We start from the raw sequence: 111,274 nt of genomic DNA, 5'->3' as shown, positions 1-111,274 counted from the left end.
ATAAACACTATAGTTCAAACAAATTGGCATATTGAACTATGATGACAAAGGATGGCTATAGATAACATCAATACACTGACTTATGGTCATTACAATACACCGATAGAATGAGGCGTTTATAAGAAAACTAGTTCGGAGGTAGGAAAGACCCTGTCTAAAGGTTGTCCACAGGGCAGTGTTCTAGGTCCACTCGTTTGAATCGTTTAGTTCGATCCTCTCATGTGGTTGCGGATGCCTAGTGGCTGTTGCATCGTGGCTTATGCCGATGATGGGCGAGTTGCCATCGACCACCAGCAGGTGGTCGATGGCAACTCGCGTGCCGAGATTGAGCTCAGAGCGACACAGGCATGTAAGATATTAAGGTTGTGGAGTCATCAGCATAAGATAGTTTTCAGTGTGGAGAAAACCAGTATGATGTTCTTGAAGGTCGTCTAGCCGCAACCCGTCATCCGCGGGTTGTAATGGACGGTCTTCCGATTAGGTATTTTACCGTTCAGAAGTATCTCGGTGTTATCCTTGATGAGAAACTTCAATTCAAGAAGCACCTCCAGTTTGTAGTGAAGAAGGCCATCGATACCTTCTTCGGGGTCCGTAGAGTCATTCATCCCGATTGGGGATTGAATTATCGTACCATGCGTATTCTTTACAAAGGTGTCTGTGAGGCCATAATATTGTACGCTGCGCCCGTCTGGGCTCATCGTTTACAATCCAGTACTATAGGGATATTCTTTTGCGAGCCAAGCGTCTTCTATTGTTAGCTGTGGTCGGTGGCTACAGAACTGTCTCGCGAGAGGCAGTCACTGTGATCGCCGACACAAAACCCATTGTCATTTTAACTACGGAACGTAGCAAGCCGTATCTTTCCAAGAAGTTAGGCCTTCTAACGTCAGGGCGTATGCGGGAGATTGAAGACCAAGGTTTTTACTCTTGGCAAGCTAGGTGGAACGATTCTTCTACTGGTCGATACACATATGGTACTTTTCCAAATGTTAGGGAGTTGCGAGCGATTAGTTGGGTTTTCCCCAATCAGCATATAACTCAATCTCTTTCGGGACATGGTGCTTTTAGAGATAGTTTGGCTAGGGTTAGGTTGGTTGAATCCGGCTTGTGTCCGGACTGTAGGGTCGATGATAATGTGTACCATGTCCTGTATGTCTGTCCCCGGTACGAAGCTGAGCATACCAGAGTTGTTAGGGAACTTGAGATAGTAAACTCCTTCTTTGATCTGCGAGTCAACTGGAGGACTCACAGAGATTGGACAATTGCGGCTGGCTTTCTTCGATTCCTCGCCCAGCGTAGGACGACCTAATTTCGTTGTTGCGATCAACATCTTTGGTGGTATGTTGTGTTTAAATTTGCCTCGAATTACGAGACATTCACGAAATTGGCTCAATATAAGTAGAATTAGGCGCGGGGTTCGTGCTTCCGCGAATTCGGTTAGCTAATTCAGAGGGATACGATGTAGGACATTTAAGATGTCCGGACGAGGTCTACAGAGAAGGCATAAGCTGAGTTAATAAATCACCGATGCAAATGACTACAGAGGAATTTACATCGGTGGCATCCCAACGAGGCCAGGCTTATTAATATGATATGTAAAAAGTCAGCGATAGCCATCCGACGTTCTTAATCCCTCCCATAGATGTTCCGACAACATTTTTTAGGTTTAATTTTCTTTAACCTACCGGGTTAGTCCAGTGGTGAACGCGTCTTCCCAAATCAGGTGATTTGGAAGTCGAGAGTTCCAGCGTTCAAGTGCTAGTAAAGGTAGGTTACTTTTATACGGATTTTAATACTAGATCGTGGATACCAGTGTTGGGTTTCAATTAACCACACATCTCAGGAACGGTCGAACAGATACTATACAAGACTACACTTCATTTACAAACATACATATTATATTCATTCATCCTCTGAAGTAATACCTGAACGGTAATTCCCGGAGGCTAAATAGGAAAAACAGGAAGTTTAATTTTCTTAATGTTTGGCACCGATGGTATTATACAATTGTGGATACAATAGAGGTGATACTCTATTTTAAAATATAATCTTTTTTTTTTTTATTTTAGTTTTGCTGAAAATTTCAATACATAAAATACAGTTTGCATTTTATTAAACGAAATATACTGATTGAAAAAAAAATTGGAAAAGTAAAACAAATAATCGACACAATATATTATTAATTGTTATATGAAAATTAAATAGTTAAAATATTCGTGTTATTAAAATTAAAATTTTTAAATATATAATTTTTTTAATTGTAACAGTTCAATTTTTTATGAGAGAACGGGCATCAACATCTAGGGTCATTAGGTGGATATTTTGGAGACTATGAAAAAATGCCATGCCTGGCGGAGATTCCATTCCCCAAAAAAATTATTTTATTAATATTAATTAATTTAAATATTTAAAAATTAAGTATGTAAATATTAGTTAGTTTATTTAACTTTGACATTAAGTTTTGAGTATTCAAATGGTAGCAAACAATTGTTACTTGTCAATAGTAGTTTACTGTAATATTTTCCTACCTCAAATTTAATAAACACATCTATTTTTAATTTAAACATCATCAATTTGAGAAAAAAATTAATATTTATCAAGATTTAATTAATGATCAGATATTAAAACTATCAGTGTATTGTAATTTCTTCAGAGCAATAGGATCTGAAACTTAGAGTGATCTGAAGAATGCGGTTTCAGAATAGTCAGCCACCATCTTGAAAATAATCGTTAACGATTGTTTCTTCTTACAGATAAAAACGTATTTTGACAAGTTCTTAGCATTACCTGAAAGAAAAATCTAAAAAATTATAAATACGGATTCTGTTATTTATTATGAAAAAATGTTATACATTTAACAGAAAATACATTTTTTTTTAATAATAATATATTATCTTCTGGCAGCGATTTTCATTTCATAAAATTTCTTTTGGCGAAGATTTTATTCTCAATCAGGGCCATTGAAGACGATTGCCTCCACGTGCTGCTTCTGGATAGCCCAAAGCTCGGAACTTTCCGTGAATTTAACAAGAGAATTCTACAGCTTGCAACTATAGTCTTATTTTGGAAATCAGAAGATTTTCATGCATCTGCTAACAATCACAGCGAAAATGGAAAGCTCTTTTCTAAAATATCAGTCCACAGACGGTAAAAATCCGTTACATCAAAAGAGCGTGCAACTTGCCATCTCAGATTCTGCGGGACCAGATTAAGAAAAGACGAGTCGATCGGAGGATTCTGGATACTTAGAACAAAAACTAAATTTAAAAATTAAACTGAAAATTAAAAATAAATATTTTATGGGATTTTTAAACGTAAATTCACTATTAAAAATCGGAAAATTAATGGAACTCCCCAAACTGTTAAATTCCAAATAAAAATCTGCGCGATTTAAGAAACAAGATTTAAATATGAAAATAATTTTAATTATGAAAATTTTAAAAGGAAATCCAGCTGAAATAGATAAAAATACAAATAGTTTGAAATGTTTGGGAACAGCCTTTTTAATTGATAAAGAGTATGAAGATAATATTATAAATTTTCAGTTCCCAAATAAGACTTTCTATTTCAACTTTAAAATGCAAAAATAAGTATTATGATGAAATCAACTATCGTGCTCCAATAACCAAAGACAACTTTAGAAATAAAGAAAGGAAAAGTTGAACAGTAATATATATAATCTTATTAGGTGACTTTAATGCGCAGACTGGAAAAGAAAAAGATTTAGAGATTAAAGGAAAATACTCAGCCCGTAAGAAATCAAATCCAAATGGAAAAAGATTAACAGCAATCTGTAAAACGATTGGCTTAAAATTAACGTGAACAAGACTAAAGAAAATCCCCCAAAAATGTAAAATATGGAAATGTCCAGACCAAATGCTTGGGGAGTTTGGGTAGATCATGTTGTATTCTATAAAGATAACTTAACAGAAATTTTAAACATAAAAGTAGGAAAATCTGAATTTGATTCAGATCATTATTTGTTCCAAATTAAATTAAAATTTCTCCCCAAAATCGAGATTAAAAGAAAACCAAACAATATTAATACATTTAACGTCTAAAAGCTAAACTTAAAAGAAGAAACAATTGAAAACTTTAAGAACAAAATCGCAGGGATTACAGATAAAGATTAGAATAAACTTAAAAAGCAAAATTATAGTCGGCAGAAGAGACTTTCTCCAAAGTTAAAAAAAAAAAACAAGTTTAGTGGAATAATGTCGGTGAATATGCTCTTCGAAATAGAGAAAACATGTAGAAAAATTATAATTCTAACCATACAAAACAAAACACAAATCTGGATAAAATCAAAGATTATTGGTCATTATGTAGGGATATTATTTTCTGTGTATTTAGTTATTTCGACTTTTTTTGTTTGCATAGTCTTAAGTCTATCTGGGCTATAAGAAAGTTGGGTGTTTTAATTTATTTACTGTAAGTCATCCTTCTTGGTGGCTTTTCTTTTTGTTTTGGTGTTTTTTTTTTTAATAAAATACAGATGTTTAAGCTGTTAAATATAATTCAAAGATATTTGTTACTTAATCAGTTGTGACTTTGTTTACATTGGCAACGGCCATACGGGCTCTTTGTGATTGGTCGTGTTTGACAGCGGCGATCTTGCATTGATCTGATTGGGTTTCCTTTGTTTTCATTTCGACCTGATTTATTAGCCTCTTATTTATTAAAAAACTGTACAAATTAAAAATAGATAGATTTATTAAAAATAGATGAAAACAATCTATGATGCGAGTTATATATCGTGCTAAAATCTTTTTTTATCGTGTTTTTTTTTTATAATAAAATACAGATGATTTAGCTGTTAAATATAATTCAACGAAATTTGGTCGTTGTGTTTGACAGCGGCCATCTTGCATTGATCTGATTGGTTTTCCGTTGTTTACATTTCTAAATTAAATATGTACAAATTAAAAATGGATAGATAGATTTATTAAAAATAGATGAAAACAATCTTTGATGCGGGTTATATATCGTGCTAAAATTTGAGCTCAATCGGTGCAGAACATTTTCAGTTTTTGAAGCGTACACAAACGAACTTAACATTTTTATATATATATAGATTTTATTGTAATCATTATTAATAATATATTTAATTAATTTATAATCTGTAGTATATGCAGGTGTTACGTTAATTATTTTATACATTTTTTTCAATGTTGATTAAAGGGAGTATATTCATTTTTATGTACATTTTTCTTCCTTTTTTCTGTAATAATTTTATATTTTTAGTCATATTAATTTTATTATATACATTATTTATAGTATTAATTATAACCATTAGTAACAGCAATGTTTTTAATTATTTCTATTCTTTGTTAAATGAAAATTTATCATGTTTGAGGTAATGTATGGCTCAATATAAAAGCGCGTTAAAAACAGCCATCTTTTGAGACCAAGAATGAAATGAATTGTAATTAATTATTGTATCGTTTGAAGAAGGTTTTCGATATATTTCTGATTTTTTATTATTATTATTTTATTTTTATATTTAAAAAATTTAAACAAACAGATAGAATATTAAATAAATTTAATAAGATTAATAAACACAAAATTTACATGCAAATAGAACGTGACAATCGTTTAAATTTGGATATTTTTTTTTTTGTCTTCAGTCATTTGACTGGTTTGATGCAGCTCTCCAAGATTCACTATCTAGTGCTAGTCGTTTCAATTCAGTATACCCTCTACATCCTACATCCCTAACAATTTGTTTTACATATTCCAAACGTGGCCTGCCTACACAATTTTTTCCTTCTACCTGACCCTCTAATATTAAAGCGACTATTCCAGGATACCTTAATATGTGGCCTATAAGTCTGTCTCTTCTTTTAACTATATTTTTCCAAATGCTTCTTTCTTCATCAATTTGCCGGAACACCTCTTCATTTGTCACTTTATCCACTCATCTGATTTTTAACATTCTCCTATAGCACCGCATTTCAAAAGCTTCTAATCTTTTCTTCTCAGGTACTCCGATCGTCCAAGTTTCACTTCCATATAAAGCGACGCTCCAAACATATATTTTCAAAAATCCTTTCCTGACATTTAATTAATTTTTGATGTAAACAAAGTATATTTCTGACTGAAAGCTTGTTTTGCCAGTGCTATTCAGCATTTTATATCGATCCTGCTTTGTCCATCTTTAGTAATTCTACTTCCCAAATAACAAAATTCTTCTACCTCCATAATCTTTTCTCTTCCTATTTTCACATTCAGTGGTATTATTTCTACTACATTTCATTACATTTGTTTTCTTCTTGTTTATTTTCATGGAGTAGTTCATGCATAGGACTTCATCCATGCCGTTCATTGTTTCTTCTAAATCCTTTTTACTCTCGGCTAGAATTACTATATCATCAGCAAATCGTAGCATCTTTATCTTTTCACCTTGTACTGTTACTCCGAATCTAAATTGTTCTTTAACATCATTAACTGCTAGTTCCATGTAAAGATTAAAAAGTAACGGAGATAGGGAACATCCTTGTTGGACTCCCTTTCTTATTACGGCTTCTTTCTTATGTTCTTCAATTATTACTGTTGCTGTTTGGTTCCTGTATATGTTAGCAATTGTTCTTCTATCTCTGTATTTGAACCCTAATTTTTTTCAAATGCTGAACATTTTATTCCAGTCTACGTTATCGAATGCCTTTTCTAGGTCTATAAACGCCAAGTATGTTGGTTTGTTTTTCTTTAATCTTCCTTCTGCTATTAATCTGAGGCCTAAAATTGCTTCCCTTGTCCCTATACGTTTCCTGAAACCAAATTGGTCTTCTTCTAACACTTCTTCCACTCTCCTCTCATAAATTTAGATACAATTACAAAAACGGTTGAATAGAAGCAGAGCCGCGTGCAAACAACACGACATCGCGTATTTTACATACAAAGACTCTGAGAATAGGGCTGAAGCGGACAGATTATTAGCAGAAAGAGCTTGAGAAAAGGTAAAAGCCTCCGACGCTAGTGTTGCTTAAAAGGCCGCGGCTTGGGCGGTTACAAATATCATGAAAACAAATAGTAAATTAGGTTTAAGAATTTGTAAACGTGGAAATGGTCTTCTGCTCCTGAAGACCATTATTAACAGCCTCCTCTACGGCCCCATATACTACTCCACCAATAAATGAATCCATCCTGTAACAAAATTAAAAACTTTCATTAAGCATTTTCCAAATTTTTCTAAAACAAGATCTTATTTCATCACCATTTAAAATATTCTTCAACAAGACTTCTTCATGACTTCTTCAACAAGAATTGCATTTTTTTTCAATTCTTTTCTTTCTAAAAAAAGTCCCTTAATATTGTTGCAATGGATGCACTTCACAAGATGCTTTTTTTTAAAAATAAAACATCGGTTTTTATTCTAATAAACGAAATCAAACGACCTACTTTTTTAGCAGAAATCTCAATGTTCAATCAGATTTTTTTATATGTAAGAAATCGTTTTCCTTCCTTTTTCTGTCTTCATTAATAAGTGAAACTAATTTATTTTGCAGCATCTTTCGAATAAGTAATATGATTTATTTAACTTTTTTCGAAATGAATTTAAAGACAAAATTGTAATATACTTTTAGAAAAATATCTAAATGATAAAAATAATATTTTAAAAGAAAAAAATCTTTATGAATACTATAATCTACGTATTTGCTTTTCGCTGAACACGCGATGTTTAAATTTTAAGAATTTTGGTTAGTCGATATAATGATTTTAAGTGAAATCATTAGAAATTAACCTTTTTAAATATATTTAAAATCAAAATTACAAACATAATTTTTTTAATGGAAAAATTTTAAAATAAGATTTTTAAAATAAACAATCGTATAACTGATATTTAAAATAATAATTCAAAAGAACACTGTAATTTGTATAATTAATTTTTACATCTAACAAATGAGGAAAACAATAACTGGATTCACTTCAGGTATGATTAACTTCTTTGATTTAAAAAAAATATGAATACTAAATTTATATATATATATATATATATATATATATAAACAATATAAAGTTAAAAAATATACTCACCAAATAATATAAGTAGAATAATTGAAGTAAAATAATAGAAGCACAACGTAAAAAATATTTTTCACACGATATAATGGACAGCAAACTTATTCAGTACGCAAAAAAAGGGACGTTTGTGACGCGAAATTATATTTATCAGACAAACAAAAACATTTAATATTTTTTTTAAGTAATCACAACCGTTGATAATAAAATGCATTGACATAAATGCAGAAATAAGTCATAAATAATAAATTATTCATCACTTCACTAAATATTTTATATTCTTTAATAAAATAATTTTTTCCACTTTCTTTAAAAAATTGTTTTCTGTTGGTTTTTAACACACCATCACATTCTCATCATTCATCTGATGACTTACCACTTCGATTTTCACTTGCACTCCCACTCCGTCGAATACTTTATTTTACGCCGTATCCAGCGGGGGCGCGTACCAAAACGCAAAAAACCGATCCCCGCCACCACCCTTATCATTTACGTGTTTAAGTTATTTAAATCACCACATCCGTTCCCGAGTTCTCTAACTTTTTTCAAATGGCCCCCTTCGGGGCGCCTCATCCAACAAAAACCCTCCCTCTACGTCCACCTTGTGCTCCTTAACAAAATGTCGTTCGAATTGTAAAAATCCCCTCACCCATTTCCGAGTTATTCTTTTTCCCCCGTATGGTTTTTTCAATTTAAAGCACCGCAGAGCAACCCACCGGGTTGGTCTAGTGGTTAACGCGTCTTCCCAAATCAGCAATTGGAAGTCGAGAGTTACAGCCTTCAAGTCCTAGTAAAGCCAGTTATTTTAAACGGATTTGAATACTAGATCGTGGATACCGGTGTTCTTTGGTGGTTGGATTTCAATTAACCACACATCTCAGGAACGGTCGAACTGAGAATGTACAAGACTATACTTCATTTACACTCATACATATCATCCTCATTCATCCTCTGAAGAATTATCTAAACCATAGTTACCGGAGGCTAAACAGGAAAAAGAAAAAAAAACGCACCGCAGGGCGGGTATTAATTACTCTTTCCAAACACATACGATCAGGGCTGCCCCTGATGACGTACGATTTTAAATTTTTAATTTCCCCCATCCGTTCCCGAGTTATTCATGTTTTTTGGAATTACCTCCTCCGTGGCGCCCTACCACAACCAAAACCTCTCCTCTGCATCCACTTCGCGCTCCTGAGAAAAACGCCATTATAATTTTGAAACGCTGTTTCAAAGAGAATAAGAAATATATTAAGGTTTCGCACAAGCAATAAACAGAAATGAATAATTAGGTTAAAAGACCGGTAAACGGGTAATATTGATTAATTTATAATAAGAAAGAAAGTAATAATCATATATAAGTTTATTTGTAATACTTAAAGTTTTTAAAGGTAGGCTAGTAACTGCTTCTGGTTATATTATAGTGAGTAAAAGTGATAAAACAAGAGTTTAAATGCCTAATGTGTGACTCCATAGCAACTGAAAACAATTTTTTAATAACATACATCAGATGCTACACTAGAAATAATAACAAAGAGAAACAATTTACTGTAATATAAAATTAGTAACAGATTAAATTGTAAAACAAAACATACCGCGGTTAATCGCTGAAAAAAGTCCGATTCATAAAAAAATTATCAAATTCGCCTACTAAATACGTTTCAAGTTGTTTCATTGAGAAATTTTCATTGAAAAAAGTCAAATTGTAAAATTTGAATATTAAAGCATAACGTATCCCAGTTACAAAAAAATATATATATATTTATTTATTTTTTTAAATTTATGTTACGTACCGAGAAAATGAATTCATGATAAACGAAAGAAATATATATATATAATATTTATTAACATCTCTTGTTTAATTTAAATTTTTTTTCCTGTATATGTCAGTCCTTTTTTCTTTTTTTTTACACATTTTTGTTAATTTGACGGTCTTAATTTATTATTAAGATTCTTTGCAGAACATGCGGGAAAGATTCGTTGATTCTTTTGAACAGCTGTTCTTGCTGAAATATTGGCACTTCCTGACGACAAAAATCATTCCCAAAATTAAAATGATATTGCCGAAGTCAAAAATGTATTAGAGTATCAACAAATGCGTTTTCATTTAACTTTTATGTAACGCCATTAGTTTCTTTGATTCATCTTCAAGTATAACTACGTAAGCGTTCTGATTTTTCCCTTTAGACATCTTCCTAATAGCTTCCCATCTCCTAAGAGAAAGTAAATGAGTTCATTGAATTTCCTTAACCTAACAAGAAGTGTCAAAAAAATAATCTTTGTCAATATCTAAATGAATTGAATTGAAAATACAAAAAGAAAGTCTTATGAAATAAATTAACAGATATTACGTATTTTTAAAATTTATTATTTACATTAACTACATTTTATAATACCGATGACATATTTTACATAGTATTGAAATATTTGTTTTATTAGCTGTTAAAAAAAAATCCCATATTTTTTAATTGTTTATTGTTAAATAATATTTATAATTTGTGTTTTAAAATAGCATTAAGCAGATTTTTCTTTAAGGTAATTTAAAAACTAAATTGCTAGAAATAAAATTATAAAACTACATTTTCCCCATTTACCATTATATTATGTTTCCCACTGAACATTACTTTTTCGGAATTTCACAATCAAAAAAAAAAAAAATAAAAATTTAGTATAAAATCACTTTTTTAACTAATAAGTTTTATTTAAATTTAACGTTAATTAAACAAGGAGAGCAAGCGTAGGTTATTTGGCTAGGTTATGTCTCAGGAATGGTCGACCTGAAACTGTACAAGACAACAATTTATTTTTTCATTCATTCATATAATCCACTTTCAACCTCTGAAGTAATACTACTTTACGGTGGTTCCAGAGGCTAAACAGAAAAAGAAGCAGTTATGTTGATGTACGTACGTCTCTTTTTCTGTTTAGCCTCCAGAACCACCGTAAGGTATTACTTCAGAGGATATGTATGAATGTAAATGAAGTGTAGTCTTGTACAGTTACAGATCGACCATTTCTGACATGTATGGTTAATTGAAATTCAACCACCAAAGAACACTGGTATCCACGATCTAGTAAAAGTAACTGCCTTTACTAGGATTTACTGCCTATTTAATTAAACGTAACCTACGTGTACTGATCTCGTCTAATTAATATTATCCTTTAGTTTTTTTATTCTACCGTCATTTCTCCAACTCAATCTTAATTAATTATTCAAGGACATGTTATTTTATAATGAGAAAATTGTTTTTTTTTTAACTTTTTTTATTTGTGAAACTTCAAAAAAGTACTTTAATTTTTAACAAAATAATCCTTCAAATAAAAATAACTTTTAAAACTATTTTAAAAGTTTTGAATAAAACTTTTAAAAATATTTCTTATTGTTGAATAGACTCATTTTTGTTAATAAATTGTAAACTTACAATTTAAAATTTTTTTTTCTCTTTCTCTAACCTTTTTATTCAATCAATGATGATAAATGAGAAAATGCATTTTTTAACTGTATATAAATTTAATATGTTTTATTTAGAAAATTTTTTTTTAACTTAACGATATCTTCAGAAAAACTGATATCTGCAAAGACATCACAAAACAGGTAAAATTAACAATAAAAAGTACAAAAAAATGTACTATAGAAATACATACTTAAGTAATAATCATAACAGCGAAATACAAAAAATTTATTTGTTAAAAAAGATATCAGTAGTTTACTCCAATAGCAGAAGACTTTTTACTTTAACTGATGGTGACCATTTTGACCTTGTTATGCTTTATAGTCATAATTAACAGAAAGTTTTACCACTTATCTACAGCTACAGTAAGAAAGTGTGAATGGATTCTTAGTATTACATTTTAGAAGAATATCTTTATAAAATAATCCCTTAATTTTTTTATTTATTTTTAGATGCTTTGTTTATCTTATATGCTTAAAACTTCTGCATATGATTATAGTGTAGAATTTTTTTAGTAACTGATAAAAGCTGATCTAACAAACCATATAAAAGACACATGCCATTATGAACATATGTCATCTGTCTTTTATATGACAGATGCCATATAAAAGAGAGAATGGCCATTTCTTCGACCATTCTGTCGAAGAAATCATTGATAAAGCAAATGCAAAATGATAAAATATTTCCAACAATGTGTATTACAACTTTTTTTAACACAAAGTTTTATTGGGGTGGGACAATTCCTGTAGCTGTGATTTTTTATATTTATATTGAAACTGAATATCATTTTAAAAACTAATAAACACATTATTCGATGGAAAAAAAATTATTATTTATACAGCTTGAGTTGTTACTATAGCGTAAATTTCAAACTTAATGTACTAATGCAAAATTAAATATTTCTGCTATAGGTTATTTCAAAAAAAAAAAAAAAACTTGATTCATTTTTTTAATAATTTAATTATTGCACTGTAAATTCATTACTTTTGTTATTAAAAGTTAGTTTCTAACACTTAATCATTTTAATAAATAAAGTTATGAAATAAATAATGAAGCTAATTTTTAATAATAAATTAATAAATATTAAGCGATATTGTTTGATATAATATTTTTAATTATACATTATATACATATATAAGGCTATTATTTTGATACATATATTGTGAATTAAATATTGAAGTATATATACATGTACACTGAATGATGTTATATGTAATTAGCCTTCTGTAATTATTTTTCACACAGAAATAAATAATATTACTTCCAGAATTTACAACCACCTAACTAAATAAATAATCATAAATTATTTATTTTTTTATGATAAATTGTCATAAATAAATAATTATTAAACAGCATTTGTAGCTACATTTTACCAGATGTTAAAGTATTCAATTACTTAAAACTGTTCAGAGTGTAAAATAAATAAAAATTAGGAAAATTACTTCAGAATTCTGAGAAATAGGTGTTAACTTTGTTAACAAACAGTGAAATCAAAATATTCGTGAATATTCATTAAACATCATTTAATTCTACCATGAATCTGTTTAAAATAGTTGAGCTTAAAACCTAATTATTAGTTATTGTACTCTTTATTTATCGTTCACCTGATATTAAATTGGCATTATACAATAAAATATGAAGTAAATGATAAATTATGTAACTTAAAATAACCTATAAGATATAAATAATCAGAGATTTTTTTATTTGCTCACTTTAAGATCTTCACATTTTGATACTCACTACTTTACATTTATTGCTCTCATATTTAAATGATTTCAATAACATAAGATGAGGAAGGTGCATCGTGTTGCATAAAAACTAATTTCATTCTGGTAATTATATTTTTAATGTACTGAAAGGAATTAACAAAGTATAATTTTTAATAGAGTGCTGATATAAAGATTAAGTAATATTTGTCCATAGAGATTATAGCTGAAGGTACATGACCAAGGTTTTCTGTTCCAGTTGACAAACTACTATTGTTAGACACAATAAATACCTTAATATTTATATAAAATTGTTATTTCTAGCACTCAAAGAGTTTGTAGTTGTCAAATAATTTATAAGTTGAAAATTGAAAGTTTCAGTAGTAATTTTTATTGTTTTATCATAATTATATGAAAACCTTTTTGTGAAAATTTAACAAAAAAAATTTAATTAGGCAAAGTGAATGGATGGATATTCATTCACTTTGGTCATGTTCTAGTGAAAGTAAAGTGCTCTATCTGAATCATTTGAATTAAAATTAAAGGAAAACTGCACTCTGCATGTACCATCCTACTTAATACTTGAATTTATAATGTTTTATCAGTAAAAATAAACAACTATTTTTTTTTAATAGCATTACTTAAAAACAACAAACAATTTACATTTTTCAGAAAATGAATAATCAATATAACTTCAATTTTCCCTTTAAACTGATAATTTCTACATAATTAGTTTTCCTTTTTGAAACTGGTTGCAGTGAATATCCAAAATGTGTGAGAGTTTACTACTGTATTTTTGTTTTATTTGTAAGTGGTTATATTTATTTTGCAATACAAAAATCACTTTATTCTGATAAATATGTAAAAAAATGGTGTTTTATTTAAGAAATTAATTATTTCACTAAATATTTAAATAATATTCAGAACTTAATATTTAATCTTCTTTTTTATTAATGATTTCTACCATTGCCTGTTCTTCTGGTTTCATATCTTTATCACCCCAGCCCCAAACTTCATCATTATGATGATGAAATTTAGGATGACTTCCATCTCCTGTACGTAAAACTCGTCTTTTTATCATGTCTGGAGTTGCAGTTTTCATGTCATATGCCCAACCAATTTTAGCAAAAAAATCAATGAAAGCAGTTGTAAAATTTTTTGAGTAGCTTCCAAGTTCTGCCGCTTTATAATCCCAAGGAAATGCATGGTGATAATTATGCCATCCTTCACCGAACGTCAATATTGCAACTGACATATTTTCTGTGGGATTAATGTTTCTGAAAAAAAGAAGCAATAAGAATTTTATGTCATTTTATTTGTTATCTTGATTTCAAATAACATAATTATATTGAATTTATTCTATTATTCTTCATTACATTAGTTGAATTTGTAACTGTACAAATAACTGTTCTTGAGTAATACATTTGTTTTTTTTTTGTGTAGTCAAAGAATGAGTGCACTATGAAATTGAGTCAGTCTCAGCCCACTGACAATAATTCATTTATACCTGAATATTAAAATTTTTACCCAGTATTATCACATCTTATCTCAATCAATACAATATGTAGTATAGCCAGATTTGTTCAAAATTGTGAATGTAGTGAAAATCAAACTGTTAGACACATTACAGAAGTTTGCCCTAGGACAGCTTATGAAGGGAATCCTGAAGATTTCCTGATGGCAACTCCAGAATCAGTAGAATATATTAACTTGTTAAATCTTTGTTTGTAATTTTGACTGTAATTGGTGTTATGTTTTGGTGCCAAACGCTAAATAAAATGTTCAAAATTTAATGCTGTCCTCATCAAAAGAATATTTACTTAGTACTCAGCAAATTTTAATTTTTTTTTTTTTTTTAGCATAATTAATTTTATATTTTTTTCTCTTTGAAAATTGTACACTATATTGTTGCTTTATACTATCAGACCCACTCAAAAAAATTGTTCAGAATAATCAATAGAAGATGACAGACAAAACAAATGTCATTGAACTCTGTCAATGGGGCCAGTTTATTAATGAATTGAATCGTTACATCTTATTTAAAGTACCAACCATTTCAAAAAATTTTCAAGATACTATACATACCATGAGAGGCTCATCTTATTAGGAGTGTAAGTTTTCATTCCATTATTAGAAAGTGAAACATACAATAACAATTATTCTATCTACTTGTACTCTGTTTAATAACGACCTTTAAAAGAAATATCTTGCTTAAATCTAATAAAAAAGCTAACTTAACTACACCACAAAAGGACATGATTTTTTTTTTGCTCTAGGAAGATATCCTACCTCTATTCATATTTACTGATATGATATTCTACAATTTCAATTTATGACATAACACTTCAATAAAACACTTTTAGTTTTAGAAGTAACAGCTCATACAAATATTTAATGTTTAAGTCAACAAAGATTTAAATGACAGAAAGGTTCCTGGAATAGACGGAATACCTGTAGAATTACTGTGCAGTGCAGGTGAGGAAGCGACTGATAGATTATACAAACTGGTGTGTAATATTTATGAAAAAGGGGAATTTCCGTCAGACTTCAAAAAAAGTGCTATAGTAATGATACCAAATAAAGCAGGGGCAGATAAATGTTAAGAATACAGAACAATTAGTTTAACTAGTCATGCATCAAAAATCTTAACTAGAATTCTATACAGAAGAATTGAGAGGAGAGTGGAGGAAGTGTTAGGAGAAGACCAATTTGGTTTCAGGAAAAGTATAGGGACAAGGGAAGCAATTTTAGGCCTCAGATTAATAGTAGAAGGAAGATTAAAGAAAAACAAACCAACATACTTGGCGTTTATAGACCTAGAAAAGGCATTCGATAACGTACTGGAATAAAATGTTCGTAATTTTAAAAAATATAGGGTTCAAATACAGAGATAGAAGAACAATTGCTAACATGTACAGGAACCAAACAGCAACAGTAGCAATTGAAGAACATAAGAAAGAAGCCGTAATAAGAAAGGGAGTCCGACAAGAGTGTTCCCTGTCTCCGTTACTTTTTAATCTTTACATGGAACTAGCAGTTAATGATGTTAAAGAACAATTTAGATTCGGAGTAACAGTACAAGGTGAAAAGATAAAGATGCTACGATTTGCTGATGATATAGTAATTCTAGCCGAGAGTAAAAAGGATTTAGAAGAAACAATGAACGGCATAGACGAAGTCCTACGCAAGAACTATCGGGTGAAAATAAACAAGAAGAAAACAAAAGTAATGAAATGTAGTAGAAATAACAAAGATGGACCACTGAATGTGAAAATAGGAGGAGAAAAGATTATGGAGTTAGAAGAATTTTGTTATTTGGGAAGTAGAATTACTGAAGATGGACGAAGCAGGAGCGATATAAAATGCCGAATAGCACAAGCTAAACGAGCCTTCAGTAAGAAATATAATTTGTTTACATCAAAAATTAATTTAAATGTCAGGAAAAGATTTTTGAAAGTGTATGTTTGGAGCGTCGCTTTATATGGAAGTGAAACTTGGACGATCGGAGTATCTGAGAAGAAAAGATTAGATATAAATTTATAATACATAACTAAAGTACCTCAGCAGTAATGTTTTTTAAACAGCTCCCTTCTAATGTGATTATAAAAGACATTTTCTAAAATTTATTAAAATTGAGTACAACTTAAGATATTCAAAAGGTTTGTCTATTTTAGCCACATCTTCACCTTGGACACTGCCAGTTTTTATGCTAGTTTAAATTGTTACTGCAATGACACATGCAACACTGAAGATTGTGATGAATTATCTAGGTGGCACATCAGTTGGAACTTACCAAACATATAATGAGAGAAATCCACGCATCAATCTCATTCTCCTGAGCATACACCTTACAAGTGAAAAATCGTATTTTTTCCATCATCTAAAGCAGTTTTACACATAGTAATGCTACATAGTAAAATGATTTTTTTTTTTTGAAAAACTTCTTAAAAAATGTATAAAAACTAAGGCTTTGTGTTTTAAATATTTTGTAATCTATACCTTTTCTTATTATTTACTGTTAATGTAAAAATGATCCAAAACTAAACGTAGATGGAAGATTTGTTACTTAAAAAACAGGTTTATAGTTAATTCATAAAAAGAAGAAAATATCAAAATAACTTACTTGTCGTATGGTTTTGTTCCCCAAATATGAGCGGCACTGTTTACTAACCAGGTGAAATTAAGTGAAAGAGTGTATCGAGTGATGCCAGCCACATACCATGCTATCCAAGGATTTTCATTCCAAAAGTAAATCGGTATATAAGTTGGAATGGCAAAACAAAATAGTGGCATAATAACCATGTACAACCTGTTAACAAATAAAAAAATTAAAATATTTGTGTTTCTTTTTACAATATTTATTTATGAATTCTAGCTGATTTCAATGCTTTTTTTTTGTCTTCAGTCATTTGACAGGTTTGATGCAGCTCTCCAAGATTCCCTATCTAGTGCTAGTCGTTTCATTTCAGTATACCCTCTACATCCAACATCCCTAACAATTTGTTTTACATATTCCAAACGTGGCCTGTCTACACAATTTTTTCCTTCTACCTGTCCTTCCAATATTAAAGCGACTATTCCAGGATGCCTTAGTATGTGGCCTATAAGTCTGTCTCTTCTTTTAACTATATTTTTCCAAATGCTTCTTTCTTCATCAATTTGCCGGAACACCTCTTCATTTCTCACTTTATCCACCCATCTGATTTTTAACATTCTCCTACAGCACCGCATTTCAAAAGCTTCTAATCTTTTCTTCTCATATACTCCAATCGTCAAAGTTTCACTTCCATATAAAGCGACACTCCAAAACATATACTTTCAAAAATCTTTTCCTGACATTTAAATTAATTTTTGATGTAAACAAATTATATTTCTTACTGAAGGCTCATCTCGCTTGTGCTATTCGACATTTTATATCGCTCCTGCTTCGTTCATCTTTAGTAATTCTACTTCCCAAATAACAAAATTCTTCTACCTCCATAATCTTTTCTCTTCCTATTTTCACATTCAGTGGTATTATTTCTACTACATTTCATTACCTTTGTTTTCTTCTTGTTTATTTTCATGGAGTAGTTCATGCATAGGACTTCATCTATGCCATTCATTGTTTCTTCTAAATCCTTTTTACTCTCGGCTAGAATTATTATATCATCAGCAAATCGTAGCATCTTTATCTTTTCACCTTGTACTGTTACTCCGAATCTAAATTGTTCTTTAACATCATTAACTGCTAGTTCCATGTAAAGATTAAAAAGTAACGGAGACAGGGAACACTCTTGTCGGACTCCCTTTCTTATTATGGCTTCTTTCTTATGTTCTTCAATTGCTAGTGTTGCTGTTTGGTTGATTTCAATTAATTATTTTTTGGTTGATTTTCAGTTAATCCACATACATTGATTTCAATGCATGTGGATTAATTTAAACCATAGTAATTTTTTTTTACCAAAAAGCTCACACTAGTATGCAAACATAATTCTTTTTTTTTTTTTTTTTTTTAATAGTTTGCTTGAATTTGAATTCTATTCATAATGATTTTTTTAACTGCATTATCAAAAAAGATTTTCTGTAAATCATTGCTTTGGAAAACTGTAAAAATTAAAAGTACTCAGCAACAAAAAGGTCATAATATATATAAAATAGTTACAAATATGTGAAACAATACTCTTTCTCCTTTCAAACGAACGCGCTACAAAATTCAAACCAAGTACACACACTTTGCTCTCATACATATGTAAGAGGGCACTTATTAAAAAGAAACAATTGGCGGGTATTAGGTACAGAAACATTTTCATTCAACTTTCACTTTCTCCAACAAATTATTAGAGATTTTATAATACGAAGTTCCATTAGAGAATTATCAGTTATTTTTAGATAAGTTTAAATGCAATATAATAATTATTATATTATTATTATTGTTTTTTTTTTAATATAGTTATTAAATTTTAATCAGATAAGAGTTGTAATATAGTAAACCCACTTATAATGCCTCTTTATGGCACGGATTCGGATATAACGAAATATTTAACCTGAAAAAAGGCACGTAAAACAGCAGCCAATCTTTAACGCCGCAGCAAAATCATCTATCACAAAATAAGAATATCCCTTTTTTTCAGGGGTCAATCACTTTCGAAAACAAAAAGCAAGTGAAAATGAAAGGTAATCGGATAGGAAAACACAACATTTATAATGCTTTATGATAATATTTATTCCGATAGCAACATCATTCAACTGAGGGAAGTTTAAGGAGGGCCAAACTAAAAAAACAGGTTATAGAAAAATGGAACCGGTTTATCAGAATCTGATGGCCAAGAAGCGGTCCCGGATGATAACAAGGAGGAAACTGATAAAAATATAAGAAAGAAATGAAGGGATTTCGACAGTGAGGAAGCTCTCGAAGTTTTGGAAGTGACATTGACCTGGTCGGAAGATCAAGATAATGCACAGCGAGAGAGAAAACCTTCAGCTATTAGCTTCCATTAAGGTATAGTTTTATAATAACATGTCAAGTCTTAAACAACCAGTAATATGATTATTTCTAAAAGTAAAAGTGGCATTTTTATTCAAATTATTTTTTATTCTTAAAGCATATTTAAGTTTTTGTGTATCATTCCCTATTAATTCAGTTTGGTTTTAATGAAATCATTTAAAATAAATTTCTTATTTTCGTATATGAAAGACCGTTTATCTATTTATTTTTAAAAGATAAATCTTTATCAATAAAAATATAAAATAGTCTATTCTAAGTCTGCTTACAACATGTTTTTAAGTTAACAAAACCCCAAATCGTTCGTTTACCGTTCGAAAAGATGAGTTATCTTTTTATACTCGTATTTATTGCTTTTTACAATTTTTACTAACTTTTCGAAGAAAAGTTACTTTTAAAGTTACCTATTACTTTCGGTCACATGATGGGATTGGGGGATGAAAATGAACTTTCGTTACGTTTTAAGGTATGAAGATTACGAAAATATCATTCGTGTAAAACATTTTGTGGTTCGAAAATTTCCAAAACTAATACATCAATTTCATTGAAAATTAGATGCATGTGAAAATTTGATGAAGATTGTTTGAGTCGTTCTTGATTTACGCTTGATTAAAGATAAATTTACTTAGTTAACCTCAATTTCATTTTGAGGTTATGTTGAATACAGTGGTATATTTTTCATATGCGCGTATACAGTGAGTAAGTGAAAAGGGAAGCTTGTGCGTAGGTTAACTCTTATAACAAATACGTTCAAAGATACGTTGCAACTGTAGGAGACACAACAAAGAAAAGTTTTGTAGAATTGAAATTTCTATAATAATACGCTCAACATAATTCCAATAAATTATATTAATCGTTGACAAGGGATTCTCTGCTGTACGTAGTTTGAAGTATGAATCACATCTTTCAGTTTCTAAACATATATCGCAAATCATAAATTTATTTGCTAAATATTAATTTAAATTTTCATAAACACAGACTCAAACCGTTTTATAGAAAACAAATTTAGCAAAGAAAAATAATCTGGAGAAGGAAATTTCAATGAAAATAAGCCTGAAAAAAATATTTTATTCTTTAACTTCCTCTTGTAGATTGTTAACATCGAAAATGTACTGCCCTTTCCGTGATATAAATATAAATATTGAAAGAAGTTATAAGACGAGAAATACATGTGTTTAAAGACTATCTATATTAATTATTTAAATAAAACCACAAGAAATAATGTTAAATATGAAAAACAAGTACAGAATAATTTACAATTCAGTACCTGCTACTGAAAATTATTTCGAACGTACATTTATGAATCCTTTTGTATTTTTGGTGGTTATCGTGCGTTTTATTTTCAAATCTGCTTTCACTTTTGGTAACTACCCGTATTTTTTTTATTTATTTTTTAATTGATAAATTGCACATCATCATTTACGTGAATTTATATTTATCGTTTGAATTAGATATTATCAAGAAATAATATTTCAACAGTACAGATAACTTTAGCAAAAATTCGTGAAATTATCGTCAAACTATAATTAGATATTTCACAAAATAATCAATGTTTTGATTAGTTCTTGTAAGAGACCAGTGACCATACAATTACATGTAAAACCGATTGTATAAATTTATTGCTAGTAAAGAAGTTTCCTTTAAATGTATAAATGTTATTACAGATACAGAGGTTCCCAAACTTATTTTTCTCATAGACCACTTTCAAAATTTTGCTGGTTCCGGTGGATTCCCTGCAGCTACATTTCTACCATATTTCCTCCAATTTCGCTTACGAATTCTGAACCCCCACTTTTTTTTGTCACACCAACGTAGACACCCGTCGAGTCCCCCATGGGTCCACCTGGACCACTTTGAGAATCAATGTATAGAATGTAAAGTAACGTGTCAACTATTTGTAAAGCGATATAAAAAGAAATTCTATTCGATAAAAAAACTAATTAATTTAACTTACTCAGAATGATTGCTCATTTTTATGGGATAGAATTTTTTTGGGGATTCAGTACAGCATTAAAATTCTCACAACAGTTACATAGAACTAACGGATGATTTATCACAAGTATAATAGTAAGTTAAACATTTTACAGCAATACTGGCTCAAAAACAAGCATCGTAAAATAATATAACTTGTGTGTTAATGTTGTTATCATAACATACTTATTATACGTTGCTAGCATACCTACATTTACGGTAGGTTATAACGGGTAAATTGCTATTTTGAACAGAATTTTTTAATTTGGAATATTTATTATAAGCTTCTTTAAACTTATTTAAATGTATTTTAATTCAATGTGAAAGTACGGATGACTGGTTATGGACTGGATGAAGATAGGGATGAGTTCATAAAACTACCTCACAGCTAGGTTTATTTTCTCTTCTAAATGTGCTAATGAGCATCTTGATGGTATGTATAAATTCATTTTATAAAAACTATATATTTGATTCAATAGCGCAAACGTTTGAACAATTAATTTTATATATAGTTAATTAATTTAGTCAATTAATTTTAGATATAGTTGGTATGTATAAATTCATTTTATAAAAAACTATATATTTGATTCAATAGCGCAAACGTTTGAACAATTAATTTTATATATAGTTTCCTCGGTGAAATAAGGTCATACTGGAATTTTTAAGATATTATATAAGAAGTAAATTTGATGATTTATTATGCCTCTTTGGTTTGAAAACCCGAATAAAACGGGTTTTCAGAACCGTATCTTCCGTAGTTTCATGATATACGTAAAACAGAAAAATTCGGTGACCAAAAACACGTTTTTTTTCCTTTGAAGTACAACAACTTTGTTAAATGACTATTAAATGCGTAAATTTTATCATCAAAATTTGTAGAGAATTTAATTCTAAGAAAATTAATCTAATAAACTCTGTGTAAAACGAAGAAAAATCACTTCATAATTTAAAAAAAAGTAACAAAACTTAAAAATGTTATGAATTTGTAAAAATTAAAAGTATTTGTTTTTTAGTATAAGTTTAGACTTTTGGAAAATTAATATACTTCAAATTAATATACTTATTAATATTAATATACTTTAATTTACTTTTAAAAAAATACTCACTATGGTTTACACTGTATTAATTTAAAATAAATGTTCAAAAAATCCACCATTGACATCGATGCACTTTTCAACTCGTTTCCGTTCATTTTCTATCGCTAACCTTAAGATATCTTTGCGTTCCTTGATGATAGCAGCAACATTGAGAGTGCGCGTGATCAGTTCATTACGTGTGACTACTTTTTGCCTGTATACTTTGCATTTAATTCATCCCTATGAACAGTAATCTAAGGGAATAAGCTCCGGTGTTCTACGTCCAGCCCATTTAACAATAAATCTTTCATCTAAGAATTGTTTTACTTTGTTCATGAAATGTGTTGGTGCTCCATCACGTTCATAGTGCATTTCAATTTGTTTCGTCACTAAGAAATTTTAAAGCGCTGCAAGAAATTCATTGTTTAAAAATTCCAAATAATCTCTCCCCGTGACACGTTGTTCTAGTATGGAACCAATTAATTAATTGGTTGTCGATCATGCCACGCCAAACCTTTACCGAAAATTGTTGCTGGAAATTTGATTCGACTACAGTATTTGAGTTTTCCTCAGACCACCGATGTGAATTCCATATTTGTTTATGTCATTACGGATAAAGGTAGCTACATCCAAAAATATTATGAACGAAATTAAGTGGTAATTATTGTAAACCCACTGAGAAAACCGTAATCGTCTGGCATGGTCAACAAGCTGGCGATGTTGAACTTTCTGAACATGATAACGACGCAGTCCGTAGCATATAATGTCTCCCGTTCTGTACTTTGTGGAATGAGTCGTGTGGAAATTCTTCGCATGCTCGTTGTAGTGCCTTGCTGTACCACCTAAAGAATGTTTTCCCTTTCATTACCATGTACAAGTTGACGTTCAGATGACAAATGAGCGCTGGGAAGTGTACCATTCTCACGAAGATTATTAAAAATTGAACAAAATACTTTACGGTTTGGAACAACGATGAATAGAATTCAAATTAATTTCGAAGCATTCGAGGTGCGACAATAAAGTAATGAGACTGATTTTTCTTCGCAACATGTGGCAACCCTGCAGCTTGCGTAGGCACACCATCTTTGATCTTGGTCTATAAGCTACTTCTAGTCCAAGCGGTACATTGATGCAACTGCTCAGTCGTGAGTTGTGCTGTAATAAGTGAAAACCTGTTTGTGTCTCTCGTCACAGAATTGAAACCGTAAATTATTGCGCAACGGTATGCCATTTCCTTTTGCGTTAAATCGGGTGAAAACGCGACGACAACTTACGGTAAGCTTCTGAAGGCTTTTGGAGAGGAGGTTATGTCAAGAGCTCAAGTTTTTCGGTGGCATAAAATTTTTAGTGAAGGCAGAACGAATGTTGAAGATGACGACCGCAGTGGACGACCGTCAACCTCACGGACAGATGTTAACTTGACCAGGGTGCGTGAAATCGTACGATCTGATCGAAGATTATCCGTTAAAATGATTGCAGAAGAACTCAACATCGATCGAGAAACGGTTCGTCTAATATTAACTGAAGATCTTGGTACGAGAAAGATTTGTGCAAAAATGGTCCCCAAAAATCTCACACAACAGCGAGAAACTCGGAAAAATGTGGCAGCCGATCTGTTAGAGCAAACGGAAATCGATCCAGATTTGTTGAGCCGTGTTATCACTGGTGATGAAGGTTGGTTTTTTCAATACGATCCAGAGACAAAACGCCAAAGTTCGCAATGGTGCTCAAAGGGATCACCCAGACCAAAAAAAGCTCGCATGTCAAAGTCAAAAGTGAAATGCATCTTGTGTGCTTGTTCGATTCCAAGGGAATTGTTCATAAAGAGTGGGTGCCTCCTGGACAAACAGTTAACCAATATTTCTACAAAGAAATTTTAGAAAGACTTCGTAAACGATATCTTCGTGTCCGTGCCAACATTGCTGATAATTGGATTCTGCATCACGATAATGCGCCATACTGCTCTGTCAGTACAGCAATTTTTAACCTCAAAACAAATTTCAGTACTACCACAGCCACCTTATTCTCCAGATATCGCTCCGAGCGACTTTTTTCTTTCTCCAAGAGTCAAAATGGCGGTAAAGGGACACCATTTTCAAATAGCACAAGATGTCCAAAGAGCTGTGACGAGGGACACAAACACGTGTTCACTTATTACAGCACAACTCACGACTGAGCAATTGCATCAATGTGCCGCTTGGATTAGAAGTAGCTTATAAACCAAGGTCAAACATGGTGTGCCTACGCAAGCTGCAGGGTTGCCACATGTTGCAAAGAAAGATCAGTCTCATTACTTTTTTGTCGCACCTCGTAGAGGTTGTTGTTGCCATCCTAATTTTTTAAACTTCTAAATTAGTTGTACCTTTTTTACTTTTTCTTCCGAGATCACCGTTAGGTATTGCTTCAAAAGTTGAGATGAAATGACAATTTTGTAGCGCATGAAAATGCCATACGTGACCGGAATTCGAACCTGTGACCTTCGGATGAAAGGCCAAAACCCTACCAGTTGCGCCATCAAACTTGTTATACTAAAAACAATTGTTTTTAAATATTTCAAATTCATAATATTTTTCTGTTAAGTTTTGTTCTTTTTTATTTTTAATAATAAATTTTTCAGGTCATAAAAATAAGATAAAACTTAAGTGAGATTGAGATTTGAGACCACTTTTATTCAATTTCTTAAATTAAAAACCATAAGAAAGCACCAAATTTACCCCTTCGATTTGTGCCCCAAAAATTTTAGAACGGTTTAATTTCACAGAGGGAGCAGACAGCAGGGCTAAATGTTTAGCGAGCCGAAACACGCTAACCAGTGTTTACGAAGCTGTTTCTTATTTTCGGCGTAGAATCATCTTCCGAGAAATTGCAATTTGGAATCACTCTGTATAATATTTAACAAATACAAAATAAAAACTAGAAAATTATTTCTAAATGACTGATATAGTACAAATAAATAAAGTAACATATTAAAACGGTTAAAAAAATATTATATTTACAAACATAAAGTTATAAATCATCATTAATAACATTTAATTAAAAATTATTCATATTTTGTTACTGATGATCCAGAAATAGGATATTGATAAATATTCACTTGAAATACTACCAATTTCCCTCAATAATAGTGCTTACAAGAGCCTTGATCCCAGAAAACTGAAATTTCACCAAGAATACCATGTAGGTTCTAAGTACTCACACAAAAAAGGTTTGTAAAAAGTGATATCCTAATAAAGGTAAGTATCCAGATAGTATAAATGTCTGCAGACAGGAAGACTTATAGTCAACTAACATTGTTGTATGTTAAAGAAATGAATTATTATTTCTATGCTTGATATTACTTTCCCGTCAAGATAGCGCTAGAGTAGAGTTATAGCTAGAAGGGTAAGTATTCTAATCGGTCCAATTTGGGCATATGCGGTTTTCACCGGATCTTGACGTTTTGACATCTAAGGAACCCAAAAAACCGCATGGAAATTTTCCGGATGTTAATGTTAGTATGTACATATGTGTGTGTGTTAGGTGTCGGCCTCTAAATTACCTTATACATTTAGAACTACTGGATCGATTTTGACCAAACTTGGTAAGATGTATATGTGGCATTGGTGCCATTAAACTTTCAACTTAAAAGATCAAGGAGTGAGGTTGTAGACCAAGGTCACCCTCAGTATCTCGAGATTTCGCCTGAGTTTCTCAAGCGCATTTGTTAATAATTAAAAAAATAAAAATATTTACAAAAAAATTTGCAAATTCGCACCCCTACTCCAAAAATGCTACTGTAGTGGTCTGCTACGTTGTGACGTCACAGGTGAGCGGTAGAATTAAGTAAATGAATAATATTTAAAGGGAAAAAAAGTAACTCGGTCTGGCTGGGTCTCGAACTCGATCGCCCAGTTAACTCGGTACTTGGCACGTTAAGCCTCGCGGCTACACAAGTCTGCCGACCGTACAAGTGAAATCTCTTCTATGCAAGTTGTGAAATTATATTAGTTTAGTTAGTTTAGTCAGGTAGTACCCCGCTACTCGTGCGAATTAAATATGGTATGCCCGCGCGCTTTAGTTAGAATCATTGAATTAAACAAACGGAAAAGTATTACGTTTAAATAAAATTATAAATATTTTAAATTAAATTGAGTCAAAGCTAAGTTGTGTAACAGAAGCAATCAGTCATCAGTTTTTTTTTTTTTTTTTTAATAACTCATTGCTTGAAGTGTAAATGTATTATGTACTTAACACATAGAAGAATACAGGTAATAAGTTAAGTATTACAGGTAACATGTTACAAGTAATGCAGATGTGTGTATTATGTAAAATAATAGCATGAAAAAAGGATATACATATATTTATATGGATCAACAAAGAACAAGAACAAAAACAAAGAAATGTAATTTCTTTGTATGTATATATGCTTACTAGGTATCGCAAGTATACATGTTTATGTATATGTGCATTACGTGTAGTATATAAGGGTAAATGCTCCTAAAAGTTTGCTAAGAACACATACTGAAGAATACTGCCTTAAATAAGTAGTTCAAGCTACAGTTTAGTATTTAAGGTAAATATTAGTAATTATTACACGTATAAAGAATTATTCAGTATATAAAAGATTTTACAAGATAATAATGGAAATATGAAACATTTACTCACTGTTTTTGCAGCATTACAACCCAGTCTTTCTCAAGATCAGACATATCAACTGTTTTTCCTTTTATTAAAACATCTTTATGTTTTCTAATCATAAGCCAACCGATATGTGAAAAGAAGAAACCGCGATTTGAATTATGAGGATCAGCATCGGTATCTGTAAATTTATGGTGCACTCTGTGATCTCTTACCCATTCATAGATATGGTTTTGAAAAGCTAACGTTTGAAAGATTGCAAGTATTACTCTTAGTGGCCAATGTGCTCTGTATGCTTTATGTGCCCAAAGCCTGTGTGATCCAGCAGTCACTCCTATCGCACCAGCACTGGCAACCAAGATAGCTGAAACAAAGTTTAATAATAAAAGTAAGTGCATCATAAATAAATTACAAACACGCACACGCACGCATATATATATATATATATATGTATGATTGTGTGTGTGTGTGTGTATCGGTATATTTCCTATAGTGTCTGATTTAGGTGCGATTGGATGGGTTTTCCAAATTGGTATATCACACAGTTTCTCTCCGGGCATGGTGCCTTTCGGGTGAGTTAGGCTAAGTTTGGTTTGGTAGATTCGAGTTAATGCCCGGATTGTGGGACTGATGATACAGTGAACCACGTCCTCTACGTCTGTCCCCGATATGAGGTCGAACGTTCTCGATCTGTTAGGGAACTTGAAAGAATACATTCCTTTCTGGATCTCCGTATTAACTGGATGACTCACGAGGAGTGGTTTATAATGGCTGGTTTTCTTCGTGCCCTTACGGAGTGTAGGTCTACAGAGGGAGTTTAATCGAGGTATTTGATCGTGGCAGGATCCTGGGTTGCTAAGGTTCCGGCCTAGGCATTGGATTGGTTGGAGGTAGACGTATTGGCATCGTGCCACGGTTATATTGGTACTGTTTGTAATTCGATTTGGAGCTCCCATTGGTGGGAGTGGCCGCTCTTTTTTTCATATTTTAAAGTAAACACGTATTATCACAACAATTTTGTTTACTTAATTTACAGCATGTAATTCCTTCTTTTTTTTACTTTTTTAATATTTTTAAATGATTTAATTAAAAAAATTTATTCAAATTTATTTTAATTTGCGAATTATTTCTCATTATTTCGTTTAAATGGTCGTTTTATAATCTTATAACAATTACGCATGCATAATTTTTTTCGGAAGATTACCATACATATAATTTTATTGATGGCTTTACTTAATAGCTTTCAAAGAATTTTGATTTTTCAGTTAAAAAAAGAAATTCCTTTCGTCTGTCACTATGATTTTTTTTTTGTTCAATTCGTCCCAAAATCTGTTGTCAGTTGGAGATCAAGAAAAATAATTTGATGCTTATTTCATAAATATCAACGCAACTAATGAGTAGAGTTATAGGGACATTAACGTACTACCTAAACACATTACGCTTTTCCAGTACAGTTGGCTAATAAAATACAATTATTATTATTATTATTGTTATTATTATTTCACGGACTTGTGAAGCTACTAAGTCTAGTAAGGGGCGATCACTCTCCTGCCTACAACGAGTGAGCTTAGGGGAATGACGACAAATATCTGTTCCCTGAGGGGTTAAATCGCACCTCACACACCCGTACATCATCACCACACAAGCGCAATAAAACCCACGGAAACAGAAAGGAAAGATGACGTTTTCAATCCAACGTTCTCCTCAGGACGTAGGCTGTACCATTAAGCGCTACGTCTTGAATGTCCTTTAATCTTAAGTTCCCTGGCAGTTTCTTCAAATCTTGTTCCTGGTCCTTAGGGATCATTCCAAGGAGCCCCGACAACTATCTTCATGTCCCATGTTCCATATCTGTTGACCTCAGTCTTGAGATCTTGATATTTTAATTTTTTTTTTAGAAATTTGCAACTTTCGGCACAGAGACGTCTATCAACATTGCATTTCGCTATTCATTATTATTCAGATCGGGTCTATTATCATTCACCTGTCGATCTGTGTGTACTGGCATATCATACTTGATCTTATACCTGTTGTTCGCTACTGAGACATGTGCTTGTACCATTTATCCGCATTCAACTGTATACGAGAGTTCCTTACATATGGCCCAGTGAACAAAATCACACATTCTATTATGCTTTTGCAGATATTCGAATTTCGCCAGCTGCGGGCACCCCGATTTGAGATGATCTCTTGCTTTCGATTAGGCCCTGCACAGTCTACTTTGTTTTCGTAATCACTACTCACTTGTTTTCGTAATGCACTAGTCGTAATTTCTTGTATTCGGTGCCAGATCCTGCGCCGCTACAATCAGGGCTTCGGTTATCCACTACGAAACCATGATACTGTGCGAACCTTGTCAACGCCTGTTACCCCCATTTTGATAGCATACTGACCATAAAGATTTTTCACAAGCCGTTCTTTTTCAACGCTTCCTGGGAAATTTTCTTCATATTTGTGTTCATCAAGGGGTCTTTTGGTGGCCTTTCATCTTCATCTTCCGGCGGTCCTACACATTTTTGTACAATTCTGAGGGCTTTCGATAGGACTCCCGCATACCCTGGCTATCGTTCCACTCTAAAATCTTGTCTCATGAGCCTGTCGTTCTGAGTTTTCAATAGGAATTGCGCAAGATTCCTATTGAAAATAGAGATTGCATTTCTATATGCTGCGGTGATTTGCCGTAATCCTCCGCCCTCTTCTTTCCGTGAAACGTAAAATCTATCCACGTCTTCTCGTGAATGCATCATTCCATACAACGTGAGTAATCTCCTCGTCTTACGATCTAATTTGGCTACTTCCGCTTCTTTCCAACCCTCGATGCCGAAGCTGTACTCTAGCACGGGTACGCCCAAGTTTCCGATCACCAAGATTCTGTTCTTCGAGGTCAACCTGCTTTCTAGGATGAACTTTACTCTTCTAACGTACCTTTAGTCAGCTTACCCTTGACCTCTGCATCCATGATTTAAGAATACGCTTCCATACCCAAATATTTGTATACCTCTCCGTGCTCTATATGTTTTATGACAATATTGTTATTTTTTTTGTTTTTTTTTTGAGGTTTTAGGGGCATCGACTATTTTGGTCATTAGCCCCTTCCACTTCAAAAACAAAAAAAAAAGATAAAATAACATTTATGTTATTTCACACTTCCAATGAAATTGAAGACTACTAATTCATTCTTGATTTTAAACTCAAAAACTGAAACATAATCTCTAATAATCTTGATTCTTAAAACATATCAAATTTTTTTTACCTCCAGGCTTTCTTTTCGACCATCCTTTCTTGCATCTTTTTTCCATTCTCGTTACGGCCCCTACTTCTGATGATAATGTGTCTGAGGTTTCGGACATGGTATCTTCCTCCCTTTCGGTTGCCATTTCTGTGGCTGACATCAGATGATGAAAACTTTGACGGAGCGGTTAGCATGGTTGTTATTGAATCTGAACTTGATGCGATCTCCAGTAATATACTTTCGGCGGCTGAAGTACTTGACTCAATCTCCAAAGGCATACTTGAGACAGCTGAAGTACTCGCCCTCTCCTTATGTATTCTCTGGGCTTTTGGAGGTCCCATAGGTGCCCTCTCTGCTATAGGCCTCCGAGGTTTTGGAGACTCCATTTTGATTTTTCCTAAGCCTTCTTTTTCTAGGATTTTCACCTTTGCCCGATCTATCACTGTCACTATCTTGTCGCTTCCCTGCACGAGGATTTTGGTGATTTAAACTTTTGGTTCAGGCTTCTTCTCTTGCATGCATTCACTGTCCTTCATTTTCAAAGGTTCCTCAAAGAAGACGAACTCTTTTGCTTAACAGCTGGTGTTTTCTTCTCTCATTTTAAGCTATCCTCTGGTTAGACGATTCCCAAATTTGTTATCAACGGTACGTTCAACCATACTTGATAACGCTGGCACCAATTTCGTAATGACATCCTTTACAATGAAAGAAGTTGCAGGAGATGATACAGCTTGTGTATATGAAATTTTCTTCGGCGATCAATTTTTAACAATTTTCTTCGCTTCGACGTAGCTTACCCTTCGAGTAGTCTTAAACTCTTGGATTGCTACCTCTTCTTTATATATTTGACAATTTCTAGATCTCGCTGAACGATTCCCCTGAAAATTGATGCACACATTTTGATCCTGCATGGGTCATCAGGGTGGATGACCTTGCATGTGGTTTATCACAAATACAAATCTGTTTCAGTGACACGTTGTACTAGGGTACAACGTGCTGCTGTGTGTTCAAACCGCTGACATCTAAAGGATCGCAATGGTGTCAGGACGAACGGACGAACGTCTAATCTGTGAAAGCTAGCCCTTATCATTTCTAGGCATTTTGGGTTGTTGAATGTCAATACGTGCAACGCGGAGAGATGTACTTCTCCACCGCGTCGGGTGTTCAATCGACGATAGGCTATAATTTCTTGTGTCCTGAGTTCCTCGATGATCTCCTCTCGGTGCATTTCAGCAAGTCCCTGCATACAGCTACATCCTTCGACGTATTTAGGGTTTCGTGTGGTGATACTTCAACGTCTAATAGTCCAATCTTCTTCGCCTTTAACAACCGTGAGGATTGTAAATCGTTGACCGTTTCAACGAACAGTCCTACTGCAGTCTTCCTTACATCCTTTACCGGTCCGCCAGCAGCTGTCGTGATGTCTCGGGCTCCTTCTTGCTAAAATCTCCTTCTCTTCTCTTGATCACCAAATATTTCAGTATTACTACGTTGCCTTTTGGTCGAAACTTGGTTCAACCTGTCTTCTTGATATTCAAAAACTCTTCTTTATCGCTAAATTCGATACTCTTCCTCTCTTCGCCTGCAAAGACAGAGGCTCTCCTAAACGAGGGTTTTTACGTAGACCCTCTCCCACGGATGTTGTGAAAGTTGAAAAATCCATAGCCTAAATTTTCGCCAGTCGGCATGTCACAAGGTGCGGGTGGAGAGACGGTTGGGCGTGCCTCGGATCATAGATCCTGCCTGGGTTGCCCCTGTACACCGCCTCCGACAAATCTAACCCAGGCCGGGGAGTCAGGTACTGCTTGACTCACGATACCGACATCCTAGGGCTCAAACGTAGCAGTAAGGGCTCCGATACCCTTATCCATGGGATCATCCCTGTCAAGGGCCAAAGCAACTGATACACACTGAACGGCACAAGACTTCGGCAGTGCAAGCTCACAGCAGCCCACCGTCAACCCAGCTCCACAACCGAAAAGAGGGATGGGCATTCCCCGTCCGCACCACGCCCAGCGTCGGCAAACAGATCATGGTTATGCCTCCCACCCCCGCTACAAACAGCGAAGTTGAGAAGCACAACCCCAACCAGCACGGATGGCTCGGAACCGCCAGTCCCGTACTCCACATAGAGTTCCTGAGCAAGACCATTTCCCCGTTGGCCAACATAAGTGCAGGTACCGAACTTCCATATCGTTACCCGCCCCGGAAGTGTGCGTAGATGTTTTTGCATGGACGTGGAGTTGGATTTACCCGGGACATTATTATTATTTTTTTTTTTTTGAGTTTAAATAAACTTCTTGTAAAATTAGAGTTTGTCTGAATAGATTTTATTATCCCAAAAATTTTCTCCCACGTAAAACTCTTTTACTAATGCATAAAGCTCTAATGGAATTTTAATAAAATTTGGTGTGGAGTTATGGGGTTTGGGAGCTGATTCACATTTAAAAATTATAATTAAACTTACAAAAAGCGCTTAAAGTGGTTTGAGGCTTTTCGTTGAACGACTCAAATTTAAATATCTAGGATACCATTTATCTCATTTTTTAAATTATTTTTCCAAAATAATAAATACCTAGTAAAACGCAACGTGCCCCTTCATTTGCGACATAAGAGAATGCATGGTACCAAATTATTCTAATCTATTTGGTAATAAGAATTTTAAAATCCAAATTCCAACCATTTTTAATAAATTGCCTTCACATTTTAGTAATAGACAAAAAGAAAATATTTGAAAAATAATTTTTAATTATTTATTAGCGGGAATTTGTAAATAATTATTTTTCCTTTTATTATAAATGTTATTATAAGAATATTACTTTTATTAATCAAGTTTTTTTTACTATGTATTAATTATGTAATATATTATACATGTACTGTACATATTATTTTTAATATTTATTTAAATATTTAATATTTCTGCACTATGTATTTTTTTTTTTTTTTTTTTTTTTTGTATTCCTATATTATAATCGTTATTTTTGTTTTTGTTATAAAATGTGTAATCTATGTATTATTTATTTTTGTATTTTATATTACAATATATAATCTGTAAAACACAAGAACAGTATAAATATGTATACATGTACTAAAAGTTACCTTTACGTAAACGTTTTTTTAATTAATTAAAGCTTAAAATATTGAATTATTTTACTGAAATATTTTTAATATAAGTCTATAAATTAATCTCATATTTCATTAATTTTTATTTAATTTTGAATTACTTTTTTATGCCATCTTAGTTAATTATTCGATAGTATTTTAACTGTTTATTAAGGATATATGAGAATATGTTTCATCGTATTTTTTTGTTGCACTGTGTAATAACTTGCATTTAAATTGTGCTAGTAAGGAACCTGCTGATAAGACTTGTCTTAGCCGGACCCTGTATTGTACAATTATATGAAAATATATAAACAAATTAAAAAGATTATTATTATTATTATTAATTAGTTACTTATAAATGATTTCAGTGCTTTCTATTCAATCAAGAATATTACAATTTTAAATTATTGAAATAATTTTTTTGAAAAAAATAATGTAAAAAAAAAATTATTTTACTATATTGAACGATTTGGTTGTCTGAGTGTTTGCAACTCGCTTATAATAAATAAAATAGCCATATTTAAAACAAGAAATGATCATACTTACAAAAAATCAAAAACACATTTTTATTTTTCGTGATAATATTATACCAGAATAAAGTATTTATTCAAACATTTTTTTAAAGTAATTATTTACAAAATGAAAGTGTGAAGTGGGATTAACACTCACTCCAAAGAAATGTAAGAAGTTTTGCTGTCGTTATAAGAAGATAAATCCCATATAGACATCCAAGATGGAGATATACAAATGCGATTACGTTTCTCCACACTATCTTCCAGTGATATTTTGGGCGATCGACGGAAACTGTAGAAACAGGAGAGGGAACAGTTTTTGTTGAGATGACTTCTGTTTCAGCTAAAAACAGTGATGCCGGCGACCCTGTTACGTTAGGAGCCATCTTGATTTCAGCTTCTGAAAATTAATGAAATTAATGTTACCTTTAGTTTTTAGACATAACTTCTGTAACTATGATACGAAAAGGAATAGTAAAAAAAAAGAGTATAATCTAGAATTAATTCGACGTTCATTAAAAATTTATTGAGCCTTGAAAACCAATAAATTTTTATTTTGTTCTCTTCTGTTTTTCTTTTTTTTTTTAATTTTTCTTGTTAAAAAACGAAACAACGTTATCTAATTGAAATGGTAGCCATTTTATTTTTTTATTTAAATTAAGAATTACATACGATATATATTACATTTTCGGTATTTTACAAAGGATATATAAAGAAAATAATAAAACATTTTTATTTTCAGTAGAAAATATCATAATTTGGATAGATAACACAAAATTGTAAAGAGCCACCGGTCGAGTTTAAACGAGATTTTAATGGTTTCTAACTCGTTTGATTTTTGTTGAACAAATTGTAACTTCTTATTAGCTGAGTCTGTTTATAAAATTATTTAGTAAGACAAAGCGGACTATGGTTTTATACTAGGATGATACATAAAATTTTATAAACATTTTTAGTAAAAGAAAGAAAGAGCTGCACGCGTTTTCTCATTTCCATTAGGATTTTTGGTGTTGAATTTGATTTTTATAAAAAGAAATATTTTCTTTCACTCGTTAACGAGTACCAGTTAAATATCAATTACAGTCAGTCTAGATTTGCAGCTCCCTACCCCTTTTTTTTCCCCCCCAACCGGATATCCAATTAAGTATAACTCAGTTGGGGAGAGTGTCCATTTACTCTAAGGAGGCGTCCCCCGCCCACCGGTAGTACGCCCGGTACGACAGGTTAACCTCCCCGGTCTCGGATCTTTACTTCTTTGTTTGCCTGCCTCAAATTCCCCGCCTAAGAGATGAACTCTGGCTACGCCGCCCCTCCCACCCCTCTCAGCAGGGAACCGGGTCCCGGTCTTTATGCCACGCCTCAAACCGGCGGCACCGACCCCACCGAGTGCCAGGGCACCCGCAGGGCCGACACCGCCGGCCGGGACTCGGTCTTTCTTTTATCCAACTTCTTCTCAGGAGTTCCCTCCCTTCTCAGGAACCCGCATACCTCGGCAAACGGGCCCCCCACGGAGGGACTCTCCTCCCATCCCTACTACATTCCCCGTCATCTAGCTTCTTCTTCCTTAGATCGGAGAACTTCACCCGCGAACCTTCTAAACCGATTCCAGTTTACATCACTGAACACCAGCCAGTTGATTAAAATATCCGGTGTTAGCCTGTTTGCAGAGATCTCATTTCTGTTGCGTGCCCATCTGGGACAAACAAAAATAGTATGTTCAGCGTTGTCTATCTCTTGGCAGTAATCACACTGCGGTGTAGCCCTTTTTCCAATTTTATATAAGTACTGACCAAAGGAGCCATGACCCGTCAATAATTGTGTAACATAGAAGTCTACGTTGCCCCTTCTTTTACCTTTCCAATCTCTTATGTTAGGGATTAGTCTTCTGGCCCAATCCCCCACGTTTGAGCAAGCCCATGCGTTCTGCCATTCCTGATCTATTAAAACTGCAACCTCATCTCTTGACAGTCCCGTAAATCTTAATGTACGCCCTTTGACTTGTAGGTCAATAGGGGGTCCTCAGTCAGTATACACAGTGCATCATATGAAGCAGTCCTGTACCCTGCAGCAACCCGTAGCAAAGCAAGCCGATGAACGCTTCTTAGTTTCATTTTGTTCCTCTGGATGTTCATAGCGTCTCCCCATACCGGGGCCGCATACAGTATCGCAGACGTAGTGGCTGCAGTTATCAACCTTCTAATCTCCATCCTTGGTGCGCCGTGGTTATGAAAGAGACCCCTCAGAGCCTTGATAGTGGGGGTTACTCTCTTACTTATCATATCGACATGGTTCCCGAATTTTAGGCTTTTGGCCATTATAACTCCAAGATATTTTGCATTATTGATCTCTATAATTCGTTCTCCTCTAATGTCTAAATTGATATTCCTTATCTGTCTTCTTCCAGAGAAAATTATACAGCTAGATTTCGTAGGGGATATCTGCAGCAAGTTCCTTTCTAGCCACTCATCTATTAGGCTTAAAGCCCGATTGGCTTTTTCCTCTATGTTCACGACCTCCTTATCTTCAACTAAAACCGCTAAATAATCAGCATACCCTATCACGAATACCCCCTCCGGGTAGGTCAGTCTGAAAACCCCATCGTAAAAGATGTTCCAGAGGATGGGTCCAAGTACGGACCCCTGAGGGACACCTCCAAAAATTTGGAATGTAGACTTCCCCTCTAGCGTTTTCACTTCAATATATATTTGATGAAGGTATTACCTACCCCTTTGTAGTAACAACACAGTACGGATTGAGACAGCGTCAATGTTAATGAGAGTTCCGATTATAGCTCAAAGAATCGCTCCGGGACAATATTTATAATAAGAATTGTGATGATAATAATTTATGGTAGAGTACGTTAACCACAGTAATTAACAGTTTTTTGTTTTTTTTAATTTTGTAGTCTTTGACGTTTGGTAAAGAAATTTATATAATTTATGAATAGAACCAAATTTTATATCATGAAAGTTTTATATTCATGTCAAAAGTTTTTTGAGAACAAACCGAGATTTAATTTTTTACTAACGCCAGCAAAATTTTATCACAGAATCAAAACGCTATAAAACAGTTGTTGTTTTTTGTGAAACAGCCTTGTTTTTCTTTTCTGTTTAGCCTCCGGAACTACAGTAAGGTATTCTTCAGAGGATGAATGAGAATAATATGTATAAATGTAAATGAAGTGTAGTCTTGTACTGTCTCTGGTCGACTTATACTGAGATGTGTGGTTAATTGAAACCCAACCACCAAAGAACACCGGTATCCACCATCTAGTATTCAAATCCGTATAAAATTAACTGTCTTTTCTAGGATTTGAATCTTAAAACTTTTGACTTCGAAATCAGCTGATTTGCGATGACAAGTTCACCACTAGACCAACCCGGTGGGTTAGCCTAGCTAAAAATGTTTTAATGCAACTAACAAACTTTGGTTAGCCTACATTTAAAATTTGATATTTCAATTAAATATTCTTAAAACGCTATAACAATTTCATCAAGCTCTAACAAAAAAATTGCATAATCACGCTTAAAAGTGTGTTTCCCGTACCATTCTTACTACAGAAAGGGAGTAGCTTTATGGTTTCCGTTGCTTTCACCACAAAGCTAAATATACAGTTTCATATCAACAAGCCAAGTCGTATGATTAGCGAAATGCCTAAGGCATTCAGCATTAAAAGTGACACTTTTATTCTGTTTATCTTAAAAACTTGCTGTTTAGTGAACATCATTAATCTCAGGGAAATCGAGTACTTTAGATATAAAATATAAACAAATGTTAGAAATTTCTTATATTTGAAGTATTTGTACAAAAGGAATATCTATGTGCTTTCTCTTTTCACATACCGTTAAAAAAAATTCTTCTCTAATAAAATGCAATTATTTTTTCCTTTTTGCAGAAGAAAAAAATTAGCTGTGTTGCTGAACGAAAGTGTATCAGCAATGAGAAAATTGTTTTAAATCTTTATTACAAAAAATGAATATAGTTTTATTACTCTTATATTCATATCTAAAGCTAAAAAGCATGTTATGAAATCTAAAATTTATTTACAAGACTTTAATAAGATTTTTTTTTCTCTTTTGCATATACCGTACAAGCTTTTGTGTTCATGAGAAACAAATTACTATGAACTAATTTTGATCGTGCGAATCGAAAGATAGTATCATTTGATGACCATAATTCATCTAACTCTGTAAAGTTATATTTGTACAATCCAAATCAATTCGTGTAAATAAAAACAGAGATATAACCTACTTTTACTTGCCCACGAGTAATTTATTCTCTTTACTAAAAATAGGTCATCCATAAGTATATTCCAATAGAAAATTATCATATTATCCATGTGTCTATTTTATGTACCGTACTACATATAATAGACAGCTAAATAACTGAAATATTCAACGGAATTTTTTCACGAGTATAGTATTATATGTGAACGTAAAAGTAAAATTGCACTCTATTGTAAAGAGAAGAAGATTTCAGAAATAGAAAACTTCAATAAAACAGAAATATCTTTAATAAGGCTTATTGGCATGAAATGCAATTTTTAATAATTAAAATGTTTTTAAAGGCGGCCACACAATGTCGATTTACTCTAATCTAATCAATTATATACTTATTAAATTGTAAAGAACTTCATTATTTCCCCATTTATTATTTTGAATTGAACGATTATTCGTTCGGCTTATTGGAAAACAATTTTAAATAAAATTTCACGTCTTGTCATACAAAATATTTTAAAACAAACACAGATTATTTACATTAATGCAAGATCTTGCTTTGATCTTACTAAATTTTCTTGATATAAAAGTTAAATTTAACCGATCTCGCAAAGACAAAAGTTCAAAATTAGTTTTTCCCTTTTAAGGAAAAAACATGCTTGGTTTCACCTCCTTGCTGCTCCTGGTGTAATGACTTTTTTATTTAAAGAAAAAAACACCTGGGATAAACCAATTAGTGATTATAGAATTCTCAAAAATTTAAAGCTGTTCTAGGTAGCCTTTGTGTTGTGTCATAAACTATACTCAAATATCTTGAACTGGCAATTCTTTTATTAGGTTATTTAAAACATAAACCCGAATTATTATGTTATAAGTTACAGCTCGGACATTCGGATGTTATCTTCTGTATATAAAAATATTATATTTAAATATTTAGGCCGAAGGTGTTTGTGAATAACGCTTATTTTTGTCAAAGCTTCTGCTTAACTAGCCATAATAAAAACAATTTTTACACAAAGAATCAAGCCTAATTTTTTTTTAATTTAAAGAGGTTGACACGTAACCAGTATACCAATATTTTAATTGTATATACAAGCTAAACAACTTAAACTCATCCGACATAATGATAAAATAATTGTGGATGTAAAATTATGAATCGGATGCGCTTTTGAGAAATTATCGTATAACATAATTTCTCATCACACACACAAACATCTTCAATGTACTCTCTTCTTGAGTACACAAAAAGAAAGTATTGTCCCGAAATAAAATTATTTTTTTTTTGTTTTAAATATCTTTCTATTACGGCAAAACAAACAGACAGATGTCCAAACACAGAAACTTTTAATGTTTTATGATGATATGAAGTTTGAGAGAGATGCTTGATTCTTGTCGGCAACAGATCATATTTACGTCCAAACTTATGCGTTTCTCTCTCTCTCTGTCTTTCTCTATGTTCCCGCGCGTTAGTAGTTTTGTGTGTGTGTGTGTGTGTATGTGTAGAATGCATAATATTATTTAAATCAAATACACCATAGTATTTTATTAATTGTACAAGTAATTGATATCAAAATTGTAATAATAGAACAAAGATCAAAATTAATAACATAAATAGAATTTGATTGAAAAATAAATAAATATAAACGAATAAAATTATAATCGAATTCAAAATTAGATGTAATTTTTCGAATTCTCAACTTAAATAAAAAAAAAATCATTGACAAAAAATCATCACAGATTGGTTTTCCTTACCTTACACTATTACTCTTTGTCGATTTAACTTCAAATAAAATAATCACAGTAATCAACAACTAACTCTCCTTTCATATTTCGTCGTGTTGCTGGTTACTAATTTGTAAAAATTACAACAAACACTTTGAGGTATGATGTATTAAGTTAATAAGTAAACAAAATAAAAATATATTTATATAACGTTTATCCACACGTCAATTTTTTTTTTATGAAACCAGAAACTAATTTTACAAGTTGAGATTATAAAAAGTAAATTATTTATACAAACACAGAACTATTCAATAATGTTTCTCAATGATATTTATTTATCTTTCTAAGGAAAATACACACTATAATCGCACTTTATAATACAAACATACATTTATTTTTATTTTTGTAGGACAATTATAACGAAGGTGACTCTCAGCAAACTAATAATTTATAAAGTAAACATCTTTTTGTAATATAAATTGCATAAAACAAATATTTTGCTTTTAATTATCCGTTTATTTATTCACTATAACCTATTCCCAATTATGTTTTCTGTAATTAAATAATTTTGAGTAATTTACATTTGATGGAAATATTTTAATGCTATTACAGCTTATCGATGTCAAATCTATTTGCTTTTGATTGTTATTTATTTATTTTATTTTTATTTTTTTATAAAGGAACCCCGTTATATTAGAATAGAAAAATTAAATATCTAGATGAGTTAATAAGTATATAGGGTAATACTCAATAAAAATAAAAACTTGTTTTTACAACGATTTTATTTAAAATGCACTAAAATACAGAACACAGTTTTTTTCAAGTCATCAAAATAATATCGATATTACTGAAATTTTAAATCGCTCAACGTTACAAATATTGAAAAAATTTTTATTTTTACTGAAATCTAAGCATACTGAAATATTTTTGTGATGATTATTGTTGGGCCATTGTGATCATTTGTAAAGTGCAAGTTTATGTTTTTATTTACTTTAAATGTTTATTGAGCAACAACAATTAGAAGAGAAAAGAGTAGTTTGATTAAAAATCTCAGAGAAGATTCTATGTCTTAATCAAACGATTCAGTACAGTATAAATCCTGAAAAATATCAGTTTCTTTAAAAAATTTTATATATGTATATTTGAGATTTCAACTACTTGAGCATTGGTGGTCGCTTTAATATCTTTGATGCTGCTTTTCAAGTATGTGTATTATAAGTGTTAGTTGTAACATCAGTTTCGGTGTACAGTTTTAAAACACAGACATTGAATTGGAAAATAAAGAGGTTAAATAACCCTTAAGAACGATGTTAAGATCTTTGACCAAATAAAGGATGTTCAGAACATGGAATGTCCAGAATAAGAAAGTATTATTGGTTTACTTGGCATTTCTCCCGCCACCATCCAATTCGGTCGCCCTAAAGCATAAGACTGAATGTCTGTGCCACAAACGGCTGCTGAGCCTCGAAATAGTTTAGCGACCGGTGTTCTAAATAGCTCCTAAAGCCTAGCGGACTAAGCGCGGTGCAATACACCACCGACTTACGTGTCCCAACCGCTCACTTGTCATATATTTACTAAATGGGTAGGCGCACCCCGTCAACTACTAAAAATATATGTCACATCCATAAATTAAAATTTACTTCGTCTAGACAGCAATTCGCTGCCACGCCTAGGGCGCTGAATGCCACCAAGTACCTGTCCAACATATTAAAGCGCTTAGCGCCTCAATTGGCTGGTAGCCATATATCTCTAGTTTAGCTTTATACAGCATTGCGGTAAGAGTCTTTGCCATTAGGTAAACTACTGATGTCGGTTGAACATAGCCACCGCATCAAGGAACTCCCACACGGTCCGACAATGCGGCTCTCGTCACATTGACTCGCCGCTTGTGAGTAGCCAATTTTCCCCTTGACCTCTAAGTTCCAGGGGTGACTCTTCTCTGATCCTCCCCCCCCCCCAAGAGTAGGACAGTCAACCATCAGGTGTTCATTTGACTGGACCCCCCCCTGCAGACGCACAGCGTCTGCCAGGGCCAATTATCAGCTGCCAGGCGGAACCGAAACAGATATTGGTTTAAATTAACCTGGTTGGTGAGCACCCGGGCACTTCTTGCCCTTAAAAACGAGCTCGAGATATACCATCCCCCCAGATCCTGTATTAACTTATACAAGAATCTTCCCTTAGTCGGTGTCCCATTCCAGCTGCCATGCTTCCATCGCGAGGCTCTGCAGCCTTTTCCGCAGGCGGGAGATGGGCAACTGAACGAAATTTAGATCCGGTTCACTGTGATCACCGTTCCGCTCCGGTACTGGTTCGACTCGAAACTGCATCCCAAATACCTCGCCCTCTTCGCAATCTTCACATGGCTGCCCGAACTTTCACCACTAAATCGATGGAGAGAGCCTTTCCCAATACGGTGGTAGACTCGTAGGAAGTTGTTTTAAAAACACCAGTGCATGCAATTAAGGCTCTGTGCTAGGCACTTCTTAAATTTTGAACAAGTGCTCTATTCATATCCGACCTATGCGCCCAAACGGGCGCCGATTACGAAGTCATGCTTTCGAAGACAACTTGGCTCACCATGTACATTTGACGGCCCGACATCACATAGTCTTTCCGAGCAATCCTTCCAAGTTTGTGATCACTGAGACGGCGTCCGCCGCTACTTGCCTGATATAGTTGCTAAACAGCAACGTTTCATCAAACAAAATAAGTACCTAGGTACTTATGAACTCTAACTCGGCTGATTAGATAGCCTTTATATTTAATATGGGATTTACGACTGTACAATAATTTGTCTATAATAAGAAAGTATAAGAATAAGAAAATATACTGAAATTATAAATTAATTATCAAGGCAAATGTCAGGGAATAGTAAAATTCATGAGGATGGAATGGCTTGATACTGAGAATCTCACACAAATTGTTAGCGAAGGTCTGTTTAGACCGAATAAAGGAGGCTTGAATGAGTGAGTGAATGAACCGTTTACTACTGTGTGCGAATTAGAATTGATTAATGATTTTTTTTTTAAACTGTCCTGTAGAGTTTATTACCTCGTACTCGTTGACCAGACCGAATTATTGATATAAGGTAAACTTTTTTTTATTTGTCATTCTATTCAATTAATGTTCGTCAATATAAAAATACTTACATAAAATTTATATTCAGGTTTAAAGTCAGAAAGGTAAAATAATACGCAGAGTTAATTCACCGACTGAAACGATGTCCAGCGTTCTACTCAATTCGTTGCTGTTTTTGTACAAATATCAAAAACGTTTCAATTAGACAGCAGTTTTATTCGGTGGCTAGTATTAATGTTATACTATGATTCTGGTTGAAATTATCAGTCATGGTTTTTTCGAATTGATAAGCCAATTAGGTCTACGTATTTGCAATTTTGTCCATTCTTTATCACATTTTGAATCATTTGAAGTTTCTGTCTACGTATATACCATTGTTATGTATTTCCGTACATTTCATAATCTATTTTGTGTAGGAAATTAAGACAATTTTTGTGTACGTGCACAAGGTATATATAAAAAATATATAGGGTGATATATAAATATCACCCGAATCCCGCAACTAAAATAAGTTGGCAGTTTTTACAACCCCGATTCGTAGATTATTTATCGATTCGATTTTACGAAAATTAAAGCAACATAAAAGCAAGAAAAATATGCATTTTTAAAGTAAATAAACATTTTAAAAAACTATTTAAAAAATCAAAAAATGTTCTAAACAAAAAAAATAATAAATTATTACTGACAGAAAACGCTCACTAAATAAGCAAAATGCTCTCGAAAAACAAATTAAACCACTTTAAACGCAAAGTGCTAAATCGAACGAACAACTCCATGAAATCCTTTCATGACAGCATTTTATGTAACCAGTAATAATCTCGACAAGAAGCATAAACCAAAATTTACACCGAAAAGAGACCCATTTTAAATCCTTTTATAGTGTCTTGAAAAATTCGAACCGTTTCACCTCACATCACTATTAGCCGTACACAGTTTGGGAGGCTTCCTCCAAACACAAAAATAGATAATGTGCCTCGTCCAAATTTTCCTGAAGAAATATAGCGAAGTTTAAACGCAGATCTCTTTCAATAAGTTCTGTAAAAATAGCTCTTAATTTCGATGTCAAATATATGCAAGGCGGGATATAAAGAATGGACGCTGGCAATCTTACATTTACATTCATTCTTACATCAATCTACAGGTATTCTTTCAGTACTGAATCAGTAGTATACCACAGGGAAGGAGAAATATAATTCACTATATAAAACTGGTTGAAAAATTCTAAAAATAAATACTTTTATAACGTACAGATTCACAATAATATTACGCGTGAATAACAATTTAAAAATATTACATATGGATAATTTAGTTAATATGGTAATTAAATTAAAAGATTATTAAAATAGATTGTTAAACTACATTTAAAAAATTAGCAAATCTGGATATTTATATGATCAATAAAGTAAATATAAATTGGATTTTTTTTTTATTATTAAATCTTTTAAAGGAAATCACGTTTTTAAATCGTTATTCTCAAACCAGCGCTGTACTCAAATAATTATTAAATAAAAGCATAAAACGGCATGAAGACATTAATAAAAATTAATTAATATTGTATTAGAAATAAAATCTTTGTAAAAAAAAATAGAAGAAATATTATACCATACTGGAAAAGTTTTTTTTTACCTTTACAGTTATGAAAAGAAAAATGTGTATATTTAAAAACACTTTGAAAAACGTTCTAACCATTTGGAAGGTGTGTTGCCCTTAACGGTTATAAAAATTCTACAGTTTTATTTTGTCTGGTTTTGTAATTAATACGTGTACTTAATCTGATCTACCTACAGACCCGTTGACATAATTTCGATGGATGTCAGTTGTTTCGTGAATTCCCTTCAGAAAGCAGAATGTTTGAAAAAATTCAAATTTGTCAAACGTGTTTCAGTTAAAGCTTAATCAAAATTTAAGAAATTGAATAATTTTTGAATGAATTAATTGCTAGAAAAGAATTCAAAAATGTTAAATTTGAAAAGAGTACTTTCTGACCGAGATGATGAAAAACGCACCCGGTTATATTTTGGAAATAAGTAGAGCCTTAGAAGGATAAATCTAATTCAGGTTACACCTTAGAGAAGGTGTAACTCGGACCTTTTTAAGGTCAGGTGATCATGAATGAAAACATTTTATGAGAAGGTAATAAATACTTGATTGGGAAAGTGTTCCTGATTCAGCCTTCTTGCCATAAGGGTGTTCCAAAGCGCGGAACCGTACATTAAATGCATATCAGCCATTTGTAAGTAAATATAAACGTGATTCACATTACCTATCATGGTAAACTAAATAACGGTAAAAAAAAAGTAATTAATTAACTCTTCGAGCACAGATCCATGCATTCAGTTGATCAATAGCATAAGACAAAATGGGAATTAGTTATTATTTACATTTACAATTATATTAATTACACCTATTTTAATGCAAATTATTTTTCAGTATAACAATTATTTATTATTATAATATTTTCATGATTTCAATAATATTTTATTTCATTGCAATATTTTCAATATTATTAAATTATTATAGTTTATTAATTTATTTTAGGCCTCAGATTAATAGTAGAAGGAAGATTAAAGAAAAACAAACCAACGTACTTGGCGTTTATAGATCTAGAAAAGGCATCCGATAATGTAGACTGGAATAAAATGTTCAGCATTTTAAAAAAATAGGGTTCAAATACAGAGATAGAAGAACAATTGCTAACATGTACAGGAACCAAACAGCAACAGTAATAATAGAAGAACATAAGAAAGAAGCCGTAATAAGAAAGGGAGTCCGACAAGGATGTTCCCTATCTCCGTTACTTTTTAATCTTTACATGGAACTAGCAGTTAATGATGTTAAAGAACAATTTAGATTCGGAGTAACAGTACAAGGTGAAAAGATAAAGATGCTACGATTTGCTGATGATATAGTAATTCTAGCCGAGGGTAAAAAGGATTTAGAAGAAACAATGAACGGCATAGATGAAGTCCTACGCAAGAACTATCCCATGAAAATAAACAAGAAGAAAACAAAAGTAATGAAATGTAGTAGAAATAACAAAGATGCACCTCTGAATGTGAAAATAGGAGGAGAAAAGATTATGGAGGTAGAAGAATTTTGTTATTTGGGAAGTAGAATTACTAAAGATGGACGAAGCAGGAGCGATATAAAATTCCGAATAGCACAAGCGAAACGATCCTTCAGTAAGAAATATAATTTGTTTACATCAAAAATTAATTTAAATGTCAGGAAAAGATTTTTGAAAGTATATGTTTGGAGTGTCGCTTTATATGGAAGTGAAACTTGGACGATCGGAGTATCTGAGAAGAAAAGATTAGAAGCTTTTGAAATGCGGTGCTATAGGAGAATGTTAAAAATCAGATGGGTGGATAAAGTGACAAATGAAGAGGTATTGCGGCAAATAGATGAAGAAAGAAGCATTTGAAAAAAATAGTTAAAAGAAGAGACAGACTTGTAGGCTACATACTAAGGCGTCCTGGAATAGTCGCTTTAATATTCGAAGGGCAGGTAGAAGGAAAAAATTGTGTAGGCAGGCCACGTTTGGAACATGTAAAACAAATTTTTAGGGATGTAGAATGTAGAGGGTGTACTGAAATGAAACTACTAGCAGTAGATAGGGAATCTTGGAGAGCTGCATCAAACCAGTCAAATGACTGAAGACAAAAAAAAAAAATTTATTACATGATAACATTAATAAAATTATTCCAGTTGGGATCGTATCGAGTTATTTAATTTCATTAGAGAGGAAATGAAAACTGATTTTTTAATACAGAGTGACTCACTTCGAGAATTTTTGCTATAATTTTGTTATTTATGAACGAATTTGAATAAATAAGATATCATTTTCTTTGTCATAAAAAGCTGAACATCTTTTGTGATAACATTTAATTAAACCAGCGGTTGCAAGGATATTACAAATTAAATAGTTTACATGGCCGCCATTTTGAAATTGAATGAGAGATCAGGTTCATTATTTTTATACAGGTAAAACTCTTAGTACCCTAGCAGCGTACGAAACTACAACTGAGAAATAAATCGTTATGTTAAACATACAAAATGGCGAAGGGATCGTAAACTAAGTTGTTACTAAGGAACCGTAAGTTTCCGATTATGTTGATATAAAGTTTCTTTCTTTATTTCGATGTGGGTGATCATCCCTTGAATTCTTGAAGCGGTTTTTATAAACACTCTCTTTTTCTGTTTAGCGTCCGAAATCTCCGTAAGGTATTACTTCAGAGGATGAATGAGGATGACATGTATGAATGTGAACGAAGTGTAATCTTGTGCGGTTTCAGTTCGACCACTCCTGAGAAGTGTGGTGAATACACCGGTATCCACGATGTGGATACCGGTGTATTCAACTGCCTTTACTAGGATTTAAACCTTATAACTCTCGACTTTGAAATCATCTGATTTGCGACGACGAATTAACCATTAGATAAGCCCGGTGGGCTTTTATAAACACTCTGTATAAATGAAACTAAACATGCGCAAGAAGGCAAGCGCTGATCCTCTGTGCTATTCTGTCACACAAGGGAGAAGTCATCCTATTGATCATTTGCTCTCTGTAGCCATTTTTAGCAAAAAATGCAAAAGAAATTGAACGTGTTTTTTTATCATCGTATCCTCCCAAATATCTGAACAATATCAGTAGCCGTGAACTGATTTTAAGTAAACCAAAAATGCAGAACTTTAAGTAACTTTTTTTAACAAATGCTTTGTGAGAATGATTACATAATTTAAAATGCTTTTTAGATTGAGTTTTCATAAATACTTTTATATAGATACTTTAGATAACATATTTATTAAAAATAAGATTTGATTAAACGAGGTAATTTTAATACTTTAGACATTTTAATAGTGTTTGAAGTAATCAGGAAATTTATTTTCCCACTGAGTGAAATTACTGTTTTATAACTCAGTGCACTGATAAGTTTGAAAGTAGCAAACGTAGTTGATTTTTGTCAGACTTGGTTGTGAGAACATTATAATAAAATTTAGTTTTTAGGTTTTCTATTCGTGTTAATATAAAAATCTAACATTACTGGAAGGCTGGCAAATATTTTCTTTTTATTCCTATCATTGTTGATTAATTAAAGGTATTTAGTGAAAGCAAAATTACAAAAACTACTTAGAAGAAATATACTAAATTATTGTTAATGTATAGATTCATAATTATTAGAAATTAAAATTACTTGCTATGAGTTAAATCTTAACCAGGAGGTGTAGGTCACAATGGGACAGATAGTGTGGTGCATTTGATAGTTATTTGGCAATATCTAAAGAAGTTTTATGTGTATACACACACAAAACCATTTATATGTTTTATATACAAACACTAAGTATTTAATGTATATATATATATATTAAATACTAGATATTTAGACTAAATCTCACTATGCTACTAAATGTAGAACAATTTGATTGATGAAGAAGAATGGACACGCTGACACACTTAGCCCTATAATTTAACTCATTCTTTGCTGACAATGCTGATCAGTACGCCTAGGAAATTAACCACCATTGTTTCTTTTTATTGTTGTATCATCTAATGTTTATGAATTACTTGCAAATATTAGTTCCGCTTGCGAATATCTTTTTGCCTACTTGTCCATAACCTACCAATTTTAGATACGAAAAAAATTAATGCCACGTCCCATTTGTATTACAATGTTATATTATGAGCGAATATTAACCATTAGCATCGGAAGGTACGCAGTATAAATTTTACATACTGTTTTATATATATATATATATATATATATATATATATATATATATATTCTGTTTTCATTTGTGTTTACGTTCCATATTAAATAAAAATAATTTTAACATATAGAAACCGAGAACGGGTTAGATTTTGTATATTACCTTTATATTACGTTTATATTACCTTCAAACGTGAAGAAATATCAAACTAGACGTATACTTATTTATCCACCGGGTTGGTCTAGTGGTTAACGCCTCTTCCCAAATCAGCTGATTTGGAAGTCGAGAGTTCCAGCGTTCAAGTCCTAGTAAAGCCAGCTATTTTTACACGGACTTGAATACTAGATCGTGGATACCGGTGTTCTTTGGTGGGTTGGGTTTTAATTAACCACACATCTCAGGTATGGTCGAACTGAGAATGTACAAGACTACACTTCATTCACACTCATACATATCATCCTCATTCATCCTCTGAAGTATTATCTAAACGGTAGTTAACGGAGGCTAAACAGGAAAAAGAAAGAAGACGTATACTTATCGTATTTATTTACACGATTTCAATCTTACCTAATTCTTACCTATAGTATTCCGAGAGCTAAATATCTTTTTCCTCTGCTTAACTTAGCGCTTTCGTTGGCATGTTAACGTTATCGAGGTTCATGAATCTTTTATTTAAAAAAACAAAATACGAATGACTGGAAATGGATCAAACGTCGGATACTGTTTTAATGAAAATAATGAAAATTATTTTATCGATCGCTACTTGACTTATTTTAATAGGAAGTAGGCTATCATTTAATCTGTAGAATAAAAGAAAAATTTCTTCGTTATCTTCTTATTGTTTTGCAAAATTAACAATGTTTATCTACAAATCACTAGCTATATTATGCCTATCGGATAACAACTGTTCAAAAGTGCATTAGTACTGTATTTACTTCCAAGACACAGCTGTTTATCGCTCGGTTGAAGACGTTAGTTGCCCTCGAGTTTTATCAACTGATTTGGTTATAATGTTCGTTGCTTTTAATTATATTATAATTAATGCTAATTATACTCCTGAAACAACCCCATACTTACAACTTTCATCGAAAAAGTATTTACTATCCGTGCCGTTCCTGCGATCGTGTTTGGTTCCTGGCTTGATTTAGGCCGATAGCAGCATCAAAATCATTCCAATACAATACAATCAAATGCCAGATTGTTTTTTTGTTGACTTTTTTCTTAAGTTAATTTGTGGCTGTATTCATTACCCAGTGTATCAGTGTTTTTTTTCTGTGGTACACCAATAGTAGCATGATTTTCACACTCATTTATAGCTGTGCTTAATTTTAAAATAATTTTTCGATTTAGTTAAAAATGTTTTACGTAATTTTTCATAGGCTTATTAAAAATTGACTATATATATATAAATATATTTTACAAAAAAATATAATTTAAACGATTAGACTAATATTAACTGTAACGAATATAAAAATTTCATAAATACGCATTTGATTGTGTTGTTTCAATACATAACATTAAAAAAAAAAAAGAAGATTAATGATAATTATTCTAAAAAGCTTTCTCTAATTTTAATTTATATATTTATTCTCTAAGGGAACTAAAACAACTAACAGTGGTGAAATTTCTATCAATCAAAAATAAATCCTTTTACATAAAATTTATAACAAGCTGAAGAGAGAACGTCCGCATGGAATTAATAAAAATACGATGTAAATGAAAATTTATTATAAATTTGGTTTACATGAAAATCGAAACTTTATAATAGACTTACTACAGTGAAATTCCTGGGTTTTATTCTTACTACTTGTTTTGCATTAGTATAGTAATAAAGATATTTCAAAAAAGTTGCTTTAATAAATATATTTATGTTTAATCCAGTTATAATAAGTTAAATAAAATACAATAAAAATTATAACTTTTTTCAATTTTTACCGATCCATTCTTTATTTTGTATCAAATTAAGGAATAATAGAGAAAAGTAGAAAGCATTTTCTTCAAACTGAAAAACCAAAATTTCATTAAACTCACTAAGTGCAGAATCAAATAAAAGTATTTAAAAAAAAAACAGATGTTGACACCACATCCTAGCCTTTCTCCTAGCCAGCCGATCACAGCAAGCATCTGCGTCTTAGAGGGGGCTAACTCTATAAGCTCCTCGTCCGAATCCAAGTGCTCACCCGTTGCATTGCCACGTTTATCGTCCTCTCCACCTCTTACTCACAGCGGCCAGTCACCAACAGTGCTAAATCATCAGCATAGGTGACTGCGGACACTCCAGCCTTAAGACTCCATCGAAGGAGAAGTTCCAAAGTAGGAGACCCAGCACTGACCCCCGAGGCATACGTCCTTGCATCAGGAACCGAACGTCAGGAGGTCCAGATGCAATAATGGATGCTCCTGGTGGATGGATGCTCCGTCAGGAGGTCCGTTCATAAAGAAAGTCGTTAATTGTTGCTACAAGGAAGGGGTTGATGTTTCTGTTCCTCAGTTCCTACACAACATTCGACCATGGAACGCTATTGAAAGGATTACACACATCCAGGAGAACCAGAAGGGGTATCTTTCTGGTCCTCCAGGTGCTCGTTTTGCATGTCTCTATCCATCCTACCACCCTCCGGAGAGCATCAACTGTCCCTAATAAAGCCGTACTGAACTGGCGAAAAGCCCCCTGAAGCCTCCAATTCTGTACAAATCCTCTCCGCTAGCATGCGTTCATATAGCTTACCGAGAGAGGGCAACAAACAAATCGGTCGATAAGTCACTGCACAGCCAGCAGGCGACAGTTTAGGAAAAATCAGAAGCCTGCCCCACTTCCATGGCATGGAAAAACTACCCACACCCATACCCATGTTCAGGGCCTCTAGAACAAGCCAAGGGTGCTTTCAACAGCACGCTTACTTTGCTCGGATCACCTCAACATGATCCGATTCGTCGATCAGGAAGAATGGTAATTCTGGGAATTACCGTTCAAGTATTACTTCAGAGGAGATATGTGTGAGTGTAGGTGAAATGTAATCTTGTAGAGTTCAGTTCGAGCATTCCTGAGGTGTGTGATTAATTGAAACCCAGCCACCAAAGAACACCGGCATCCACGATCTAGTATTCAAATCCGTATAGAAGTAACTGCCTTTACTAGGACTTGAACGCTGGAACTCTCGACTTCCAAATCAGCTGATTTGGGAAAGTGCGTTCACCAGTAGACCAACCCGATGAGTTATTATATTATAAACTAACTAAATTTTTTTATAGAGACTCACGAATATAATTTTAATGTGACCGAAACCTCCTTGACTTACAGAATTTTCTTCTTTCCTCCCGGCCTTTCATAATTTTTTTTTTCTTATTTAATCAAATCAGGTCTGTAATACACAAGCTATCAAACGAAATTTCATGATTAAAGAGTAAATCTTTCCTGAGATACAAAACAAAATAGATGCTTACCTACACATACTTCAAGCGAATGTTTATTTGATTAACATTTTTTAACCGAGTTTCGGTAATTTTTTTTTTAATCAGGGACCTCAAATGTCAAGAAATAAAAAATCAGAGGAGTTAAGACCTGCAATAATAATTTTTTTTAGTGCTGTACAATAATAGAGGAAAAGTAAAAATGTTATTCCGAGAAAATTCTTAGTTCATAACGTAAAAGTAGTTATGAAATCACGTGAAATAACTAATAGACTACAATAATAACTAAACTTTTATAGTACTAATGTAAAAATAATTTTCCCGTATTGTGTGGTTCAAACACAACTATTTTTACTGCTTACTTTAAGAATCTAATTGGTGTAATAACCTAGTTCTCAACTCAAGAATTTTATGACGATTTGAATATTATATAAATGTTATTCACTTTCATTAACTCCAACTTTCTTTCTTTAAAGGTATAATATTTTCCACCAACTTAAAGTTTTTTTTTTACTATTTTATGAAAGTGTAAATTATAAAAATTGAATTCAAGAAATACTTAGTTTTCACTAATTTCTTTTTTTTTTCATCGACATCTCCCTCCAACTATGGGTCAATCTTTTTTTTCCTGTTTAACCTCCGGCAGTCACCGTCAGGTATTACTTCAAAGATATGAGATATGATATGATATGAATGAGTGTAAGTGAAGTCTTGTACAGTCTCAGATCGACATTTTTTTCTGAGATGTGTGGGGTTAATTGAAACCCATCCACCAAAGAACACCGGTATACACGATCTGTTTTTTGCTTACCTAACATAGTATGTTGAAGGAAGATTAATATTGTACGAGATTAATAATACACTGATGTGGATGAGGAAATTATTTCAGTGAGTATTTTATGTAGCTAAAACATGGATTGATTATTTGCTCTTTACATTATAATATACATTTGAAAAGTATGTTTTATAGCTTACTACAAGAACTAAATTTTTAATTACTAAATTTGGATTAACCCAATTTTTATTTAACCAAAAGCATAATAGCCGTAAATTATTAACTGCCTTTTAAATACATAAACTATCAGATAAAAATTGGAGTTTCAAGTCAAAATATCTTCGACAATTCAATTAAAAACCAAATTTATTTTTATTAAATTCAAATTTATAAATAATTTGAACTCAATATAGAACAAAACGTTTTCAAGAAATCAACAAACTGGCTATATATTTTAAATCGTGGTTGTTGTATATAAAATTTCTAACAAAATATTAAGTCATTTTATTTAAAAGAATAGGAATTTCCGAACCTTATTTAGTTAATTTTAATATTAAATCAATCATTTAATAGCACTTTAATCGTTGTAGGCTGTGGAAAAACTAGACAAACCTACCTATGTTTACTACCCATAAATTAAGATCTAGGTTAAATTTAGCGGCGACTTACCCATCAACTCCGACTGGTCAAGTTCCCCTAGCATTAACTAAGAGACTCACTTGTAGACTAAATAGCTAAGGACCATTTTTAGAGAAAAGATTTCAACCTAAATTAAGTTAAATTAGTAAATCAGAAATATTAAATAATAAAAATTAATAATTTATACCTTCTATAAATTTTTTCTCGCGTAGTCCTTGATAGAATTCCTGACAAATTTCCATAGAAATTTCATTAGTAAATAAAAATAAAATAATAATAAAAAGAAGAAAAGAATTTTTCTAATTCTAACCTTGTTCAACAGTAAGATCTACTTTTTTTCAAATCCTTTCCATTCCTGTGTACTACGCTACCGCTGTAGCAATCACCAAGAAAAAACTTGAAATGGGTTACAGAGTTTTCGGTTTGATAATTTTGAAGATATAAATTCTAATAATTATACTAAATATGAATAGATTTTTAAAACAACAGAGTTTAGAAAATAATTATTTTTGTTGCGTGCGTTACAGATATTTGCACTTTTATTCAAAATTAAGCGGTTTGGCTGTCAATCGATTTGTTTCGTTCAAAGCCAAACCTTTGAATAAAATCTTTAAAAAATAAAAATCAGGTTAATTAATTAGTTTTTTCCTATCAGTATTATATCATAAATTTTAAGCCACATCTGATAACAAATTTTTCTATCAACTCATAGTTTTATCTAGTTTTTCCACAGCCTACGATGATTTAAGTACTATTAAATGATTGATCTCATATTAAAATAAACTACATGAGGTTCGGAAATACCTATTCTTTTAAATAAAATGAGTTAATATTTTATTATAATTTTTACATACAACAGCCATGAGTTAAAATATATAGCCAGTTTGTTGATTTCATGAAAACGTTTTGTTCTATATCGAGTTTAAATTATTTATAAATTTGAATTTAAAACTCGTTCTTATTAGCGAGAATTAAATCGGTACGTTTTGTTCTTTAGTAAGGATTAAGCCCGGCTTTGGTTGTCAGGAACTTCAGACTTGAGGCTTACCTTGTAGTTACCGGAGAATCGCCAAAAAAGTCATGAAGCAGCTATCCTCCATCTGCTATATAGATAGAAATAACCGCATTTGGTGATCTCTCTCAAGGTTATTCTGACACTACCAGAACCTAAATTAAAAGAAGAAATCGATAAAGAAAACGGATAGGTGATGAAAAAAGACGATTTTTTCATAGACGAATCGCATCACGAGTCAAAAAATTTCACCTGAAGCATAACTGTAAGCCTCCCTCAAGCCCTCGGCAAGGAGTACACTCAAGAAATTGGTGCACTTATGCCTGGGATGGAAATACAGATTATTGATTAACGATTTTTTTTTTCACCATTTACAAACAAGAAAAATGTTTTTCCTAAAGATGTTAAAGACCCGTCCAAAGACAAGTGTATGTTTTCTAAAGAAAATTTAATTCGTTCCTAGATTTACATTATAATATTCCTAGATTTTCTGTGGTGAATCGAAGCGTTTAACTGAACAATAAACCGTACAGCTGGACCTTACTGGAGAGTGAACTGATACGTAAATTTTTTTACGTAGATTTAATTTATTTTCTAAGTTTAAATTTAACGATTTGTCAATTTTTGAGAATCCGTTACAGTATCTTCATGCCTGTAAATACATCAATATATAGAAAACTCTAAAAGTTATAAAGTAATCTCAATGACGATTACTCGATGCTTGGAAAAATGAAATAAAATATAGCTGTAAATACAAGAAATATATTAAATAAAATATTATTGTATTTCAGTAGATTTATGATAAAGTTTAGACGTAATTCTTTCCATCCGATACTATTTTACTACCGTAATTCTTTCTGATAGTCATTATAAAACTATTTAAATGTTATTAATAAATACTAATTGGATACTAATAGTAAATTGTGCCACCTTACACAAACAATAGCCGCCGCACACGTTTTCATATTTTGCGCATAACTGACTTCTATTTTCGGAAGTAACGGTAAGCTGCATTATCAGCTGTATAGAATAATTTTCATCATCATTTTATGTAATAATGCATTACTTATTTTAAAGCGTTTTGTTTTATCTACTCTAACAAAAGCTTTCAGAATTATTAATTTGTTTTCATTCTTTTGATAAAAAATATGAGTTAAGTATTTGCATGATACGTAGACGAAATCAAAAGACAAAACCAATAAATGAAAAATCCAATCGTGTAATTAATTGAATAGGATAAAAGAACAGTATCTCGAACGCGCTCCGTAGCTTACAAAATCCTTTCTGAGCTAGAGAAGAATTTATTTTTCTAAATGTTTGCGCTTGCTAACAAGTGTAGGTATGTGTGCGAGTGAAAAATATGATCTTATAATATGTAGCTATAAACTCCTGCAGAAAGTTACAAGAAATAGGATGGAATATCAAATATTCCGTTCCGTTTTATAAAATATAATATTCCATTTATATTTACCATCAGGAGACTGATAAGTTGTTGGTGAGCAGATATTTATAAGTAGTAAATTCGAGTGGAAAGTTTTGGTTGCCTTAAGACGTGTTCTTGTTGCTGTGTGTGGTTTTTTAATTTTAATTGGTGTTTCCGGCTTTTGATTGGATTGTACGTTAACAAGTGCGGATAAATTTACAGGACGTGTTTTTTATATATTAATGATTTTGGACAACAGACGACTATTTTACAGTGATTTTGAGTTTTTATTGCTTTATTTCCTGTTGGCAATAAGGGTTAAATTCGCTTGGTAGTACTGTGTGTGTGTGTGTGTGTGTGTGTGTGTTGGAAGTAGAAAGTAAGAATTATTTCTTATCTAGTTGTATAATAAGTTGTTATCAAAGTGATAACATCGAATCATTTTAGAGTTACATTAATTTTATTAGTTTAATAACAAAAGTTATAAAAGGTTAATTATTATAGGTGGCTATCTTTCTGATAACAAAGACTGGTATTTCGCTTAGGTAGATAAACTATTGTATAGTTTCTGCCTAAAGCTATTAAATGGTAAATGGTAAATTTTTTTAATAATTTACTTAGAATCTGAGGTTGTCGAGCTTCCATCTGTCTTCTAAAAGGAAGTCGAAGTATATGGATGGAAACCCATTTAAATCCGGGAAGGTCCTGCATCGTTCTCTGGCGAGAGGAGAGGTGTCGACCGGCAAGGAGAGTCAGAGGTTGCATCCGAAGTCACATTATCGTTGGCCAAGGAGGCTACGCCAATAGCGGATACTGGTGATAATAGGCCTAGGGAAAACCGGAAGAGGCGGCGTCCTCCTAGTACTGAGGAAAGAGACCCGGATAACGAGCTAGTGGAGTGGACTTGTAAATTGGAAACTGCAGTTCGTATTCTGCACAAATCGATTGATAAAAATACAAAGGGAGAAATGAAACAAGTTGAATTAGATATGTATAATATAGTCAAGCAGATAGCTGAATTTAAGATGGCTTTATCTAAGAAATCACTGGAGATAAGCACTCTGGAGATTGGAACACAGACTGATGCGAAGTCAGATAATGATGATAATTTACGGCAGTTTAACAATGGAGTTGATGACGATGAGGTGGTGGGTCTGATAGTTAAACGCTGGCCTAAAGCTGCTTATAGTTATGTGGAAGAGAAGAAGTGTTCCTGGTTTGATAGTGTGGATAAGGACATAGCGGTTGTGGTCGATCTGGCGGCTCTCGATGACCCTTTTACGTTGTCGGTTCTTAGAAGGGTTTCTGACATTAGAAGCCTGGCAGAAAGGGGCAAATTGAAAGCAGGACAGCCGTTCGCATTTAAACCGCAGACGAAGGTTCTCATTGGTGAAGAAATTGAGCTGCAATTTCACACGGTGTTTGTGGTGGTGGTTGACTCCACACAGAGCGACAATAAGATGGCTGAGCATTTGAAAGATGACATTGGTTGAATATTTAAACTATCAAACAACAAGACTGTTTTTGTCGCTTCAGGTGGTAGAACTGGGTCCTTACTGAAGAAGTTACAGGAATATGCCGGTAGGAGGAAGTTGTTAAAGATAGAAATGTTTCTCGATCAAGGAGTGGGCCGGGAAAAATCATCTGAAAGTGTTCAGGGCCCACCCTCGAAGACTGTAGTGGTAACAGTTCAAAATAGAACATAACAGAATATAACAAAATAGAAAATAGAATATTACGCTGACTTGTTAAAACAAGTGAAGGATGGAGTGGATGGTGAACTTTCAGAGATGTTGTCACTAAGGAAGGGCCAAGCAGGAGAAGTGCTCATCAGGGTGAAAGACGATGGACGAGGTGCGGAGAATCTGCAGAGGAAGATAGTTGCAGGGATAGAAGGAGTCAAGGTGAACTGCACGAGTAGGGTCCGCACAAAGAAAATCATTATTCGGGACATCGATGAGCTCTCCACGGAGGAGGACACTACTACGGCCCTCGGGGCGGCTGCAGGTCCGACACTGGTGCAACTCCAGCAATTCTCTATGAGGCCTGCATTTGGCAGCACCAAGGTGTCCTCTATGTTGGTTCCTGCTAAGCTGGCAGATCACATAGCGCAGAAACTGAGACTGAGGATTGGGTGAGTTTCATGTAAAATTTCCCTCAGTGAAGACATAAAGATGTTATAAATATTGGTCGGTGGGCCACAGGGTTGCTGGTTGTACGAGTCCTGATAAACGCAGGGCCTGTTTTAAATATGGCAAGGACGATCATTTTAAGGCCGACTGTCGTGTGAATGTTAGAGGTGTTGATCTTCGCAGCAGAGGCTTAGGCTGCCAATCAGGAAAAGATGATTAAATTACTTTTAATGAATGCCAATCGTAGCCCTCTCGCATGATTTGACCGAGGAGCTGGCTAAACGGATGGATGTTGATTTTGTTATCACGTCTGAGCCGAACAATTATGTCGCGTTTGGAAATGACTGGTGTGCAGATAGAAATGGTGATGTTGCCATCCGTGATGTTGATGGTACAGTTTGTTGGAGACTGGCAGAGAGAGGAGACGGCTTGATAGACTCGGAGTTAGCTCCGGCTATACTTGTTGGGATGTACGTTAGTCAAATTGTGACATTCCCCGTTATGCCGAGTTCGCGAACAGATTACATGAACTGGTCGCTCGAGCAAGAAGAAGGGTCATAATACTGGGTGACTTCAATTGCAAGATAATAGAAGCTGACTGCACTCTTACTAACAGGCGGGGAGAGATCCTTGCGAATTTTATGAATCTGCATGGACTATATTGCTTAAATGATGGTATTTCCACGTACACGGCTAAGGGACACTCTTCAGTCCTTGATCTCGTTATTCTGGATAGTCGGTAGGATCGGAAGCTTTGCTCCTTGAAGATGCTTACGGAGGATATTGCTAGCGATCATCTAGCCACGTCAAATGAGTTGCAAGATCCGTCATTGAAAGTGAAGGTCGTTGGCCGCCTTTCCGTCTGTCCAACTGCCAGTTGGACATGGTTGTAAATAGAGTAGTGAGAGAGTAATTGTACAATTGTATTTAACTCCAGAGGGACTTCAAGAGATTACCAAAGATGAGATTGAACGGTTCGAGATGAAGAATCAGGGTTTCAAGCCAGTATATTAGTGGACCGCAAGAATTGTGCAGATGCGGAGGGAGTTACAATCTAGACGGAGACGTATACAGCGGTTGTGTCGAAATGATAGGACGGCTCATATTGAGGCTGCTCGAGACTATAGAGATCGCAGATGTGCTCTCAATTATGAGATTAAGACAGTTCCCTTAGGGTTCCCCCCTCCTTTGGGACATTGTTTTTGACGACATATTGGGTGTTCGGTTGCCGCAGCATCCGCAGTCAATTGCTTATGCGGATGATTTAGTCCTTATGAATGCTGCGCTTGATTTGATCCATGGGATAGTTGAGAGACCACGGTCTGAAACTTGCTCTTGATAAGTGTCGGTATGTTTCCTTAACAGGGAAACGTAGAGTTGATCCCATCAGGTTGGTGGTCGGGAATCACCGCATACAAGAAAGCCTTAAGATGAAGTACCCTGGACAATCGACAAGTCACTAAGGTTCAGCGAACACGTTTTGGAGTGCTGTGAAAGGGCTGAAAGCACTCTTAAGGCATTAAGTCGTCTGATGACTTCACAGGTTGCACCGCGGGCGTCTAAACGTCGAGCCATTATGTCGGCGGTTTCTTCCATTATGTTATATGCCACGCCTGTTTGGAAGGATACAGTTGGTATACAGAGGTTCTTGAGCGTGCCCGTAAGTATGAAGGCGGTGACAGTTATGAAGGTAGAAATGAAACAATACTAGTTTGGCAAGACAAATGGAACTTGGGTGTCAAGGCTGGATGGACGAGGTGATTAATTCCCGATTTAAGAATATGGTATAATAGAAGGTTTGGTGAGACGAATTTTTACCTGACGCAAATGTTATCTGGTCACGGTAATTTTGAAGTGTACTTGTACGGAATTGGGAGGAGAGAGTCGCCTGATTGTATGTATTTTGCTGAACGGGACTCCGTTGAGCACATCCTCTTAAAGTGTGAGGAATGGATTGAATAACGTAGTTGGGTGTAGCTGGTATAGCAAATCTTGAGCCGGAGAATATAGTCCCGTATATGCTGACGTAGCAGAGTAACTGGAGGAGGGAGGTGCTTCGATGCAACGATACGGAAGGTAAAAGAACAGGGTTTTAGTGTAGGGTTGGGTGAACAGCACCAATCGGGAGAGCTGGCATGCCGAGGTGTGCCGGTTCCGATGATCGATTGAGGAATCCAAGGTAGACTAAGTTAGGGGATACTAACGAAAAGACCCGATACCGATGAGAGAATCCAGTAATGGAGTACGCCCATTAGAGTGGGCAATAAAGATTGAAAAGATCCAACCGGGGGCTGATCTGCCATGCCGGACTTATTGCCGGTAGGTTGGCCCCTTAGAGTAAAGGACACTCCCTTGGGCTGAGTTTTACTTAACTATGTGTCTAGCCCGGGGAGTAGAAAAAAAAGGTATTATTCCTCTCCTAACAATTAGTCTTCGCCTAACAATTTTTAATTAAATAAGAACCCAACAACGGAAGAAAGCTTTATGAAACATCCTTACCAGTGGACCTGGTAAAATCTTTGCACTCTCAAACTTCGATTCATTACGGAAAAGTTAAAGCCTCAGATTACTAATTTTTTGTACAATTTCAGGTATTATAGGATAGAATTCCTTGATGCAACAATTGAACAAAACGATAATTCCATAGATACTAATTGGCGATATTGGTTGGATGGTGTTTACAACAAATCCACGCATATCAGATCTAAGGACACAGACGTAAGAGAAGTTTAACCGAGCTCTATCATTCAAATACAAAGAATAAAGTTTTCCCTTAAAAATGTTTATAAACAATATATTAAAGAAATTAAAAAAACGTCTGCCAAAAAGACATTGCTCTTTAATATAGGAACATAATTTAATATAGGATAATTAATGAACGTGAAGATGACAACAGTGTATATAGTATAATCTTTTTTTTTTCAAATTTATTTAAATATATATATATATATATATATATATATATATATATATATATGTTCTTTAAAAAATGTGTATTTGTAATTTAATATATATATATATATAAATGTATTTATTTATTTATATAGCCTATGACAGTCCGGTAACGTAAGGATTCCAACGCGGGATCATAATCTAAATGGGTTCAGCTGCTACGATGGAACAAACATACATACAATCTAAATATATTGAACTCCTTTTTGGGCAGACGTGTAATAACCATAATCTGTTAAATCGAGAGTGTACCTGATGCATACAAAAGTTAGCCGTCAATTTAATAACAAATACTCCGTTTAAATTTTGAAAATCGAACGATTGTTTGCAGAGATATTATAAGAGCACCCCATTTCATCTTCTAAAACAGCGCCCCAGGATCACCCGTTTGATACCAGTTGATGGTGATGATTGGTCTAGCCTCCCACGGGTGCTCGCATCACCTCACCACTTCTAACCTAACACGCAGTCTCCACGGGAAGCCCGTTATTATTAAACAGAATTTTTTAAATCTATTTTATTTTATTTAACTTAAATTTAATTCTTTTATTTTATAATAAATTAATTAAAATTATAATTCAATTTAAAATTGTTGATAGGTCAAAAATTTCAGTTGTCAATGAAAAAATAGTAGTCAGGCATTGAAATAGTTCGTAAGGAAGTATTGTAACCGCGAAAGATTTCGGTTTTCAGATTTCAATGGAAATATCCATTTTTATCATCCCTGAATCCATTTTGACTAGTTTCGGCGTGACATCTGTACGTACCTATGTATCTCGCATAACTTAAAAACGATTAGCCGTAGAATATTGAAATTTTGTATTTAAGACTGTTGTAACATCTAGTTGTGGACCTCCCCTTTTGATTGCAATCGACTTGAACAAAAATGCCAGAAAAAGCCCAAAATAAAAAAAATCTGGATTTTGGACTTTTTCTTAACTGCAGTAATAAGCCCTCGTTGAGAGCTTCTCAACGATGAATCATAAGTGATACTTATTTTCATTGGTTCCAGAGTTATAGCCAAATGAAATTGTTATTAATGAAGTATTTGGATCTTGAGAAAGGAAGACACATCGATTTGAATTCGACTTCACTTCCTTTTGTTTTACTTTTTTTTTAATTTAAATATATTGATTTATTAATAATTATTAATCTTTGATTGTGAAAAAAGTGTTACAATAAATAATTATTCAAATAATAACAATAAATAATAACAATAAAAAAAATAAAAAAATATCAGAAGTTATTAGTGAAATAAAATGTGTACTTTAAAAAATTAGTGAAATTTATGTACTTTAAAAATGTGTATTTGTAATTTAATAGGCGTACAAGGAAGTCATATGGTGTCCACATCAGATTTTTTTTTAATTTTATAATCAGTTTGTGGTTAATTTATAAAATTAAAAAAATATATTTTGAAGAAGCAGATATGTGCAAAAGAACTCATCGGAGACATTAAAAAAACCGGTGAAGTGATAAAATTAACTAATTTTAACAGATTCTCTCTCTCATTCTCTCTCTCTCTCTTTTTGCGTGTGTGTGTGTGTGTGTGTGTGTGTGTGTGCGTGTGTGTAATATTTTCTTTAAATTTTGTCATCATATTTATTTGTATTAACATTCATAAAGATTGGTTTTGTTTTGGTACTCACTTTTTGCCTTATGAAACAACCGTCTACATATTTTTCTATAGAAAAGCAAGCAATAAACATTTAACAATGATTTTATAAAATAATTTTCTATTAAGTTAATTTAATTACATAAATTATTACCTGGATAAACAAGAAATTTAGAGAGTTTTTTAAAACGAAACTCCAATTTACTAAAAGTAAGCATAATTTATAACGAGAGCCTTCCCGAAATGTTACTCCAAAAATAAAATACTTAAATGCACGAAACAAATACGTAAAAAATATCTCGAGTAGAAGATAAAATTATAACAGTTCCACACATAGATATATAGAATGTAATGTACTGATATTTCATTAACTACCCTTGTAAATAGAAAGTTTTCTTTCTATTATTAATAATCCCCTACCATCATTATTACTTTGGTTTGAAATATTAGGGAAAAATTTATACCACTTTCTCTCTTTATGGCAATACAGACCCATATTGAGCGTTGACCTCCTCCAATATTACCTTCCATTCTTATATTCCCATCGTTCACTAATCCCGCTTCACCTCCTCCAAATATTTGTTCATTGGTCAGTTCTTCCTTAGTTGATGCCTCCCCTTTAATGATTCCGGATACTCTAGTTGGAATCAAAGGTGAGTCAAGCCCGCTCAAAGGAAGCGTGAATCAACCCATCATTTAGAGAGAGTTAATATTAAAAATACTTTTGATACCGGCGAGGCGATGCCCTTCTACCGTTAAGTAACTACCTACAAGGAAACCCGGCGCACCTCCAACGAGATGTGGTACCCAGGTCTGGTTTGCAGAAGCACCAGATCACCACCATGGGCCACCACCCGTAAAGATAAATTGAAACAAGATACAACCCTTTTTTTTAGTAGAGGAAAAAAAAAGAAACAACCCTGGATAGCGCACAGCCTGCTACGATTAGAGAGCGCAACCTTCTTGTATCCTGAATAAAACAATTATCATCATTTTCTCTCGAGTTCTTCTTCAATCGACCGACACCTTGAACGTTTGGCCTTATTTTAATTTCACTGGGGGGCTAACAGCTACACTTGGATCAAAAACTCTGGTTAATCTTCGCATATCAGTCAACAGTCAGTCAACTCGAACTCCGTTCTCCCCGAATTTAGTTCGCTGAACAGGACGGCTTCGAGTAATCTCTGAATAGGTTAGTTCATTTATTCTTTCCCATTTATCCTTTCTTTACAATTCATCTTTTTTCGTCTGAGTAGTTACATAGGATTGGAGACAGCCACCACGCTACATCAGCAAAGTCGAAGATGCAGTAGCAAGAGTAGCAGTTGTTTCCTAAATAGAGCTCGGTAAGTTTTACGTTTCTTCCTTTGAGGTATTCTGCCTTGAGGTTTTCTAATTTCTTTCATCGAGATGTTGTTTAAAGGAGCTAATAAGCAGCTAAGATGCCTATTGCTTAAAGCTAGGATTCTTTCTCTCTGTTATCTAGTGTTTAATAAACCAGATATATCGAAGTTACCAATTTTTCTGCAGTTTCTTTTTTCTTAATGACGGGGTAGAAGTGGACCCTATGATTAAGGAGATTCTTAAACTCGATTTGAAAAAATATTGCCTAAAATTTTGTTTTTTCACAAAACAATGCTATTTAAAAGAATAACAGATTAGCGAAAATAATCCATAGACCAAGTTAGCATGAATGGAAAACGAATCTGTAGCTGCTTTTCTAAGAAAACTCAACCAATTAGAGATGCTAGAAACCAAACATTCCAGTTTATATTAATTTATCTACGTTCCTTTCAATCTTTTCTAACATGAACATTTAACAGATGGTAAGGGTTGATCTTACACTTCTTTTCATAAATAAAAGTTTTAATTTGTAAAGTTCTTTCTCTCAGCCCATAAAATTTTAAAAAGATATATAATTTTTAAAAAATTAATGTAATTATTTAGTACTTATAATAAGTTTTACATCATTCATATTTTTTGCATTTTAACAATCTAAAGAACCGAAATACCAGACAAGAAAACTATTCCTGTACAGAAAATAGTCGCTAAAAACATATTACTACTAAGTAGTACAATGTTTTAACATACGCATCCATCGTAGGAAATTCTGTAATCGTATATTAATGATCTTTATAAATATTAATAAATACATATATACAATCACTTAACACCAATTTATTCATGCAAATTTAAATTTGAATTTTGATCATAAATATTCTTAATACTTCACTCTAAAAATTCAATTTGATTTTATTAAAGAGAAGTAAGCAATAAAACTTACTATTTTTCAAGATAAAGAATACATTTATTCGTTTGTTACTTTACACTATTTGAACCAGAACATTTTTTTAGATCTAGAATGAAAAGCTCCTGAGGCAAAATTATCTTTTCTTAATCTTTCTATTGTATCTTCCTAGGACCTTCCTCTGAGAGTAATGATTTCTTACTGTACAGTAGACCAACACCTGTATATTAGTACGTTTGGGTCGGTGAAGAAGGCAGCGGGAAAACCACTTTATCCCTCTTTTTCGAATATACCTGTCTTGGGGATGTTATTTTTATTGAACAAATTTTGACTATAATATTTTTGGAGCGACTTATTTCTCATTTCAAATTACCCACAGACGTTCCAGTTGCGGTACCTAACAAAGAAATAAGCTTGTGTTTGTGTGTGTGTGTGTGTGTGTGTGTGTGTGTGTGTGTGTGTGCGTGTGTGTGTGTGTGTGTGTGTGTGAGAGAGAGAGACAGAGAGAGCACGCGATTGTTTGTGTATGTTTTATTTCCATTCATAATGTGAAGATGAAATCACCATTCATAAACGTAAGATGTGAGAAAATGTTCGGAATGTACATCTAACATGTATCTGCATATAGATATACAGAGTGTCCCACATAAAACGCAACCTATCAATCACTCATCCATGAAATTTCAAAAGTCAAGCTTACTCCCCTACTCGTTACTGAAATGGACTCGTCTAACATCTGAACATCGCGGCGACGCAGTAGAACACTACCGATAGTAACAACAATGTAATCATAACGTACAGTGTATTGCTAGAGATAAGATGGTATTTTCGCTAGATGAACGTGTTTTCATCGTTGAGTCGTACTTCAGTACGAAATCAGTGGTTGCAGTGCAAGATTTGTTTCGCCATAAGTACCCAGATAAACCAGCTCCTAACAAAACATCAGCATTAAGGTTAGTCGCAAAATTTAGAGAGACCGGTTTTGTTAATAACAAGGAACACAAAAGATCTGCGTCAGTGTTGAATACAGATACAGTCACTGAAATCAAATACCGATTACTCGCCTCGCCAAATAAATTGGCAGACGTTTGTCTGCTGAAATTAATTTGACTAAATCGACTGTTCATCGAGCGACCAAACGATTCCAATTACGACCATATCGCATTCAAACGGTTCATCGACTTCTTGAGCCCGACAAAGAAAAACGGCTACAATATTGTCAACGGTTCCGTCGATTTCTGCGTGAGGGAATTAATGTTATGGATTCGTTATTTTTCACAGATGAAGCACGGTTTCATTTGGATGGCTACGTAAACAGCCAAAACAGTAGAATTTGGAGGGCTGAAAATCCCCACGCTTATCACGAAAAACAATTACACCTGCAGAAGTCGGGCGTGTGGTTCGCGATATCGCGGAAGAAAATAATCGATCCTATTTTTTTCGAGTACACCATTAATGTAGAACGACATCAGGATATATTATTTCAGTTCATCGCACTCTTGGAAGAGTAAGACAGACACTGCTTGCTACAACATGACGGTGCGACATCGCACTACACAGGTTCAACTTCTGATTTCGTCGAGGAATTCTTCGGTAATCGTGTTATCGGTTGAAGCTTGTGGCCACCAAGATCTCCAGATTTGACTGCGGCGGATTTTTTTCTACGGGGTTACTTCAAAGAAAAAGCCTACAGCAACAAACCACGAACACTTGAACGATTGAAAGTCGTCAATACTGAACAAGCTGTATTAAATATCCAGCCACAAACTTTGAAAAAAAGTTGCAAGAAACGCTGTAAAAAGAATTGAAGCTTGTATTCACGAAGATGGCGGCCACTTCCAACATTTACTCTAAATGTAAGGTAATCGATGGTAATAATAAAAATTACATTTACATTTACACATGCCTTTTTATTATTTCAATACCTACCAACATAAGGTTGGGTTGCGTTTTATATGGGACACCCTGTACATATGTGTATATGAAATAATGTGGATATGAAATAATAATTATACATCAAAAATATGTGATTAAATTAAATTCCTATAAAATAAGAAACAAATTCATATTTTAAACATATATCTCACATTCAACTAGGATAAGAATTGTTTAACTTATTTTTTTAGACTGTTATACATTTTTAGAAGACTTTTTTTATTACTTTGAAGTGAAAATCCCACAACATAGCCTTGTTTTAATATTTATTTGAGGAAACATAAGAGGAAGAAAAATTTGTTTTTGTTTACGCTCAAACATTTTGTTACCGTTGTCATTTACAGTACGTAGTAAAACACAAATTAGCTGAATAAACAAAGTGAAGATCTTTATTCTTAATTTTATTGGTATCAATTTAAATATTTACAAATTTTAATAATACGAGGTGCGACAATAAAGTAATGAGACTGATGTGAAAAAAAATGTTGCTTACCGTTTTAGTCAGGTTTAATGTTGTCTCCTTCAAAGTAGTTCCCCTCTGATTGCATACACTTATTCCAGCGCTTCTGCCATTGATGGTAACATTTCTGGAACTCATCTTCTGTAATATCCTCCAAGACCCTCGTCACAGCTCTTTGGACATCTTGTGCTGTTTGAAAATGGTGTCCCTTGATCGCCATTTTGACTCTTGGAAATATAAAAAAGTCGCACGGAGCGGTATCTGGTGAATAAGGTGGCTGTGGTAGTACTGAAATTTGTTTTAAGGTTAAAAATCGCTGTACTGACAGAGCAGTATGGGATGGCGCATTATCGTGATGCAGAATCCAATTGTCAGCAATGTTGGCACGGACACGAAGAACTCATTTACGAAGTCTTTCTAAAATTTCTTTGTAGAAATATTGGTTAACTGTTTGTCCAGGAGGCACCCACTCTTTATGAACAATTCCCTTGGAATCGAAGAAGCACACAAGATGCATTTCACTTTTGACTTTGACATGCGAGCTTTTTTTGGTCTGGGTGATCCCTTTGAGCACCATTGTGAACTTTGGCGTTTTGTCTCTGGATCGTATTGAAAAAACCAACCTTCATCACCAGTGATAACACGGCTCAACAAATCTGGATCGATTTCCGTTTGCTCTAACAGATCGGCTGCCACATTTTTCCATGTTTCTCGCTGTTGTTGTGTGAGATTTTTGGGGACCATTTTTGCAAAAATCTTTCTCGTACCAATATCTTCAGTTAATATTAGACGAACCGTTTCTCGATCAATGTTGAGTTCTTCTGCAATCATTTTCACGGATAATCTTCGATCAGATCGTACGTTTTCACGCACCCTGGTCAAGTTGACATCTGTCCTCGAGGTTGATGGTCGTCCACTGCGGTCTTCATCTTCAATATTCGTTCTGCCTTCACTAAAACTTTTATGCCACCGAAAAACTTGAGCTCTTGACATAACCTCCTCTCCAAAAGCCTTCTGAAGCTTACCATAAGTTGTCGTCGCGTTTTTACCCGATTTAACGCAAAAAGAAATGGCATACCGTTGCGCAATATTTTGCGGTTTCAGTTCTGTGACGAGAGACATAAACACGTGTTCACTTATTACAGCACAACTCACGACTGAGCAGTTGCATCAATGTGCCGCTTGGACTAGAAGTAGCTTATAGACCAAGGTCAAAGCTGGTGTGCCTACGCAAGCTGCAGGGTTGCCACATCTTGCAAAGAAAAATCAGTCTCATTACTTTATTGTCGCACCTTGTATGTGTTATATTAATTTATTATCACTTAACATTAATAGGTATTAATATAACAAACATAAATTATATTAAATAAAGTAATACATTAATATTTTATGATAAAATAAATATCCATTATTAGCATGTTAGATGAATAAATTTTTTTTTCTTTATTAAGAGGTCTTATAACAATACTGTTTTTGTAAACATTCTTTCACCCACCCGACAATTATTTAGGTTAAGAAGGAAACAAAAATTCAAATGTAAAATCCCGGATTCAAATCCCGGTCAGGCATGGCATTTTCGCACAAAATCTCCTCTGAAGCAATGCCTAACGCTGGACTCGGAGGTTAAAAAAAGAAAATCTCATTGTCATGAAAGCCCAAATCCCCTCATCTAGAAGTGAAATGCTAAGGTATTAGTCATTCATTATACATTACAGATTTTAGTGTCTAATCAAGTAGATTATAACAACAATTGTATGGAACACTTCATTTTATTTACGCGTAGATAAAGCGAATCACTTCAAAACAATGACTAATAATAAAATAAAAAATTACATCACGCCCAGATAATTAATTATAGATATATAGTTTTACGCCTTTAGAAAAAAAATCAGAATTTTACATTTTATAAATTACCTATCTATATATACAGTATATATAGATAGATATATATATTATTTTTTCTGTAGGAAAAACACTAACCTTCAAGCAATAACACGAATAAAATAGTCCAATTTTGAATTAAACTGCCAAAAACAGTTCTTTTGGGAACGCAAAATCGCTGCGAAGGCGAAATACAAGGGTTTGTTATGAGTTAATATTAATTTTTTAAGGACTAATATTCTTCTTTAATTAAAGGTTCTTAGCTAATGAGTTTTGATAAGAGAAACTCGTGTAGTTTGTAACTAGTATAACATGATTCACATGCCTAGGTGTTGCATGATGGAAGAAAGGTTTTTGACATTGTCGATTCCCACTAACAAATGAATTTCTCTTTCAATGTTTAACCTGAATTAGATGTAAACATTGTGTGTGTGTGCGCGCGCGCGCGTGTGTGTGTGTGTGTGTGTGTGTGTGTGTGTGATTGTATGAAAGAGAGACGAACAGCCTACGGAGGAATTTCGGAATTCATTATCATCTGCAATTCCGAACAATGCCGAACTGAATTTATACAGTGTGATATCTTTAAATTGGAAAATAGTACAGAAAACTTTCAGACAGACGACTTTATTTGTCCGAACAGTTTAATAATTATTAAAATTGAAAAGTAATTAATATTTTTTTTTAATCAAGCAAAACTGTAAGCTCAAGAAATTTCATTTTACGAATACATTGCATTATTATAGTATGTCGTGCAATTCATTGCACGACATACTATAATAATTTTAAATACTATAATTAATTTAGTAGTGAAAATATATTATTTACTTGTACTAGTAAACTATCTTTTAAAACATTATTTACATACTTAGTAATCTTTTTATTTTTTACTAAAAATACATATATAATTTTTAATATCATCTCACCGTACATTTGTCACAGGGATATGTTTTTCCTACATGTTTTGACGCATCAATGTATCAGTACCATCAGGGAATGAAAATTATCCACTTTACATTTCGTCAGTTTACACACAAAAAACACCGTACCACAATATTACTTATTAACTATATATTTACAAGAAGCACTCAAGCAAAATTGCCGTATTATTCGGCCTAAGTTTAGATCTGAACCAAGACCGTATTTTTTTTAATTAAAAAAAAAAAAAGAGTTTGTGACAACACGTATTGACATCTCATTATATTATTGTTTTCCAAAACATTATTTTTGTGCGTAATTATTATTTTTATTTCATTTTTCGACTTACAAACAATACGGGCGCCCAAGCAATACATTTATGTTGTTGTGTGTTCAATTCTTTCCACTTGAGTTGATTACATGTATAAAAATGCTTAATGATTCAATCTTATAAAAAATAATTCCTTAACCAATGACTAATACACTGATTATGTACAGGCCTATAAAAACTTACACATGAAGTTAAAAATTATGTCTTTTGTCACGATTATATTTAGATCCGTCATTCGTAGTACACAAAATTTGCATAAAGAAATAAACTTTAGTCCAGTTTATATCGTTTTCAGTAAAGGTATTCGGATAGCGTTTTTGTACAGTCATATTATTTTATAGTTACTCATTGTTTTTCGCAAATTTTTTTGTAATATATTATTTTTGTTTGTGTATTATTAGTGCGGTTTGTTATGACAAAATTTAAATCCGTATTTAAGAAAAAAAAACTTAGGAGTCAAGCACGTAAAATAATCAATAATGTTTATGATTTTATGAAAAACGAAGCCCTAATAGTAGGTAAATTAACTGTTGATAAACATATAACTGGCATTCAAAAATGCGAAGAAAGAAATACTGCTGCTTAAGGAATATCAAGAACACAGGTTCAAAAACTCAGAAGAGAAAAAAGACATGATTCTTTAATCAACATCCCAATCGTGTTCTTTCAGCACGCCAAAAAACTATAAACGACGTTCGAAACCTGTAAGTTGACAAGACAGTTTTGATTTAGGTGTAGTTAAAAGAACAGTTAATGAATTTCATTCAAATAAGACCGAATTACCTACTTTAAAAAAAAATAAGGCAAGAATTTCAATCAGCTATTGATTTTAAAGGCAATGAGTCAATCTTATCTGTTATTTTGAAAGAGTTAGGTATCAAATGGCGTAAAACTGAAAATAATACAAAACTTTTGATTGACAAATCCGACATTAGATGGAAGAGAATTGATTGCAAGCAATGGCTAAGTACAGACAAAGCAATACTACAATTGTTTATTTGGATGAAACGTACGTTTTAAGTTCGCATTGTTCGATAAAGTCGTGGTCTGATGGTATTGTTGAGGGACTTCATGTGCCGCTTAATATAGGTGATAGTTTAATAGTAATTCATGCTGGAGGAGAAATCGGTTTTATTCCGAACGCATTACTAACTTGGAAAGCCAGTTCGAAAAGTGGCGACTACCATGACAACATGAATACAGACAATTTCATGAAATGGGAGCGTGAAAATTTGATTCCAAATCTTCCACCAATGTCAGTAGTAGTTGTTGATAACGTTCCTTATCACAATACAGATATTGATAAAGCACCAAATTTTAACTTCGGAGGAAAAGGTATGACCGATTGGCTAGAGAAAACCCATATTCCGTATAGTTTAAAAAAACTGTAACCACAGTTATATGACTTAATAAAGTTACATAAAACTAAAGTACAAAAAAATCACTTGAATGAACTTTTGAAAAAAAAACATGGGCATCATGTTCTTAAACTCCCACCGTACCATCCTGATTTGAATCCGATGGAGAAGGTTTGGTCAGCCGTCAAAAGACATGTGGCGAATCGTAACACCATTTTCTTTCAGAAATGTTGAAAAATTAACTACGGAGAAAATTAATCCCACGAATGAAAACCCTATTGTGAAAAAGTAAAAAATATAGAAAAGAGGATGAAAAACTGGAACCACTGATAAATAAAATGACAGAACGTTATACGTTTATACATGTTGAATCTGATAGTGAAAATGAAAGAGACAGTGATAGTGATTCGTTTAGCGAGGATGTGAACTCGCTAGAAGTTTGAATTAGATGCATGATGAAAATTCAAGTAACCTTTTTTTATTATTAAGATTAATAATTTAGTACGAATAAAGGTTATAAAAAATTAATTACGTATTTTTTATAATTAATAAATGTAAATATGTTAGTTATTACCGCGTACAATATGATAATAAGTAATACTTCAATTTGATACGCGGAGTTGATGTTTTCAGGCCGAGTAGTAATACGCAGTCTGCTCGTGACGTCACAAGCTCGTACATTGGTTGGGCCTAGTATATATGTCGCAGACCCACCGGGTTGGTCTAGTGGTGAACGCGTCTTCCCAAATCAGCTGATTTGGAAGTCGAGAGTTCTAGCGTTCAAATCCTAGTAAAGCCAGTTATTTTTACTCGGATTTGAATACTAGATCGTGGATACCGGTGTTCTTTGGTGGTTGGGTTTCAATTAACCACACATCTCAGGAATGGTCGAACTGAGAATGTACAAGACTACACTTCATTTACACTCATACATATCATCCTCTGAAGTATTATCTGAACGGTAGTTACCGGAGGCTAAACAGGAAAAGAAAGAAAGTATATATGTCGCAGGGAAATGATGAAAACGGAGATTTGATCAGATCCCTAAGGTAGATGATCAATTCACGAAAAATTACAACTCTGTGGAGTGATTTCCCTTAAGAAAGTTATTGATCAAAACCCTTAACTGTTTTAGTGAAAAGACGAAATAATATTGTTTAGATATTAAATGTATTTAGTAAACCACGCATTATTAAATATAGAGTAGGTATTACAACAATACTTAATTATAAATAAGTTATAATTTTTTTCATAGTTTTTTTTCAGTTAATTTTCAAATACATAATTTGTATTTCAATGACTATTGTTGTATTACCTACTCTACATTTGATAATGTATGGTTTACTAAATAAATAAGTCGTGACACCTATCCTTCGTTATTTAATGTTATTTGAGTCCTGACTTGTTTATTTCATCTTTTCACTAAAACAATTAAGGGATTTGATCAAATCACTTACTTTCTTTAGGGAAATCACCCTACAGAGTTGTAATTTTAACATCTTCCGTGAATTGATCATCTACCTTAGGGATCTGATCAAATCTCCGTTTTTATCATCTCCCGGCGACATATATAAATTTAAAATTATCATCAGTAAAATGAATGACACATTGGGAAGGTGTGACGACAATAACATAACAACAAATAAAAAAATATTTCATTCACATGAGAATGAATAGGTATATTTATTATTCAGAAAACATCAGTCATGGATAATCGTGTTAACCACATCCAAGATACCTTTCATGATTAAGTTGAGAAAATTCAAGGAAAATCTCGATCAGAGTATGAAAATAGTATTTTAATTTAAAAAAGTTGATTACAAATGTAAAAAAAAATATTATTATACTTCATAATACATAAACAATTATGTGAGGTAATAGTTATGAAAAAATAAGCAACGATAAAAGATTAATATAATCGGTAAAAAAAAGTTACAATTTTGCAAACGTTAATTGAAAAAAAAACTCGTTTAACCCACATATTTAACTATTCGTTAACGGGAATTCAGAAAATTCTGGTTATTTAATCAATATTATTAAACCATTCATCAAAAGCGTTATAATGATTTTGTAAAATAAAGCATTTAAATTTAATCTTAAATAAATTTTTCGAAAATCTTCTACACGGTCAGATAATTTATAAAAAAAAAATCTGATTAAGAAAGTAGAAATAAATGTATTAATAAATCTTATGACCCTGACAATGGCATATCACTCTTATTGATGTAGGCCTCTGAGTATTATGCAGTCCCTATGTATATATTCATCCTTGTTCTTTTTAATGAAGGAAGAAATTTGTTTTCCCCGTTCACTTTTCTTTTAAAGTCTGCGGTTTCATAAATACTTATTGTTTCCTTCCAAAAAAAACCTAAGTAAATTCTGAAAAAAATTATGTTTTTAATTTATCTCCTCGACATTTTAAATTATCCTGCGTGAAAAAATTCTAAAAATAGTTCCTATTAAATACTTAATCTCTTTCATAATGTACTCACTCAATTTTAACTTTTCAAATGAGTTGTTTTCCTGTTGCATTGGTAAAATTATTATTTCAGTAACAATTACTTCTGAAATATTAGTTAAGTTAAACAAAGAAACAGCTAAGTTCCTTCCAAATCAAAAAATATAATGAAAATAAAGTTAAAACTCAAAAAAAGAAGACTTATAAAGTAAAAACTTCTTGAAATTAAAAACCGCTGACGAACAAAGTACAGTAATCATTAAATGCTATCAATTCTGCTACTCCTATTGTTAGTTATATTAGTTAAGGTTTGCGATTAAGTAATAACAGTAATCAGAAGTTATACATTTTTAAACTACCAGCAGAATATATTCGTTTTTGTTCACAATCTTATCTATATTGTTACTGAGAGTCATTATTATTTTATTATCAAAGTAATTTCTGATTTTCCACAGTTACCGTATTGTCCGGAGTTGTTTACTTCCAAAACGGTTTAGTAATTATTATGTTTTCATCGTAATCAGCTTCAACTAAAATTTTATTCTTTAACATATTAATTACAGACGTGATGAAAATTTTACATTTGTATTCCTGTTAATAAAAGAACTTTTTTTTTTTTGCCTTCAATCATTTGACTGGTTTGATGCAGCTCTCCAAGATTCCCTATCTAGTGCTAGTCGTTTCATTTCACCCTCTAGATCCTACATCCCTAACAATTTGTTTTACATATTCCAAACGTGGCCTGCCTACACAATTTTTCCCTTCTACCTGTCCTTCCAAAATTAAAGCGACTATTCCAGGATGCCTTAGTATGTGGCTTATAAGTCTGTCTCTTCTTTTAACTATATTTTTCCAAATGCTTCTTTCTTCATCTATTTGCCGCAATACCTCCTCATTTGTCACTTTATCCACCCATCTGATTTTTAACATTCTCCTATAGCACCACATTTCAAAAGCTTCTAACCTTTTCTTCTCAGATACTCCGATCGTCCAAGTTTCACTTCCATATAAAGCGACACTCCAAACATACACTTTCAAAAATCGTTTCCTGACATTTAAATTAATTTTTGATGTAAACAAATTATATTTCTTACTGAAGGCTCGTTTAGCTTGTGCAATTCGGCATTTTATATCGCTCATGCTTCGTCCATCTTTAGTAATTCTACTTCCCAAATAACAAAATTCTTCTACCTCCATAATCTTTTCTCCTCCTATTTTCACATTCAGTGGTCCATCTTTGTTATTTCTACTACATTTCATTATTTTTGTTTTGTTCTTGTTTATTTTCATGCGATAGTTCTTGCGTAGGACTTCATCTATGCCGTTCATTGTTTCTTCTAAATCCTTTTTATTCTCAGCTAGAATTACTATATCATCAGCAAATCGTAGCATCTTTATCTTTTCACCTTGTACTGTTACTCCGAATCTAAATTGTTTTTTAACATCATTAACTGCTAGTTCCATGTAAAGATTAAAAAGTAACGGAGACAGGGAACACCCTTGTCGGACTCCCTTTCTTATTACGGCTTCTTTCTTATGTTCTTCAATTGCTACTGTTGCTGTTTGGTTCCTGTACATGTTAGCAATTGTTCTTCTATCTCTGTATTTGAACCCTATATTTTTTTAAATGCCGAACATTTTATTCCAGTCTACGTTATCGAATGCCTTTTCTAGGTCTATAAACGGCAAGTGTGTTGGTTTGTTTTTCTTTAATCTTCCTTCTACTATTAATCTGAGGCCTAAAATTGCTTCCCTTGTCCCTATATTTTTCCTGAAACCAAATTGGTCTTCTAACACTTCCTCCACTCTCCTCTCAATTCTTCTGTATAGAATTCTAGTTAAGATTTTTGATGGATGACTAGTTAAACTAATTGTTCTGTATTCTTCACATTTATCTGCCCCTGCTTTCTTTGGTATCATTACTATAACACTTTTTTTGAAGTCTGACGGAAATTCCCCTTTGTCATAAATATTACACACCAGTTTGTATAATCTATCAATCGCTTCCTCACCTGCACTGCGCAGTAATTCTACAGGTATTCCGTCTACTCCAGGAGCCTTTCTGCCATTTAAATCTTTTAATGCTCTCTTAAAATTCAGATCTCAGTATTGTTTCTCCCATTTCATCCTCCTCAACTTCCTCTTCTTCCTCTATAAAACCATTTTCTAATTCATTTCCTCCGTATAACTCTTCAATATATTCCACCCATCTATCGACTTTACCTTTCGTATTATATATAGGTGTACCACCATCTTTGTTTAACACATTATTAGATTTTAATTTATGTACCCCAAAATTTTCCTTAACTTTCCTGTATGCTCCGTCTATTTTACCAATGTTCATTTCTCTTTCCACTTCTGAACACTTTTCTTTAATCCACTTTTCTTTCGCCAGTTTGCACTTCCTGTTTATAGCATTTCTTAATTGCCGATATTTCCTTTTACTTTCTTCATCACTAGCATTCTTATATTTTCTACGTTCATCCATCAGCTGCAGTATATCGTCTGAAACCCAAGGTTTTCTACCAGTTCTCTTTATTCCGCCTAAGTTTGCTTCTGCTGATTTAAGAATTTCCTTTTTAACATTCTCCCATTCTTCTTATCATTTTCTACATTTTCTACCTTATCTTTTTTACTCAGACCTATTGCGATGTCCTCCTCAAAAATCGTCTTTACCTCCTCTTCCTCAAGCTTCTCTAAATTCCACCGATTCATCTGACACCTTTTCTTCAGGTTTTTAAACCCCAATCTACATTTCATTATCACCAAATTAAGGTCGCTATCAATGTCTGCTCCAGGGTAAGTTTTGCAGTCCACGAGTTGATTTCTAAATCTTTGCTTAACCATGATATAATCTATCTGATACCTTGCAGTATCGCCTGGCTTTTTCCAAGTGTATATTCTTCTATTATGATTTTTAAATTGGGTGTTGGCAATTACTAAATCATACTTCGTGCAAAACTCTATAAGTCGATCCCCTCTTTCATTCCTTTTGCCCAGCCCGTATTCACCCACTATATTTCCTTCCTTGCCTTTTTCAATGCTTGCATTCCAATCTCCAACTATTATTAAATTTTCATCTCCTTTTACGTGTTTAATTGCTTCATCAATCTCTTCGTATACACTCTACCTCATCATCATCATGGGCGCTTGTAGGCATATAGACGTTAACAATCGTTGTCGGTTTAGGTTTTGATTTTATCCTTATTACAATGACTCTATCGCTATGCGTCTTGAAATACTCCACTCTCCTCCCTATCTTCTTGTTCATCACGAAACCTACTCCTGCCTGCCCATTATTTGACGCTGAGTTAATTACTCTAAAGTCACCCGACCAAAAGTCGCCTTCCTCTTCCCACCGAACCTCACTAATTCCTACTATATCCACGTTTACCCTATCCATTTCCCTTTTTAAATTCTCTAGCCTACCAACCTTTTTTAAGCTTCTAACATTCCACGCTCCGACTCGTAGAATGTTATTTTTTACTTTTCTGGTGACCCCTTCCTTAGTAGTCCCCACCCGGAGATCCGAACGGGGGACTATTTTACCTCCGGAATATTTTACCAAGGAAGGCGCTTCCATTATTGCTTTTGAAAATGCAGAGAGCCACATTTTCTTGGAAAAAAAAAACAGCTGTAGTTTTTCATTGCTTTCAACTGCGCAGTACTCAGAGGACTGAGTGATGTTGATATGGCCGTTTAAGTCATTGTGACTCACGGCCCTAACAACTACTGAAAGAGCTGCTGCCCTCTTTCAGGAATCGTTCCTTAGTCTGGCTCTCAACAGATACCTCTCCGATATGGTTGCACCTTCGGTCCAGCTACTCTGTATCCCTGAGCACTCAAGCCCCCTCACCAACGGCAAGGTCTCATGATTCATAGAGAAGGAAAAGAACTTTTATAAATACTTAATTATTAGAAAAAAAATTTTTTTTGACGATTCGGCACATAAAAATTGTATTTCCTTTAAATCGCAATTAATCATTGTTCTCCCAAAGATTTGTTTACACTGTTTCGGTTCGCAAAACTTAGTAGAATGTAGGAAAAGTTATGTTTATATTTTATAAACAATAAAGCTCCTGTACATAGTATATAATATAATGTAATCGGATTAATAATTAAAACCGATTATAACACTATTTTTTGTCTAAAACGGAAGAGCTTCAAGTTAAATCTATATCTCCATTATCCATTCAGCCTTAATATCCTTTATTTATTAAATGTGACAAAATAATTTCATTCTTTTTTAAAATTAATTTATAAAATAATTACTGGTGACAAAGATATTTTAAGTATAAGGACTATTATGTAACAGCATGTGATAGAATAACTGCGGCGGGGTTAATCTCTCCAAACCTGCATGTACCTCATGGTGAGTAAGCTTTCAGCCTAATAAATTCCTCTGTACATGCTGTAGATGAAATGTATTAAAAGTTGAATTTTTTTTGTATTAAAAAATTTTTTAAAACCGATGATCTGTTTACAAATGGTAAGGCTGCAAAAGTCTTCGTTGAAAAACTGTTACCGCTAGGAGATTTGATTGTTCTTTACCTATTAAATTCCTTTTCTACAAAAATTTAGTTGTGGTCCGTAAAAATTAAATTCAGAAAAATTTTGAATGTCTCCTTGAACCTAGCGGAGGTTTCACATTGCAGAAAAAATAAATATGAAAATGAAAAACCCGTACCCCGAAAAAGTGTCACTACATTTTCTTAAATATTAAATTTCTTTAACAGAAACTATTGAGTTAATAAACGATTACTTATTAATAATGTTATTATATATTAACATTTTTTACTAATAGTGTTGTTTTATTGAATAATAAACTATTGCATAGTAATAGTTCGTAAATACGAACGGAAGCCTATTTTTCTACAGTAGAAAATTATCATAACTTATAGTTATGAGTTATCGGAATAAATCTGTGACATGACTGTGTATTGTTAAAAAAAATGATTGTATAATGTTTTTTTTTTGTTTTTTTTTTTTTAGTGACTCGAGAAATTGTATTTTGGGTTTTAATTAAAGAATTTCCCGTACAAATTTTGTTACATCAATACTTTTTCTACTGTTATAAAACTTATGCCGTTATCTTAATTTTTTCAAGCTTTTTAATGTTTTGCTAATCTGTTTTTTTAGTTAAGCTTGAATTATGAAGCGACTCTGTTTCTTAAAGTAAGATTTAATTTTCAGCCTTTTCGTTTCATTTCAATGATTATTTCATTACTGGCTCCTTTGGTCAGTTACTTATATAAAATTGGAAAAAGGGCTACACCGCAGTCTGATTACTGCCAATAGATAGACAACGCTGAACATACTATTTTTGTTTGTCCCAGATGGGCACGCAACAGAAGTGAGATCTCTGCAAACAGGCTAACACCGGATATTTTAATCAACTGGCTGGTGTTCAGTGATGTAAACTGGAATCGGTTTAGAAGGTTCGCGGGTGAAGTTCTCCGATCTAAGGAAGAAGAAGCTAGAAGACGGGGAATGTAGTAGGGATGGGAGAACAGTCCCTCCGTGGAGGGCCCGTATGCCGAGGTATGCGGGTTCCTGAGAAGGGAGGAGAACTCCTGGGGAGAAGTTGGGTAAAAGAAAGACCGAGACCCGGTTCCCTGCTGAGGGGGTGGGGGGGCGGCGTAGCCAGACTTCATCTCTGAGGCGGGAATTTGAGGAAGGCAAACAAAGAAGTAAAGATCAGAGATCGGGGAGGCTAACCTGCTGTGCCGGGCGTACTATACCGGGGTGGCGGGGAACGCATCCTTAGAGTAAATGGACACTCTCCCCAACTGAGTTATACTTAATTGGATATCCGGTTGCGGGAAGAAGGGGATAAAAAAAAATGATTATTTCAGGAAGTAATTAATTGATATCAAGTTTTCAGAAACACAGATTATTGATAAATAAGATTGAATAGGCAACAAAACAGAACAGATCCCCTTGAAGTTGGCCGAGTTAATCGTGGTTAAAGTTTTCCTTACACTCTAATTCCGATTTTCAGTTTTTTTCTTAATTATGATTTATGATAATTAATAAACCAATTTTTTTAAACTGGAAAAATTATTAATTTTCTTTAATTCAGAATCAAATTCTGAGTCGTTTCTATTTTATAAGATTTTAAAAATCAGTAGTTAGGTAGTTGCGCAGATGGTTGCTTTTTCCAAAATAATAACACTGATAAACATACTTTTTTAAGTAATTAAATATAACATAATTATACCAATTTGAAAACATTAAATACAAATCTAATAAAATTATTTTTATACAACTATGTGAAAAAAATCTTTTAAACGCAACACAGAGCATTTTTATTTTTAATATAATAATGAACATTGTTCAGTTGTAGGAAACGATCAATATAATGTTGATAAAAGATTATAAAAATAATATTAATAAAAAAACAATAATAATAAAAAATAAAATAATAAACAATAAAAAAAATATTTTATAGAAAATAACTGTGAATATTTGTTTAAAACAACAATAAAAAAATTATTGTTAAAATTATATTTATTTTTAAAATACTGAAGTAAAAACTAGTATTTTTCTAAATTATAAACGTTTTTTTAATAACTTTTTCATTCGATAATCACCAGCAAAATTTATTTAACATCCAATAAAATAAATTGTATTTAAACGGTAATTCTGAATACCGACTGCAAAAAAGAAGTTCCATAAAATTTATAAACCACTAAAAATTAATAGCTAACCGTATAATTTTTGCCTTGTACAAAAATAATGATGAACTTTAATATTTAAGCAAAATTATTCTTTTTAAGTTCTATTAAAAGAAAAAAATTAATCTTTGTCTAATTGAAACCTGTTTTCCACTTATCCTTCAAGGTCCATATTGAAGGCCTACTTTTTCTTTAATAAAGTAAATTTTTATAAAATTGCTGAAAACTCTTCCGCATATTATTCCTTTTCATTTAAAGTTATTTCATTTAATACTTGCAATTCCTTTACGTTTACCCCATAAATGTACTAAAAGATATTATCTTTTGTTGTATAAAAGGTGATTGTGATAAAAAGGTAAACCTCCTGCAATTTTATTAATATGAACTTCACCTTTCAGTCCCCACCGATATTTTAACTCAAGAATATTGAATTAGATTCTTTTAATAACAAAATTTCGTTGATTTGAACCGATTTATCATTTCAATATTAGTTCCTTTCTTTCAGTTGCTTATCCTGTTTTCTAACAGTTGTGTGTGAAAGAATGGAATACAATCCATTTTTATCACGTTAAAAGAACATGCTTTTTTTTACATATTTCCATAACTGTGTAGTAATCTTAAGCGATGTATATGTATTGTTGTTTCTTTAATAATGCTTCAGTTTTTCCAAAGTCATATTAGTTCGGTAAAAACGAGTGACCAGATATAGAATACTTTTGGGTGATTCTACTAAAACCAGGATATTCAGAAAAATAGCGACTTCGTCATACAAATCATTCCAGAAAATCAAATCTTCCTTTCCATCCGGAATTCTTGTTAAAATATGTCTGAATAAGTCAGATTCAATTTCTCGGGGACCCCTTTACCGGCAAGATAACAGAATCCTCTATTTTTACTCTGAATGAATTCCGGAATTGCACAACCACTCTTGCCTTTTTTAATAAGCAATATTAGTTTATATCCTAGGAAGAAGTAATGTGTTTTTGTATGTTTTTAAATAAAATTTGATACGTTCTAATTCTGGATTTTCAGAAGTGAATTTCATATCACTTATAATTAATCTGTTGGGCTCTCATGCCAGTCGCAGATGCTTCTGTGTTCTTTCTATAACTATTGTTTTCCCTCGTTATTTTCATTACTTCATAGCTTTTAACATATCACCCTATTACAAGTATCCTTTATTACTATTTCAAACTTCAAATGAAGTTTCCATAAAAGGTTTTTATAAATAACTAGCTCTACCCGCCACGCTTCGCTGTGGCACATTGTGGTTGCATGGATGAGAAATGAGAAACAAAACAAAGCATACGTTTCATAGAAGTTTAATTTTGCAATACTTGTGGATATACGATATTTTTTTGTTTTTCCACTGTCTGCTTAGATATAAAGGCTATCTGGTTTGCCGACTCGGGAACACGCACATTCAGTTGTCCATGTGAGAAGCAATCCGCATCTAAATCTAACCCACACAATTCTTGATTGTGATTGCAAATACCAATCGAATTGGGAATTCCAATCTTTTAAATTGAAGTGGTGTAGCGGTCGGGATCATGGGTATTCGAGCAATGAGGACATCTTCACCTTTGAAAGGCCCCGTTAAAATCGTTGCTTCCACTACGTTATTCATCAATTTCTTAACTCCAAGTCACGTGCCGTTGCAGAGTTTTGGCTGATTAATATTCCGCAACAGGATAGTTGTCATTTTTTGATCCAACCGTTGCTAGAATCAATCTAATGAGGAATGTTTTCCCAGTTCCTCCTGGCGCATCCAAGAAGATGGTTCCCCTAACTCCGTCATTTATCATTTGCATTATGCGATCATAAATGCCTTTCTGTTCACGCGTTAATTTGGGAATGTTTGATTGGACATATGACTGAAGATCACCAATATTGTAACTCTGTTCACGGCGTAAATCCACATCAAATGAAGCAATCGCAGCTTGGGTGGGTGCTGGCATTCCCAATTGACTAAGAACTTTATTTGCAATAGCTAAGCACTTGTCTTCAATATTTATCAATGCTTCGTTGTAAATGCCTTCTGTAAATTCCATGGTTATATTGGTATTTTCTAGGCGTACTCTATGCAAAATATCCTCAGCCATATGCGATCGATATCTTTCCCGTAACTCTGTGGGAGATGAAGGGAAGCAAGCGGTCAATATAATTGCGAATAATGCGCGAATTTGGTTTGGATGTGCAGTGTAGCACGCGTCATTAATACATATATCCCACTGTTGGTCGTTTTCTAATAAATTCAGAGCTTGGTGAAAGGCGCAGCTCAATCACGACACGATCACACAAAAGTACCTCGATTAAAGTGAATATTTAATTCAGATTGTACAATAATCTAAATCAGATGCAAGTGGATACGTTTTTTTTTTTTGTTAATAAACAATGTAATTGGGAACAGGTATTGTTTCACATGTGACTGCGGTTGTCGTTAGCTAGTATGGCGAGTGTTCCCCTCGCTTCCGGCAGATGGCGCGGTCACTGGTACACAACTGACCGTTAAAAAAACTGTTTTCTCGCGGTCACGGATATGTGACTGATGCGAAAAACAGATAAAAACAATCTTTGATGCGGGCTATATATCGTGCTAAAATTTGAGCTCAATCGGTGCAGAACATTTTGAGTTTTTGAAGCGAACACAAACGAACTTAACATTTTTATATATAAAGATTTGTGAGCTGCGAAAAAAAGCCCTTAAGTTGTGCGAAAAAATACATCATTTTAAATGCTTACAAATTGCAGAATAATCAAACGGCGTTGATTTCAGATGTTAATAAACTGCTAACGTAAGTAGAAGTTGTGCTGCTTCAGTGTACAACGTGATTCTCGAGTAAGAATCTACTAGTGAATTACGGTCTCCAAAGAAAACAAAACCCCGCAGGTCAATAGAGAAAAGGGTGAGATTTTGATAAAAACGCGATTCGGAAAAAAATTACTCGAATTTGAATTATTTAGAAATAGTTTAGTGGTGTATTATGTCCTTTGGAAGAGAATTCGGTTATTGCCTTCGACAACGCTTCTTATCATTAAACGAAAAGAATTCCAGCCGTGTTATAGAAAAACAATGATATCAAAATGTGGCATAGTTCAAAAGGAATAATTTTTGAAGAGGTTTAAGTTAATGTTCAATCATTGCAAAGGGTTTCGCGTATTAAAAGTAATTATAGTCCGTATAAAATTGGTTTGACACACAACGCCATATTGGTAAGTCCTGTTTTTATTCGGCTCGAATATGTTTGCCGGCCTCCGTGGCGCGAGTGGTAAAGTCTCGGACTTTATCTGGTGGTTCCGAGTTGGAATCCCGGTCAGGCATGGCATTTTCATACGCTAAAAATCATTCATATCATCACCAACTGTGGTTTTCCTTCTTGGTGGCTTTTCTTTTTGTTTTGGTGTTTTTTTTTTAATATAATACAGATGTTTTAGCTGTTAAATATAATTCAAAGAAATTTGTTACTTAGTCAGTTGCGATTTTGTTTAAATTGGCAACGGCCATACGGAATCTTTGTGATTGGTCGTTGTGTTTGACAGCGGCCATCTTACATTGATCTGATTGGTTTTCCTTTGTTTACATTTCCATCTGATTTATTAGCCACTTATTTATTAAAAAACTGTACAAATTAAAAATAGATAGATTTATTAAAAATAGATGAAAACAATCTTTGATGCGGGTTATATATCGTGCTAAATTTTTTTTAATCGTGTTTTTTTTTTTTAATAAAATACAGCTGTTTTAGCTGTTAAATATAATTCAAAGAAATTTGGTCGTTGTGTTTGACAGCGGCCATCTTGCATTGATCTGATTGGTTTTCCTTTGTTTACATTTCCAAATTAAAAATAGATAGATAGATTTATTAAAAATAGATGAAAACAATCTTTGATGCGGGTTATATATCGTGCTAAAATTTGAGCTCAATCGGTGCAGAACATTTTGAGTTTTTGAAGCCGTACACAAACGAACTTAACATTTTTATATATATAGATAAAAACTTAAGACACTTCATTTATCTTTTCTGTTAATAAACAATCTTACATTTTAATGCGGGTCATTTCCAAAAGCAATAACGTTTTGCTTTGTTTCTGAATGCGCATAGTGTAATTCGAGTTTTGGACATTTTTTAGTGAAGTACTTTTATACCACTTATGCTACATAAACGAGAAAATTCTTTTATCCCACTGCACTTTGGTTTCCGACTGCAAATATATACGTAAATTTATCAATCGGAATTTTCTAAAATAATAAATTTTTCATATTCCTTAAGAAAGATCTTTGTGCTAAATATTTGTGAACACATATCACCAGACGCATACATCTTACACACAAAGCTTATTCCACAATGAAATAATATGGATACCGATCCCATATTTCAATTTTTGCAAAATAGAATCAAGCCACTTAGTTAACACCGCACTTAACGCCTTTTACTACATATGAAGGAAACATAGTGCACGCGTCCCTTCTGTAAAACTATTTATTCATAAATAAAGGAAAAGTGTGTGTCGGTTCAAGTCATTTTTTATAACAATTCTGAAAACGGTGATTCTGTTTTGCGAAGTACATCGTTTTTCTTACTAATGCAACTATTACACTAATCTTTTTAGATTTTACGGATCGATCCCTTTTTGCATAAATTCCTACAAATATAATTAGTAATGCGATTAAAAAGTGTGAAGAAGAAGCTTTATAACATTCTTTGATCTGCCGATACCAAAAGGTACTGAAAGAGTAGTAAATATTGCATCGTTTCTTAAAAAGAGCTACATGCCGAATATAAAACCACCCTGTTATAAAAAGAGTTTGATTTAAAACAATAGAAAGATCTGAATTTTCTTTCAGTAAGCAAATAGATTATTAAAAAAAAAGAAATATCTAAACAATTTGCGTTTTATTGCGCTCTTTAGATTTTTATATTATTTGTTAATTACGTTATATATGTTATTCACTGATTTATAAAAAAAAACTTTTTCAAAAATAATCGTTAATTAGCACTTCATAACCTAATATAATAATTAATTCAGAAACGTGTAATGCTTATAAACATTTGGAATTTTAAATTCAACAAAAAATGTAATAATAGTTACTAAAACACGTTTTTCGCTCTGCCAATTCTTATTCAGGTCGTACTATTTTTCAACGATGATGAATTTTTCTAAATTTCCCCTGTGAATGAATCGTCAGATTTAAAAAATTATTTTACCGAAAGTAAATTCAATCGTTTTACTACATTTAGTCTACACCATGTCTATAGAAATTATTTCTTTTTGCTAAATACCTTTATTTAATTGAACAATGAGCTTCTATATAGAAGATATAAGTCATATGACAGACTATCACTTGAAATAGGATCATCCGATGATAATCCTCAAAGAGTACAAAAACAATTAATATGAATAAATACAAGATAAATACTACGAAAAATACTATTATCTAAAAAATAATTTTATAATATTTGATAGTATCTTTTAATATCGTTAGATATCTTCACACCGTTAATCAAGTCAGGTAGGTAAATATAACAGAAATAAATCAAACAATAAGTTTAAGACCGGCAATAAATGAAACATTAACTGTAAATAAATAACAAATGTAACCACCCATAAATTTGAATAACCGAAAATAAAACAAAAATAATTATAAAAAGTGTTATCTCCAACAAACCGGATCATCATAACGGTCCACCAACCAGATCAGGCAGATGGAGTCTTTTCAGCCTCCTGACGTCCTCATTCTTGTTAAGTAAATTCAAAGCTAGTTGATTAACATGGTTCTCCAACCTGGACACATATCTCGAAACGATGGCGTTCACCTTCTTCTCGAACGTACGGAATGCCTATGTAATCGTTGATCTCAGTGTTCCCTGCGAACCACGGAACTTCCGTTGTATTTTATTCTGGAACCGTTCAATGATCTCCACATTGCTGTTAGTGGTTGCGCCCCAGAGTTCGATTCCCTAAATCCACATCTGCTTCAAGAAAGCCTTGTAAAGAAAAATCTCGTTGGATAAAGAAAGTTGAGATCCCTTACCCAATATTCAGTACATCTTTTTAAACTTAACGTCAAGCAAATTCCTTTTCTCCCTTACATGATCTCTCCAAGTTAAACGGCGATCAAGGAAAAGCCCAGGTACCTTACCTTACTGGTATAGGTATTCTGACACCGTTTAAATAAACTTCAAGGGAATCTTTTCTTCCAGTATTATTTTTTCATATCAGTCCTATTATTAATCAGAATAGTGGCAAAGAAACACTTCACTTACTTCAAAGCGTAAATAATGTTTTATATTTATTAATTTTCCAAATATCCTTGATAGTTCAGGAATTTACTTACTAATTTCACCGTTTTCGTGACAACTGATTTATAATAATTCACGTTTAAATTATTTTTCTTCGAAACTAATTATTCGGTCTTCCTGTAGCGTTTTTGTTGAAAATTATATTATTTTTTACCGTATTGAATAATTTTTTATCAAAGTAAAGATCTTCTCTACTTCACTCGCTCTTAATAAAGATACAAATTAAATTGTATAACCTTTCGTACGAAAACCTCATGGAAGTGAGATACAACTTCGAAGTAAATTACTTTCACACAGACAAGCAGGCAGACGTTTATCTTATATTCCAGTACATTTACTTTCTAATTCGTTTCTTAATTTCATAAAAATAATATATCTGTCCAAGTAGTGCTTTGACTTGAACAATAAATTCGTCAAGTCCTCCTTTATAATAGCCAGTAACTATTTTACACGAATTAAGTTGGTAATTAGAGGGCTGCATGAACATTGACCAAAAAAAAAGCTATTTTTTGTCATCGGTTACAATTTGACCATCACTGTGCTTTTCTCCATTCCTTTCTAATCCTTATCTAATCCTAATCCTTAATCTCAGTTACTAATCCTACATTTTTAGTCGTCTGTTTTATAAATTCCAGTCGTTGTTCACTCCCACATTTTCCCTCCCGTACACATCCTTCACTTATCAAATCAACTAAACCTTGATTCCTAATATATGGCCGTCCAACTTAATCTCTTTGCAAGAGCCTTCTACAAGATTCTATTCTCAGTCATTCGTCTCAACCTTTTCATCTCATAATTAATCAGCCCGATTAATTTTTAACATCCATTCTCAACATCACATTTCAGAGAGGTCTTGTTCTGTTCCTTTCTGTTTCTCCTGTCGTCTTTGTTTCTAGCATAAAACGCTACAATCCGTACAAATAATTTAAAGAAATATTTACATAGATTATTCTAAGTGTAGACTCTTTTAGAATTCGACGATGCAAAAACAACCGGTTTTTAAACAAATATTATTATTAATTACGGATATCAGTCACATAATTAAACCTTTCTTTCTTTTTCCTGTTTAGCCTCCGGTAACTACCGTTTAGATAATTCTTCAGAGGATGAATGAGGATGATATGTATGAGTGTAAATGAATGTCTTCGTATATTCTCAGTTCGACCATTCCTGAGATGTGTGGTTAATTGAAACTCAACCACCAAAGAACACCGGTATCCACGATCTAGTATTCAAATCCGTGTAAAAATAACTGGCTTTACTAGGACTTGAACGCTGTAACTCTCGACTTCCATATCAGCTGATTTGGGAAGACGCGTTAACCACTAGACCAACCCGGTGGGTTCACATAATTAAACCTACATTTTGTAAATTACACACTGTTAAATCTTACACACATCCACACACGCGCGCGCACACACATATACATATATATATATATATATATATATATATATATATATATATATATATAATGTGGACTACATACTCCTTCGTATGTTTTAACAAAAACTGCAAAATCAAAATCTTATTAATTTTTATTTAATATCTGTATAGTTAATTAAAGATAAAATATATTATCATGAAAGCGGTAATAAAAAATTAATGTACAGTATAAATTTTTCTTGTTAAGTATGACATTAGTGAAATTAAAGTCGGCACGAGCTCTCTCACTTTAGGCTAATATGTGAAGAAAGACAAGTAATGACAAGCTCCGTGAAGAGTTACGCAACTTATGTTGTAATTAATGATGCTTTCAGTTAATGTCAATCCTGTTTTACATATCAAAACTCATGTCTACTAGTTATTTCACAAGATGTAATTCATAAAGTCAATTACATATGTCATGCCTAAAACGCAACGGTAAATTATCCTCTGAAAAAACAGTGCAATCGCTAAAAGAAAATTTGAACGCACATTAATAAACCAAACTTTGAAGTAAATTCTAATAAAGACAGAAAAAGTATATATATATACATGTATAATATATTTTTCTCCTTTACGATACAAATTAAACATTTATATGCTTAGGAAAGTAAGAATGTTCTTAGTTTACCCCTAAAGTTACCACTGGCTTCCTACATATTTAAAATTTGACAATGTTTATAAATTAATTTATTTATTTATTTTTTTTTTTTATGAAGAAACTGTTTGTATGAGGAAACTAATCTCAAGTTTCTCTAAAGGTCTACTGGAAAAACGAGTGTCAAAAATCAGAATTGTATTAAAGTCTATTTCATTTTGTTTGCATTTTTCATTTTGTTTAAGCAGTTTAAATTTTTATTAAAGGTTGTTTTACGATTAATTTTTTAAATATTTTAGTGTTATAATTATTATAACTTTAATCGGCGTAATTTAGATACGATTAGACATCATAATATAAGCAGATATATAATTAATCGATATTCATAAATGTGCAAAATACAGTAAATAAAAACAGTAAAAATATTGAAGATAAAAATATGGTAAAATATAAATGTTATTAAGCTTTTAATTTCGCTTACATTTCATACGTGGCCTTCTAGAAATTTAGCATTTCAAACCATCCGTCTTTTAGAAAAATTTAATTCAATTTTCCGCTTTGTTTTTGAGAATACATTCTAAAAAGGGTACAAAATTAAAAATATCTAATCTATTATTACGTATACATTCTATGTAATAAATTTTTATTTATTAGACCGTCAAATTTATAGAAGTTTTGGCTATTAAAGTACTGTTTAAAAATCCAATTCATGAAAAACAATTTTCAACTCTAACAGGAATAGTGGGTGTAAAAATTTACTGTAATAATAATAATGCATTAAAACGTTAATACAATATAAATTTAAACAATATTACATTATAATACAAAATAGGATTGGGAATCTCCACTATTCTGCAGTGAAAGATCTCACTACAGATATTGTGTGGTGTTTCACTACTGTGGTGAGGGATCTCGACCTCGAGAGAGGATGAGATTCCTCGTACCCGAGAGATCGGAAACTCATTAAAGAATAATTTTTTTTTTCGTCTTCAGTCATTTAACTGGTTTGATGCAGCTCTCCCAGATTCCCTATCTAGTGCTATTCGTTTCATTTCAGTATACCCTCTACATCCTACATCCCTAACAATTTGTTTTACATATTCCAAACGTGGCCTGCCTACACAATTTTTTCCTTCTACCTGTCCTTCCAATATTAAAGCGACTATTCCAGGATGCCTTAGTATGTGGCCTTTAAGTCTGTCTCTTCTTTTAACTATATTTTTCCAAATGCTTCTTTCTTCATCTATTTGCCTCAATACCTCTTCATTTGTCACTTTATCCACCCGTCTGATTTTTAACATTCTCCTATAGCACCGCATTTCAAAAGCTTCTAATCTTTTCTTCTCAGATACTCCGATCGTCCAAGTTTCACTTCCATATAAAGCGACACTCCAAACATATACTTTCAAAAATCTTTTCCTGACATTTAAATTAATTTTTGTTGTAAACAAGTTATATTTCTTACTGAAGGCTCGTTTCGCTTGTGCTATTCGGCATTTTATATCGCTCCTGCTTCGTCCATCTTTAGTAATTCTACTTCCCAAATAACAAAATTCTTCTACCTCCATAATCTTTTCTCTTCCTATTTTCACATTCAGCGGTGCATCTTTGTTATTTCTACTACATTTCATTACTTTTGTTTTGTTCTAAAGAATAATATTTTATCAATTTTTTTATAAAAGTTTATAATAATTTTTATCCTACAAAAAGAGGTTAAACTGTTACCGGTGACTTGTTCAAAGCGCAATGTGGAAAAAACAATTTATTTATTTTAAGTTTACAAAAATACAATTACAAACTATTTATTAAAAATGCAATGGAAAACTTTAAACACTAACTCATCAAAAAAATGATTATACTTTCTAGCAAAACATTTTTACAAAATGAAAAAGAAATCTAGAGGAATCAGGAACAGACTAAACTACTGATTGTTCTTAGACGTTTCATAAGTGGCAGGTTAGGTTCTATTACTTATAATTACTTTATTCTGGCTTATTGTCAACGAATCTAGCAGAACTTATTCTATCCATCGAACTTCCTTTACTTCTATCCGACCCCCATCGTAACGTCCGAATAAGAGGGCATTACACACACCTCTTCCATCAGATCGCTTAAGACGTTATCGCGACGTCACACTTCTGTAATTATGAAATTACAAAAGTCTTCTTCCAACTCTTCACTTTTTTCCTAAATATATCAATATATTTAAATACGTGTTGTAACAATGAAATGACCATTAGTTTACTGTATCATAGATTGCAGTATAGACTGTTTTCCTTCAAGCCGGCCTTAGGGAATAGTTATAAACTCAAATATTTAAGCCGCTATAACATCTTGCTGATGCAAAGGAATTGTAATTTTAAATAAATAATTATTTTCTATTTTATTTTATATCAACATATTTAAGAAAGTTTTTAAAAAATTAAAAACTAACCGGCATGTACTTCTAGTAGTAGGTGTAATGTTAAAAGGTTGTACCTTTCTTTCAGATTCTGATCTTTTTTGCCGATATAGAATGAATAACTCACCTAAGGATTAATAAAAACGTTGATTGTGGCAATCGATAAACAACTGTCCAAGCGGCGTTGAAATATCTTTACAAATTTCCGTTTTCGTCCATTAATTATTAGAAAATTTTATCTGTCCTACTTTCGAAATTTAATGTGTTCGAAGAGTGATGTAATAGTATAGCAGGGATCGAATAGAAAGCCTCAAACTTTCTCTAGACCGGCAATATACAGACCACTCTTGTTAATAGCCTTGCCCATTAGAAGAAACTGCGAATTAAACAAGCCCCTTTCAGTTTCTTAAATTACGGCAATAATGTTAACCTAACATTTTTTATATGAATTTGCCTTCGTACGTCTTATATGAAGTCCTGAACGTTTGGTACGACTACAAATTAAAAGTTTATAGTTAAAATAAAACATTAAAGGTTTTTTTTGTTATATTTTATTTTAGGGACTTTTAAAACGATTTAAAACGATAATCGATGAATACATTATTCACGATTCGTACAGAAAATATTTTCTTTGCGTTTTCAGTATAACATAAAAATGATGTACAATAATATTCAAAGCTAGACTCCAAAGTACAAGGAGGAATTTTTTGTCCAAAACATACAGCGATTCCCTTCTATAAGGAACAATCTTAACTAACGTAAGTTCGATCTCAGGAACACTTTTTTATTTATATGGTGGATAAAAGTAGAAAAATATCAGGGTTTTCCTTTTTAAGAGCTACGTCGCTTTAGCAATTTTAAGTTTATTAAAAAAATTTACTTTAGAAATGGTTTCTTTTTTAAACAATTATCGGACTGAAAATAATTCAATATCGTAGCGGAAATTATAGAAAAAATTTTGGAAGGTATGCTTTAGAACTCGGTGACTTGTTATTTAAATTTTGGAACTCGGCAGAACAGAGATACGTTTCCAAAAAAAAAAATTTATTGGCAAAATTTAATTTAAAAGGGTTCATTTAATGCAACAGTAGAAAAAAGAATAGTCGTTCCCGAAAATGAATAAATCATTAAATATTTTAACTACCTGTTGTGATTCTTCTTCATTGATTCTTTACCATCATTGAAATATTAGTCGTTGAAATATTAGTCTCCCGCCCCTCTACTGTTTTCAATAGATTTTCTGCCGTCTTTTTTTAATATCTCTTACCATTTTCAAGCGTAGAAGTTTATAATGATTCATTAGTTTTCTTAACTCATTTAGTTTAATTTTATATTCAAAAAATTTCCGTTTTATTCTATAATCACGAAGATCTTTTATCTTTTTTATACATGTTTTAAAATCTTATAGCTTTAAAAAGACGTGCATTCATTCAGGACTTAAATATTACGTGCGATTCAACTTTCACTTACCTCGGCTAACTTAACTTACTTATGGTTTGACTTAGCTCGGCTAACTGAAAATGATATCAAAACACAATGAAAATTATCGTACGCTACATCAGCATACCGTTATTATTAATTGAAAGCCAATTTTTACCCCAAAATAAGCACCCTATGTCATGTAATAAATTTTTTATTGAGTTTCTTGTTTGGGCAGTTTGATTTTCTGATACGGAATGAAAAATCAGACACTCTAAGAACAGTTGTACAAATATCACAACAGCAGCAACCTATAATGACGCTCTGTCTTTGAATTAGGAATTTTTGAACTTTTACTTGCAAACGTAAGATTTGTAACATGAGTGTCATCGTTCATAAAATGTTCAAACTGAAAGTTGAAACAATTTACCAGTACATATTTATTGACAAATCTATCAGATATTTTAACGATCAGACTGAAACTAAACCCGTATAACACCGTGTTATTTTTAAAAGTATGAATTAATTTGTTAAAAGATCGATCGATGTTGTGATGAATAAATATTAACTGATCGATTGTGCCGTCTGTAAATAACTCCATTTACAGAAATATTTCATAGTTATAAAATAATTTCCCACCATTACTCGGATATTTTAAAATAATAGAATCAGCCTATTATACCTTATTTTTATCCATTTAACTACTTCTGCAAAATATTATCAAACTATGATCGTTCAGTTACTTTTTCTTTTTTTTTAATTCTATTATATCCATTAGTATCGATCGTATCATACCATAACATTTTTCTGAATCCAGGCTTTAGACAATATTGTGAAATTTGGTTACTCACTAATAAATTGAAATATAAAACGATGTTGCAAAAATATTAATTTTTTATTTTAATATTTAGTTTTATATTAAAGTACAAAAAACAAGTAAACAATTTTTTTAAATATTTGTATGAAGAGTGTATCTACAATTTATGGAATAAACTTTCCTCGACTGAACTATTATACTGATAATTATCCTCAGTATGCTGTTTTCTTCTTTTTTTTTATTTAAACAAAAAATAAATAAAATGTATATTTAAACCTGAGTACTTCAACAAAGCTAAATACTTAAGTTTAAATCTATAAGTTGTTCTAATTTTAATTATGATTTCAACTAAAATTAATTATTATTAAAATTAATAATTTAAATATTTCAAGAGATAACTTGTGCGCCAAATGCCGCGATTTTATATGAAATTTCTAGATCATTTGCGTTGCTCTCACTATTAAAACTTTTAACTGAAACGTCAAATATAATCTCTAAATAATAAAGATGATGTATAATTAGATTTTTTATGTTGATTGTAAAAAATTCAAGGTTATAATGTAAAATTATTGTACGCTTCAAAAATCGTAATATTTGAATATAAATTAAGTAGAAGTTTAGAAAAAAATTGGATACAAAAATGTTTATCTCGATCCATTATTTTTTTATAACTATTTAAAGTCGACATTCTCAAGAAAACACTGTTACAAATCAATTTCTTCACGGTTGTTTTCTTTAAGCAAAGACGGTAAGATAAAGCTACATAAATGATTTATAAAGAAATAATTCCAGATTTTCATATTTCTATTCTAGATTTTTTTTTTTATAAAGATAACGCAAACATCACTTTAGTGAAGCTCATTATAATACCGATGACTTGAACTCACTTTCTTTCTTTCTTTTTCCTGTTTAGCCACCGGTAACTACCGTTTAGATAATTCTTCAGAGGATGAATGAGGATTATATGTGTGAGTGTAAATGAAGTGTAGTCTTGTACATTCTCAGTTCGACCATTCCTGAGATGTGTGGTTAATTGAAACCTAACCACCAAAGAACACCGGTATCCACGATCTAGTATTAAAATCCGTGTAAAAATAACTGACTTTACTAAAATTTGAACGCTGTAAGTCTCGACTACATGCATTTTACTTACAACAGTTTGTCGTTAAAAAATTTCAGTCTTTCAATTTTAATAAACTGAAAAATAAACATTATATTTCTATCAAAATTTACAAGGCCCAAAAATAAAACTATAGGTTTATGAACCGTAACTACACTTGATTCATTACAGTTACTTGAATTTAAGGAAGTTTATAGATGTATTAATAAGGCTTCTACGATTTCACAACCTTAACTACATTCCCCTTGATTGAGACATCACGAAAACATATTACAGGTTCTGTACTTTCGTTGTTACATGGAATGCATAGATGTGTGACTCAATTTTCTACGTGTACCTAAACAGTACTTTCCATGCATTAAGCGTTGAAATTTGAAGAAAAGGTTGATTAATGTTTAATAGAGACTTATATACTTATAGAAATTATAAGTATTTACTGTAGCGGACAACTTATACCACAGTAAAAGAAAAGAACGACAGTATCTTTTCAAGTACCAAAGAAAATTTAATAATAAAATATAAGAATATAATGAATTTTTTACATCGTTAAAGGGTTATCAGGTGATAATCCTAAAACTTAAAAACAAATCAGTATCCACAATTAAAATGAGGGGAATTATATAATCTTACTCACCGTAAACGATGAAATAATCAGTAATATAATTATTCTACTATAATTATTAATATTTATGTACCTTATTATTTTAATCATTTTGGTGATTTATTGTCAATAATAATTACAAGTTAGTATAAAATAATTAAAAAGATTATCATTATATTTCTAATTATGAAATAATTATTTCCATTATATACGGCTTTTTAAGCCATTCTTCCTTATTGTTTCAAGGAACAAATACACATCAGTTACTAACCATTTCGTATAAATTTTAATGAAGAAAATGCATTAGAATATTCTTTGATATCCTTTTATAAATTATACAATCTTCAGAAATTCCTAAAGTTGAAGATTCAAAAGTTCAATTTTAGTAGGACTTACTAGGTGATATTAACAATATATTTACCCTATATTCAGTCTCACCGGTTTTGTGGAGGAAGTTTTGATAATCAGGAAAATAACCGAAGTAATTCTTTGATACTAAAGAATTACTGAAAACCACTACGGCAATTAAAATATGCTGATAAGCTGATAAATATTGATGAAAGTAAAATTACATGGTAACGTCAAAAAATTAATTTATTTGGAAAAATGAATTAAATATCAAATTAATCAAATGCTTCTAATAATTATTAACAAAAAAATTATTTAAATTTTAAAAAATTAAAAATATTTATATAATATTTTGTTAATATATGATTTAGAATTAACTTGATTTTTGTACAGACGGGGCAATCAATTCCCCCGCTGATTACCTTGCTTTTCGCTTAATCATTCTTACCGTATAGTGTGTAGTACATTTTATTATTACAATAGACTGAATCACTCTAATGGAAACAAGGTAGAAATGATTTTCTTGTGCGGTCAAATTCTTAGAAATCGTTTTCACGCTGTTGTTTGTTCAATGAACACATCCATCAACCGATATCAGTCGTTTATTTGTCGAGTCAAGAAATTTTCAAAAACTTGTAAGTATTAAAAATGTTTCTCTAAGCGGTAGACTTCCGACAGTAATAGCAGAGATGAACAATAGTGACAGCAGTGACTGAGAACCTTTTTTTTTGGAACGTAAAAATAAATCCATTTCCGCTTCCTTCAGTACATAACTGTTGAAAACGGTGTATTCGAGTAAGTACACAAAATACTCAAAACAAACACGTTTCAACGGTGTAAATAGATGCCTTCATTCTAAGGTAATACTTCTCTGTGTTAATTCAAGTGAAATTATTTGATATAATACGAATAAATTCACATGAGGAATATTAACATTATGAAAACTTTACCTTTTTTTCGAAATTTCCTTTAAACTTCCTTATATTTTTTTTCAATTAAAAATGTAAATTTTGTAGCACTAACTAGATCGTAATAACTATAATTTTACTAAATATTTTAACTCATTTGGTATATTGCATGGTGAGAGGCGTATAACGAAAAGAATTGAAGTTAAGAAGTCATGTAGAACAAATTTTTTAAAAGACTATTTAATGAAAAGAAAATGTTGCAAACCAGAGCTTGAAAGATTGATCCTTTAAAAATTCATAACCTGTCAGAAACTTTTAACATCGTTTACTTTAATTAAAAAAAAGTGAAATAAAAATTAAGTTTTTATCTTAAACAAAATATTTAAAATCCCGAAAACTCAGATCAACCGATAACTAAAAAAAAATCCTAAACAATAAAACTTAAAAAAATTATTATTTTTTTATTGATTTAGCTATTATTATTTAATATTATTATTATATGTTAAATCACTCCATCCATATTTTTCCTACAGGAGCGGAGATGTATTATTAAGCTATATTAAATAGAGAACTTAAATAAGCAGCCGGGTCTTTTCAACTTATAAACGCCCTTTTCAACATTATAAATATTCAACACTCTCAATGAAATGAATAGATTATTTTTGTTTGTTGTTTCTTTAGCGTGTATAAAAGAGGGATATACAACAATTAGGCTCTGATAACAGACTCATTTCTTTTAAATGCCGTATATTTATATTTCCAATAATAATTCAAAAAAATAAAATGACAAATATTTCCCGCAACTGTTTTTATGGTTTTCGTTTTCATGGTATATCTATAAGATTTCTAATTATAAATAATGTTAGAGTAACTTATTAAACCTCGTTACCTAGTTTTTTATTATGAAACCAATTATGGTGTGTGTGTGTGTGTGTGTATTTGTGTATGTGTGTGTGTGTTTACGTCAGATTTGCTTTTTAAAGTTCTATCTTGCTATGAAAAAGTATTACACTATTTTTTTATGAATAACAATTCGTAAAAATTAAAATAAAAATTAAAAAATTCGACCGTTAAAAAATCACCTTATAAAGTAATGAAGTATACTTTTAATCAGCTCAAAATAAAAATATAACTTACAAACCCACCATCTTCATAAACCATCTGACACCAACTTCATAAAATTTAAATTGAAAAAGGAATAAAAACGTCATTTTCCTTTTACCTTTAGGGCATTTTTTAGGTGTGCTTAATTACACTAAAATATATGTTAGTACATGTATAATTATGTTTAATTATATTTTAATAACATTTTAATTTACGTATTTTATTTTATTTTATTTTTTTTTTTTTTTGTTCGGATAATTTTATTTAGAATTTGGACAAGCCTATGAGAAAATATTACTCATATAAAAACAAGATTATATCAATAAATGAAATATTTTCAAAAGCGAACGTGGGAAAGGTCACTATGGTCCGCTTTTCAAGGCTATTGCTATTCTTCTACACAGAACAGAAACAAAAACATTTAATTTTTGAAGATTAGTAACCATTAAAGTACAAAAATATTTCAATTCATCGGCCTATAAGAATGAAACTCTTTTTATTTTTAACTAAAATTAAAAAAATAAATGAAGAGAAACGACGTAAAGTGACTGCTAACATGCGTGGGCTAAGGGATTTAAGATTATGTATTATATTTTAATATAAGTTTTTCAAAAATGTTCTGAAATTCAAGAGTTTTACACATTAACTTTCGTTAAAACCGAAGCAGTCGAGTATACGTGTATACATATATAATTGTTTGCAATATCCTAATTGAATTCATGACCTGCTATACTTATTTCACTCCGGTCGCAACAAGATTAATCTTGATTACAGCCACTTAATCGTTCTTTCTTTTGTGATGAAAAATTAATTCGTAGCATGTGTAAAATGCCAAACCAGACCAGGATTCGAACCCAAAACCTTTCGGATAAAAGTGAAAGAGACTTACTCAGCTACAGAGAAGGTAAAAACGTTAAATTTTCATCAAATTTTTTTGAAATAAAGAAACTGTCACATACTCGAAATTTCAAGTAATTGAAAACGTGAAACCAGAATCGTTGTTATTAGTTATATTTCCGTTCATTACTAATAGAGAACAGCGTTATCGGTAGAAATCGTTAACTTGGACGTTATCAGTACGACTTTGAGACATAAGTTCATATTCGGATTTCTATCATATAGAAAAAGTAGTACAAAAGTTATTAACAGACTATTACTGTTCACGTCGTAAGCGTCAGGTGAAAATTACGTTCTCATTCCTGTATTAATCTTACATTCACTCAGCGTTTTTAACATTTTTTTTATCTTCAAGGTGAAGTAAATTAATGGATGAAATTAATTATAATTTTTTTAATCTTTCACGCAAGAATGGGTAAAGCAATTTTAATTAAACTTCCAGAAGGATTTTATCTTTAAATTAATTGAAATTGTGATATCTTTTAACGAGTTAAAACATACGCATCAACATAAGTATTTATGATGAAATAATATGTCTCGATTAAGATTTTTTATGATTTTTAAATTATTAGCTTAATTATTATAGTCAAGGTAGTCATAGGGTTGAAGTATGTTAAATTTTAATAACGTTTTGAGGAAGAAACCTTTCCCATTTACAATTTAAGTATGATATAAAATAATGGTTCTTTTATTTACGACAATTTGTTTTAAATACCTACGTAATTTATAACGATTATAAACTAAAGATAAAGGTATCATTACTATCTTAATAATTTTCGTTTATTTTGTTAATTTTAGTTCACAACAAAACAAAAAATTATATTTTATATTTCTTCTTTGTAAGACTTACAGATATTTGTTTTTCTTTGTTTATATATATATATATATCTGAAAATACTTAGTTCGTAATTTTTTGTTCGCAAAAATCGAATAACACAGCTTTCAGAATTGTATCTAGCAACTTTTGAAAAAAAAAAAAACAAAAAAAACATTGGTTTGTCTGAAACTACGTTTCGCACGAGATTTGAGCGTGACAACGTTATTGAACTACTAGCTGCAAAGCGTGCCTATGGCACGGTTCCGTAGCTAGGTCCTCCGAGCGGGTTGCCCTAGCGGGCGACGTCTAGGAATGGGACACAATAACAAAAGAGAAATTAGCTTCAAAATCAATAAATCGCTAAAGAGGAAATATAGGATTCAAAATTCTTCTGATTTTGACCATTATTGTTTCTTCTAATTTTGACTTTTATTGTTTACCATTTGGTTGGTGTTTTGCCTATATGTGTGTTTAGTTGTAATTACAAGGCCGAAAAAAAATCATGTTTACGATTCTAAATGAAAGCAAGCCTTCATTATTTTTATCCTTCAAAAGAATAAATAATGAAAAAATATAAAAGTAAAGTAATTCAATAATGAAAAGTATAAATAATTAGGATTTTTAACCCTCATTATTTATACTTTTGTTATTTTCTATTATTATTATTATTTTTATTATTATTATTATTATTATTATTATTATTATTATTATTATTATTATTATTATTATTATTATTATTATTATTATCATTATTATTATTATTATGCTGTTACGGCCAACATGGGACCACTTAAGTCAATTCTAATTGGCTGAGAAAAGCGTGTTATTTTACTCTTCCGAGCTGCCCAGTATTATTATTATTAGGGTATTAGTGAATCCATAGTATTTTCAGTATCGATTTATTTGTATCGAGTATAGTTGTTTTAAGATCTGCTACGATATTGAATGAATGAATGAATTACGATGGTAAAATTTATTAATTTATTTTGCAATTATTATTACTGTTGTTATTTATTGTTTATAAATATTTAAGAAAAAACTTTTATGATTTTTTGACAGGCAGTACGTTCAACCATGTTCAATATGTTCTTTCTTTTTTCTCGTATTTGTTGGTGTTGCTTCTTCTTACTTATTGTTTGTAACTGTAATGTCGCAAAAAAAAACTTGTTATCCTTATGAAGTAAACACATGTTTTTTGAGAAACTGGCGTTGAGCTAGATGAAAATACCAATTAATTAAATTCATCCATGATTTGGATGTTTTAAAAAATTACTTGTTTAAACAAAGAAATTGAATCGAAGTGATTGTTTAATTAGCTAATGAAACACGTTAATATTCCATTTTTCATTTCATTTAATAATAATAATAATAATTTTTGCAAGTTTAAATTGAATGATTTGTTCAAAAATAATTATGAACAATTTGTTATAGAAATAAACTTTAATCAAATCAATGTTGATAAAGTGTTAATTTAAAACGATGAAATTGAAATCATAAATCAAATTCCTGAAATTGCTGTTTTTGAAAAGCCCGCCAAAACCTGCTTGACAAGATAGTATATTCCATTAGACGACGGTTCGGCTTAGCTCGGCTCGACTCGGCTCAGGCGGAACGGGACAATTTTTCGTGCGTGCTGCCGGCGTTCATCGATTTATAAGACGTTGTCACGTCAAAAACTGGAATCGAAAACCAGAATTTTTTACTTATATCGTAAATTAATTTTTTTTTCTACCGGCTTGGTCTAGTGGTAAACTCGACGTCGTAAATCAGCTGATTTCGAAGTCAAAGTTTTCAGGTTCAAATCTTAATAAAGTTACTGGCTTTTATTCGGATTTGAATATAGATCGTGGATACAGGTGTTCTTTGGTGGTCGGGTTTCAATTAACCACACATCTCAGGAATGATTGACTTAAGTTTGTTGAAAAGTGCATATTTATGAGTACAGTAACTTTACAGTGATAAGTCGCTAATGACTTTAATTGTCGATGAAACTATAAATCAAAAGTATTAAAAAATAAAACTTTTTTTAATTACCAAAAATTTAGAATTACCAAAAATTTAAATCCGATAAAATTTGAATAAGGACACTGGAAAGCAATTCAAGTTATAGCAATTTTACTTTAGAAATAAAACAAAAGCTGACAAAGAAAAGTCAGCGGAAAATTTAAACAGTTGTTCTACTTATAAAATAGAGTATTGAAACGAAAAAGGAATTTTATTACGTTGACCAACGCTAAAATTCTTGCTAAACTAAATGAGTGAAATCTTATTTGAATCTGATCCATTGTTGTCCATAGAAAACGTAACACTTGTACACTTGGCTTATAACTTAACACTTGGCTGTTTGAATTATGTTCGATTAAAATTTAATTTAACCCGTCTATGAGAATTTAATTTTTATTTAATCTTGTTTTTTTTTTTTTATCTTTTTTTGCTTAATGATATCGCTACATGATATCGCGTGGGATATGGAAATGGAATTTTTAAGCGTATGAAAAATGCCATCCCTGACCGGGTTTAGATGTTTATAATTTATATTTAAACTTAATTTGTCTTAATAAGAATTAAAACTTCAAATTCTAGTGTTTCTGTTATACCATAAAAGCGCTTCACTGGTTTACTCACGTCAAATATTCCGATATGATTTATATGTGTGGATTTGATAGAAAAAATTATAAAGCTGCAACTATAGAATATTGCCATTAGTACTGTAAACGCCCAATTCCCGACCGTTAAGTATTTATTCGAATTTTTAACAATCTGGGTTAGATATCTTCCTAGCGTATATGTTTAATCTGAATGTGTACTTGAATGCCGGGATGAAACTGAAAATATTCAAGTGGTTCAACGTAGTCGTACAAATTTGCGAATAAACAGTGTTTGCCAAACGCTTAATTTTCATAAATTTTACCTATTTTATGTATAGAAATTACGACACCTTCAGCCGGAGATTATGTTACTAGACTGAAATTTGTTACTCTATATGACAATGATTTGGTAATCGCTGCATAATTTCACGATCGTTGTTTACGGATGAAGCTACTTTTGCCCATAATTCTATCAACCATACCCGAAATTCTCATCAACGGTCAAAAGCTGTACGTGCGTTAATAATGGTACAAATTTTCAGCATAAAATTTCTAATTGTATGATATATAATCAGTTAACTGTTCTTTCTTATTAGAACATCGTAATTTACGGTAGGTAAGTAATCTAGAATTTTTATGAAATGACTCGTTTCCTCTAGTGGAAAATATCCCATTCCCAAAAGGAATCAACGTGTGTTGTCAACACGATGGTGTTCATTCCACTCATTACCATTCTACTCGTAATCTTCATCAGGGTATTTTTAAATGCACATTTTGCTGGAAAACGGATTGGTTATAGACTAACCTATTGATTGGCCACCGAGGCCTCTAGACCGCACTCCATTACTAATATTACTTATAGGGATGCACAAAAAGTGATGTTTATAAACATAAAATGAATACACGCGATAAAGTAATCACTCGAATTCGAAATACAGTTGCCCTTAATAAGGAAAATGAAAATAATTTGAGTCGAGCTATGTACCTTCCGAAACGAGTTAAGAAATGTAATTCACTAAATGAATTTTTGAGCATTCAATCCAAACAATTGAAATTTAATTTATTTTATTTTATTTTAACAGTATCTTCAAATTAAATCAATTATAATTTTTACAAACAAAAATTAGGTTGATTTCTTCATTTGTTACCTAGAAATTAAAAAAAAAAAAAGGTTTCATAAAAAATTCAAAAATCAATTTTAACCCTTGAATAAGCTCAAAAATCTATAAATTGGTATTTAGATGTTCATAATCTATCAGTTCAAGCCCAGCTCACACAATGATACACACTCACAGTTAACAATTCATTTTCGTTTGTGCTTCAACCGGCAAAACTCTTCATCTTTTTTTAATTTCATCTTTTTTTTCGAGATGAAATATATCCAAAAACCTTCTCAGTTATGCAAATAAACACGGATAAAATTTAGTAGTGGTTAACCGGCTAGTTACTTTGCTTATTCCGAACAAATAAAAACCCTCTTCCTCTTTATATAATAGTAAATTTTTTTTTAACTGCATTATTTGAAACTACATACTGATCCGTTACAAGTTCTTAATTTTTGAGATGTGAAATGAATTTTGTAGCGTACGGCTGTGCCTAATTTTTATTATTTTACATTAATTTCAAGAGTTTTCTACTCATATAAACCTGGTCGCTTACATTTTTTATATTTAAAATATAATTCGAGATTTGTTATGAATATCAGATGTGAGGAAAATAGAGCAAGACAAAATTATGTTACCATTGCACTATAACTACACCCGTGTAATGCGTTTTATATTCTTAACAGTTGAATATCACTTAATTTCGGCTTACTGACATTCACGCCTTATATTTGGCATAATAAAGGAGGTAACAAACGGGAAATCACTTCACTCTTTACTTTCTCTGCCAAGCCCGACATGGTTTGTTTGTGGTTTTAGGGTTGGCTGTTTGGCTTAGGGTTGTTCTAAGGGTTGGTTGATTTTTTGAAATTATCTTGTAACTCATGTCAGACCCGTTGCGATAACAGCAACTAATGTAAATAAAGTTGAGGGGACGGCATAGCCGGGCCTGTTGGATCCTATTCTGGGGGTTTGAGGCGAGCGCAAAGTAAGATCCGACCCGCGGACCGAGACGTGGAGGCCCGTTAGAGTAAAGGACATTCTTCTGACCTTTGTAATACTTATTAGAAGGATCCGGCCCGGGAGAGAAGGTAAAAAAAATGTAAATAAAATTATTAATGATATGAAATTTTAGTAAACGAAAAGTTCATTTATTCAAAAATATTTCAAATACTAATATAAAGCAGGGATTAATAAATAATATACTTGAGGTAAAGATAATATAGTTAAATAAAAATTAATCTTTAATCTTTAAAATTTAAACCGGGTTTTAACCATATTTACACAGTTTTAATGAAAAATAAGTGGATTATTAAAAAATAGCTATTATTAGGATCACATTTTGTGTCACTATTCCTCATTATAATTATCTCCGTTATACCTTCAAATTTTTATCAATTATGGATCATTATTTTTGACAATAATAAGCGTTAAACTTATATTAAATAAATTGATTTTTAGTTATTTCGAAGATTATTCTCAGGTTTCAATTTTTATCTCTCAAATATTCCAAACTAAGTAAAATACTAAAGGAAGTGAGAATCCCATTTTCGTTACTATATAAAAAATAATTCTATTAAAAAAAATTACAAAAATATATTTGATTACATATAAAAAATTATTTTTTAAAAAAGCTTTTATTTAACTAATATTAATATTAACATTAATAAAAAGAGGAAACAAATTAGAAAAACCCTCTAAAAAGTAAAAAATAAGAATTAAATCAAATTGAGAATTTTAAACAAAAAAAATGTAATATATTAACAAATATAAAAATGCGCTGAAAAGTAAAAAATAAATTATATAAATATCTAATAAATAACCAATAAATAAATGTAATAATTATTAAATTTTAAAATTAAAAGTAATGAAAATAGTTAGTTAAATAAAGCGTGGCGCAGTTTTTATAATTTATTTAAAACAACACAACATTTATTTTTACAACAATTAATCTTCATTTTCGTTTTTAATGGGAGAATGCACCCACTCGCTTTCTTTGTACATGTTCTCACATAGTTCAAGTTCATCTTCGAATTCTGCTTGTAATCTAAGCCAAATTGAACGCACTCTTTCCGCTAAAAGTTTCATTTTAATTAATTATGAATTTTTATTTAATGAATTCATAATTATGATTACAATTATAATAATTAATAATTTTTCAGATTACTGTTAAAATGTAATCAACTTTGTGCAAGATTATTATTAAGATTATTATTATTAATCTTATTAACCCTTAAAGGTGATCTTGGTGCAAATTTGAACCATCAAAGAATTAAAACTTGAGTTATTTTATTACAGATAAATAAAGTATATACATATACTAAACAACCTCATTAAACAAAAAAATAATTTAAAAATACAGCAAATGTCTATAAATACTTATTCGAAAAGATTGTTATAAAAACTGCGCCACGCTTTTACTTTACTAAATATTTTCATTACTTTTAATTTAAAAATTTAATAATTATTACATTTATTTGTTTTTTATTTATTGGTTATTTATTAGATATTTATGTAATTTATTTTTTACTTTTCAGTGCATTTTTACGTTTGTTAACATATTATATTTTTTTGTTTAAAATTCTCAATTTGATTTAATTCTTATTTTTTTTACTTTTTAGAGGGTTTTTTCTAATTTGGTTCCTTTTTTTTATTAATGTTAATATTAATATTAGTTAAATAAAAGCTTTTTTAAAAAATAATTTTTTATATGTAATCAAATATATTTTGTAATTTTTTTTTGCTTTTTTGTATATTTTTTTATTTTTTACTTTTTAGTCTTAATGAACAATAAACTTTTTACATCCAAAAAAATATTCTTAATAATATTTATATCTGAATATTATTGTTTGTTCACCTTTGTTTGTTTATTAAGACTAAAAAGTAAAAATATTTATTTTTAAACATAGAAGTTACATACGTGTACCAAATTTCATTGATTTTAATACGATAGATCAAAAGATATAGCAGTTGCAAGATCTGATTATAATTAAAGCAAGTTAAATAAAAGCTTATAAAAATTGATTATTTCCTTTATCTTGCGATTTTGATTTTTTATTCCGATAAAAACAAGTATGAAACCCGAAAGTATACGGATCCATATATCCGTGTACCGACATGAATATAAAATTAATCTAATTTCTATATCTGTAAAATATTTTTTTTTTTTTTAGTGAAGAGTTAAATCAATTGAAATTCTAAGGTATTTTCAAACAGTTATATTTTACCGGCTTCTATAAACGCTGAATTTTTAGATTACAACTACAATATGTACAATAAGAACACTATTAGTCTCACTCACCTCTTCCCGGTGTGAAGTGTAAAGATGATCTGTGAAGAAGAAAGAAAACGTTACCGCTAGAAGGGTCTTCTCCAACGTTTCATTTATAACGTTTGTTGTGATGTGTTCCAATGTCGGTCACATCTCCTCCAGCCCCTTCCCCATACACCGATAAATCTTCTTCTATCATATGACCTACAATACTTTTGCTTCAACGATATTAAGAATGAATTACTGTACGTACAATGAATGGGACAACATGAATAATTTGAACGAAACGTTTCTAGCAAAGTCATTTTACTTATTGGCTAGTGCAGGTGTGTGTGTGTGTCTGTTTAACAAGATGGAATGCTATTTATAGTTCTCAGATATGTAGATTAAAAACTAATAAAAAGGGGTTATTAAAACTTTTATTTGAACAATTATACTGCAGTTTTTAAATTTGTATTATTTTTTCATTTAAATAATTAAATATCCATTTTTTACATAGTATATACATGTATGCATGTATATATATTAAACAGGTCAAACTACGTGACTTCAAAATAGAACAAGAGTTACCGAAATTTCTTAGCACGTTACTTTCTAATATCAATAGAAAAAAAAACAACATGTTATATTCAATTTGTATTTATTTATTTCCATTTATTTACACGTTTTGTTTATATGAGGCTGATTAAAATTTTGTTTTATAATTTTTGTTTTGAGTTTTATAAGTTGTTTATACAAATCCGTTTTACAACGAATTTATTAGTGTTTATTACATTCTTTAAGCAAATATTTGTTATTTATGATTGTTATATGTTATATTTATAAGATCGATTAACAAAAGTACACTTGAATAAAGGTGTACTATCCTTTACATCATTACACCGAATACGTTAAGAAACTATATATAAACAAGATAGATTTTTTGAAGCTCCTCTATCTGCAGTCTCAGATAATACCTATAAAAATGTAGTTCTATGCGTATTTTATTGGTTACACATCTGCATTTACTCGTTGCTTTCATCTGGGCCAGAGATGAAACAAAATCTCTAGGTACATAAAGTTCGCGTTCTACCAAATGTTCTAGATTATAGTAAATATTGTGAAAATTAACGAACTGCGCGCAACGTATGGTACAATAGATTTCGAATTACCTTCATGTTAGAAGCAACACCGTCAAGCAATGTATAGTTCTCTCATATCATACCGGAAAAAACTCTTGGTTTTTTTTTGTTTTTTTTTAATATTTATCCCCTCACTAGTAGAAATGAAGTGAAAATATGGAAAGTATAAGACTATTGTCAGAAGTGTCCTAGATGTACTTGAGAACAAATAGTAGTGTCATTTATTCTGATTAACAGTGTGATTCCTTCGGTTTCAATTACCTCTCGGTAGTTAATCTGCGATTTGAGTTTCAGAATCTGTAGCCTAATCTGGTCTTGTAATGGTAATTATCGTGAACAGTAGTTATACATCCCAAGGAAAAGTGTAAATACAGCTCTCCCGATCGGACGACTAATTCCTGGTGATTTTGAATCGGAGAGAGTTTTAGAACTGGAGACTGAAACACGATCAGATGACCATGTTTAACAACATAAGGAGAGGATTCTGGGCACTAAAACTTTTTAAAAAAAATTCACCTAAAAGAAGTTATTCTCACAGTTACAAAGATTAAAATATAAAAATTTTAGAAATTTATGATCCCTGTCTTGTTAATGACTGGTTCATCAGACAGATATCTTGGATATAAATTGCATTGACTAGCTTTAAGAATTTTTTTTTAAATGTTTGCTTCTTGAAACCACGCACTAATATTTGGAAGTATGGTTTACGTTTTATCAAATTAGTGAGGGTAGAATTAAACATTAAAAAAAATTTTATGAAAAAATATTAGAATTTTCGTAAAAAATTCATATAGAATATTTGTTACGTTGTTTTCTTTTTTTTAAACAACGTTTTAAAATAAAACGTTAATTTACAAAAATACTACGAAATAACCAGTTTTTAACACCCTTAAACCGAACCTAAATATATTTTCCAGATAAAATTACAAAACCTATAACTGCAATGTTCTTATGAAGACTGACACTATTAACGTTTAAAAGTTTTTTTTTTGTCAAATAACAATTTTCTACTAGGAAAACACATTTTTGACAAACTTGTCAAACTAGGTGACAAATAGTGATATAGTATCAAGGGTCTGAAAGCCTTTATTAAAGATCCAAATTTTTTTCCTATGAAAATTGGCTCGTAAATGCGACATGTATAAGAGCTCAAAACATAACTATCCGTGTAAAATTCACCTGGTTAAAAAATTATCAGAATACCTTTTTTATAGACGAGCATAATCCATATCTTCTTATTCTTATTGACTTTCTAAACGTAGATGACCCGTATCCCTCCGAGGACAGCAAGTAACTACTAATCGAAATTCTAAACGAGAAGTTGTTGCATATTTGACTCCGAATTTACTTTAGTAGAAAGGTTTAAAAACTGAAGTATCTTGTGTTAGATTTTTAAAACGTTTCATCCGGCGTAATTTCAAAGAGGTATAAAATCTACATTTTTCAAACTTTTCTTTCAAGATATAACTTTAAATGAGATTTACTTGATAGGGGTTGTTCCCTTCCTTGTCAAGCAGTCCGGTGCTGCGATCTAGTGGGTGTTAGTGCCGCCGGCAAGGTTAGCTCGTACTAGCATGCTACGTTAGAATCCCGCGCAGTGCGGTCGCAGTTTTCATTTCGTCCGGATGGACAATCAGTATTACTCGTAGTTACTAGCATTCAGCGCTCGAATCTGTTCCAAGGCGGTCACGTCATACTCTTAGTCCAGATGGACTCCATTCTTTGTTTGGATGAACGTTAGCTTTAATGTTGTATTTAATTTTTTATTTTTATATGTCAAGTTATACGTTATATTACAATTCATTTCATTAACTGTCAAGACACAATTCATTAAACCATTATTAAACAAGCAACATGGCGTTGTCTTCATTCATCATCTATGAATATACAGTCCAACCTCGTTCTAAAATCTACCAGGGGTTTATATTAAAAATGGTGGAGTCGCCTCTCAAAAAAGATAAAACTGAGAAGTAAATTTAAGCAGTACGTAAAAAATTTTCTAAATTTATAATCTAGATTTTATACTTTTTTCCATTTTAAATTTATTTAACCGTTCCTTGACTTTTCTAACAAACTATAAAATTCCAAATCATGAAATAATAATTTTAAATTATACTTTTATTAGGGAACTGAGTTTTTTTTTATTACATATATACTTTTTAGGAATAGTTAATTTTTTTTTTAATGCTTTTATTTATAGTCGCATCAACAAAGTCATTAGCGACTTATCACTGTAATGTAATTGTACCGATAAATTTGTAGTCTTCAACAAACGCAGGTGTCGACTACTCCTGAGACGTATGATTAATTGAAACTCAACCACAAAAGAACACCGGTATCCACGATCTACTATTCAAATCCTAATAAAGGTTTCTTAAAAACGGATTTGAACCTGAGAACTTCGACTTCGAAATCAGCTAATTTCCGACGACAAGTTTACCACTAGATAACCCGGTGGGTTAATAATTAATTTAAATGCATAAAAGTAAGTACATAAGTATTAATTTAAAATTCTGATCTTTTTGACAGTACGTTGTTCAAATCTATTTTACGACAAATTCTGTTTTTTTTTTTTTTGGAAATTTTACCGTAGACTCCCATCCCGTTAAAGAGTAAATAGCATATGTACTAGCATAATTTTTAAGATTTTAGGAAAAATTTTAACTGCTTGGAAAGCAGAAAAATAATTCATGTTTTTTTTTTTGCGTGAAATTTTTACCGAGGAAATTTTTAATTTATTCATTGATTTCATTCTATTTATTTATTTGTTGTTAATAGTTTAGTACATTTTTTTCGTAATTTAATTTATCTTAACAAATATGAAAAGTTCAATTTATTCCAAAAATCTTAGGCTCTTTTTGAGGTTTTTGAGTATTTTGCGTATTGCAAATATTTTCTAGACTCATTTGCAAAAAGTTAATCTGTTTTTGAAAGTATTGTTTCCAGCGTACATTAATTTTATTTAAAATCTGTATGATTTTAAGTGATCAGATTAGCAGCAGCAAAACATCTAATTTTATGCACAATGAAATTTTTCTGTAAGATATTTGAAATATGATGTAACATGAAAAATCTGAAAGACTGAAATTTTCAGTGTAGGTAAACATATGTACAGTAATTTAGCTAGCGATACAAATATATGCTTACAAGACTCTGTTTCATAAGGGGTTCTAACGACTCTTATCTGAATTTTAAGTCATTTATAAATAGGAACATGATGAGTTTTTTTTTTTGTCTTCAGTCATTTGACTGGTTTGATGCAGCTCTCCAAGATTTCCTATCTAGTGCTAGTCGTTTCATTTCAGT

General features: G+C 31.9%; 1 protein-coding gene across 3 annotated transcripts; it reads right to left on the bottom strand.

Moving 5' to 3' along the window:
• Window positions 1-12,603: 12,603 nt before the first annotated feature.
• LOC142326557 (acyl-CoA Delta-9 desaturase-like) lies at window positions 12,604-106,986 on the bottom strand. 3 transcript variants are annotated; one of them, XM_075369232.1, is made up of 5 exons: window positions 106,878-106,986; window positions 34,332-34,574; window positions 27,353-27,689; window positions 17,301-17,486; window positions 12,604-14,454 (listed from the first exon to the last, which is right to left on the bottom strand). In XM_075369232.1, exons 2-5 carry the CDS (start codon window positions 34,558-34,560, stop codon window positions 14,112-14,114), a joined length of 1,095 nt encoding a protein of 364 aa, XP_075225347.1. In that variant the 5' UTR covers window positions 34,561-34,574; window positions 106,878-106,986; the 3' UTR covers window positions 12,604-14,111. The 3 variants fall into 3 exon arrangements, with proteins under 3 accessions (XP_075225347.1, XP_075225281.1, XP_075225415.1); XM_075369166.1 differs by lacking the exon at window positions 106,878-106,986 and adding an exon at window positions 74,486-74,702; XM_075369300.1 differs by lacking the exon at window positions 106,878-106,986 and adding an exon at window positions 40,144-40,252.
• Between the last annotated feature and the right edge of the window lie 4,288 nt (window positions 106,987-111,274).

The sequence above is a fragment of the Lycorma delicatula genome, chromosome 1 (genome assembly GCF_047948215.1).
Source record: "Lycorma delicatula isolate Av1 chromosome 1, ASM4794821v1, whole genome shotgun sequence".
Lineage (NCBI taxonomy): Eukaryota > Metazoa > Arthropoda > Insecta > Hemiptera > Fulgoridae > Lycorma > Lycorma delicatula.
The sequence above is the reverse complement of the archived record's forward strand: the minus strand, read 5'-3'. Positions and strand labels throughout refer to the sequence as shown.

Bases quoted from the DNA above. Each gene is read 5' to 3' on its own strand.
- LOC142326557 (XM_075369166.1), bottom strand. From the start codon at position 74,525: ATGCAACAGGAAAACAACTCATTTGAAAAGTTAAAATTGA. The intron at 17,487-27,352 runs GTGAGTAAATGT...ATTTGTTAACAG, and splicing joins GTTGTAATGCTGCAAAAACA to GTTGTACATGGTTATTATGC. The intron at 14,455-17,300 runs GTAAGTTATTTT...TCTTTTTTTCAG, and splicing joins GGAACAAAACCATACGACAA to AAACATTAATCCCACAGAAA.